This window comes from Vigna unguiculata, chromosome 10 (genome assembly GCF_037176805.1).
Source record: "Vigna unguiculata cultivar grain cowpea cultivar isolate G323 ecotype 2 chromosome 10, ASM3717680v1, whole genome shotgun sequence".
Lineage (NCBI taxonomy): Eukaryota > Viridiplantae > Streptophyta > Magnoliopsida > Fabales > Fabaceae > Vigna > Vigna unguiculata.
The window spans coordinates 53,506,342-53,646,388 of record NC_140801.1 but is presented as its reverse complement, the minus strand read 5'-3'; the positions used below and the strand labels follow the sequence as shown (position 1 = coordinate 53,646,388).

General features: G+C 32.8%; 20 protein-coding genes, 2 long non-coding RNA genes and 1 pseudogene across 25 annotated transcripts in view; 11 read left to right on the top strand and 12 right to left on the bottom strand.

The window, feature by feature from the left end:
• The window catches only part of LOC114167210 (ubiquitin receptor RAD23b-like), a 6,400-nt gene extending 4,276 nt beyond the window's left edge, over positions 1-2,124 (bottom strand). Inside the window, exons 1-5 of the mRNA XM_028052217.2 lie at positions 1,912-2,124; positions 1,154-1,315; positions 691-729; positions 533-606; positions 410-454 (exon numbers count right to left, since the gene is read on the bottom strand). Coding sequence (XP_027908018.1) covers positions 410-454; positions 533-606; positions 691-729; positions 1,154-1,315; positions 1,912-1,977 — 386 coding nt within the window. The 5' untranslated portion in view covers positions 1,978-2,124. The remainder of the gene's footprint in view (positions 1-409; positions 455-532; positions 607-690; positions 730-1,153; positions 1,316-1,911) is intronic.
• Positions 2,125-8,814: 6,690 nt separating this feature from the next.
• On the top strand, positions 8,815-10,128 carry LOC146883427 (uncharacterized). The gene is made up of 3 exons (XR_014985013.1): positions 8,815-8,999; positions 9,112-9,485; positions 9,579-10,128. It is a non-coding gene; the product is annotated as an uncharacterized LOC146883427 (long non-coding RNA).
• Positions 10,129-20,621: 10,493 nt separating this feature from the next.
• Positions 20,622-27,039, top strand: LOC114167415 (Protein kinase superfamily protein). Its single transcript, XM_028052502.2, has 20 exons — positions 20,622-21,003; positions 21,120-21,499; positions 21,592-21,636; positions 21,753-21,834; positions 21,929-21,997; positions 22,103-22,270; positions 22,356-22,421; positions 22,572-22,640; positions 22,736-22,864; positions 22,996-23,051; positions 23,277-23,501; positions 24,429-24,541; positions 24,697-24,791; positions 24,863-24,904; positions 25,286-25,426; positions 25,518-25,566; positions 25,664-25,713; positions 26,085-26,146; positions 26,223-26,274; positions 26,724-27,039. Exons 1-20 carry the CDS (start codon positions 20,818-20,820, stop codon positions 26,727-26,729), a joined length of 2,085 nt encoding a protein of 694 aa, XP_027908303.1. The 5' UTR covers positions 20,622-20,817; the 3' UTR covers positions 26,730-27,039.
• A 4,253-nt stretch (positions 27,040-31,292) lies between these two features.
• Positions 31,293-33,484, bottom strand: LOC114167417 (putative glucose-6-phosphate 1-epimerase). Its single transcript, XM_028052504.2, has 8 exons — positions 33,224-33,484; positions 33,053-33,127; positions 32,890-32,946; positions 32,650-32,810; positions 32,425-32,565; positions 32,011-32,113; positions 31,810-31,909; positions 31,293-31,614 (listed from the first exon to the last, which is right to left on the bottom strand). The coding sequence occupies exons 1-8, from the start codon at positions 33,314-33,316 to the stop codon at positions 31,400-31,402; spliced, it is 945 nt and encodes a 314-aa protein (XP_027908305.1). The 5' UTR covers positions 33,317-33,484; the 3' UTR covers positions 31,293-31,399.
• A 4,141-nt stretch (positions 33,485-37,625) lies between these two features.
• LOC114166362 (mitogen-activated protein kinase kinase 4-like) lies at positions 37,626-40,007 on the bottom strand. The gene is made up of 2 exons (XM_028051082.2): positions 38,206-40,007; positions 37,626-37,751 (listed from the first exon to the last, which is right to left on the bottom strand). The coding sequence occupies exon 1, from the start codon at positions 39,755-39,757 to the stop codon at positions 38,663-38,665; it is 1,095 nt and encodes a 364-aa protein (XP_027906883.1). The 5' UTR covers positions 39,758-40,007; the 3' UTR covers positions 37,626-37,751; positions 38,206-38,662.
• Positions 40,008-42,784: 2,777 nt separating this feature from the next.
• LOC114165905 (Glucose-methanol-choline (GMC) oxidoreductase family protein) lies at positions 42,785-45,038 on the top strand. The gene is made up of 3 exons (XM_028050533.2): positions 42,785-43,031; positions 43,100-44,582; positions 44,662-45,038. The coding sequence occupies exons 1-3, from the start codon at positions 42,905-42,907 to the stop codon at positions 44,702-44,704; spliced, it is 1,653 nt and encodes a 550-aa protein (XP_027906334.1). The 5' UTR covers positions 42,785-42,904; the 3' UTR covers positions 44,705-45,038.
• A 68-nt stretch (positions 45,039-45,106) lies between these two features.
• Positions 45,107-47,402, bottom strand: LOC114165904 (heat shock 70 kDa protein-like). Its single transcript, XM_028050532.2, has one exon. The coding sequence runs from the start codon at positions 47,113-47,115 to the stop codon at positions 45,334-45,336; it is 1,782 nt and encodes a 593-aa protein (XP_027906333.2). The 5' UTR covers positions 47,116-47,402; the 3' UTR covers positions 45,107-45,333.
• A 4,148-nt stretch (positions 47,403-51,550) lies between these two features.
• On the top strand, positions 51,551-52,450 carry LOC114167380 (uncharacterized). The gene is made up of 2 exons (XM_028052462.2): positions 51,551-51,822; positions 51,915-52,450. Exons 1-2 carry the CDS (start codon positions 51,687-51,689, stop codon positions 52,199-52,201), a joined length of 423 nt encoding a protein of 140 aa, XP_027908263.1. The 5' UTR covers positions 51,551-51,686; the 3' UTR covers positions 52,202-52,450.
• A 417-nt stretch (positions 52,451-52,867) lies between these two features.
• LOC114167094 (shikimate O-hydroxycinnamoyltransferase-like) lies at positions 52,868-55,688 on the bottom strand. The gene is made up of 3 exons (XM_028052039.2): positions 55,546-55,688; positions 54,628-55,058; positions 52,868-53,917 (listed from the first exon to the last, which is right to left on the bottom strand). The coding sequence occupies exons 2-3, from the start codon at positions 55,033-55,035 to the stop codon at positions 53,033-53,035; spliced, it is 1,293 nt and encodes a 430-aa protein (XP_027907840.1). The 5' UTR covers positions 55,036-55,058; positions 55,546-55,688; the 3' UTR covers positions 52,868-53,032.
• Positions 55,689-61,747: 6,059 nt separating this feature from the next.
• Positions 61,748-63,062, top strand: J8 (Chaperone DnaJ-domain superfamily protein). The gene is made up of 3 exons (XM_028050294.2): positions 61,748-62,230; positions 62,382-62,450; positions 62,690-63,062. Exons 1-3 carry the CDS (start codon positions 62,006-62,008, stop codon positions 62,873-62,875), a joined length of 480 nt encoding a protein of 159 aa, XP_027906095.1. The 5' UTR covers positions 61,748-62,005; the 3' UTR covers positions 62,876-63,062.
• Positions 63,063-64,629: 1,567 nt separating this feature from the next.
• On the bottom strand, positions 64,630-66,431 carry LOC114166493 (uncharacterized). The gene is made up of 2 exons (XM_028051233.2): positions 66,162-66,431; positions 64,630-64,948 (listed from the first exon to the last, which is right to left on the bottom strand). Exons 1-2 carry the CDS (start codon positions 66,319-66,321, stop codon positions 64,857-64,859), a joined length of 252 nt encoding a protein of 83 aa, XP_027907034.1. The 5' UTR covers positions 66,322-66,431; the 3' UTR covers positions 64,630-64,856.
• Positions 66,432-67,286: 855 nt separating this feature from the next.
• LOC114166411 (early nodulin-like protein 17) lies at positions 67,287-68,296 on the top strand. Its single transcript, XM_028051144.2, has 2 exons — positions 67,287-67,563; positions 67,826-68,296. The coding sequence occupies exons 1-2, from the start codon at positions 67,404-67,406 to the stop codon at positions 68,152-68,154; spliced, it is 489 nt and encodes a 162-aa protein (XP_027906945.2). The 5' UTR covers positions 67,287-67,403; the 3' UTR covers positions 68,155-68,296.
• Positions 68,297-69,843: 1,547 nt separating this feature from the next.
• LOC114166419 (putative F-box protein At3g23950) lies at positions 69,844-71,296 on the top strand. Its single transcript, XM_028051152.2, has one exon. It carries the CDS (start codon positions 70,012-70,014, stop codon positions 71,167-71,169), a length of 1,158 nt encoding a protein of 385 aa, XP_027906953.2. The 5' UTR covers positions 69,844-70,011; the 3' UTR covers positions 71,170-71,296.
• An 861-nt stretch (positions 71,297-72,157) lies between these two features.
• Positions 72,158-74,484, bottom strand: LOC114167143 (uncharacterized; annotated as a pseudogene). The gene is made up of 2 exons (XR_003600129.2): positions 74,340-74,484; positions 72,158-73,932 (listed from the first exon to the last, which is right to left on the bottom strand). The product of XR_003600129.2 is annotated as an uncharacterized LOC114167143 (transcript).
• A 2,986-nt stretch (positions 74,485-77,470) lies between these two features.
• Positions 77,471-78,642, bottom strand: LOC114166479 (uncharacterized). Its single transcript, XR_003599938.2, has 2 exons — positions 78,449-78,642; positions 77,471-77,958 (listed from the first exon to the last, which is right to left on the bottom strand). It is a non-coding gene; the product is annotated as an uncharacterized LOC114166479 (long non-coding RNA).
• A 3,329-nt stretch (positions 78,643-81,971) lies between these two features.
• On the top strand, positions 81,972-85,574 carry LOC114165743 (putative cyclic nucleotide-gated ion channel 7). Of its 2 annotated transcripts, XM_028050315.2 has the most exons (8): positions 81,972-82,089; positions 82,427-82,539; positions 82,696-83,284; positions 83,413-83,625; positions 83,716-84,026; positions 84,159-84,270; positions 84,389-84,625; positions 84,694-85,574. In XM_028050315.2, the coding sequence occupies exons 2-8, from the start codon at positions 82,481-82,483 to the stop codon at positions 85,426-85,428; spliced, it is 2,256 nt and encodes a 751-aa protein (XP_027906116.1). In that variant the 5' UTR covers positions 81,972-82,089; positions 82,427-82,480; the 3' UTR covers positions 85,429-85,574. The 2 variants fall into 2 exon arrangements, with proteins under 2 accessions (XP_027906116.1, XP_085524264.1); XM_085668138.1 differs by lacking the exon at positions 81,972-82,089 and having other exon boundaries at positions 82,684-83,284.
• Positions 85,575-85,720: 146 nt separating this feature from the next.
• On the bottom strand, positions 85,721-89,458 carry LPA3 (Low PSII Accumulation 3). The gene is made up of 12 exons (XM_028050316.2): positions 89,079-89,458; positions 88,917-88,947; positions 88,538-88,630; positions 88,380-88,442; positions 88,147-88,258; positions 87,892-87,977; positions 87,444-87,502; positions 87,227-87,329; positions 87,079-87,139; positions 86,553-86,635; positions 86,365-86,445; positions 85,721-86,001 (listed from the first exon to the last, which is right to left on the bottom strand). The coding sequence occupies exons 1-12, from the start codon at positions 89,381-89,383 to the stop codon at positions 85,942-85,944; spliced, it is 1,137 nt and encodes a 378-aa protein (XP_027906117.2). The 5' UTR covers positions 89,384-89,458; the 3' UTR covers positions 85,721-85,941.
• A 1,382-nt stretch (positions 89,459-90,840) lies between these two features.
• Positions 90,841-96,050, top strand: LOC114166017 (ACT domain-containing protein ACR11-like). The gene is made up of 10 exons (XM_028050672.2): positions 90,841-91,144; positions 91,601-91,658; positions 91,943-92,068; positions 92,303-92,397; positions 94,297-94,381; positions 94,481-94,540; positions 94,759-94,814; positions 94,985-95,090; positions 95,519-95,587; positions 95,768-96,050. The coding sequence occupies exons 1-10, from the start codon at positions 90,999-91,001 to the stop codon at positions 95,828-95,830; spliced, it is 864 nt and encodes a 287-aa protein (XP_027906473.1). The 5' UTR covers positions 90,841-90,998; the 3' UTR covers positions 95,831-96,050.
• Positions 96,051-104,928: 8,878 nt separating this feature from the next.
• LOC114166368 (putative N-acetyltransferase HLS1) lies at positions 104,929-107,831 on the bottom strand. Its single transcript, XM_028051087.2, has 3 exons — positions 107,043-107,831; positions 106,662-106,792; positions 104,929-105,909 (listed from the first exon to the last, which is right to left on the bottom strand). Exons 1-3 carry the CDS (start codon positions 107,265-107,267, stop codon positions 105,060-105,062), a joined length of 1,206 nt encoding a protein of 401 aa, XP_027906888.1. The 5' UTR covers positions 107,268-107,831; the 3' UTR covers positions 104,929-105,059.
• Positions 107,832-118,318: 10,487 nt separating this feature from the next.
• Positions 118,319-120,186, top strand: PLMT (phospholipid N-methyltransferase). Its single transcript, XM_028051463.2, has 2 exons — positions 118,319-118,685; positions 119,695-120,186. The coding sequence occupies exons 1-2, from the start codon at positions 118,441-118,443 to the stop codon at positions 119,942-119,944; spliced, it is 495 nt and encodes a 164-aa protein (XP_027907264.1). The 5' UTR covers positions 118,319-118,440; the 3' UTR covers positions 119,945-120,186.
• Positions 120,187-120,333: 147 nt separating this feature from the next.
• Positions 120,334-123,506, bottom strand: PNSB1 (NDH-dependent cyclic electron flow 1). Its single transcript, XM_028051458.2, has 6 exons — positions 122,803-123,506; positions 121,887-122,077; positions 121,481-121,738; positions 120,996-121,101; positions 120,712-120,797; positions 120,334-120,605 (listed from the first exon to the last, which is right to left on the bottom strand). The coding sequence occupies exons 1-6, from the start codon at positions 123,391-123,393 to the stop codon at positions 120,440-120,442; spliced, it is 1,398 nt and encodes a 465-aa protein (XP_027907259.1). The 5' UTR covers positions 123,394-123,506; the 3' UTR covers positions 120,334-120,439.
• Positions 123,507-123,646: 140 nt separating this feature from the next.
• LOC114166691 (uncharacterized) lies at positions 123,647-134,117 on the top strand. Its single transcript, XM_028051459.2, has 5 exons — positions 123,647-124,766; positions 132,592-132,649; positions 132,744-132,827; positions 133,048-133,189; positions 133,556-134,117. The coding sequence occupies exons 1-5, from the start codon at positions 124,280-124,282 to the stop codon at positions 133,925-133,927; spliced, it is 1,143 nt and encodes a 380-aa protein (XP_027907260.1). The 5' UTR covers positions 123,647-124,279; the 3' UTR covers positions 133,928-134,117.
• Positions 134,118-134,727: 610 nt separating this feature from the next.
• On the bottom strand, positions 134,728-136,796 carry LOC114166692 (putative WRKY transcription factor 40). 2 transcript variants are annotated; one of them, XM_028051460.2, is made up of 4 exons: positions 136,535-136,796; positions 136,323-136,412; positions 135,748-136,080; positions 134,728-135,646 (listed from the first exon to the last, which is right to left on the bottom strand). In XM_028051460.2, the coding sequence occupies exons 1-4, from the start codon at positions 136,607-136,609 to the stop codon at positions 135,191-135,193; spliced, it is 954 nt and encodes a 317-aa protein (XP_027907261.2). In that variant the 5' UTR covers positions 136,610-136,796; the 3' UTR covers positions 134,728-135,190. The 2 variants fall into 2 exon arrangements, with proteins under 2 accessions (XP_027907261.2, XP_027907262.2); XM_028051461.2 differs by having other exon boundaries at positions 136,323-136,409; positions 136,535-136,728.
• Positions 136,797-140,047: the final 3,251 nt, after the last annotated feature.

The window sequence follows — 140,047 nt, the reverse complement described above, 5'->3', positions numbered from 1 at the left end:
AGAAAGATAACACCATGGTTATGATAAAAGCAGCCACAAAACATCTTACAATACATAATAACTAGGATCAGCAAATACCAAATTTTACTTAAATGACTACTACAATAACCAATGAATCCCCCTAAAGATTCAGTAAAATTATTTGAATAAAAAAATAATCTGCTTCAGGTACTTTGATTAAAACAGTTGCAGCAATCGAAAGCCCATGAGAAAAAGAAAAACCATAACACTAAAGATTAAAATTCAAAATATGACAAATTGTTCCCATTGAGTGTAGCACTAAAGATCCAAACGATAGTTCACTGTTATTCACTCATTAACTATTTTATGGGTGTGGCATCCAGAATTAAAAAATTCAGTAAAATTTATTAGCAGTATCTTAAGAAAAATGTAGAGACAAAAACCATACTTGGTAGTTGGGGCATGCGTGCTAGACGTGCTGTTGTTTGCAGCCCTGCAAAACCGGATAAAATAAATAAGAAAAAATGTGGCTGGCTAGTATAGAAATCAACCTTCTCAAAGATAGACTCACTGAGTCTGCACTGGAGGATCAGGAGCAGGGTTGGAATTGGATGTTGATACAGTTGTAGCAGGAGTGCTGGCAGGCTGACATAATTTCATCATATTTAATACAGAGAAAGAAAACCAGAAAAGAAAGAAAACTTCAAAAATTGAGCAAGTAATAGATACCTGAACAGATGGAGCTGCAGCAGAACCTGATGCTTTACTCTGTAAATAGAGATGTAAAATGGAAAATTATGGTATAAAAGAGGTAAACTGTGCTTCTTACCATATAAATGTTAAAGCTTATTGAAAGAAAAATGTCTTTATTGAGTTTATCGAATTGAAACAGCGTAAAAGATACTATGACAAGATCTAATACCTCTCATAATGTCAAAACAAATATATCAGAGAATGAGAGAATCCAAGCAAAAGATTTCTATCAATTAAATTTGCTAAAGCAATAAATCTCTGTATCTAAAAATTAAACAAATAAATTTCACTATCAACCATCAATACGCTACATCTTGTTTCCATTTTATATCAATAAATTGAAAACACTTGGTAGTTGACGATTGTGGATTTGAGAGGCCTTTAGATTAGATAAAACCATGTATTTGTTTGACAAAGCATTTTTAAGGAAGAAATATACCTTGCTAAGCATAACAACAAGAAAGCCATCTTCAGAGACTTTGTTCTCAACTAATGTAGTTTCATCTTTCAAAACCTTGCCATTGTGAATCAACAATTGCTGTCCACACGGGTAATTATCTTTGCCCTGTACATCTTCAATATTCTTCTTGACAGCCATAACCTGAAGGAAGCAGAAAAACTTTATCTAAATAAATAACAACAATTTCAACGGATAGACAACAGAATTGGAAAATAGCACGTCTAAAATTTACTGAAAATCACGTAAAGCCCAGTGACACATTCATATTATAACTATGAATTCACATTAAAACAAAATAGAGAAACCCAGTCACTACAGTACCAGCAGTCTTTAATAGCATCGGCATTTGGGGACTAAGTATCACGCCAGGAACATACAAAATTCTTGAATGAAACAATAAAAGCAATACTAGCATCAACGAAACACTAAATGAATTTGTAAAATGTTGGTGGGAAATAAAATAAAAGCATGTGATACAAATACAAACAGAATCAATGGCGGGTGAGTTTGAACAATAACAAATTGGGAATGATTTGAAAAACAATGGAGAAAAAGCTGGCTTCGAAAATTTGAAAATGAACCACATCAATCAGCAGAGTACAGATGTTTTACTCAGTGGAGATGAAAGGATGGAGGATAACTATCGATACAGATACCGAAGAGGCGAGGAAAAGGGGAGAGAGTGCGTGGAAAGGGAAAGAGGGAGAGAGAGCTGGATTGAGAAGGAGATTACTGACAGTGTCGGAGGGCTGAACCCTAATTTCGAAATGGCTGCCTTTCAGAGTCTTCACAGTGAGCTTCATGTCGCCGAATTATCGGAATGGCGCCGGAAACGGCAGCGATCCGATGAAGGTACGGTAGTGGAGAGAGAAACCCTAGACTAGAGAGAGAAACAATCTAGTCCGTTGCAGTTGTAGAGGACGAACACGTCAACCACGCATGTATAATATAAATTAATAAATTAATGCTGTTTCACTCTTTTAATTCATCATTCTAGCCCAAATCAACCCTCACTAAACCAAATTCTAAACCAAATTAACTATTATACATTGGTTATATTATAATTTATTAAATGTGACCTTCATTTTATAGTCGCTTATGTTTTTATCATTATTATCATTAACTCATCAAACACACATGCCCACCTCCTCTACGCTCTAATCTTCTTAAGAGAAAGTGGTCCAAAAGAGACCAAAGCCCATTACATCACTTGGCCCATTATGGTTATTGCTCATCTCTAGGGCTGGGCAAAAATAACTGCACTGTACTGAACTACCACAAACTGCACTGAACTAAAGAACAGTTCGTATGAACTGCACTGAACTGAAAAACAGTTCAGACGAACTGAACTGTTTTTCTGAAAAATAAATTGGACTGAACTACACTGTACTGAACTGCATTGCACTATAATATGAACTATACTGAACTGTTATAAACTGAACTGTTTTATGAACTGCACTATATCAGAACTGAACTGCACTATTTTTTAACTGAACTGCACTATTTTTTAACTGAACTGCACAATTTTTTACTGAACTGCACTATTCTTGAATTGAACTGCACTAATTTTTAACTTAACTACACTATTTTTGAACCGTTTTTGAATCGAATTGCACTGATTTTGAATAAACTTCACTATTTTTGAACCGAATTGTACTATTTTTGAACCGAATTGCATTGATTTTAAACTGAATTGCATTATTTTTGAACTGAATTGCACTGTTTTTGAACTGAATTACATTATTTTGAACCGAATTGCACTAATTATATATGATTGTAATACGCAATAATAATATAAAGTTTATAATTTGAAAGTGCTTAGGAAATAATACTTGAAATAAGCCTCATACTTCAATACACCAAAATCAAAATATTTATACATCTTAATACATAGGTTCTCTAGTAGGTTCTCCCATAAACAACATCAAAATGTTAATACATCTTAATACATTTTCAATCATCTAAATTAATTGCACTTGAAGGTCCCACTTCGTCTTGAGAAGTTATATCTACAAAAAAAAAAATATATATTTTAGGCTTTCATATAAAGTATCAACTAAAAAGTATATAAAGTTTTGATATAAACTCACCTTGCTCAAATTCATCAAGCTCTTTAGGATCCTCATTGAAAAGTATAGAGAAAGGTGTTCCTCTTAACCAATCTTGTGTGCAAACAAGTACTTCCACTATTTTAGGCGTTAGGCAACTACGATAAGGATTAACCACCCTTCCTCCTGTACTGAATGCACACTTTGATGCTACGATAGAGATGGGAATGGCTAACACCTCTCGAGCCATGTTTGCAAGGATAGGAAATCTAGTTGAGTTGACCTTCCACCAATGTAAAACATCAAGCTCAACTGACTTTGTATAAGGTTCAGGATCCTCTCTCAAATATTTATCAAGCTCTGATATATAATCAAATCTACGTCCTGTAGCTCTTAGGTAGAAGCTCATGCCATGAGGATCATCATCTTCATCATCTAGTTGGGATTCTTGTTGGCTACTTTGAGAACCCTCCTCAACCCCTTGATATTGATCATAAAGTGTTTTTAAAGATGACAATAATTTTGATTTCAATCCACTGGCCATGCTAGGTTCAAATATATAGTCAATGAAGTAATTAACAAAATCCAACTTACTCCTTGGGTCAAGCACAACAGCAATCAATAATAAGATATTAATTCCATTGGGATTTCCCCAATATTTGTCATACTTACCCTTCATCCTCATTGCCATCAATTTTATGCTCACATCACTACTCTCAGAATATTGTCGAATCTTTTTACCAATTCCAAACACTTCCTTCATATACATATGACTAGTGACGTAAGAAGAACCAGAAATCCGCATGGTAGAGTCATAAAACATCTTTAAGAATGGTAGAACAGACCTCGCATATTCCCAATCCTCTTCTAGTGGCACACCACTACTTTTGGCCATTTCAGCACCAAATTTCTTATCTTGCATATCTAGCAAGACAAAGGCATCTTTGTACTTCAAGCTTGCCTCTAACATTAGATAAGTTGAATTCCATCTGGTTTCAACATCAAGGCAAACAAGACCTCTATAAGAAATTCCCTCTTGTTCAACACAGGCCTTGAATCTAGCAAATCGAGCTGGAGAAGATTTGACATATTTAACTGCACTCCGAATTTTTGAAATTGAATCTTTTATCTCTTTTAACCCATCCTTCACAATCAAACTTAATATATGTGCACAACAACGCATATGAACATATTCTCCCTTTAAGACAAGACAATTCCATGATAACATCCTTCTTTTGAGGTATTGGACCCCAACATCATTTGCTGTAGCATTATCCACAGTGACACTAAGGACTCGCTTCAATTCCCAGTTATTCAAACAAGCCTCAACATGTTTAGCAATGAGCTCCCCTAAATGACCTGTTGTTTGAGAAAAATTCAAAATTTTCTTATGAAGCTTCCAATCTTCATCAATAAAGTGAGCTGTTAAACTCATGTAGTTTAGGTTTTGGATTGAAGTCCATGTGTCTGTAGTTAAGCAAACCCTCCCACACTGCTTTGATAGAAACAATTTTAACTTTGCTTTTTCCTCTTCATAGAGTTCCTACATTTCACGCCTCAATGTAGTGCGGGATGGGACCTCAAACCGTGGCTGCAAGGATCGTACAAAGTCACGGAAGTCTTCATCTTCCACAAATCGAAAAGGAAGCTCGGACTTCACAAACATCTTCACCAACTTCATTCGAGATGCATTTTGGTCAAACTTAGAAATTGTTGGTGAAGGGCCAACACTAGCCCCTTTTGTAGTTGATGATGACAATTTTTTCCTTTTGAATGCTTCTCTATTAGGATTTTCCTTGCATCTTATCAAATGATTCCTCATCCCACTTGTTCCAGCCAAATATTTAATCAAATCACCACAGTAATTGCACTTAGCCTTCTTCTCAGAATAAGGATCTTGTTTGGTAAAATGCCCCCACACATCTGATCGACCTTTACTATGCTCAGTTGATGATGTAGCCATACAAGGAGGTAAAGGATCAATCCCAGAAGTAGCTGGTGTGAGAGTTTCGACAGTTTCTGGCAATGTAAAATCCATCTGATCCAAGATTGTAGCTTATAAACTTGACTGTTTTGTTTTCCAACCTGAATTCATCTTCTCCAACCTGATTACATATTTATATCAGTAAAAAAAAAGAAATGTTCCAAGAGACCATTGGCTACTTTTCATGTTAAATTAAGGACTTTACGCATTATCTTTTCAATGGTGCATATCAAACTGTTTTATTGATATGTACTACAATGGAAGAGACAGAGGTAAGTAATATGACACATGTCTTGATTATATAATTGAATAAATTATCATTTGAAAACTAAAATACATATAGTCTTAAAGTGAGAATTAAGTAATTAAAATTATACATCGACAATAATCAATGTAAATTATTGCTTACCAATGTAAGATGAATAAATCCACTGCATATGACATATGCTCCTTTGAATTGGCTATGACAAGCTGATTTGTAAATTTTCTGAAGATCTGTCAATTTAAAACAGCAAAACATTAAGGTATTCGGTTTTGGAATATTAAGTTGAAAAAACTATGGTACTGTTGTAAGTTTTAGTCACTATTGGTAGAAAAATACCACGGATATGAAAGTTTACTGTGTATAAAAATCAATATAAGAAACCCTTTTAATTATTAAACTAAAGCTATTATTTCCTTCAAGATACCCTAACTTATTTTTTGTCATAATAAGCACTTACATTACATTGTAGCATGCCATTAACAATAGTATATTTCTTGGTTTTTCACTCCACCAACAGTGAAAGTCCTTGGATTATGCGACTAGCTTAATGGGGGTGAAAAACTTAACTAAGAAGTCATTTAAAGAATGATGTGTGAATAGTGGGTTCAGTAATTGATTAAAGAATAAGAATGGGAAAAGTCTTACTTGGAAGCAGGAACATTGTTTTTGTCCATCAATCCCAGGCAATGATAAGTTTAGAGAGTGTGAATTTGAAGAGATGATAAAGATGTGGGCAACAAGAGGAGGTGGAGAAACAGTAAGTATGATGTAAGATGTAGGGTTTTGATTAGTGTGTTAATGAGGATCATTGTATTGGCCCAAGTCCTGTTCGCTCAAACAGTTTCCCTACTGGATCTCATCCTAGCATCACTAGAATAGAGGAAGAGCTTAACAAGCTCAAAACTTGGGAAGACACTTCCACATCCACATCAAACTCAAATCTTGGAGTATTCCAAATCTTGGATGAAGATCAACAACTGCTATCTTACCTTAGTTTTCTTTAGCATTGTACCATTGAGCTCTTTAATTTCATAACTGCTTGCACCTGAGAAGTGAAGGAATTTTTACTTAGAAGTTAGAAGAAAGTACAGTGGAATATTTTGTCAAAGGTTAAGTTTTCCTAAATCCATTTTCAAACATGCTGAAGCTCCATAAGTCACAGATCAATGATATGACTTTTATGGTTTTTGATTTAGCAGAAATTTGGAAGTTGTGTGAGAAACAAGGATGTTGAGACACAAATTTTTCATGCATGGAAAAATCAGAACACAGAACGATACGTTTTTGGTTTTCAGTAGAATGACGTTCTAATTCGGAGATTTTGAAGCAACTTCAAGCACCCATGTTGCATTGAATGAGGAAAAAGAAACAAATCCATATATTCTGCAATGTGTCGCTTTAAAAAGTATTTTTTTTATACATTAGAAAATTTTCAAGTTTCGTATATTGAGCATCTTCCATCTTAGACTTCAAAAGGGGAAAAGTACTCAGATTCTTATATTATAATGGATTATGCAAATTACAGAAACTACAGAGGAAACTCCCTACAGAATTTTTATCAGCCAAATTCAAAATATGTAGAAAAAGAACATATTTTTCAAAAGCAGATAAAAAAAAAACTACAGCTCCGAAATTTAATTACAGTTACTTGCATTATCAAACCTAAAGTTGTCCACTAAATTTATATATTCGTTAGAAGATGAAATATAAGAAGTTTCACCAAAATGTGATTTTCTTAGATCAGCAACCAAAAAAAAAATTTAAAGACTAGGAAACAGGATGGAAAAACAGCCATAATCTAAGTTGAAACCACTAAATAAACAAACTTTAACTACCCTTGAAAAGCAAAAATAAAAATGAAGAAATTAAATTAAAAAAAGAGCTCTGTGCGAGGACAAGTTCCTGACAGATTGAAATAGGTTTTTTGTTTCTGAAAATTAATGTAGGAGAAAGCGGATTCTAATAAAAATAATATTTTGGTAATGCATACAAAAAATTCAACATATACTCAGGACACAACTAGAAGCAATTGAACCAACAAACTTGCAGCATTTCTCTATCTCGATATACGAGATTGCAGAGAAATTTTGTACGTGTACCTAAACACTTTCCACGTTAATAAAAATACTAATTTGTTAGCTTAACCATTTGCCTTAATTTTAGTGTGCATGTAAATCAAATTTTCTCTGCCCCCAACATCTACCAAAAAGATATCAAAATCTAAAAAGTGCTAACACCCAAGTTGATAAATCTGACTGTAACATCAAGGGTTTTTCAGTTTTTAAGTTTATAACGGTAGTTGCATCAATTGTGTTTTTGCAGTTTTTCCATTATATGAAGAAACGCGGTGAAAGCCTCGTTGTGGATTTAAAACCTTGCTAACATCATTGTATCACTTTCAAAACTCTGAACAGAAACAAGTATATCACAGAATACCTGAAGTTGGCCTGTGCTGAATGTACACTTTTGTTTCAAGTCACCTTTTTCCTTGACACTCCTGTACCGTTAACAATAAAAGTGCAATGCTCCTTAACACATACTGCAAAATGCAATTGAGACATAATTAATAAGTTTACTTATTTTGTTAATAATATAGAACTCAAAAAATCACTATAAATTAACTTGTAATCAGTGAAAATATACTTCTCTTACACTGAGATTAAACATCTGACATATGAACACAAGATTTTACAATAAGAGATTAACAAGTGGTAAATTAATTTATATCTTTTAGGCTTTCACTTTTTTTTAGCATAGTTATAAAATAGGCATAAACCATTCCCAAGTAAATGTTGCAGGTGAAAATGCATTTTTTTTATCGGTACCAGTGTCAAACTTGGAACAAAACCATCGAAGCTGGGTAAAATCAGAAGAGACAAACAAGCACAAATGCCACTCGTGCACACACCAAACTAATCTAATGCTATAATTTTCGAATCATTTGGTTCTTTGAATTGTAATAAGCTTATCTGTCACTTCAATTATTGTACATTTTCTAGTATATCTCATGAGATCAAAATCTCAACCATGCAAAAACAATTTCAATTCATTGCAGTTTTAGCTCCTTCATATTGAGACAACTCAGTGGACATCTCTGAAACAACAAACAGCAACAGTATATTTTATATTTGAAACAGAAAACTAGTTGATGAGTTATGATGTTTTCTGATTACCAACACTCAAAGAACATGCCAGTTATGCAGCAAAAACCTATTTTATTACCACTGTGTCTTAGAGAATATCACAATGTTGGGAAGAGGTGTGACAATCTCACCTATTTCAAAGGGAATCCCATGAGAGCACCACATGTTGATTAAGAGAAGGTACTCATCTTTTTCTAGGCATTTATTGAAATCATGGAATGATTAATGAATCGTCAATGGCCACTATATATATATAATGAGGTAAAGGACTAAGAATGAGAACACAATTCTGAAAAAAGAAAAAACTTGCAATCAGGTCTTAGATGGAAAAATCCTGAGTATGGCTATTCATTCATGGAGGACCATGTCTGAAATTGAGAAACAGGTATGTAGAAGTTGGCACAGCAGAAAAATAGTACAGTACTGAGAATCTAAATTTGCTTAGTATCTATCTATTCTTGAATGAAAAATTCCATTTCTGATAACTTTTCATGCAGCCATATGTGGAGTGGAGGAAAGCAAGAAGAACAAAGAAGAAATTAAGGAAGCAATGGTTAGACGCAGTACAGCAGAGCAGCCAAGAGGGCAGGGAAGAGAAGTGGTCTAGTATTTGTGGTGATTACCATGTAACTTTGCAGGTGTAGCTCTTAAAATGACTGAAAAAGCACCAATGGATCCTTCATTTCAGATGGATTGGGATGGTAATTGTCCACTTGATTTTGCAACTGGTGTAAGATGGTAATATCTAGTTATTTCCTTTTCACAAGACCCTGTTAAGACACTAAAGGGAATTTATATTAAGACAAAAAACTGGAAGGAGCTCCTCCTCACTGATGAGCCATTCACAAGGGATGACCTTATAACCATTCAGGTAAGTTGGGTTTGAACAAGAACATTTTCTTTTCTCTTGCTTCATCTTTCGGTTTCTTAATATCAAGTTGTGGTGTTTGTGTACTATGTGCAGAATCCTAATGCACTTGACGACAGGGTTCTTTTGGATTTTGAACATGTTAAAAATGACTTGAAAGTTGATGATGAGGGTATGCTAGCTCATTCATCTTATGTGAGCTATAAATCTCATTCATCTTAAAGCAAGCTAGAATAACAGACGCTCTAAGTTTCTCAATTCTGCAATCTCTTCAGGAAGAGGGCCAGAAATGCTATTGTATTTCAAGTTTAGAATCTTCAAGGTAGCTAACTTGGTCATGGAAATGGGGATTGGACCACTAAAATTATTTGTATTCATTATCAACTCAGAAACGCTGGACAAGTTAGCAATTTGGTGAGGAATGGTATCACTGAAACTGTTGTTACTAACATCCATAGTTAGCAGATTGGGAAAAGATGAGAAGTTGAGAGTGTGAAGAGTACCTTTTATGCCATGATTTCTTTCTCAACTGGGTTTCATGTCGTTGACAAAGAAATCCCTAACAGCAGGTTCATCCCAAAAGATTAGAATGATCGAATTGGAGAAAAAAGAAGAAGCGAAATGAAAACCTAAGAGATCACCTTCAACGACAACAATCTTCGACGGCGGCGAAACCTTCGACGACGGCGAAACCTTCGACGGCGGCACAACCTTCGACGGCGGCGAAGCGACGGAGACAGGATCTGTTTTGGTTGTGGTTGAATCTCGGTGGAGAAAAAAGAAGAAGCGTGTGGACTGATCGGGATCGAAGAGAAAGAAAATATCACTGTTCAGTGCACTGGATGTAAACAGTTAATTGTTTGCGGTACAGTTTTTCTAACTTTAACTACAAAATAGTACAGTTTAATTTTATTGTTAATAATTTAGTTATTTTTGGTTTAAAATGGTACAGTTAACTTAAGTGCAGTACAATTCAGTTATTTTTGTCCAGCCCTACTCATCTCCATTTGTATAAGGTGTATTATAATTTATAGAACTGATTATGTGCGTGGAAGCACGTTAGGAGGAGGACACGTATGAGACCCACGTGTGGAATGAAGATTTTAAATTTATAATAACATGACATGAGGTTCGAAAAAACCTAAGTTTGATTGAGAAGGCTCATTTGACTGACCAAACTCGAGAAATTATTTTTTATTAAATATATATTTTTTATTTTAGTGAAAATTAGAATTAGTCCTTTTTGAAAATTTTGAACCAATTTAGCCATTATCTTTAGAAATATATAACTTTTAGTCTTTTAAATCAAATTTTTACAATTTTATTTGACATTTCAAACACGTTTTTCAGATAACATCTAAACAAACATGTGTCAAACGGTATAAACAAACTAAAAGATAATATAATAAAATGTGTTTGAAATGTCAAATAATCTTAATTCATATATTTACAGAATTGAGAGACTAAATTAGTTAAAGGTTTCCAAGACGATCTAATTCCAAATTTCATTAAAAGTTGAAGGACCAAAAACATATTTAATTCATTATTTTTTAACAAAGTTTCGTTGACAATGCACATGTGATGGTATCTCAATGAATGAAATAAAGGTTTTATCTAACTTAAAAAGAGAAGAAAAATATTTAATATATGTGGTGTATTAAAAAGTAAGTTTTGTCCAATTTTATTAAAAAAATTGTTAAAATATGCATTAAAATGAATTCAAATATAAAAAATATTTTATTGTATTCTTATCGTTTTTCACCTTTTTTTTACCGAATTTTACACAAACAATGAAAGTAAAATGCTATAATATATAATAGTTAGTTCACAAATTTGCATTTTATGGAAAAATACTAAAAATATAGTTAAGTATTATACTTAATCCTCTACTAATGATAGATTTTAATTCATTGCTCTTAGTTAAGTTATTTGAACAACTTTTAACTTCTACATTGCAATTCCTATGATTGATTTCTGGAAAAATCAAACAAATGTTATTGTCTAGTGTGTTCTCTTTGGAGGAGGAAAGTGGTATGGTTTATAAATAAAAAGGTGTAAACCTACTTTATCCTCTTTTGAAAACAAGCAACTTGAAAAGCTTAGGACACTCTTTTCAAACTTCAGAGTTCTAAGTCAAACATTCTTATGTGTATAACTACTCATCTCTAATGCATAATAAGTCAAACATTCAAATCATTTCTCTTTTTTACCTTTCTTATATTTTAAAACTCGAATAAAAAAAATATTTGTTGTATGAAATAATATTATTGATACTGAAAAATTAGTTAAAGTTTAATTTTTGAATAGTCGAGTTTTCAACTTTGAATATAGAAATCTTTTTCAAATTCAAATTTTAAGAAATTGAATTTCTAGATATGTAAAATGTTAAGAGTTAGAAGTTGAATCAGAAATCAGTTTTCGGACAATTAAGTGTGTGTTTGGCTATACGTCAAAGTGATGTATAATTGTTTTTCTAACGCAAAATCAATACGTATTTGGTTTCCAAAATCAATTAAAGAGTAAAATATTCACATTGAATGAGAAGCAATTATTGTTTCTGCGTTGAATAATTGATTCAACTGGAATCAATTTCCCGATATTGAACCAAACACACCCCAAATTCCAATTGGATTTTTCATTTTCTTTTCATAAACTAATAAAAGAATCTGGAAGAAAAATTCAAAAAACAAAGCCAACTAGAATTTGGTCAATTTTCTAACAAGGCTTTATTTTACATTATTAATTCGAATTTCTAAAAGTTAAATTCTCAACCTGAATAATTAACACACATATAATAATAATAATAATAATATAATAATAATAATAATAATAATAATATAATAAGGTTGATACAAATTCTTTTAAATTCTTTTAAATAGTGTGGAATGAATAACTTAAACTTTAACCCAATCCCACTTAGGAAAGTTGTTGTTTTTATTGCCTAACAGATTTAAGTGTGTGTCGAATGAATAGCCTTTTTCTTTTTTAATATCGGGGGGTGTGGTCAGTTATTGTGGGGTGCGGGAAGTTCGGAGAAGATTGCAGCAGTGGTACAACATGGAGAGTCCAACAAAATTCAGTAGAAACTTAAATCACACTAATTGACCTAACCCTAAATTATTATCTTAACTTACCTAAAGCTTATGTTAGGGATCTGGACAGGGAGGAGCTTCATTAATCCTTGTTGGATCTTCTCTCTGATGGTGTGACAATCTATTTCTATGTGCTTTGTACGCTCATAGAAGACTAGATTGTTGACTATTTTTATTGTTGAGGCATTGTCACAGAAAATCACAGCAGGTTGAAGGATGGGTATGTTGAGATCATGCATAAGGTAGGCAAACCACTGGACCTCACAAACATTTTGGGATAAGGCCCTATACTCAGCTTCAAAAGAACTTCTTGATATGGTATTCTGCTTCTTTGATCTCCAATTGATAAGAGTGTTTCCAAGGTAAATCAAATACCCTGTGACAAACCTGCGAGTGTCTATGCAACTTGCCCAATTGGAGTCACCATAAGCTTCAATCTGCACATCACTTTTTGCGTCAAAGAAAATACCTTGCCCAATAATCCCTTTTAGATATCGAAGAATCTTGAAAATAGTTTGATAATGTTCCTTAGTAGGTGAAGACAAATATTGACTAAGATGGTTTATAGCAAAAGTGATATCAGGTATTGTATTAGTTAAATAAATAAGTTTGCCAATGAGTTTTTGAGAGGTCGTAGGGTCAGAAAAAGGTTCTCCATCAGCATGAAACTTGGTTGAGAAATTCATAGGGGTACTAACGGGAGAAGAGTCTAACATGGCAGTTTTAGAAAGCATATGAATGGTGCATTTTCTCTGAGAAAGGATGATTCATTTATTACTACGCGCAATTTCAAAACCCAAAAAATATGTTAAATCCCCATATTTTTGAGTTTGAACTCTTGGTTAAGCAATAAGGTCACATTATGAATGTTATTTATATCATCTCCAATGTGAATTATATCATCAATGTATACAAGGAGAACTGTAATTTTGCCTTCCATATTGTGTATAAACAATGAATGGTCAACAAAAGATGATTTTAAATTGTTTTTCAGAAGGAACGAGGCAAGTTGAGTATACCATTGTCGTCTAGCTTGGCGCAAACCATAGAGAGATTTATGCAAAAGACAAACCTGTCTAGGCTTTGTATTGGGCAATCCAGGAGGAATATCCATATAAATGGTTTCATCTAGCTCCCCATGTAGAAAAGCGTTGTTGACATCCAATTGAGTCAACTTCCAATTTCTAATAGTAACAATGACAAGAATAAAACGTACAGTGGCAATCTTCGCAACTGGTGCAAAAGTGTCATGGAAATCTAAACCTTCAAGTTGTGTGAATCCCTTTGCTACCAATCGCGCTTTGTATCTTTCTATGGATCCGTCAGCTTTGTGCTTTAATTTGTAGACCCATTTACATCCCACTGTATTGTTGTTGGTTGGAAGATCAACAATGGTCCATATCTTGTTATGGGCAATAGCTGCTAGTTCCTCATCCATGATAGTCTTCTAGTTGATATCTTGAACAACTTCTTTATATGTTTTAGGTTCATGATTATTGTTAATGCTAATAGTGACCTGCTGAAAACATGTTGATAGTCTAGACAAAGATATATAGGATTGAATGGGGTATTTAGTTGTCTTTATGCAAGCCAAATCAGTGTGATAATCCTTAAGATATGCAGGTATGCTCTTAGTTCTAGTGGACTTCCTTTGAGGTATTTCAGGACATGTGGCTTGTTCAGTAGAAATATTGTTATCAAGTTATTCACAATTATCACAGTTTTCAATATGGTCATCATAATCAAAAACATAATTATATGGCTCATTAACAGGGAGACAAATATTAGCCTCAGTGATGGTATCATTAATGTTGTAACAACTAGGAAAGACATTCTCATAGAATAAAACATTACGAGAAACTTTAATAGCATGACTTTTTAAATCAAAAACAATATAACCTTTTGTATGAGGCGAAAAATCAAGGATGATTCCAAATCTGGAACGAGGCTCAAATTTAGATCTTTTAGCAGATATAGTTTGCATGTAACACAAGCAGCCAAAAACTTTAAGATTTCTAAAATTATATGAATTATTGTATAGCTTTTCATGTGGAGTACATTTTTTTAAAAAAGGAGTAGGAGTAACATTGATAAGAAAAGCATCATGAACAAGCGCATATGACCATAAACATGTAGAAATTTTTGATTGGATAATTAAAGCTCTAATGACATTTAATAAATGTTGGTATTTTCTCTCAGCTATTCCATTTTGCACTGGGGTTTCCACACAACTAGTTTGGTGAACTATTCCTTTAGAATTAAAGAAATCATTCATCTTAAATTCATGACCATTATCATTTCTAATGATTTTGATTTTGGTCTCAAATTGATTCTCAGCATAGTTAACAAAATTGATTAAGTGCGTTCTTGTTTCAGATTTGTTACACATAAGATAAACCAAAGTGAATCTACTTGAATCATCTATGATAGTTAAAAAATAGTGATGACCATGCAAAGAAGGTGTGGGTGATGGACCCCAAATATCCACATGAATGATATCAAAACATTTATCAGCACAAGATTCACTATTTGAGAAAGGAAGTTTCTTTTGCTTTGACATGTGGCAAACATCACAATGTTCTTTTCTATAATCTATGTAATTGTATTGACTTTGTAAGATGTAAAATCTACTATCAGACAAATGGCCAAGTCTTTTATGCCAAACGTTATTGTCTTTATCACCAGTAACATAACTAAAACAACTTTTACAATTAGAAAGAACGTACAAGCCTTCATGGAATTTAACTGAACCAATCTTGTTGTTCATTTGATCCTGAATAAAACAACCAAAATTAGTAAAAATAACATGCAACTGAGAATCATGAGTGAGCTTTGAAATATAGATCAAATTATAATGAAAACCAGGTATGAAGAGAACATTATGCAGAGTAATGTCACTAGTTAGTTTCACAATTCCTGTATGGGTAGCAACCACGCATAAACCATTAGGGAGGTTGACTTTAATGTTATTACTTGTCTCATATGAATCAAAGTGCTTAAGGTTTACACTAACATGATCAGTGGCCCCCGAATCCAAAATCCAACTATTGGTATGCATAAATTTTCTATTAGGAAAGGTATTATCTGGATCAATAATGCTGGATGAAATATTGCTAATGTGACTGGTTTTTTGAGAAACATCAGCTTCATTTCCATGTTTGATTAGAGACATTAAAGCTTGATATTGTTGTTGTGTAAGCCGAACTTCTTGATCTTCTTCATCATTCTTGAGATCATTACTCTTGGTTTTAGCGTTGAATAACCCTTGACCTGGCGGAAATCCATGCTTCTTGTAGCACACATCCACAGTATCACCAACTCTTCCACAGTGAGTACATGTGCGCTTACCTTCTTTATTATTTGGAAAACCATTCTTTTTGTAACACGTTGATTCAATATGACCAGACTTTCCATAAAAATTACAGGTTAAGGTATTGGTGTTAACGGTAGCATTAACAACATCAACATTTTTTGTATCAAGATTGTTGAGCACCACATTACTCCCCATTAATTGCCTCACGAAAAAATTTCAAAATAGACGGAAGGGGGTCCATTAACAACACATGCGACTTAATATTTCCATATTGATCGTTTAGTCCCCTAAAAAACTGCATGGCACAATCTTCAGTTTTTCTTTGAACAATTGTATCAGAAACCTTGCAAGAACCCTTACATTTACAAATGGGATCTGGTCGAAAGTTTTCCAATTCATCCCAAATGATTCTTAATTTTGTAAAATACTCACTTACAGTATTATCTCCTTGCCTTAATTGTGCCGCATCCATTTGAAGGTTTGATATATGAAGAAGATCTCCTTTAAAGAAGCGTGTTCTCAGATCCTTCCAAATGTCTTTGGCATTCTTCATCCATAAAATACTTTGTCTAATCTGTGGAAAACTTAATGCACAATCCACGACACGACCATGTTATTACATCTTTTCTAGGCACCATACATGGGATCAGTCTTCTCGGTTTCAATGGTAGATCCATCAACGAACTGCAATTTGTTTTTGGCGCTTAGTGCGGTGAGTACATATCTACTCCAAGAATGATAATTGTTGGGATCCAACACGGGAGATACAAGAGCAACAATAAGACTCTCCCCGGGGTGTAAGTAAAGAAAACTATCACTTGACAAAGAAGCTTTCTCGTTCTTTTCTTCTGCAGCCATGGTAAGGAAAGAAGGAAGAACAAAAGAAAAAGGGGAAGAAAAGAGAACGTACAAGAAAAAAGAAAAAGAAAGAATAGAAGGCAAGATAAAAGATCAAAGTGAACCAGGCGCGACAGAGCTTTTCAATTGAAAAGCTTTGATACCATGTTAGGGATCATGATCATCCATGGTGATATTCGCACAAATTCGCACAAGAGAAAAAGAAGATGATAATAGATGAAAGCAACAGAGAATAGAAAGAGAATCTCTGAAGGTGAAAGGGTATTGTATTGATTAAAGTTGAATGATACATAAGGGAGATAAAAGTCTTTTATATAAGAGCAATACAGACAAAAACTAACTCAACATTAGGCACAAGGAAAAGTGAACACGTGTAAAGTAAGAAAGCAAATTGAAAACTTCTACACTAAACTCTAAGAGCTTACGTGATCAAAATATTTTAATTATATTTTTTATATTTTAAATTAATTATATATATATATATATATATATATATATATATATATATATATATTACATACTCCTATATAAAGAGCCTTCTTGAGATTGGTTACGTGTCTCACATTCTTCAACTTCAATTACCGCGAAAAACTCAGAGCGCACCCCATTTTTTGAGTTTGAAAGCAGTAGATATGGCTTCTCGAATGAAGATATTGTGGGATAAGTTGAAGATGATTGATTTGGATATGTGGTTGAAGAGATTTCTACTAGCCGTTCAATTATACGAAGCTGTGAAACTCTGGTTAGAATCCGAGACAAACATTCACAAGATGCGAATGTAGATGAGGAAAAACTAGATCATTACCGCCCTTCCAATTTCAGAGAAGAAAGAAGAGAATGAAGGAACGAAGGATGAGGAGAGGAAGTAGGAGGAAATATCGTGTTCATTGTGTAATATCCATCTTCTAGGCTTTTGAATTCCAGCTCTATGATTCTATGCTCTCTGTTTGTTTTAGATACCTATTTCATTGCGTAATATCCATTTCATACTAACCTTTTGAATTCCAGTTATATGTTTGTAATTCTGTTTCTATGGAACAAGTTGAATAATAAGGAATTCTGTGTAACTTCTTTTCTTCTTCTTCACGTTTCTTCTTTCAGTTTTCTGATCTTAACCTATTAGGTTCGCCATTGCTGCTTATGTTCACTCACGATTTAGGGTTTATGATTTTGTTCCGTTCGTTTTCCTTTTTTATTTTGTTTTGTTTTAATTGATTTTATTTTTTAGTTTTCGGATATGAACTTCTATTAGGTTCACCATTACCGCTGATGTTCGCTCACGGTTCTTATTCTTCTTAGGGGTGGCAATTAGGGCCTAGCCCGTCGGGCCGACCCACAAAAAAACGCGGGGTGGGCTAGGGTAGTGAGCCCACATAGGTCTGCGGCCCGCGCGGGCTGGCCCACAAGCCCGCATAAAAAAAACTTGCATTTGTATATATTAATTACTTCTTTTATGGACTCTTGCATTAACGTTTCAAATTCTTGTATAATTGGAAAAGACAAGTATTGTGTAATTTTTAATGTGTGCTAAAATTTAAAGAATACATTGTGTATGTCATGGTATGAATATGATGAAAATGTTGAATTATCAATTTATCATCTAATTCCCCAAAGTTTTTACTTAATTTTGTGAACTTCTTAAAGTTTCCCAATTTTTAAATATTGAAAGTTTTAACATAAAAATAAAAATAAAATTAAAAAACAATTTAAAGTTAAAAAAAACGTTCCAACCCGCGGGCCCACGAACCAAGGAGTATGCGGGGCGAACCAGTGTTTTCAGCCCGCATAAAGTATATGCGGGACGAACAAGCTCGCGTTGTGCAAACCTTATGCGACCTGGTCCGCATTGCCACCCTCTTCTGTTTGTTTTCCTTTTTTTCTTTTTTCTTTAATTTATTTTATTTTTTCTGTCTGGTTTTTGAGAAAATTAAATCGAATCGTCAACTACTTTTCATTTTATTTTAATTTATACAAATTTATTTTTACCACTTAACATGATTTATTTATTATTTATACGTCTTTCACTATTTTACATGCAAAAGTAGATAGCAAAAAAATTAATTAATAACTAAATTTATAATATATTATATAGTTTTAGTAATTAAAATTTAATAAAAGCTTTTTCCATTTGAAATATTTAATTAAGTTTTTAACACCTTGACTTTTAACATTTTTAAATAATAAATATAACCATACATTTAAAAAATAAAAGTTTGGAGTAACAGAAATTGACTAATATTATTTAGGTGTTATTTTCTTTATGTTAGGAATTAATGTATCTGTTTACTCGAGTTTAAGCATGAAAATGATCAACAACACGTACTTTAATGATTCCTTTATCAATTCCTTAATTTTGAAGACTAAATTAATGGGTTATTTCAGGAAAAAGAAATTTATGACCGCTTCAATTGGACTTTCATCATTTTATAGGAAGAAATTAGATAAATAGTTTGGTTTATAATTAATATAAGTATTGACGTAATAATTGTTTTCACTTTAACAAATATATGTAGCAATCTTAATAATTAACAGAATTCAAATAAAATTATTAAAAATAAAACATTTACACTAAAACTATAATTTATGTTTTATTATAATATATTAATACTCGTTGCAATGAATAAAATTTATTATTTTATAATAATATCACACATTCTACACACAAATACAACAGAATTATTCTAAACTAATTAAGTGAAAAAAATAGTTTATTAATCTCTTATCATTTATATGGTAAAGTAAAATGATGATTACGGCTACCTCTATTATACCGAAATAAAAATAATTAGAAATACACTTCCGCGAGAAATCTAACAATTGTTTGACCATGTTATAAGAAAGTCAACTAAAATGCGTTACACTTTTTTCCTTAAAACATGGATTTTATCTATTATATTTCCAAAAATAAGTATAGAATCTCATCTTATTCTTTTTTTTATTAGTATTTGGTCCGTTTCAGAAAAAAATGCAAAATAATCTTTAATTGAAATAAAAAGAGAAGTATTTTAATATTATGATTTTGTTTCGTTCATTTTTCTTTTCTATTTTGTTTTATTTTATTTTATTTTATATTTTAATTTTTCGATCTGAACTTCTGTTAGGTTCGCCACCGTCGCTCACGGTTTTTATTCTTTTCCAATGTATGATTTTGTTCATTCCATCAAATTTATCATTAGTTTTTTTTTAGTCTTTTAACTTTGTTTATTTCATTAAATTTATCATCAAATATTTTAAAAACATCATACAAATTCAAATTATTGATTAAATTAAATTACAACAGTTTCTCGCAAGTTTAATTGACGCTTGTTGCTTCATTATATGCAATTCGATTTATAAATTACATTTCAAAAATATCATGTAAACTAAAATAATTCCCCAACTCATTCACCCACTGTTTGAATAAATAAATATTTGATGATCTTTATTTTGTTGATGTGAACCATATAAAAGAAAATAGAGAAATAACTATATAGCATTGATTGTATGTCAAACCATACACCTCGGGGTTAGTGAGGGTTTTGAATTAAAAGTAATGTGTATATTTTAAATAAAATATTAATTTTTGTTTTCAATGAATATGAAATCAAAAAAGATTTTTATTTTGTTCAATAATATGTTATAAATAAAAACTGGGTAAATTAAGATAAGAGATGAGATGTTTATAAGTCAGTATTAATATATTATTTCATTAAATAGATAAAACTAAAAATTTGAAGATATATTTTGAACTACAGAAAACAAAAGCGGAGTAGGAGAGAGGGAGGGAGAGTTCGTTGCAGAAGAAAGGTGGCGGGAGATACAAGTTGGTTTGGATTGGAAATGCAAATACTGGCTTTCCGATAAGGCCGCGAGAAAACTCAAAAAAAAGAAAAAAGAAAAGAAAGCCCATTAGCTCCAATTTCACGAGAAAGCTGCGGCCCTTACCCTCACCACAATTCATTCATTCATTCGTTGTTCATTCATTCGTTCTTCTCTCCATCTTCACGTGATTTCTCTCTTTCTTATTCGCTTTTCTCATCTGAATCTAACGACTTCTCTGGAATTTCATCGCCGCAACGATCGATCGATCAGCATGAAGGAGAAGGACAAAGAGAAGGAGACGGAGAAGAAGAAGTATCCGATTGGAGCTGAACATTACCTTCTCTACGAAGAGATTGGTCAGGGCGTTAGCGCTTCTGTTCACCGCGCGCTCTGCGTTCCCCTCAATGAGGTCGTCGCCATCAAAATCCTCGACTTCGAACGCGACAATTGCGATCTGGTATTCATTCTATCATTCATATCATCGCGTTCAACAATTTATCTTTCAGTTCAATTAATTCGTTATTCGTTACAAATTACAAATAAAATTAAATAAAACCAATGCAATGCACGCAGAACAACGTGTCTCGTGAGGCGCAGACAATGATCCTGGTGGACCACCCTAACGTGCTCAAATCGCACTGCTCCTTCGTGAGCGAGCACAATCTGTGGGTGGTCATGCCGTATATGTCGGGCGGCTCATGCCTCCACATACTCAAAGCCGCGCACCCCGACGGGTTTGAGGAGGTTGTGATTGCGACCATTCTCAAAGAGGTGCTGAAGGGTTTGGAGTACCTTCACCATCACGGCCACATCCACCGCGACGTCAAGGCTGGCAACATTCTCATCGATTCACGCGGCGCCGTCAAGCTTGGCGATTTTGGTGTTTCCGCTTGCCTTTTTGATTCTGGTGACCGCCAACGCACAAGGAATACATTTGTTGGAACACCTTGCTGGTATATTCATTCATTACCTTTGCCGCATTGCAATAACTCTTTTGCATTTCATTCGTTCTCTGTCTCATCAACCTTTTGTGGCTTCATTACAGGATGGCACCCGAGGTCATGGAGCAACTCCACGGCTATAACTTCAAGTTTGTTCTAACTATTTAATAATAATCTAATAATAATATTAATAATATTAATAATAATTAATAGTTCATTATACTCCCTGCACATTCCATATCAAGTTTATATTATTCTTTTCCAGAGCTGACATCTGGTCATTTGGTATTACCGCCTTGGAGCTTGCTCATGGTCATGCTCCTTTCTCAAAGTTTCCACCAATGAAGGTGGGTATACTGTTAACTAGCTATTAATATAATTAATAAAGACCAAAAACACATCATGCTTGTTATTTACTACTACCACCTGGTTTCATTACAGGTACTGCTCATGACTTTGCAAAACGCACCCCCTGGCCTTGACTACGAAAGGGATAAGAAGTTCTCGAAGGTTACTTTACCTAATTATCTCATCTCTCAATGATTTTAATTAAGTTTCAACGTTCACTCTTTTCTTCTTTATTCTTAATTCGCGGTCTTTCTTCTTTCTCTCCAGTCGTTTAAGCAGATGATTGCTAGCTGCTTGGTAAAAGATCCTTCGAAACGACCCTCTGCAAGCAAGTTGTTGAAGCATTCCTTCTTTAAGCAGGCTCGCTCCAATGATCATATTCGAAGGCTCTTGGAGGGGCTGCCTGCTTTAGGTGATCGAATGGAGGCCCTGAAGGTTCCTTATCATCACCATAACTTTCCTCCTTCCCTAGCCCATGTAATGCTGTATAGTATTTTTATAAGCTGTTTTTCTTTCATAGAGAAAAGAAGAAGATATGCTCGCTCAAAAGAAAATGCCTGATGGAAAGATGGAGGAATTATCACAGGTAACAACTACTGTGTCTAATTATCTTAGAGTAACTGCTGTCAGTTGAGTGACAGAGTTATGCCATTTTGCTTTCAAAATATCTTATTCTATTGTCTAAATATATTTTTTGATAGCAAGCCTATGACATCATTGTGTTAATCCTGTGTAGAATGAATACAAACGAGGAATTAGTGGCTGGAACTTCAATCTTGAAGATATGAAGGCTCAGGCTTCCTTGGTACACATATGGTCCAATCTTTTTGCACTTACAACCAACATGAGGCCCCAGCAGTTATAGAGTTCCTAATTGAAGTTCTTTTTTTTCCCTTCTAGATCCATGATTTCGACGATGCTATTTCCGATATGAATCATGTAGCAAGTTCAAGTTCTTTAGCTACACTCGATTCACAAGAGAAACCATTACCGAGTGCATTTCACAACCCTTCTCGATCTGTTGATATGGTATTTATAAATTAATTTTATATTGGTTAGAATTACATGCAGTAATGTATGTATTTTTGTGTGTATTTATATTTTCTGTTTCCTGTTAGCAATTTCTTAACTGGAGTAGTTCTAACGCCTTTGGTTCACAGGAAGAAAATGATGAGATGCGAAATCAATCAGCTTCTGTTTCTGCAATTGATGCCAAGTATGGTTCTAATATGTTATGCATCTGATGTCAGATCTACTAGATTACACCTTTTTGTGATTTTCAATTTGTGAGAACTTATGAGATTATGAATTTACAACATCATAGGCCAACGCTTCTGTTGGCTTGGGATCTTATATTCTGAAATAAATTATATCTGTATCTACAGTTCTGAAAAGGGTCAATCAAGTTAATCCAATTATTATCATGTGTTGTCATTTCCAGAACTAGGCTTGAAAAATCTGACGATGACTCCTGCATCACCAGTTCGAGCCACGAACCATCATCCTGTGTCGATGATCACGTGGACAATAATTTGGGTGAGAAATCTGACATCGAAAACGGTGGAAGATTTGTGGACGGGATGTCCACCCATCATTATCATAGAAGAGGATGTTCATCGAGCATCTTACCAGAAGTTACCTTTCCACCAATTCGACCACCAGAAAGGTGAATATTACAATTATGCATTAAGTCAGTTTAATTTTGTGAAATCCTTTTCTGGTATAGTGCATTGAGTTTACTTTTTAAAATTGCACTTGCATTTGCTTAGTTGCTAAATGCTACCTACCAACATAATCTTTATTATTAACCAAAATTCATTGAAATTCTGAATTTTTGTCGGTTCCATTTCTTATTTAATGAGTTTTGCTCGTGCATTTGTAGTTCTGTAAATTTTAATCAATTGTAGAGTGTACTGTGTACTCCTCTCGCTTTGTTTGTTATGTTAGTTATTTTTTTCGTGGCTGAGCTTGCCATTTGTGATTGTGAATCCTGCCCTGACTGATGTCGATGTCCTTTTTCAACACCTCATTCTGTCGGATGGGTCTTGGTAGGTTTGATCATCCTTAATCCAAATATACGGGCTTTCTTCAGTATTCCATCCTCTGGAATTGCTGAACCTGGGTCTCAGGTCATTAAACATTCTTATGTCAAGAGGATAGCCCACTGCATCTCTTTTACGCACATTTACACTGACCATTTCACGCCGTGTCATGTATAGAACTACTGTATTGATCCTATTGAGTATTTGTGACAGACATGCGTAAATCAACATTTATCAAACAATATACTCACTCGTTGCTGTATACTGTTCAAGTTTTAGGTGCCTTAATCCAATTCGACGTAGTGAATATAAACCAAACAGTAGTGCATAAGTACATTCCCCCTGTTCTTTAGTTTTTTTTCTCTCTACAGGAATGTAGAAAGTTAAGAATTTTTATTTTCCTTCCTCTATTTGGAAAGACAGTTCTTTCTATTTTTCATTTTCTTTAAGTATACGATTGTCTCTAATGATTCCTTATTTCCTTCTTTTAATCCTTTGAGTATTATAGTTTATCTGCCATCATTATTAATACTTAGCAATATAAATGGCAGTGAGAAACCGCAAAATCTGCTCCCGAACGGTTCAAGTTGCAATGCAACTTCAGTTCCACAGACAGGAGAGGACGTACTTACTGAACTTCCATCAAGAGTCTCAAAATCACCAGGTAACTGATTATATTTATTTGTCCCATCAAATGCTTTGTTGTCTAGTGTCAACATAATGGATGTATCGCTGTTTTAAAATACTCATAAGAGCTAATTCTTGAAGCCCGATGATGGATTACTAAGCATATCAGTCTAATTAGTCATTCTTTGACAGCTAATTCTGATGACACTGATGAGAAATCGAAAGTGCCAGTTGTACAGCAGAGAGGACGTTTTAAGGTTACATCTGAAAATGTTGACCCAGAAAAGGTAAGAAATGACTCTACTACTGATTATTCTCCTTTTTTGAACACTGAAATACTATGTGAAGTTTTTTTCAGGTGGGCCCTTCTCCTGTACTGCAAAAGAGTCATAGCATGCAGGTTTGTGGTTTTGAAGTTTGTATAACTGTCCTTTTTCTTCCCTTGGGTAGAAGAGAACCACATATATATGTTTTGATCCAACACTGCATTCTAGTACGCCCTTTGTAATTTCCAGTGATTCTTAGGTTTGGAAGATGTTTTGACCGTATATTGCATGGGCATTAATGGTGTTAGATTTGCTGCCTGCAACTATCCTTTCCGGACACTGATGCTACCATTTCTTTAATAGAAAACGAAAGAGTCACAGTGCGTTTAGTTTATTAGGTTTGAAGAATGCGTCTATAAAATAATAGGATGGTGGTTTTAAATCATACAGCTATAGCAGGCAGTTATAACTCTCAATTTACTGTACATCTCATTGGAATGGCACGGGTTATGCAGGTTTTTAGCCATAATGTTGCTTCTGTACAACAACCACCTTTGCCATTATTACCAGCATATGAAGCCACATCATCAAATCTTTCGGGCCACGCTGTGTTTCCTATATTGCACTCTGTACTGCAGACAAATATTCTTCAACAGGTATGTTCTGCTTTATGGCTTTATGAGTTATGACCGGTCTCCTTCAGCTAATCTTCACGAGTAACTGTTTCTTAAAATGACTTTTTAACAGGAAAGCATTTTATGTTTAATGAGGCTTATTACTGCCGGTGACTCTACAGGTTCTACCAAGAACACTCTGTTTGAATATTTTGTTTATCTTTTTTTGCTGTTTTTTTTATATGCATACTTTTCAATTCTTTCTCGTCTACTGCACAGCTGATGGCTCGTGTACCCTAGCACAAATAGCAGGAACTGAAAAATCTTTGGTATGTATATGTATGTATGGGACTTATTTTTTAATCATGGATTTGAATATATTTGAGGACGTGCCATCTGAAAAAAATTATATTTGGCCTCCGTACAAGAATTTTGGATAATAAATTAATACTAATGTCAATTGAGTTTGGAGGTGGTGAAAATTTAGAATTACAAAAGTTACAATAACAATAAACTTCAAAGTGGTAAGACTAATGAATACAGTTAAAGTTTACTAAATAATGTTTGTACAGTTATTTAACCTTCTCTTGACTTATCAATTTATTTTTTAAATATATATTTTACTGTTACCTGAATGGCTTCGTATTTGCTTTTTCCATTCTATTGTTTTACGAGTAATGTTTGTTATGCACTACTGCAGCTTGAAGCAGCTCAGGAGAGGGAGAAGGAGTTACTTCATGAGATAACTGATTTACAATGGAGGTATTGTATTGTAAATATTGTTGGATTACGTGCTGAATTATCGATATATCTTAAACCATGAATCTGTAACATGTAGGCTTATCTGTGCTCAGGAGGAGCTTCAAAAATTGAAAACAGAACACGCCCAGGTTAGTATTATTAAGCATGACTCTCATAAGTATCAGTTCAGTTGTGATGAAATTTTTTAGAAAACTCATCAAACCGGTCTAATAGTGTTAAATTGGTAAAACCAGTCAAACAAAAACATTAATAAATTATGATTGGTTGTTATTATTAATATATATGTATGTATATTACTGAAATCTTAATTTGAATATGATACATAATTTATTTAAACTTATATATATATTATTTATATTACGAGTTTACAAAGGTATGTTTTATTTTAGTTTTTAGCATCATAAAGTTGTGACATTTTATATATTTTGAAATTAGATTATGTATTTTTGCATACTAAAATAAATTAAGTGTAATTATTAAATTTTGAGAGGAGTTGAAATTTTAAAAATATTTGCATTAGTAATATGATATTATTTGAATTTTGTTTTAACTTGTGAATGTAAATCTTAAATCATAGGTGTGATTGCACTATGGAACGGATGGAGGTGGGATTGAACTTTAAGCTGAGTAAGGAAAAAAAAAATCCATGCAAAAAAGTTGGTAGAGTAGATACGAAGTGGTATACTATTTGTAGGTTTTTTCAACCATTTAGATAATACAAATTTTATCAATAGTTTTTTCTTGTTTATAATTGTTTTGCTAAATTCTTCTAGCATTATTTGCTGGATGTAAATTTTATTTCCATTCTCGTATGATTTGCTAATATTATTTGTTCTTGTTCGGTGTACTAAGTAAAATATAAAATGTATTTGAAAAAAACGACAGATCAATATACAATACACTTATTACCCTAAAACTTTTTTTTTTATTATACAGTTTCAAACATTGATTGTGTTTTTTATTTCTAATTAACGCATTTTCTTATTCTGATTTTCCGAAATAAATGGAAATTGTTAAGTTTTAAATGTTTTTCAAATCATATGTTACAACATCTAAGGTCTTTTCTCTGAACACTTTCAAAATCTACATTACATCTTTTTAATATTTTGACTTTTATCTTTTCAAATTACTAAATACATTAATATTTTGAGACTAGGTTTTAATTTCAAGTAATTAAACAAAAAATAGTATAAATTAAGTTTTACAAAGGGTAAGAAAATCTTCTAAAACAACAACAGCTACACAGAAAGGAAACATCACCCTATTTGTAAATAATAAAAAACAACAGATAACCTAATCCTTTATTTTAAAACAAAAAAAAAAGTAATTCTAAACGAAGTGAAATAATTAACAGCAAAAACCGTAATATTTCATATTTAAAACAACAAATTAATTGTAAACAAAAAATAATTAATAAATAAATTATTATTAACAAGTTGGCGAACAACTAGCTGAAATATATTTTATTTTTAATATTTTGTATCCTTCAACCTAAGGACTATCCTAAAATGATATTTTTAAAATTATGATGGGTTGGTATTTCATCATTAAAAAAAAGAAAGAGAAAGATGTACCGAAATAGGTGGATATTGCGGACAATAATATTCATTTCTATAATCAAATATATACTCACTTTTATTGGAAAAATAAATAATTTAGAATATAAGAGGGTAAATTTTTTAAATACACACTATCTTTACCTATATGCGTACTCACGATCTCAATTATAAAATTTATATACTAAGTATTTACATATTGAACGTAGTATTCATATTTTTTTTTTCATTGAAAATTGATCCGAAATTAATTTTTTTTTTAACAATCAGAATAAGAACATCTTATAAAATCAGTGTTCGCGTTCTGTCTCATTTATTTTCCAACAAATTAGAATGAGAACTTCTTATAAAATATGTACAAAAATGTGTATAAAAACGTGCAAACTGTTCATGTAATTCAATTATTTTAATTATTAAAACAATTTTTTATTGATTTCATTTCTAACAACACCTTATCCTTCTTTACTCTTTTTGGTTCTTCACTTGTTAGTTCAGATTCTTCACTGTTTTTTCATTGTTCGCGCTTGCTTTTCATATGAATTCTAATCCTTTTTATTTTTTCAGAGCATGAATAAAATCAGGGAATTTGGATAGTCGGCAAGGATATTTCTTTTCCTTTCGTGTAAAGGAAACAAATAAAAGAAATTCGAAATTTTGTGTCGTGTTTTATTAAAAGGAAAAAAGAAAAATATGTACAAAAGCGTACAAAATTGTTCATGTAATTCAATTATTTTTATTATTAAAATATTTTTTAGTGATTTAATTTCTAACAACGTTTTGATTGTGCCAGCGTAGACTTTGAACAATAGAGAAATCGAGTTCGGAAATTAACTCAACAACAGTAAATGAACAACAACTATTATCACATCCTATAAAATCACATAATCTTTTCATTTACCATGTCTTCTCATTTCTGTAGTTATGCATTCTCTCATTTCTGTTTTGTGATATATGTATAGTTGTGCTTTAAGATAATTATCGATAAGATATAAGTTAATAATATTTAAAAGGTATCACAGGTTGCTTACTGCATAGTTACAAACTTTATACTTTTAATTTTAAACATTTGTTAATAACATATCTGCATAATTTATGTAGAAGTGGAGATGTTAATATAAGGTATACATAAGTTGTACAACTTAAGAGGAGTCTTGTGATCATTTTACGCTGCATAAAATGGATAGTATTATATCTTGTTAGTTTTATCTGTTATTAACTTATCAGATTATGTGTAAGTTGTAAGTAGTAATATCTATAGATCATGGTTGGTATGTCACGGGGACCAGAAAATTTAAACACTTTTTTGGGTTGTTGGAACTATTGAGTGTGTACGTGTATCAATCAGATTGGTGCAATTGAACCAGTCAATGAAAGCATCATTTAAACAAAACAAAACATAAAACAGAGGGAAAAATGATTTCATCACCATGGGCCCCAATTAGCTCTCCCAACTATTATTACATTACCCTTGTAGGTGTTATAAACTGGAAATAATATAAAGGTATGATGAAGGAATAAATAATTGTTTATTAATTGAATGATCGTGCATAACCGTGCATAGAACATAATCGTGTATAACTATGTATAGTAAACTGTTCTACGTAAATGAGAGACAATACAAAAAAAATACATAAAAAAAGTAATAGATGAATATAATACGAAAGAAATTTAAAATAAGAGATAATGAAAAATATTTTAATAAATTTTATTATTTTTTATTATATTTAATTTTTTATTTTATTATTACTTAACATTAAATATTATATTTTATAAAAAAAATAAAAGTTAATCTAAAAAATTATTTTAAAATTATTTCTAAAAAAATTTAAAAAATTCTGGGAGGACTAACCCTACGAGCCTTTTAAGCTCCACCGGATGATTTAAACCCTTCTGGTGGGTGAGAGGAGAGAGAAGGGAGAATGTTTGTTAATTTTTTACTATTCAAAGTCAAAATTACAAACTGGTATTCTGTGAAAAAGATTAGAGGTGCAAAAGAAAGAGTCGGAGTGCAGAAAGAAGCTCCTACATCTTGAGTTAAGTGTTTTGGTTCGAATGATCTTTTTTCTCATCTTTCAAAACAAGACGTTATATATATACAAGCAAAGTTTTGACGTATTTGTATTTATCTTGTATTGATGTTGGAGTTATGACTTAAACATTTACTTATGTAAACTTTATTCAACCACTGATTTTGGATGTTTTAATAAACGTATTTTAGAATAATTCATTTTTAAAATGTTGTCGTTGAAGGATGAATAATTATTTGTTTTATAATATTAATTTTGTAATATAATTTGGATTAAGATTTGTTATTATTATAATGATAGGTAAAAATATCAGATTAAGATTTTAGAACATAAATATTTTTCATTATAATATTTTATTTTCAAAAAATAAAGAATAACAAAGTTAATTTCAAATTATATTTCAAAAAATTTATAAATTATTTTTTAATTTTTCCTCTTATTAGAATAATTAAAATTGAAACTCAATATTTTTAGTTAACTATTTTAAATTACTTTTCCATAATTTTAAATTTTATTTTTCCTCCCCATTTTAAAAATAAAAACAAAAACTCTAAATAGGTTTATTTGAAAAAAAAAGTTTCCATATGTCTATTTAAAGAATTTTTTCTTCAGAAAATATTATTTTGAAAAAAAGTCACAAAGTAAGTGCGCGATAATAATAGTTGATAGAAAAAGATGAGTGTACGAATTAGGAGTGTAACATAGGGGTTTGGATGGCCTGTGGGCCTTCTTCTTCATTTTAATCTAGATAAGGTTATTGCTTCCTGTATCCACAAAAGTATTAAGTGCATCCCAAAATTAATAGAAAAACAATCAAAAAAAATTCATTCCTTGCATTACTGTTGTCATTCTCCTCACTAATTAACAATATTGATTGATTTATACACTATTTGGTGGAGATTTCCATATTTGTTGTGGAAGAAGATGAACTAGATGTTCTAACAAGCAATGAGACTAATTTGAAACCACAAGAAAGAGATGTAGATGACATTAATTATTCATAAAGATATTTAATCTTAGAATAAGATATTTGAGTTTGGTGGTGATTATCTTTTTTTTTTCTTCTATTGGCCCTCTAATATAACAAGAATCTTTGACTATAATTCACTGCCAACACCAATAGCGCAATAAAGGTTGGTACAAGAAATATGGTTAACTATACTAAATTTGATTCGATAAGAACTGGATTATAGGAGCAAATTGCAATTATACATATACATATACATGATTCGATAAGACATATTCACTAAAATAAATTGATGATTTTTTTATCTACTAAAAGAATAAATATGGTCTCACAGCAATTGATGTGCATAAAATTTGTTTTCATAAATAGGTATTTAGTTTAAAAAAATTAGCTCGTCAAAGTATCACATTCTTGATAATTTAAATTGACTAGTGCAACATGTAACAAATCAACAAATTTGACATTGATGACTAACTGTAAAAATATAAGCAAACCTTGTATTTCATTTTTCATACAAAGGGTTTCATCTGCCTAGTGGTGACTTGTATCATTAAGTAGCTTATAGTTTATTATAAGATTTCATTGATGGAATAAAATTTACACCATACATAATCTCAAAGTTTTTATTAATATAATATAATTATTTGTAATCAATAAAGATTTAGTGAATTACCTTTACAAAGATGCATTGGAACTCATTCTCCTAATAAGTAAAAAGTACTTTTCGTGGGTCAAGTTGACCACTACAATAACTTGAGGGAACTGGAGAAATCTCTTGTCTTCCTTTCCATTCTTCACCAGGTTTAAGGGTAATTGGATTTTCTACGCAAGCAGCTTGAACACAAAGCATATTTTTGTACTCATCATCGCCTAGATCAGATATGAATTTCGCTTTCTTGTCCCATGGATTCCATACCACTAAAAAAAAACAATAATATTATGCATTAGGACAAACTTAACTATGAAACCAACCACACAATAAACAACAAATAGGTTGACAAATACTTTATCATTGTGTTTTTTTTTACCCTTTCATTTATAATTATCATTTCATGTATCACATTTCATCATGATCCTAATGCATACTCATGGTGTCAAGATTAGCAAACTCACCAGCATCTGGAAGCCCATCTTTTCTCAAAACAAAAGTTCTCTTCCTTTCATGGTCTATGATTGCGATTTTTGTTGGAGTGCTTAGGTAAACTTTGTCCACCTTTAGTATCAAATAGACCAAAAAAAAAAATAGTTATTCAGTTGAAGCAATAAAATATAAATAAGACAACAAAAACTATTCCATCAAAAACAAATATTAACTTCAGATTCAAACGTAATAGCATCCCCTTGTTCAGTAAATCGTTCTCTATTCTTCAAGTTGTCCAGATAATCTAGTGTCTCCAATCCTTCAATTCGCACTTCACTGCCCATACGAATGGTGACAATTATCTTACATACAACACAAGTCATAAATTCCAAAGCAAAATGTAATTCTACATTAGACAAGGTCATGGCCAAGACCAAATACACGTTAACTTAAGTAAACAGTAATAAAACAAACAAATTGTTAATTATTCCAAAAGAGTTAATTATTCCAAAAGAGCCACTGTACACTTTTTGAGATTTGAAGTTTCCAAAACTTTACAAAAAGTAAAATATACGCAAGTCTCGGTAGTGGTGAAATTTTGAATTATGAGAAAAAGATTCATCCAAAATACAAGACGGATATGAGACCTGATGTCAGTGACATAGAAATATGTATTATAAGCAAATGTGAAGGTGAAGGATTTTCCATCAGTATTTGTGTTTCGAATGCGAGATGTCATCAACAGATCTCCGGCAGGTCCCAAAGCTATCCTCAACCGGAACTCATATCTGTAACCAATTATTGAAAAGTATTCTCTTAATCCAACTCGTTAAATTGAAAAATATCATAATTATTTAAGGAAAATCGTATACCTATGGGGCCAATGTTTCACATCATCTTCAGAGTTCTTAAGAATCAAGTCAATGAAAGCTCTGTTAGTGGTAGCTGTGGGAAATGGCGGAGGATTAGGATCTAATGTCCAAAACTTGTTCCTCGCAAATCCATGTTGCTGAAGAGAGCCGTGATTCGAAAACTGCAGAACACAGATTAGAGAAGCACTCAAAGAAACAGAATGCACGAAAAAGGAAAAGAGGCGAAAAGGATACACATACTTGAGGAAAACATATAGGAATGCCTCCGCGTATGGATTTTGGAGGCTTAAAATTAGTCTGCAACAATTGGTGTGAGAAAAAAAAAAAAAACGATGAAATGGTTCGAAAAGAAAAGTGTAAAAATTCTGTTAAGATCCGTGCATGTGGAAAATGAATCTTGAACCTTACTACTGACAAAGAGCAATTCCTCCCCTAGATCATTCTTCCACGACGTTACTTGACCACCGTACAGATAAATCTACAGAAATGCATTTGCAATTGAATTGATCGTAACAACGAATTGAATTGAATTAAATTAAATTGAAGATAATTAAAATGATGAAAACGACGAAACCTCCGCAGAGAAACCGCGAACTTCTCTGAGAATGATTTTCTCGAGGCCATTGACACCCGTACACTGCTGCACGTACACCGTTTGTCGTGACATTTTCAGATTCAGAATTCTCAGAATTCAGAAATTTCAGAATTCACAATTCACAATTCACAATTCCCATTTCTCCATTCTCCTCCTTCCCTAATCCTATTTATATTCCTCCTCATCATCGAACAACACAAGATAGGAGAGAGAATGAGAGACTCAAGCCATGGACCATATTTTATTCATCTTTTATTTATGGTTTCATACATCTTCTATTCTATTAATATAACTTTCAATTTCATATTCAAATTATTTATTTCAAAATGCACACTGTAAATAAATTTTCTATTTTTAACCATTTAATAATAATATATTTACGTTTACACTATAGTTTTTATTAATATTTATAATGAATAATTAGTTTATGTATATATTTATGCATATAAGAATACAGTCCGTTATTATTGAAGTTGTGACCCGATGTAATTTATATTTTTAAAACTAATATCTTATCAACCTCATCATTTTCGCTTATAGTTAATATAAAACATTTTATAACTAAGTATAACCGTAAAACTATTTTCTATGATGTATAATAAAATTTGTAATTAATACATTATAATAAAGTCTATTTAATAATTCATATATTTATAAATTTTTAATTTAACAATATATAGTTACTTATGTAATAACGTATCTTTACCGCCTATGAAATTTTAAATAAATTATAAATGCATGTATATACATATGTAATCGTATCATCATGCATGTGAAGAATATATTATTACATTTAAATATTGATTTGTTAAAATCTATGGCTACTAAAATTTGTTTTCAATAACTTTATTAATCAGTAATTATTTTAAAAATAAAACTTTCACGTTTTCTTCCATTTTTACTTGCTGGATATAACTTTAATTTTGATAGTTTTCAAAAGAAGTTTTTCAATTTTATTTTTTATCTTCTTTTCATTTGCTATTGTTTTTATACAGTGTTAGTTTTCTTACTTCTTCCATTATATCTAACAAACATAAATAAATAAATTTATCGTCAGTAAAATAACTTTAATATGTATCTTTCGCAAAAAGCTTCAATATGTATTTAGTGCATACGACAAATGGATTTTTTTTCCTTTTTTTAATATAAAAACTTGATTTTCATCTCTATGAAATCAATGTATTAATTGATAATGACTTTTTTATTTTGATGTTAACGATTTAGTAAGTGTTTATCTATGCATTTTGATTTTCGTAATAACTTGTCTCTTTTCATTTGTCTTTTTTATATTAAATTCTAAGTTAAGTTTTAGTAGTTTTTCAGTTGTATTTTATTTAGTAAACAAGTGTATTTACAAATTTTAATTCACTTATGGAATAATTTAGTTGAATTCATGTATTTGTGTCCATCTATGAACAAGAAGAGAAACACAAACCATATTGATATGCACTTATTTACGTTGAAAGTCTTTTACTATATTTTAGAATATGATAATGAGCGTATTTAAGATTTTATTAATTGACTTATGCTAAATAAACACAAAGAAGAAATATTCTAACAACTTAAGCATTATAAAACCTGTTCAACTTAATAGACTAATCTGCTAACACTTTTTTTTTCTTCGTGTTATATTGTTTGAATGGTGCTAATATATAGTAAAGTTATAAATTATATAACAAACACTTGCAAATCAAATTTCAAATAATGATAGTAAGTGTGTAATTTAACATTTAAAATTAACAAAATTTTTATTTCATCTAATTAGAAATATTGTTAAGTTGAGATCTAAAAAAAATATTAACATTCGTAAGCATACTTTTAGAAGATGTCTTTTTTATATATATCAAATTCTAAAAAGAAATATATTTTAGAATTAGATATTTGATAAAAATATTTCAAATCATTAACTTATTACAAAATAAACTTTAATGCATCGATTTGTTTGCTTTCTTAATAACTGAATTACAATAGTAGTCAGTGGAATTTGACTCCAAATCCTAAAAAGAAATTTAGGAAGTAGTCTTTTAACAAAATTTAATTAAATTCCTAAACATGTTAAAGATTTATTATAATTCACAGAAGTATTTACATATTGAAAACTCATAAGATAAGTGTTTAACACCATCCGAATGATCAATATTTTAATAATATTTTTAGATCTTATAAGAAATTGTTATAATCACATCACAAAAACATAAATCAAAAATACACAAGATGAAAGCATAAATAATCAAGATTTAAGTATTATTAGTCTCATAATTATAAACTATTTTATTTGCTTCAAGTATTGGCTATAAACCCATAAAACACACATAACTGTTTAAGTTAATAAAATTTATCAATATTTTTCTAAACATACGATACTCTTTTAGTCACTCTTTTAACATATACTCCTAAACTTTATTATACTTGTCAAATGAAAAAAATAAAAAACATTTACAGTGAGTTTTCCTTATATAGTTGCAGAAAGGTTCCTCCTATCTACACGATGACCCATGTTTTGGTGTTGTAACTTCAGGATTGTTAATTTATTAGTTTTGAATGTGTGTCTCAATATTGTTTATATATATATATATATATATATATATATATATATATATATTTTTTGATGTATAGCTGTTCTTTAACAACGTGTTTGTTTATGTTTCTTGGAAATACATTTTCATGTAAAAAAATTGTTGATAGATAAATTGGATTGGATTTTAATAAAATAAAATTATGAAAGTTGAAGCTTTTTAATTTTATGGATCAAACTTTACGGACAATTTTTTTTATTATTATCCATTTCCTTCGATTTTAAAATGTGACTATATATATATATATATATATATATATCAAAATGACAAAATATAATTGAAAGAAAACATATCAAAACGTGACTTTTCTTATATCTAATATCCAAATACAAATAATGTTATTTCAAAATCAATTTTATAAAATTATGTTGATAAAGAAAATTATATAAATGCACATTAAAACAGAGACATAGTTGGTGGAATGATGAGTGGTCTTGCTATGTAATAACAGTTGTTATTAATTTTGACAGTCAACTAACTGTAACACTTTTGTCCACTTTGAGCTCAGCAAATCCACTTGTTGAATACTTTGAATGAAAATTTCATACTTTGTGCCTTTTCAAAGGGTTTTGCTCGTAATATTCAACTCTGACCCATGGGAAATAATTGAATATAGATCTCTGTTTGAAATCAGAACAAATTTGTTATGCAATCTTTTATTTTGGACGAGGATTGTGAAGACTTTTGAAGTAGACTTTGGATTTTCAAGCCAACCAACTACGCCATTAAATTTAGCTTCATTCTCAAAGAATTTGGTAGAGGAGATCTTTGTCCTATGGTGAGACAAGTTTGACCTTATAGGACAAGAAGCACGAAGGTGAAACTTGCACTTCACTTTGGATTCCATAGTTCACCATCGTGTTTCAGATTCTTACGTTTCTCTCTCCCTTTCTTCAGTTCAATCCATGTTCCCCACCATCGACTCACATACTATTGCCATTGCCATTGCCAGTGGCAGGTACTACCAAATGGTAACTCCATTTCTAGTAATTCCCGAATTTGGAAAATACTGTATTTTTTTCCTGTACAATTCACGAAACCCATATCACAGCTATGCAACCAAACCAAATGGAAGAACACGACCAAATCTGGCAGAAGGAAATTTGCAGAAGCAGATAGAAAAATATAGGGTCTCGAATCAGGGTAAAACGATTCCCTATTCTAAAACTTGTAGCACGACACACCAACCAACAGAATAAGCAATTAACCCGAGTTCATGCATTTGAAAGGGCGAAAATCAGGTGCAATCTTTAATATGTTTTGTACTGTTATGTGATAAAAGAAAAAAAGAATGTTTTCTTGTTGATCTTTAAAACATATTTTATCATATAATTAAGCAGAATAAAATGCCATATTTTTATTAAACAATAATAAGAAAATAAAGATGTAAGTATAAGAAAGTTACATTCTGTCTCTTAGACCTAAAAATTGAAATGTTAATATTTTGTAATACTATGTCAATGGTATGAACTTAAAGACCTTGTTTAAGAAACCAAAACCTTTGATAAGTGACCAGCTTCTTGTACATGTAACTTTAATTAAACTTTGCTTTGACATCTGCCGTGAATTTTGACTTAATTTTGTCAACAAGCATAAGTAAACCATGTTAAACCGCTCTACCGACAAATTTACCAAAAATGTCTATTCTGTGGGAGTATTACTTAACAACGTTAAGACACAGTTACAAGGAATCAAAACAAAATTACTAGTTTCTGGATACAAGGACCAAATAATAAAACGTTGGAAGGCATGGAGAAGAAATGAGAAAATTAAACGAAGAGAAGAGAAGAGAACAACACTACCTACCTGAAATTGGGAAGCGTAACGACAACAATGGATGTTCAAATTTCATATCCGGGTAACAAGGTGAGAAATGAGAAGTCTCAATTACTCAACCAATAGCATCAGACCGACAAGGATACAGAAGGAACCTAACCAAAAGTGTCACAACACAACAAGATTATGTCCCTTCTTTCATTTGTATGCAACCAAAGTGACAGGTAAACAACCGTAAATTCTACGTTCCACCGCACTACCAATCCAGCTACGAGCAATTTTCAGAACTTGCTACCCAGATTTCCTCATTCAATAAAAAATAATGTAATCAAATATTCGCTTTACTGCTAAAAAAAAACCCGTGTACAGCAACTGCAATTGAAAAAAATGCTCCAAGGGTGCTTACTAGGGGATAGAATCGATTATAATAGAAAATAGGTAGCAATTAAGTATGAGACGTAGAGAGACAAAAGTGATGTTTTTTTTTTTCTTAAGAAAATAGCAATGCGCAGAAGAGCAGCCAAATCCAAAATTGATAAGGGAAGGGAGATGAAGCAAAAAGGAGAAATATTGGCGACTCCACATCAAACACATACATACATATATTACCTATTAAAGAGAGGAGGCTGAAGCTGAGGCCGAGTCCCAGATAGGTTCTGAAACAATCATACATAGATGAGCAGTATCTATTAGCAGCAGTCTCAACCAGACTCATTCATTTGGTTGTACTCACCGAGGGCTTAAAAAAGATACCATAAGAAAAAAAGAAAAAAGATGCGAAACGAAACAAAAGAAAACAAAGCAAAGCATGTTATGGTAAGTAGAAAGAAGACATTGTAATGTATGGCTGAAAATGGAATATTGAAATTTGATTTGTATGAAAATGAAAACGAAAACAAAGCAGCAGAGCAGATAGGGGTAGTAGCTAAGCAAGTGGCGGTGGGGCATCCATGTGGTTCATCCATCGATCGATTCTCCGGGGAGGAGGCATGTAGCATTGATTTGTAATAAATAAAAAATTACAGGCAAAAGAAGTAAGAAAGTAAGTTTAGTACTGGAAGGGTTGCTAGGAGGGAAGAGGCCTGGGAGGAGGAGGGGGGAGGAGCTGGTGGAGATTGGGAGGAAGCTGATTATGGTTGTTGTGGGGAGGGGCAATGAAGGGGTGTTCCAGCAACCTTGACGCAGACCAACGGCGAGAGGGATCACGCTGGAGGCACCGAGAGATGAAATCCCGGAAGTGGAGGGAGGCAGAGGGAGGAGCCTCCGGTGGCTGAGACATACAGATAGCGCACATGAGGCTGGCCCAATCGCCCTGCCTCCCAACCGCGAAGGGGAATCTGCCCATGTAGAACTCCAATATGCTAACCCCAAAGCTCCATATGTCCCCGGCGTAGGCGTCGTATTGGCCGTCGTTTATGTCCGTGTTGATCCTCTCCGGACTCATGTAGGCGATCGTCCCCACCGACGAATTGCACGGATCCATGGTCTGGTTCAGAATCCGACCCACTCCGAAGTCCGCGATCTTCACCTGCTTCCGCGAGTTTATGAGCAGATTCGAGGGCTTGATGTCCCTGTGGACGATGTGCCGCCGGTGAAGGTACGCGAGCCCCCGGAGAATCTGCCTGGACAGATCTGCCAGCTGCTGCTCATGCGGGATGTGTTTCCCCTCCAGAGATCCCCCGTCCATGAACTCCAGAAGCACCTGGATTTCGCTGTTCTGATCGTACATCTCGTGACACTTCACCACGTTCGGATCGTCCACGTCCCGCAGGATCTGGATTTCCCGGTGGATCTGCCGCCGCACGGACTCCTCGTGGTGCCCGTATATCACCTTCAGCGCGTACACGCGCCCGCTCGTTCTGTGCACAACCTTGTACACCGTCCCCCCGCTCCCGCTCCCGATGCGGTTCAGCCTCTCCAGCTCCGCGAACGGGATCACCTGCTGCTGCGGCTGCTGCTGCTGGCTGGCTCCGCCGCTGGCCGCGGGCGGCGCCGTCGATGGCGGAAGAGGAAGCGGCACCGCCAAATTCGTGTCACGCTGCGGCAGCGGCAGCGTGAGGTCCCTGCGGCGCCGCTGGGGACGGTGATCCTTGTTGTTGGTTGGCGCCGGAGCGGAGGCGGAGCCGGAGGCTGAAGGCGGTGGGAGTTGCATCGGCCTCATCTCATTTCTCGAATCCAGTGTGAAAAAAAGAATATATATAAATAATTTATGTTTAGATTACAATATTAATAAGAAAAAGTAAAGAAAGAGAGGGGCGGAAGGAAGTTCATATAATGTCCATGAGGGAAGTGCAGAGAAGGTTCCAGGAAGTTTGAGAGAGAAGAAGAACAAAGAGAGGGCAAAGGAAAATCGATGCAGGCACTTGATTTGATTTGATTTCTTCGCTTTACTTCCCCTGCAGCATTACAACAGAGGAAAAAAAAAAAAAACGAGTTTTAAAAGTTATTTTGTAAAAATGATAAAAGTAAATGGAGAGGTAGCTATCAAAAGAGGGAATCCAGATTTAAAAGGCATGGGTCCACGCGCCTCCAGGGCCCGTGGGGAACGTGGACCAATTACGTTCCTTTGTCCGTAGACCATCTCCGTGGTTGGATCACACCGCACTTCCACACTACACTCTCCCAACAAACACACTTTTCCATTTTTTTATTTTTCATCATCATTATTATTATTATTATTATTATTATTATTATTATTATTATTATTATTATTATTATTATTTACACCAATCCAATCCTCTCCCATTGGCAACACGCAACAACTACAAATCCACTCTCTACGCACATCTGTCAACTTCAAATTCCTTCTATTCTTTCATTTCTTTCTTTAATTTTTCTCCTCCACTTATTCTCCCTCCAACTTTTTCATCATAATTTTTTTTTCTAAATGTATTCTTGAAACAAAATTAATTATTCAAGATACGGGTTTTTATATGTTATTTTAGCTTTTATATTATGTCTTTTCTGTAAATTTTTTTAACTAAACTTCTCATTAAATGCTTCATTTATTTATAACTTAATGAAAAAAAAAAATCGTCTTTATTCCATTATCGACAAATGTGGACTCTGATTAAGATTCTAGTTCTTGAACCACGTTATAATTATGATCAATTTAAAGTTTAGTCATGTTTTAATTTAATACCTTTTTCTAAAAGTCAGATTTCTCTTTATTTATAGTCTTTCAAGCAATATTGGGCTGTCTTTTTATTAACCTTACGTTACTATTAAAAATATATTAAATAAATTAAGCATTAATTCGAAATATAATATTTAAAAAATATTATAGTTCAATAATAATTTTTAAAATAGCAGATTATACACTCAAATGCAATTCAGCAAAATTTAAATTTATATACTTTTCTATAACATTTTTCCCCCAAGGAAATCAGATTTAAAATAATTCCATAAACATTGAATAAAGTTTTAGCAATAAATTTTTTTTATACATTATATTCATAGTTTTTTATAATATGTAGTTTTAATTAAATGAATTAAGAGTGAATTAAAAATTATAACAAAATCAAAACTTCAATACCATCTATCAATAATGTTTTTAGAATATTATAAATAATTATTTAAATATAATTCAGTCAAGTCAGTATAGTAAGTATTTTTGTAAAGATAATTATAAATTATCTAGTAATTTTGCTGTGTAATTATATTGTGATAATTCAAAATTAAAAATCCTATCTAAATATTACATTAAAAAAAAAGTCTTTGTTTTGCATTTACTCTTTTTAGTTAAATTTTTGTTTATCTCATTTATACTTGTATATTATATATATTTCTTGTACAAATAAAGAGTTAATAGTATTGTGGCTTAAATATTAATTTACCTCTTATTTAGTCTAGTTCAAATTGGCTCTCTTGTAATTTAAGTATCCAATCAAATTTAAATTCTCGATAATTTTGTTTAAGAAATGATGACACATGAAGGTGAATGTAATAAAGAAAATAAAAAAAAAGTAAAATATAGTTAAAAATGACAAATCAGGATAAATTATTAATTTATTATTTAAATTCTTAAAGTTTTTACGTAATTTTGTAATATAACAATCCTATGTTAACAAACTCAATATTTTAACATGTACCTAACACAATGTAATCACTTTTAAAACTAAAATACCTTAAATTAAGATGTAAAAATTTCAATGATATTACTTAATACTTGTGACATTGAAAAAGTTTTTTATACAATAATTAAAGTTTATGTTTTTATGTTATATTTTAACATTAAAGCTGTGTTTATGAATATCACTTATTCTTCTTATTTTTCTTATAAAGAAACATGTATGTGTGAACGAAATTTTGTTTAAAAATGAATTAAAATAACTTATATCAAAAAATTGCATTTTTAAAAGTATTTTTCTTATTTTAAATTACAAAATGATAAATTTAATTTAATTTGACAAACCATCTTTAAGATGATGTTTATTCATAAATATCCAAATGGTTAATATTAAAATATGCACATTTTCAGGATTAATTAACATCCATACGTGTATCCGTATACGTGGAGCAAGAAACATAGAATAGTTGGAATAATTGGATCATATTTTGGTGTCATCCTCTTCTTCGAAATATATATCACCAATAAATTCAATAGGTGCATGTTTAACATACAAAACTTAACGTGCAAGCTTCCAAACATACTTTTTTTATTATTATTATTATTTAAAATCTGTAGTTAATATTTGATTTAAAAACTTACTCCTAGTTAACGGAAAAACTGGTAGGTAGAAATGATTGAAATTTCTCTTAATTCTTGCACCTTTGCACCTGTATTATAAATTCTTAATTTTCATGAATTTTGTTTCTTTTTTTTGCTTTGCGGAAAAGGAATAAACAATTGTTTTGGTTTGACTTTGAAATGTATTGTTGTTTAGAAGTCAACTCAGCAATGGGGTTTGAAGCATCGTATGTTTTTGTCCGTAAGCAGAACGATAGTGATGAGATGAGGTGAGTTACGCTATTTCTTATTAGCTTCGTTCCTACCATAATCACATTTTATTATTTCAGATTATTTTAATTAATTTTAATTCTCTAAATTCACGCACACTTTAATTAACTCAACTGAAGTTGTTGAATAAGTCATTTTTTTAGATGAATAAATAAAATATTATTTGGAATGAGTGAAACAGAGTATGGAAAAGTATAGTGAGAAAAAAAGATTCAAACAAAGTAAGGAAAAATCTTAGAAATGAACAGAAAATTAAACTAGGTGAAAAGAATAACTTCAAGTGTTATATAACGATTGATTTACAGGGTTTTTCAAAAAGAAGAAAGAAGAAGACATTGTAGCAGAAACATGGAGCGACCCATAAGCACTGTACAATTGGAGTGTGTGGCATTGTTCATATTGTGCACCACAGTCTTTGCTTCCGCTACTACTTCTCCACAGCAAGAATCACAATCACAATCTCGCCAACACAAAGGTGAGTTACCGTTTCTCTCTTCTTCCCAGTTAAATTGCGTTGTTTTTGACGCTATGCGATGTGATCAGGCGCGAGTTACCTGAAAATGGTGGTGAATGCGAGCGAGTTGCCACCGGAAGACTACTACGACTACATCATCGTGGGTGGCGGCACTGCGGGGTGCCCACTGGCGGCGACGCTGTCGCAGTCGTTTCGGGTGCTTGTGCTGGAAAGAGGAGGCGCCGGGAGCGAGAACCCCAACCTCATGAACCAAGAAGGGTTCTTGAGCAACCTCTTGAACGCCGAGACGGAGGACTCGCCGGCCCAGGCTTTCATTTCCGAAGAGGGAGTGCCCAACGCCCGTGGCCGTGTTCTTGGCGGCAGCAGTGCCATCAACGCGGGCTTCTACAGCCGAGCCCACCGGGATTTCTTCCTGAAGTCGGGCTTGCCCTGGGACCTCGCGCTGGTGAACCGCTCGTACCAGTGGGTGGAGAAGGAAATCGTGTTCAGACCCAACCTCAAGACGTGGCAATCCGCGGTTCGCGATGGGTTGCTCGAAGCAGGGGTCACTCCCTACAACGGTTTCACTCTGGACCACGCCAAGGGGACCAAGATCGGGGGCTCCACTTTCGACACCTCTGGCACAAGACACACCTCTGCGGATCTTCTCAGGCACGCTCGTTCATCCAACATCAAGGTCGCCGTTCACGCCACCGTGGAGAGGCTGCTTCTGGCGGGTTCCACCGCCATCGGAGCCCTGTACCGCGACCAGATGGGGGGCCACCACCACGCATTTTTGCGGGAACACGGCGAGGTGATTCTTTCCGCCGGTGCCATTGGAAGCCCTCAGCTTCTTCTTCTGAGCGGGATCGGTCCCAGACCCTATCTCTCTTCATGGGGTATCCCTGTGGCGCATCACCTACCCTACGTTGGCCACTTCCTCTACGATAATCCCAGAAACGGAATCACCATTCTCCCCTCCCTTCCACTCGACCATTCTCTCATCCAAGTCGTCGGAATCACCGACTCCGGCGCTTACATCGAGGCTGCATCCAACGTCATTCCTTTCACCTCCCCTCGCCACACCACTTTCGTCCGCTCCCCCCTCTACCTCACCGTGGCCACCATCATTTCCAAGATTTCCGGCCCTCTCTCCGCCGGCTTTCTCAGACTCGCTTCCACCGACGTCGACGCGAATCCCCGCGTGAGGTTCAACTACTTCATCAACCCCCTCGACCTTGAGCGCTGCGTCAACGGGACCAGGAAGATAGCCCAAATCCTCAGGAGCAGGGCCTTGAAGGACTTCAAATTCTCCAACTGGTTCGGGGAGCCGGACTTCAGGTTCATAGGCCCCGCATTGCCGCTTCATCAAACGGACTACACTCGCATGGCCGATTTCTGCCGCCGCACTGTGAGCACCATCTGGCACTACCACGGCGGCTGCGTGGTTGGCAGGGTGGTTGATCCCACTCTGAAGGTCATCGGAGTTGATTCCCTTCGTATTGTTGACGGTTCCGTCTTCAGCGTATCGCCCGGAACCAATCCTCAGGCCACCCTCATGATGCTCGGACGGTATGCTTTGTGTCTCTCCCTTTTTCACTGTGTTTTTTTTTCATGTTGGACCATTAATCATCGTGCTCTTATTCTCCAGGTATTTTGGGTTGAAGATTATCAGAGAAAGGAACGCATCCTAATTTTGGGTTCAATGTTTCTTTTTCAAATTGTGAATGTTATAGTCGATTGTCAAACATGTAGGAAACACCAGAGTTTTGCATTTACCTTCCTTTTCTTACTCTACATGAAAAGGGGATGCATTTTCAAGTTTATTAGAGGCTCATTTTTGCAGTGAATAGGATCATATCCAAGAGTAGAGGTTTTTGACATTCTCCAAGGGACTTTTTGGTGAAGTCATTCTGCATATACCACAACCATGTAACAAAACACTTAGTCTTCATCTCCCATCTGTTCTGTTTCTTGTAAGATGTTCACTTGTTCTTCTAGAATTGCATTTTCTGTTTCCACTTCAAATTTTCGTGTTTACTGAGAGGTGTAGCGTTATGAAATAGCTGATTAATTATAAATTGTGGACGTAGCACTTGAAAATCCAAATAAAGCTTATTATTGTTTTGGATTCACATTAAAAAGAGTACAAAAAATTCAGAAAACACAGGATGTTACTTCAGCGTGTAGGAAATTATTTTCTCAAACAACTATTGTGAAATCCTATAAACTCAGCTAACAACCTAGTCAAAACCCATTTACTCAAGTATACAACTGTATAAAGCATTGCAATACAAGGACAACTTCAGTTGATTTTCACAATTCAGTCAACTTCTTCAATCTTAGGCCCAGCACCAGCACCACCAGTTGATGATTTTCCATAGCCACCACCATTAGGAATGTCATCTGCACCTCCCATTGGCACATCTGCAGCACTCCCCTGATACATCTTTGAGATAATAGGGTTGCAGAGTCCCTCCAAATCCTTTAATCTGTCCTCAAATTCCTCCACCTCAGCCAGTTGATTCCCGTCAAGCCATTCAATAGTTTCATCAACAGCCTTCTCTATCTTCTGTTTTTCATCAGGGTTTAGTTTTCCAGCAAACTTCTCATCCTTCACAGTATTCCTCATGTTGTAAGCATAGTTCTCCAACGAGTTCTTGGCCTCCACCTTCTTCTTCACATCCTCATCCTCTGCCTTGTATCTCTCAGCCTCCTGCACCATTCTCTCAATATCCTCCTTGCTCAGCCTTCCCTTATCATTCGTGATTGTGATCTTGTTCTTCACCCCTGCAGTCTTGTCCTCAGCCGAAACATTCAAAATCCCATTTGCGTCGATGTCAAAACACACATTGATTTGAGGAACTCCTCTAGGTGCTGGAGGGATTCCAGCCAGTTCAAACTTCCCCAACAGGTTGTTGTCTTTGGTCCTAGCTCTCTCACCTTCATACACCTGTATCAGCACTCCTGGCTGATTATCAGCGTAAGTAGAGAAAATCTGCTCCTTCTTGGTGGGAATTGTCGTGTTCCTCGGAATCAACACCGTCATCACGCCCCCTGCAGTTTCAATGCCGAGGCTAAGAGGAGTAACATCAAGAAGAAGCAAGTCCTGAACCTTCTCGTTCCCCTCGCCGCTCAGAATAGCAGCCTGCACTGCAGCACCGTATGCCACAGCCTCGTCGGGGTTAATGCTCTTGCAAAGCTCTTTCCCGTTGAAGAAATCCTGCAACAGTTGTTGCACTTTTGGAATCCTGGTGGATCCACCAACGAGGACAACGTCGTGGACGTGACTCTTGTCGATCTTGGAGTCCCTCAAACACTTCTCAACAGGTTCCATGCACTTGCGGAACAAGTCCATGTTCAGCTCCTCAAACCTGGCTCTGGTGATGGTGGAATAGAAGTCAATACCTTCGTAGAGAGAGTCAATCTCGATTGTTGTTTGGGAAGTCGATGAGAGAGTCCTCTTAGCTCTCTCACACGCAGTCCTTAATCTCCTTAGAGCTCTCGCACTGCTGCTTATATCCTTCTTGTGTTTCCTCTTGAACTCAGCCACAAAGTGGTTCACAAGCCTGTTGTCAAAATCTTCACCTCCCAAATGAGTGTCTCCGGCAGTGGCTTTGACTTCGAAAATGCCTTCCTCAATGGTGAGGAGCGACACATCGAAGGTTCCACCACCAAGGTCGAAGATAAGCACGTTCTTTTCGCCACTCCTCGAACCCTTCTTGTCTAATCCATAGGCAATGGCAGCAGCGGTTGGCTCGTTGATGATTCTCATCACGTTAAGCCCCGCAATGGCACCGGCGTCCTTCGTGGCTTGCCTCTGAGAGTCGTTGAAGTAGGCAGGGACAGTGATCACAGCGTTCTTCACGCTCTGTCCAAGGTAAGCCTCCGCGATCTCCTTCATCTTCGTCAACACCATCGATGAAATCTCCTCCGCCGCAAACTGCTTCTCCTCGCCCTTGTAGCTCACCACGATCATGGGCTTCTCGGCGGGACCGGGAACAACCTTAAAAGGCCAGTGTTTCATGTCGGCCTGCACCGAAGGGTCCGAGAACCGGCGCCCGATGAGGCGCTTGGCGTCGAACACGGTGTTCTGCGGATTCATGGCAACCTGGTTCTTGGCAGCATCTCAACGCTCGGTGTCGGTGAATGCCACGTAGGATGGTGTGGTTCTGTTGCCCTGGTCGTTGGCTATGATCTCAACGCGGTCGTTTTGCCACACGCCCACGCAACTGTAGGTGGTGCCAAGGTCAATGCCAATGCCCTTCCCTTCTACCTTGGAAGCCATAAGAGGAAAGTGAATGGAAAACGGTTTTGTGAGTGTAGTTGGTGATGGTTTCTCTGAGTGAGTTCGCAAATTGCAATGCAGAGAATCGTTGAGAATGTGAGGTATAAAAGGAACAGGGGAATGCTGAAGAATGTTCGAGACAATGGCAAACATGGAAGATACTGTTCCATCCCTTTCATGAAACTTCGTCAACTAACCAGACACTTCTGCACAAGACAAGAACCTTCTCTAACTAACTTAAATATCAGTTTTTTTTTTTATCATTTCGTGGTTTCTTTTTATAAAAATTATAATTATTTTTAAGATAATTGTAGAATATATAAATAATACACGTACATACAACATTTAAATTTCAAATAGTCTACTATGAAAATTTACCAAAATATAACCTAATTAATATTTCTTATTATCTTGTCTTATTTTTAAAACCGTTACTCAACACACATTTCTATAATTTTCTTATTATTATTATAATTACAATTATTAGTATTATTATTATTTTATTAATAACATTATTATGTTTATTATTTATTAAGATTATTATTTTTGATTTTATTATTATTATTAATAATACTCGCATAGGTTTTTTTTTTCATATGTACTTGAAACGAAAATGTGTCAAAAAGGTATAAACAATTTAAATACTATCATCAAATGCTTTTAAAACGTCAGATAAATTTAACAAAATCTGGTTAAAAGAACTAAATTCATACATCTTTTAAGATTAAGAACTAAATTGATATAAAATTTCAAAGAGAGACTAATTTCAAACTTCCCTTATACCAAAAACATATTTAACCCTTTTTAAAATAACCGTTAAAAATAAATTATTTAAAAAATAATTAATTTTTGAAATAATGATTAAGAGTAAAACTGGAATAATGAAGTGTAAATACAAAAGATATCTTTTTATATATTATTATAAATTAATAATAATAAAAATAATAATATTATTATCATTATAATTCTTATTTATTTGTATCATTTTTTATTATTATTTTAATTAATAATAATAGTGTTAATAATATTTCTATTGTATTTGATAATAATATAAGTATATTAATAATATTAATATTTATATATCTAAATTATTATTATTACTATTATTTTTATTATAATTATTGTTATTATTATTATTACTATTTTTCAATTAATAATACAATTAGTATTAATATATTAAAATTATTATTATTACTATTATTAACATTATTATTTGTATTAAAATTATTATTTTAATTAATACTACTGTTACTATTTATATTGACATTGTTTTTGTTATTATTGTTAATAATAATAATAATGTTATTATTATCGTTATTATTTGTGTTTATACTATTTTTATTATTATTAACATTTTTTATTATTATGCCTAATTGTATTATCATTATTTTTATTGTTATTGTTAATATCATGGGTATGTTTATTTTTAACATTATTACTATTATTATTATTATTATTTATAGTATTAATATCATTATTTTAATTAATAATAGTATTATAACATTTCTTCTTATTATTATCATTACTATTTGTATTATTATTATTATTATTAATATTCTTCTTATTATTATTATTATTATTATTATTACTATTAGTATTAACACTATTTGTATTAATTTTTTTGTTATTTCAATTAGTAATAAAGTAATTTTTGTTAGAATAATATAATGATTTTATTAATAATATATAATAAATGTTTATAAATAGTTATACATATTTAAACACTTTAATATAACAAAATTGTAAAACTAATATATAACATTATATATATATATATATATATATATATATATATATATATATATATATATATATATATTACAAACTCAATACATATTATTAATTATTAAGTTTAATCATCTTAACAACAAAATAAATTTTTTTTATTATAATAATTCAATTACGTAAAAGATACATATCAATTCAATCTTCGAATTCAATAATTTATTTTAAGATTTAAATTTAACATACACATATTCAAATTGTGATTATAAATAGAATTCACCAATTATTAATATATTAAGAATTACAAATACAATTCACTAAACATATAACTAAAATAATATATTACTATTAATATGATTAATATTAATAATATTTATTATTATTATTATTATAATCATTAGTATGTCTACATAATTTTATTATTATTATTATTATTAGTATCCTTAGAATTAATAAATATTTAGTAAGTATTTAGTATTATTATTGTTGGTATTAATATTACTGTTGCTATTATTCTATTATTATTATATTTTTAAATTTTTTACGAGATTCATAATATATAATATGATCTCATTTTATTTTGACAATAAAATATGTAAACGTATTTTATATTCCAAAGTTATATTATATATATATAAAACAGCGAATACATAGTCATTGTTGTATTTATGTGTGTTCGCATTTTTTAATTTTCAAGAAAATTAAGTTAAAATCAGTAAAAAATATATAATTAATTTTTAAAATAATTATTAAAAAATAAGATATGTACAAAAAAAATTTAAAATAATGATTTAAGACAAAATAGATTTTTAGAATAAAAATAAAAAGTAAATTATTTTTAAAATAATTAAAAGTAAAACTGATATTATGAAATATGTAAAAAAAAAATTACTTTTTTTATATATTGTTATAAATATATATTAAAATAATTTATGTTTAAATTCATCGTTTTATTATTTCATATTTTGAATTTTTTAAAATATTAGTTTAAGTTTTATATGTTTATGTTAATAAATTTCAACATCAACTTGGATTTGTATTTAGTTTTAACAAGATGCATAATATACCTACAATGATGGCAACATTTACATCTATCTTTGTTTAAAAATTAACCTCAAATTTTTTATTAATGTTACTACAACTTTTTAAAATAAATTACATTTCACAATATTTTATATTTTATTCACATCTAAAAGCACACACATATATATAATCATTGATATTTTATTTACAATATTTTAGGTTTAATTTCATTTTTTTTTTAATTTCATGTAATCATTGATATTTTGTTGTGTTTTAGACAATTTATATGTACGTATGTTTTTATTTAGATTTGTTAATGTGTTATATTTATTTTATAAAAGATCTTGTTACAAAATATGCATTTCATTTTGCTGTTGTAATTTACCACACTAAAAAAAACTTATTTTTAAACTGATAATTGGCATGATTCAATTATGTTATGAAATGTATCGAAATTGTGGTGTGCTTTGTGAATTTATGTATTTATTTACATATTGTATTGAAATTATATCACGTTGTCACAACTTAGTTGTTTTTGTCTTAAAAGTTTATTCAATTTTAATCAAAATGTCTTATCTCAATATATTACAATTTTAATTTTTCTCAACAAATGGTCGACTTTTGACACCACTTCCATTCATTTGTAACGAAATCATTTCAGCATCACCTGAATTCCTTCTTTCATATCAAGTTAGTATGAGTTGTCCTGCCTTGACTCTTTTTTAAACAATTACATATTTTAATAATTTCAAAAATAAATTATATCGGTAGCAAATTGAAAAATAAATATAAAAATGTATCAAAGTATTTTCTTTCTCCAATTTATTATACTTATTCTCTTCTTCAAGTCTTTTTTTTCATGGCCCACCATTTTACCTTAAACATCAACTTAAAATCAATTTACCTAAAGATACCTGTAATTGTACATATTTATTTTATTATCATTTGACATTATCTTTCATAACTATTATTTTTTTAAATATATAAAACTTAAATTTTATTAAAACTATTTTATCTTTTATATAAATTGTCACTCAAGCGGTATCGAACAACCTTTTTCTAGATTATATTAACCCAACCTTTGGAGTAAAGGGAACATAGTAATGCGCGTAATAGGTCTACTGATTTTGTTGGTAAAATTATTGACTGAACATTAAAAATGCACTATATTAATATTTTAAATATTTTTTCCTAATGTTAAAATTAATAATAATCAATATATTTACAGCCAAAAATAAAAAAAAAATAACAGAATCCAAATTCGTCTATTGAATTCCATGATTACACTTTAAGCCATACTTCACAGCTTCAAACTTTTCCATTGTCTCTAAATCGGCATGGACATGGAACGGACATGGCACTTCACTTTTTCTTATTCTGTCTCCACAAAATGCTTCTCTTCCTAATTCCCACTTCTTCACTTTTGTTGTTGTTAGGAATCATTACTATGAAGAATATTAAAAAACAAAAAGTTTTGCTTCAAACATTTAATTTTTTTTAATAATTCGTCTACAATCATTTACCCAACACCAAATAATTCAAAATCCGTCACCCTCTCTTGTGCTAGGCTTTGGACATTGTTCAACAAAAACCGAGAACACCCAACTTTTTACAAATAATCAACCTTTCCTTTCCCTAACATGGTGATGAGATTCCTTGTTTTTTCCCTACTCATCTCAGGCATTCATGCCATATCAATCTCAGAGTTCAACACGAGTTTCAGTTCAGAAGGTAAAGGCCTAATCCAGAGCAATGGACAAGCACAACAACTTCTTGGTACGTCATTTCTTCAGCCTTTAAAGCCAAAAGTTTTTTCTCTTTTTTTTCTTCTTTCAGTGTGGCTTTTAAACTGATGTTGTGATTCATAGGGAAATTGTTATATGGAAGCAATGAAGATGTAACAGAGTTGAAAGAGAAAGTTGATGAAACTGAAAATGGGTACAAAGAAGAAGTAGTGAGTACTAGAAGAACATCACACGGTGGAAGTTCAGGCGGTGGAGGAAAGAAAGGAAAAGCAGGAACCGGTGGCAGTGCAGATGTTAATCGCCGGCCACGTCAGAGTTCTGCGCCGTCAAAGCCTCATTTTTGGATCTCGAAATTTATTCTATGCGTAAGCTTGGCTTTAGTCACATTATTTTCTTTCCACTGGGTCTGATGTAATCTGCCCAGAAAAGAACACACGTTGCTCTTTTTTATTGCTGATAGAAATTATAGACTTCCAAGAATGAAAAGCTGGGAAAACATAAAGCGCAAGATGCAGAGTAAGATAGAAAGAAAGTAGATTTCTGTTATTGCTTTTTCTTTTCCTTTCTCTGCACTCTTATTTTCAAGACGAACTCTGGATGGGGATGACAATTTCTCTATGAACTCTGTAGATTTTTTTGAAGTTTTTATATTTTCCCAATTGTAATTTTGTTTGATTTGCTTTTTATATTAAGTGTAATCTGCTTCTTTTCAGTTTTACCAATCAATTAAGTTTCTCTATTTATTTTCGAAGTTGAGCAAGTTTGATCTTACTATAGACTTTTTTCACCTAAAATTTTCAAATTCGTATTTCTTTAATTCAAATCCACACTTTCTCCTACACGTTACCATTCTTGGTTCATGGTTCAAAGAAAGTTACCAACTTGAGACTCGGTCAGGTTTTACAATAACCTCATTAAGGAAGACATTCCCTTCATTGGAGAATCAGTGTAATAATTTCTGACAGAATGCTATGTAAAAAATATTTTACATTACAGAGATACAATGGAGCTGACAGAAACCTTTCATTTAACATATTTAAAAACAGAGACGTGTGAAGACAATTCTCAAACAAGTCTTAAGCAAACTGTAACGTTAAATTAATCGTTGCTAAAGTTCATGTATGCTTACAGAATACAACACTTATAAGAGAAATGTAGTGTAATGATAACTCAAGTGGAAGTGGTGATGCCATTATCAGTTGCATACCGTTAGGAAAGAAAACGCCAGCGACAATGATTCCTCAAATGTCATACAAGTATTCCTTAAACACCTTCATATGGTCGGGTTGAAGAGCAATTGCCACAGACAAGCTACCATCATTGATCGAGTTTGGAATTATGAAAGATAAACCCTCATAAGCAATTCCACCAGGACCCATGAAAATGGGTCTTCCCCAACCAAAGTCAGCATCATGGATCGGAAGCCGGGTCCAGCTGGTGATGCCAAGATTCGGACATTTGAAAGTGTGTGCGCCACGAACCAGAGCTTTGAGATCAGGTTGCAGCTCTAGATAATCAAGAGCGGATCTCAAATACTCGTTGTCCATTCGCAGCAACGCGTTGTGGATTCTGCTTGCAGCGTACCATGTTGGTTTTGACATGAGATCACCAGCCACGGCGATTGGTGTGGTGGTGAATATGACATTGCCGAAGTAACCCGGTGGAGGAGAGGGTTGAAGCCTTGATCTTCCGTCGGTTGCAATGTACAATTTGGTTTCTTGATCTTCGGGAAGTGCTCTTGCTTTGCACACGCTTCTCCACACGTGTCCTGCCAACATCTCGTAGGAGCTGTAGGTGATTGTGTTGCCATCTTCTTTGGACTTGGCTTTGAGCGTGGAGAGCTGGTCACGTGTGAGCTTGAAAATGGAGACCGCTGCAGTATCAGATTCTGTGGGTGGTTTGGTTTTCATGGCGGGTGGGGGTTTGTATTCGATGTGATCAAAAACGGGTCGAGGTGGGTCTCTGGCACGGAGTATTGTTCTGTCGATGAATGGTGGAATGGAAACATCCAAGCCACGCGCCACATCGGACCACGTGTTGATGAAGTGAAGACCCGAGGCTCCATCTGCTACATGATGCTGCATACCAACTCCAAGTGATGCCCCTCCACATTTGAAGTGCGTTACCTAAAAAATTTTAAAATCAAATTGGGTAGTTATGGTATCATTAAGTATCTAAAATTTTTTTAATATACAAAAAATTTATCCATTTCCAAAATTTTTCTATGTATTTATATTTATTATAATTAATACAAATAAATAACAAATTCTCAATTTTAATCTGGAGATCTTATAGTTTTATTTTTATTTTGCCAATATACATCCTCCTTCGTAAATTTTAAAAATTTTATCCATTTCCAATATTTTGTTTCCTAATTGCTCCGATCGTAAAAATCCCGCAAAAAAAGTTACATTTTTGACGTAGAAATTTGGAAGCTGTAAGCGGGAATATTAATTGCTTCTGTTTCTCCTTTCACACACGACGCATGGGTCTTGCTACCAAGAACGTCAACTCGTAACTCAACATTATTACTATTATGATTTTCATTATCTCTCTTTTAAATTATTATAAGCATAATAATTTTATTATTTTCTTACAAATAAACTAGTCTCTTCTAAATTCCATGACTTCTGGTGACGTCTGAGTTTATGTGAAATAAAATAAAAGAAAGCGTACTAAGGTCAATATACGTTCTCGTTTGGTAAGTTAATTTTTGACTTAAGTTTGGCGGATAATTAATCAAAGTATGCAAGCAAAGCCAAACAACCAAAAGTAGCACCTAACAGAGAAAATAAAAAGAAGTATAGTAAGAGAAGAAACGAAACGCAAAACGCACCTGTAACACCAAGAGGGGATAGGTTTCGATCCCTTGCGAATAATCCACGGCGGGGATGAGCTGCCGGAGCTCAAGGGTGGGTGCAAAGTCCCCGAAGTCGTCGATGACGGCGCCGGTGTCCGCCTCCACGAAGAGAACCCCCTGACCGTCGCAATCAATCTCCACGCGACCGTCTTCGTCTCGCCGGAGCCTCCCCGCCATTGGATAGAACGGCACCAGCACCTTGCTCAATGCCTCCTTCAGAACCTTCCCGTCGAAAAAGTTGGACGCGCCGTTCGCTCTGTAGAAGTAGACGCTGGGCGTGTGGAAATTCGGCACCACCAGGTCCACGTTCGAGTTCCACACCACCCGCCGCTCCTCCTCTTCCGCCGGCCGCACCATCGTCGATTCCTTCACGTTGATGATCATCTCTCTTATCCAAAATGCTCCCACTATATATCAATCATAAAATTATTAACGATAAATACTATAATATAACTCAATCCATTGATGAACTTCTTTTCATTGCATCATCTCAATAATTTGTTCCTTCAAAACCTACACACCACACACACGAGTCTCCAATATAATACTCAACCCTAATTGTCAATTGCTGTCATTCTTACACTGCTGCCAACTTTTCATTTTTAAATATTTACATTTATATTTCGCCACAGTACCACACTAACTACAAAACTGGTTATATAGAATCATGAAGAACTAAAACTATAACTAAAATGAAAATTAGCACAGACAAAAAATAAAAGATGGATTGAATTAGTAAATGTGTTAATTAAGAAAGGTAGTTATTATATATCGTCATTTATTTGTATTAATAATGTTTAGTAACAAGATTAAGTGGCATTTGATTTAATGAAGCAACAGAAAAAAGAGAAATAAGCATGGAGGAAGAGGAAGAAGAAGAAGAAGAGAGTATACCTGGTGTTGTGCGATGTTGGTCGCTGGGTTGGAAGTGGAAGGTGTCGTAGTTTTTAAGCAAAACGAAGAGAGGTTGAGTCACTCACCAACCACGCCCACGGCCTCCACCAATAGTAAGACGCCACGTCACTCACAGCACCATGCTGTTTCGCATCAGAAGTTGGTGAGACGGAGACCTTCCCTTTTCCATTTTTATTTTTTTTCAAATAAATTCCTTTATCGTATAAAATAAAATAAAAAATAATAAAAAAATGGTTGCACTGTGTTGTGTTGTATGATTGTGGTGAGTTGAGGGTGGTGTGGTATGGAGTGAGTCACCAACTCCTAACAATAGCATAGGAAGAGTGGTGTGGTGGGTCCGTGTTCCCTTGACACTCAAAGTGCCGTGTTTCGTTCTTTCTGACGTCACCCACTCGCAACCTCCCACGCGTGTCTCCACGCATCTTTTTAATCAATAAAACCAAATCCACAACTAAGATACAATCGTTTCTAATTATCTTAATAATAATTATAATTTAATTTAGGGTTAAATATATATTTTTTTCTTAAATTTTTAGTGAAATTTAAAATTAGTTTCTTTTAGAAAATTTTGATCAATTTAGTCTTTCATTCTTATAGATGCAATGTGTGAATTTAGTCTTTTTAACTAAATTTTATTAAATTTATCTAACATTTCAAACACATTTCAAGATAATATTTGAATTGTTTATCCTATTTAATACATTTTCTATTCAATATTAACTCAAATATTATCGTAAAATATGTTTGAAATGTCAACTAAATTTAACAAAATTTGATTACAATAGTTAATTCTACACTTTTAAAAAAATAAATGATTAAATTGGTCAAAAATTAAAAAAAAAAACCAGTATCAAATTTCAGATAGTAAAAATATATTTAACTCTCTTAATTTAATATGTTTAGTATGATACGATTATTGTAAAATTTTGCGAGTCAAATTTACTTTTCACTTTTCCCTGTACACTTACCTACCCATTTGTCTTTCTATAATACTTCTTTAATTTAAATAAAGCGTAACATCGGAACATACTCCTATTAATACACTAACTCATTTAGATATTGGGTAACAAAATTACTTTTTTGGAAAAAATAAACAGTAACCTTTCTAGAATATCACGATGTACATGTTTATGTTTCTTTAGGATTATGATTATTCTGAATGGGCATAGCATAAATTTTAATAATTTAAGCCACTGACTCCATTAAACGCGTGATTCTGTGTTACTAAGATCTTATCTTATCTTTTAATTGGTTTCATCATATCTGTATTTATTTATTTATCTAGTATTAATGTAATAATAAATTTAGATAGTTACTAGAATATTTAAATTGTTTTTAATAATATTAAAAGAGTATCTTGAATAATAAATATAATAAATCTAGATAATGAATAAAAAATATTCGCATACATTCGTGGTAAGAGAAAAAAACTTTTTTTTTATATTTGAAAATAATGTGAATTTAATTAACATGGAAAATAAAAGAAGATAAATTTATACCCATATTAAATTAAATGGTAAAAAGTTTAATCTCATTGTTAAGTTACGTTAATCAAGTATACGGCCTTGCTATAATCATACTACTTTTTTCTTTTAGTCACTAGTTATGCTAGATATTGAATGATAAAAATTCAAAATAAGTACTAAACCAATCAAAAAGCAAAGTAAATTTTAAATTAGCGAATCAAGTTAATTTTAAATTAGTAACTTTAAGAAAATAAAATAATAAAATTATTAAATTTAAAATATAAAGTCTAAAACGAATCTTATCAAAAAGATTTAAAAAAAACTATTAGTAGATTAAAAATTAGAAGGTACTATATCTTGTCATAGTTATGTTTTGATTCTGCTGGGTCTTGTGAAGCCCAAATTCAAGTACATCCACACACAGTAATCACTTTTTTTTATTCTTCTCAAAGCATGCACTTTTCTGCAATAAAAAACATTCACACGTGCTTTTAGAACCAAACCGTAATTTAGCATATAACTGAATAATAAAAAATATTTCAACTTAAGTTAATCTTCCACCTTTCTAAAAATTTTGAAAAATATAACTGAAATAGATATTCAGCTTTTATTATTTTAAAAATAGACAAACATATACAAAATTATTTCCTAACTCCAATTTTGTAAGTAAAGTGAAAGTGAAGTAAAAATAAGATAAATTTTACATTTATTATGTTTTTTTAAGTATTTAAAATTATTTTATTTTATTTATTTGAAATAGCTTGCAAAATTCTTAAATTTATTTTTTTTAAATTATTTTATCTAAACAAATCATTTTAATGTAGAAATATCCTCATAAATTACCTTATCAAACACAAATTTTTTTAATTATTATAATTAAATTTCTATATTCTCATAAACTAATATTTATATAAGAAACTAAATCTTATCCAATATCTTATATACAAAATTAAATCTTAAATTTAAAAGTCGTACACACCGTATCAATAAACTACAGTAACCCCTCTTATAACATCACTTTTAAATCTAAGAGTTCAAGACCCTACATTAAAAATAAAAAATGTTCTAAGTTAATATAACATCTTACTTTGTTAATGTACTATTAACGATAAAAGTTATTTATTTAGTAAAAGCTATTTTATTTTAAGATTAAATATATTTTTAATTCTTGAAATTTGATTTAAAATTTGTTGTAAGTGACATCAATTATATCGTGAGAGAAATTAGGAGATCAAATGAATTGGATCATAATTGAGTCGTGATGCTAAAACTTAGTATTTTTAAGTAATTTTTTTTTTGCTATGAATATAACATGTAACATATATGATCATTAAGCATTTCATAAAGTAAGAAACTGAACAGGGGTGGTACAATTGCACTGTTTCCTTAGCTTTAATCTTGTTATTCGAAGAGCAAACAAAGTACTCATAACACAATTTCATGCACACTCTTAACCAAACTAAGAAAGAAGAACAAACTTTCAATAATAATAATAATAATAATATTATTATTATTATAATTATAAGAACGTTATATTCAATTTCAACATTTGACCCGTGCAACACGCACGGATTTATTAAAAATAAAAATTTATTAAATATTCGTAAGAATGTATTTTATTTTATTATATATAAAAGTAACAAAATTTATGTAATTTATTCTGATTATTAAAATGTATTTGAATTCGTAATTTTTTTATGTAATTTGAAATATTATTTTATATAATTTGTAATTCAAGTTTGAAAATTTTGCAAATTTTCTTATAATTTCAAAATAATTTATTGATCTTTTAACTATTTCTCATTTGGACTCTACTCTTTTTGTTAACAGATATAAGTAAGAATCTGTTTGTAGTCCAACCTTAAGCCCAAAACCAACTATAAACTAAATTATTCATATTTTTTACACCCCTCGACATATACCATTCTCACCCCTCCTTTTTAAGTTAGCTATCTTCCTTTCGCAAAACTAAATCTAATAAAAAAAACTCATACATGTATTAACATGTGATACATTTTCAACGTTGTTTATATAGATTTAACAAAAATATATAATTACATTAAATATTATAAAATAAAAACCAAATTGAATCATGAAAAAGAAAAAAATATTGTTTAAAGATTTTCTTACAAAAATATGGATCAATCAAATGATTTAATCTTATATCTATTAATTTTTATATGTAAGTGGGATTTGTTATTATCATCTGCATAATAACAAGCATACAAAAACCTATAAATAATGTGCATATGGAATATTTCAACTTAATATTCATTCTATATTCAAGTATTGAGAAAAAAATCTATTACGATTTAAGCGTTAAGTCTTTCTAAATGATTTTTTTCATATTTTTAATGATTTAAACTTGGATATAAGTAAAATACAAATTCAACCACCTTGGATGAACTTAGAAAAAATTTCCGGTGTGAATAATATGTTAAATTGAATTATATTTTTTAATTACTTTCGCATACTTATTTGACCACATATAACAGATATCCTTACTTATATTAGTTTAATAAATAAAACTGATCCACTTTTATCGCAAAAATACATTTACTTTGTTACTTTAACATCATCCTTCTCAAACAAAATTGCATATCATGTAATTAAAATTAAAGTTTGTAATTAGTAGCTACTTTAATTTTTAATATAATAGATTATAAAATAAGGAAAAATATATAGTACATAGATATAATATTACATCAGCAAAAGTAGCATTTTGATGCTATCAAAATTATGACTACATGCACGCCACGTGTATGTTCGTTAGCACTCTCTCTGCACTTTTCAAGACCCAACGTTCTTATCCATCCTTTTCATCTTAATTTTGTTTATCAGGTTTTTCAATTTTTATGGAAAATAGTTTAAAAAATTAAGTCATGTTTCCTTCCAGAGCACAATCAAACCTTCAGAAACATTTCTTCATTGTAAATTGTTATCTATGGTTGTGCTTTATAATAAGTATTTTAAATAATAATCTAAATTATGGATGCTATATAACACAATTTTCAAATATTTACAAAAATTTTATACTCGTTGAAATATGTGAATTTTAATAAGTTTATTTAATATTTCGTACGCATCTCAGAATTGTATTTGAGTTGTTTATATTGTTTGATATATTTTTTTTAATTTAAAATTAATTACTATTATGAAATACGTTTGAAATATTAAATAAATCTAACAAAATTTGATTAAAATAACTAAATCTACATATTTTAAAGGATAAAAATTTAAATTAATCTAAAATTTTAAAATAAATTAATTCCAAAATTGTCAAATATTAACCCTTCAATATATAATAAATTGTATGGTCTTCCGTCCCTACTATAATTTCCCAAATGGATAGTCATTGCAACTTGCATTGCTAGTTATTAATATCTTGATGATACATCAATTCAATCAATCCGATTACATACATAAAATAAATAGCGATGTTTTGTATTATTAATTTAATAAAATTTTTATTTTTGTACTCGTTCAATTAATCCAAATTTTATATTTTATACTCATGTAAACCATTTACAATCAATGATATCCGTTTACAACTATTTAGACTAAAAATAGTATTTTCATATTTTTAAAATTTTTAAAATAAGTTATATCTTATCATTTAATCCAAAACAATCAGGTTTAATTGGATTATTTGTTGTCTAAATTCTGTATTTGTGTAATTTTAGCCTTTCTATTTTTTTGATTCTGGATATAATTAAATGATTACAAAATTAAGGTTAGAGATAAAAAAGACTAAAAAATTTATGTAATTATTGTAATGCTTTGAAATCTAATCCCACGTTTCTAGCAATAGAATAAAATCCAAGATTGAAATATCTAATCTAAACAAAACTAGTTCCTAATTATAAGCTAGTAATAACCACAAAATATCTATTTTTTTAATTAATATGTATATCCATTAATGATAAGAACTGACATATACCAAAATAAGTCAAAGAAGACAATACGCTAATCCGATAAATACATTTAACTTATTAGTTTTTTTTAAGGTAACACTTTATATATTTTGAATCTCTAAATGACATATTTAATACATGTGCGAGAAATTTTAATAATATTTTGATATTGGAAAATTTGTTTATCTTCGTCCCGAAAGATTCCCAATTTTGAAAATCTAAACAATAATCACATATTTAAGGATTTTTATTAGTATAACAACAAAATAAAAAGGTGAGTGACGTGTCACATAATCAAAATAGGAGGGTTGAAAGGATATCCACTAGCATATCCTTCGTTCAAGATAAGCTCATATATTTTTATCATCAACTAATAAACTTATTTTTTTAATAATAAAAACAATTTATATATTGACAACAAAATTAGATTGTGTGAAACAAGCTAATTGGGAAGAATTTAGAAAAGCAATCTTGAAACTAGACCGGGTAAAAACTAAAAATAATATAAAATAGTTGTGAAGATGAAAAAAAAAAGGAGGTGTAGAGAGTAAAATTGCGAGGAAAAAGTAAAAACCTAAACGAGGAGAAGAAGATAAGATAAGCACAGGAATAACAACAACAACAATGTGTGTCTCTGTCAGATTTGTTTTGGCACACTCCTTTTCTGTCTCGAAACCCTAAATATGTGCATCCACGTCACCCTTGACTCAATGGATAAGAACTGTGAATTGCTCCCACCTCAGATTCTCACATTTCACCATTAATTTCTTTTTCTATATAAATCCCTTTCACCCCTTTCATCTGCTCTACAATTATTATTATTATTTGCAATCCAAAATCAACGCAAATTTTCAGCTTCCGACAGATTCCCCGTCAATTCAACTTGCCGTGTTCATTGATCCATTCTCAACAATATCTCCCTCCATCAAAACATCAAAGTTTCGTTATTTATAGCCAGAGCCTTTCTGGGTGCTTCTGAGATTTTCTCTTCTGAGATTATTTTCTGTTCGATATTTTTCGTTCTCGGAGATTTTCGGAATTAAGCCCTTTTCTGCGAAAATGGCTGCTGCTGCGACTGCTGGGGTTGTTGGTGGTAATGCTTCGTCTGCTTCCTGGATGCAATTCAAAGGCAAGGAAAGGAAGCATGCCAAAATCAACAGATCTAGGGTTTGTTGCTCCTATTATTCTTCTTCTTCTGTGATGGATCCTTACAAAACCTTGAGAATACAACGAGGTGCCTCTGAATCTGAAGTCAGAAAGGCTTTCCGACAACTCGCTCTGCAGGTTTCAATCCCAACCTTAATTTTTCCTTTCTCGTATTTTCGACATGTCTTTTGTTTCATGGATTCGATTGATTGATATCTGGTTTACCTGTTTTGATCTTGAATTTTTCAATGATTAATTAGTTTCTGTTGTTGTACTGTGTTTGCTTCAGTACCATCCAGATGTATGCAGAGGAAACAATTGCGGGGTGCAATTTCACGAAATCAACGAGGCTTATGATGTAAGTTATTTACCCTACTTTTCCCCCTTTTCCAGATTTCAGATACTCTAATGGAAACTTGTTTATCTCAGTAGTTTCAATAATAAACTGCTAAAAGTGTAACTAATAATTGAAATTGCATAATTTTTTGTTTGTTTAATATATCTGAGAGTGGAGCGATTATATTATTTGGTTTGGTTGTGCTGGGCCACACCAAAGTTTTGAACTTTATTGAGCTAATTGGGATTATTGAATTGCAGATTGTGATAGCTAGGTTGAGAGGAGAATCAAGTGCGACAGAAACTTACGAAAGTATATATGATAACGACAATGATGAGTCACTGAGAGGAATGAACGATCCAGATTGGGACATGTGGGAGGAGTGGATGGGGTGGGAAGGAGCAGGAATCCGTGACTACTCCTCTCATATTAATCCATACATATGAATATTTTGACCTTTTTTTTCTTTTCTGTTCATAATTATTAGTCTTTTGAATAATCATCATCATCCACACCAAATCGTGTGGTTGGTGTGCTGTGTACAGAGTCCAAGTTGGAGTAATGTAAATTCCTCTATGTATAATTGAAGTTGAGGAAAATCCTTAATATGACAAGTGACAAAAATTGTCATTATTTAAGCTTTAAAATAAATACAAATATATTATTATTGCATATAAATTGAGCCAACTTTGTTGTGTATTAAAAAAGGTTTCCACAAGGAAAGAAAAGTTGTTGAATGCATGAACAATGTGCAGTGTATAATAAGAGAGGTTTGGAATCATATAAAGTCATAAATGCTAACCCTTCAACCCTACGTTGTTCTTTCTTTGTATGGTAGTTTGCCCGTCACAATCTGTCGATACTTTGTTTTTGTTTTATTCTAATAAAATGGAATTGATTTTTCAATATATAAATTAAAATAATCTTATCCCGGGTATGGATATGTCGTTAGAAAAAAAAGGTGCTACTAATAGTATATTTTACATCATTCACTTATTCAATTATTTTCTATACACAATGATTTCGATGAATGAAAATATGAAAATGATCGTTTCAATAGGTATGACTTCTCTATTGGTATGTACTTAAATCAAGACAATGTAGTAAATTGATTTGGATTTTAATTAAATTGAGTTTCGCTTCAATTTTGTCTTGAAACTCGGTTTAAAATATTAGAAGGGAGTTGTTTTGACCGAGTGAAACCCAATCAAAAGATAATATTCATATTTTAAGTTGAGTATTGATAGGTAAAATAACTTATTTAGATGCGCTGAAAAATATCAAATGAGGTCAGAGATGTTATTATCATATTTTAAGGAATTAAAATATAAAGTAAATGTATTAGGTAGAGAGTTTCAAAGATTAAGTATGAGAGAGTATCTATCATATCAAGTATTTTGTGGAACTCCGAACATTGAACAATTGCACCAAAACATTGACCTAAACAATACTTACATGGAAACTTGATAATTTTATAAGTGTTCACATACACACCCACCGGTATTTTTATTATTATAAGATACGTATACAAACAGGTATTAAATGATGTTAATATTTTAAGTACATTAAAATTAAATCGAATTAGTATTATGCCATTCTAATGAATTTTCTTCTAAAATTTCATAATAAAATAACAAAAGTTCTAATTTAGTTTTTTGTCCTCAAAATTGAGATCAAAATGAATTGAACCCACTAGACTGAACAAAGCTAAATTGGATGGACCGAACCAAATTGAATCGAATCAAATCAAATCAGACCGGATCAAATCGGATTAGGTTGGATCAGACCAGATTGAAGAGACCAGACCGGATCAAATCAAAGAGAGTCGTACCGGATCAAATCAAAGAGAACCGGACCAGATCAAAGAGAACCAAAACGGACCAGGTATTTGTTTTTTCTCTTATAATTTTTTAAAAATATTTTATAACTTTATCAACTATTTTATTAATATTTTCAAAATTAATAAATATTTTAATTGTTATGAAATTTTATTTGTGTAATTATATAATATTATATATATATATTTCAATTTATCCTATTAATAATTAATACTGTAAATATAACCCTAACATACGATCTTGAAAAAAATATAAGATTAACTTCAACTCTGAAATCTTCATCTCCAATTATGAGGGGCGAGGCTCAAACATGAAGATGATCAAAATAGTAGCAGAAGAGGGGTCATTTCAATAGGGTGCCATTTTCTGAAATAATTGCCTATGCTTATATTCTGCATACCTAACCAATTTTATTATATAAGGAAAATTTCTTATACATCATTAGTTTTTTTTCCCAAATCAAAAGACCGATTTATCAGTACAGGACAGTGGCAAAAGAAAAATGGATCTCCATCCCAAAGAATAAAACCAGAGAGAAAAGGACATCCAACAAACATGTAATGCCTTTTAATTAAAAGTCTTTAACTTATCATTTAGCAGAAGCAGAACTGGATGAAAGTCTTTGGCTCCTTGCTTTATCAGCTTTTTCCAAGTAATCTTGGTGAGACTGGTGTTTACTCCCTGCAATCAAATGGAGGTATCATATAAGAAAATTCTAAATCTAAAACCCATTTAAACTATCTAAATGTGGCAATCGAAACAACATATCAAAAAGAAAAACATCATTGAAGGCACTACAGTAATTTTTGATGAAATCTAATTTATTTTTCTGGATTTCAAACCCATGCACTAAATGACAGCATAGGTGAAATGCATTTGTGTCAGGATCATTTCAAATTATATGGTCATGAAATGACATAGCATGCACATGAACAGAACAGATCTACCAAATTGTTTTGGCATGCATTGGTATGATGCTAATCCCTCAGAAGCTCAGACAATGGAGCAATTTTAGAGGACCCTTTTAGCAATTGCCTTTCTTAGGATCTGAACAATCCCAAAAAGCATCCAATTTTTGTTCAACAGACCAATTATTAGGTAGAGAGTGTCAAAGATTAAGTATCAGAGAGTATTCTACTGACTGTGGAACTCCGAACATTGAGCAATTTCATCAAAAACTCAGGTTAAAAACCAACACGAGAAAGTTTGCTGTTACGAAATGCCAAACCACCATTGACAGAATTTTATATGTTCGTGAATCCTATACAAGGTGCTAGCAATACTCTCCTGACATAAATTTACTTTATTCCATCAAGTCTTTTCTTCTTAAACAAAGTCTAATTAATTTCACCCAGTTTCAAGTCTAATTTAAGTAGCAAAATGGCACATCTAATATTAGAACATCAACAAGAACATACACAACCACTTTGGTGAAGCAAAATATCTAAAACACCCAGCTAATATGTGAGTACCACACCTTTCAATCAACACAGAAGATCAAACTCAAGCCACCAGCTCCACGAGGTTTCATTGAACTAAACATATTTCCCTTTTCAATTTTCAACAATCAATTGAAGATTTTCTTATCCCTAATTAGACTTGCAAACTTCATTCAACAACCTCCAAACCCGACCTCTTGCAAAGGAACATGTCAAATTTTTTGTACATTGCAAATGCTATATAAGAGGGTTACAATATCATACGAGTTCAAATCGTAAGAAAATCAATAGCACTAAGATTTGAGCTTTACACATAACATGGATGACAGAAGCAAATCATTGATAATGGCAAGAAAAGTTCAGAACTTTGAAAGCGATCAAAAATTTACACCGAAGGGGAATAGATAATATTTATAAAAGAAATCAATTAGAATAAAAAAAAAGAAAAGGTGTACCTCGATTCATAAAGAACCATGGGACGCTAAAGACAGCGGTGATGAGAGTTAAACCAAGGAAAACATGTTTCTTGTCACCGCTATGGAGATAGTAATTGATCTTCGACCTAAATCCTCCTCCAACGTTGCCACCGCTGTTGGATTTTGCGTCGCTGCTCATCTTCCCTTCGCACCTTTCACTCACAGTTCAGACCACTAAAAAAACCCTAATTTCCTTTCATTCAAAAAACCCAATTTTTCCTTTTTAGGCTTCATTAAACTTTTCTTGATTGTATACTATATTGAATGAGATGAAAAAATATTCTAATAAATTATATTTGAAATGAAATATAACAAAAGGATGAAATAAATCATAAAATATGAATTTAAATAAATTCTTTTAAAATGTTTTTAAATTTTTTAGTTCAGTTTATTATTTATGGTAAAAAGTAAAATAAAAGTGAGATAAAATCGTAGAATGACATAGGTGGTGTGCGGTTATTTCTTAAAAAATTCATAAATATTGTGGAAAAAAAATGCACCAAGAAATACAATTTTTAAGTTTTGTGTAAATGGGTAATCAACCCTTTTATTATTGTTATGAATGCTTAACATTTGAGAACCCAAAAAAAAAAAAAATCATGGAAAAGATTTAACTCAAATGAAATAACAATCACATTTCAGTCATAGTTATTTTCTTTAGGAAAAAATGAATTGCAGTAATTAAAAATTTACTATTTTTTAATAATAATTAGTATATACATTGGCATTGTAAACATAAATGTACATTATCATGTAACTATAAATTATTATATACAATGCATTTTAAAGTTTACAATAATAATAAATTTCACTTATTATTACCTCCAATTCATACCATTCTTTAATATTCCGTACCTAAACAAAAAATATCATGCATTAATCTTTAATTAAAAGACCCAAGTTTTAACCATTAACATTAACATCAATAAAATCACTCTTTTTATTATACGAAAGGTTCGTACTCAACCAAAAAAATTCCAGAAATAGTTATTTTAATAAGTTAGATAATGTAACTAAAAAGTAACACAAAACTATTATAACAGAGTCACAGTAATACAGCGAAGCAGAAGTGTATTGCTCCAAAAGTCTCAACTTGTTTGGCCCAAATGCAATAATTGTTGTCCTTTACCCTTCACCTCTGTTTCTAAAAAGTAACACAAAACTACACTAAACACATAACAGAACTCCAACAGAACAGAACAGAGCAGAAAAGAAAAAGAGATGAGAGGTTCATGGAAGCTCACATGTTCCCTCATTCTTCTCATCTCCGCCGTCGCCACCGCCACCGACCACATTGTCGGCGCCAATCGTGGCTGGAACCCTGGCCTCAACTACACACTCTGGGCCAACAACCACACTTTCTACGTCGGCGACCTTATCTGTCAGTGAAACTCTCTCTTTCTCAGTTCTACCTTTCTACCAACACTCTTCTCATATACTCATTCCAGATCCTTCTCTTAACCTCACAGATCTGAAAAAAAATTCTTCATTTTTACCTTCTTCACTACACCTTACAGATCTAAACATACTTTCTATTTTCCACATGCTTCCTCTGTTTTTTCCTGGGAGTAGCAAGTAGTAAAAAAGTCAACTTTTTTTTTTCTTCTTCTCATTCTTCTTTTGTTGCCATGTTTTCTTAACAGCATTCAGGTACCAGAAAAACCAGTACAATGTGTTTGAGGTGAACCAAACTGGGTATGACAACTGCACCACAGAAGGGGCAGTGGGAAATTGGAGCAGTGGCAAGGATTTCATCCCTTTGAATAAGGCCAAGAAATATTACTTCATTTGTGGGAATGGCCAATGCTTCAGTGGAATGAAGGTTTCTGTTACTGTTCTTCCTCTTCCTCCACCTCCCACCTCTGCAATTTCTGCTGAACATTCAACGCCACACTCTGCTTCTTCTCTGCTCTTCAAACGCTCTCTGTTGCTTTCTTCTCTTTTGGCTTGTTTTGGATCTGTCTTCATGTAGCAACTGTTTCTCATTCTTTTCTCTTTCTTTTCTCTATTGTTGTATTGTTTCTTGTTTGTTTTTGTTTCTGATTCACGCCTCTTAAATCCCAATGTATGCTTGTTTTGTTAATCCTGAAATTGAACATCTCCGATTCTCGCTACTCGAGTCTTCTCAGTGCTTTCGTTACAGAAAAAGAGAATTTGGACTTCAAATAACTCTGTTAATCATAATGCTTTCTATGTTTAATGGAGGAAGAAGCAGAGAAGAGAAAAATAACACACTTATCTCTGTAAGATTCTAATAATGGAAAAAGCATGGGACATGTGGAGATTCCTCAAAATCATGCTGCAGATGTCCAACGCTGTCCGTGTTAGGTCCAACAAGTTTGGATAAAACATATCCTAAAAATGAATTATGAATTAAACAAAGTGTTAGCAGTTATTAGGATCGTTACAAAATAGATTTTCTCCTTTGTTTTGTTTGATTTGATTTGAATGTTTTCCAACATTCTCTCCAGGTCCCAAAGAGAATAGGATCAAAATACTCATTCCATCACAACCACATTAAGAGGAAAATTCAGCATGTGAAGCTATTTTCTTTTTCCAATCTTGAACAATGCATGTTTATCTTGATATAATATCTATCTATTTGACCAATAAATATGTTAAACAATATGACTTAACAAGATTTATTTAATTTTATTAACTTAAGAGGTTAAAATATATTCAAATGATTAAATATTGATAATTTGATTACGTTATATTCTTTAATACTATATATTAAAAAAAGAATATGAGTAATTAGGTGAAATATTACATTAGTGTTATTAGTTTTACTTTATTGATATTGTTTCATATTGTCTTGATATTATTTATTTTTACCAATGAGATATAAAGTCCAAAAATTTTATAAATCCACATGATATTCTTTCAGAAAATAAATTCTTTTACACTCTCTTTTAGAAAATGTATACTCTCTCATACTTTCTCTTTTACTTATAAAGATTCATAATCCACTTACCATCAAGAATATTCATTAGATGTTATCAAGTAACTAAGATATTACCACTTGATAAAAATATAATATATTTTAAAATTATCCATTACTGAAACTAATCTTATATCATAACTTATTTTGTTCAGAAAAATCCAAAGTAGAGTTTAATAATTAAATATATTTACTTCTTTACTATAAATTTTAGTTGCAGTATAATTTCTACATTTAAATATTTACTAATTATTATTATGTTAACTTCATAAAATAAATATTTATTTTCTACATTACATAAATTAAAATAGTAAATGTTATTCACAGCTTAAAATCTTCGCAGAACTTACAATGTGGCTATGGGGAACCAAACGAATATAAAAACTGAAAACAAATACATCCTAGTAATAAGATCTTACAACATTTTTAATTTAAGAGTTTTAAATTTAAATAAAAATTGCATAAAAAAAATCCTGAATGTGACATCGGAGTAAGTATTATTACTAATCCTGAATGTGTTTAGCTTCTAAGTATTTAGTAAAAAGTCATCAACTACACGGTATAGAAATCTTAAGAGAAAATTAACATATAACTATATATAACTATGAATAACTCTAAGCTCATTCTAAATCAGAAGTGATATTGTAAATGTTCAATCCTTGTAAGATATATTGTTGTATTGTATAGTAAAATTCAAACACAGCCTTTGATATATATGATTGAGTTTCTTGCAAAGCACTCCGGGTATTTGCTCTATTAAACTAATCAAGAATTGACTCACTCAGTTTGTCTTTCTCCCCGCATCAACAGTGCATTGTAACATATGGATTCTGTGAAAAGCCATTACAATTCATCACTATTAAGAACTGTGTCTGGTTGTGTATTCTCATGGATCATACCTCGCTCTCTTCTTGTTCGTTGACCAACATAAACGACTTAACTGATGATGTGTTGAGAGAAATATTGATTCTAATGCCATTTAGATCCATTGCCAAATCCAAGTGTGTGTGCAAACGTTGGTTCAGAATGATCTCAAATCCTTCTTTCCCAGCAGAATTTGTGTCACGCCAGCACTCTCTCTTCAACACCCACTTCACCTTTATTTCATCCCACCAACTCATGCTCGGTTTCTTCCCCAAAGATTTCATCTTTAACTTCAAAACCCACAGGGCTCCATTATCGCCAGAAACCCTCATGAAGGGAAGCTTGTGTGGCTACTCAAATGGCTTGTTTCTGTGCTGCAGTAACAGATACACAACTGGTCGTGGATTTTTTGTGTACGATCCACTCACCAAGCAATGCAACCATATACCTTCTTTTCTTGATGAAAACGAGGAAAAACAGTTATACGCTGTTGGGTTTCTTTCTCGTACGGGTTACCCCAAAAAAGGAGGAAAAGGTAGTTCTTCCAGTCGCAGCTTCAGGGTGGTGATTGTGAAAACCTTTTTAAGAAAAAAGCGTGTTTTTGAAATGGAGATTTTTTCCTCCGAGACAGGAAAATGGAGACACACAAATGCGTTTTGCGCGGAGGGTTTTGCTTTTGCTCCTCATTGGATGCTCAGTTTGGCGTATGGAGGGTACCTGTATTTCATGGGGAGTACAAATATTTTTGTGTTTGATCCTATTTTTCCGTTTTCTCGTACTATTGATTACCCTGAAGATGCTGATGCCATGAATATAGTGAGCTTTGGATACCTTGGATGCGGTGGAGGGAATCTTAGGATCGGTGATATTAGCAATAATGATTTGAGAGTGTGGGATCTAATGTACTACCCTCTGGTATGGCGTCTGGTGCACAGGACCAATCTGATTGAACATCTTCCCACCAGATTTTGCAGTAATTGTTATAAGCATGTAGCAGGTTTTCATCCCTATGATGGAGACATTGTGTATTTGTACTCCTATGTTGATGGGGTTTTTCTTGCCAACCTACGTACAAACAAATTTGTTCCAATCCCTGGTTATGAAAAATCAGATATTAGCCCCTTTCAATTTGAGCTCAATCCTATTCCATATGAAAAAAATCATTCAAGTACTAGTGATTAGTGATTGAAAGCTCCCACCTCAAAGTTGGTTTAGTTATTTCAACCAGTTTTGGTGTTTTGAACACATTATTCTACTTTCTTGTTGATTGTTGATAGGAAACTCATGTTACTGTTCTGTTCTGCTCCTGCAAGGAAAATACAACATTTGTTCCTACCATTGTCATTCAAATGCTTTCATCTTGTATGAATTGTGAACTATTCAAACTGAGATATCAAGTTTGGTTTTTGTCAAAATGTTTAAAGCTGCAAATAAAATGCTGTAGATTGAAAACTCAGCACAAAACGAATCACTGGAAAGTTGGTAACTATAAGTACATGGTTTCTGAAGCTGTTTCCTTCTGCCATTAAGTGCCAAATCACATGACTCTGTAAAAGGAATTTAGGAAGCTCGATAAGTTGTTTAACTAAGTTTCAATAGTAAAAAGAACAATGGTGGATGAGTTCATTCTCTTAATTGCCATAGTTGGATTGGCCCAAGTTTCTTGGTGAAGAACTAGTTATGCATGTCACCCTCTAAACTCAGGTAAATTCTATTCATTTTTTAAATAAATGAAGATTTTAAAAAGAGTTATTAATTTCAGATACATTTACGTTTAATATGTAACGGAGACTAAAAACTAAGCTATTGAGTTGTATAAAATCAAAAGCATCTAAAATTAATAATTTTAATTAATTCATTTTTTACTGCCATTACAGTTAAAAAATATTTTGACAAACAACTTAAAAGAATAATGATAAAAATGGACAAATAAATGCATTAATCTCACACGTAAATTGAAAAATTCTCCTTACCATTCCTCAAAAATCCTGGAAAACTTTCATAAAAGAAACAAGACATTTCAGACAAGTTGGTTTGAAAAAATGAAACATGATAAGATCTTAGGTTATGTCCCTTATCTGACAATTACACCGTCTATGGCCGAGCCACCGAAAAAAAAAAAGGTTGGAGAAAAGATGAACTGATTCAACACCGAAATAGTAAAAGAATGTTAAAACAAGCTATTTGTAAGTATTGTTACTACTGCCTGCAAAATTACCATCTTATGATTCTTTCAATAAACAAACCATCAGGGGTTGCAAATTAACAAAACATAAATGGGAGAAGAAAAAACAAATACACTACAAGAACAAAACCAAAGATTCCAGAAAGTAAGAACTATATCAAGATAAGAAAAAGCTTTCGTTCATTCTGCCATGTTGTCTTCTCCATCTTCATCTTCACTCAGATCAAGATCAGCCAATAATTCATCCAATGGAACAGAAGGTAGCTCATCGCCATCAGTCACGGATGCCATTTCTGATGGCTGGTACTCCTTGTTTCGATACAATGATATGTTGAACCTCATATCAGGGTTTTCTTCCAAATCTTTCAAGAATTGTTCATATTCTGAGACCATTTTATCTTGATCAAGTCTCCTATTATCATCAACCTCCATTTCAAGTGATTTAAGCTTCCATGATCGAGGCTTCCCACGTTTCTTTTGGCGCTTCTCTTCATAACTCTTCTTTACTAAAATTGCTTCAGGAATGTGCCCTTTGTACTTGTCCAACTCCATGTCATTACTATTAGCCCCATAAAGATCATAACCAAGAGCATAATCCCCAGGATTCAAAAGATGACCCAGATGAGTCTTGATGTTAAATATTGTGTCGTTCTTGCCAAAATCTGACACACGAGCAACTTGAGCATCTGCTAAACAATATTTTGTGCCACCAATAGTAACCTCCGGTGAAACAACCTCAACATCCAGCACTATATATTCCACTAACTGTCTGCTAGTAAGCAATGACTTGAAGGATGTTCTCCAATATTGATCAGCATCTAAGAAACAGTGCCTCAGGGTAAATGGATCAAGCAGAGCAATGCTGTTGGTAACCTTGGTGCAAATCACAATAGGACCAATATTTCCCAAACTAACAGCAACTTTTGGAGGCAGACAGATTAAATCCTCACGGCAAATGGAGCTGATTTCAACAGAAAATGTATACTTGTAGTTGTAGTTATTGCTCTTTGGATCATGGGAAACTAGCTGCTTATCACTGCGGCTTCTTACAGGAGCAACTTTCCCAACAAACTCCACAAATTTAACTGCATGACTTCGATTGGAGAAGAAGAAATCAATACCTTGTTCCATCTGTTTGATTCTTATGGCACTGGCAGCAGCACCATGCTTCAGAATTAGCTGCTCTAGATAAAAGAAAGTACGCCTATGAGAAACATGTTGTCTAAGTTGCACAGCAGCAACCCACTGATCAGGATTGGCCTGAACCCTAGAACAGGATTCACACATATGCTCTTGTTGAACATACTCCACGGTATAAGACTGTTCAAGAATTGCTCCATTGATAACCTCTTTCTGAACCTTGACCTTCACCTTTATCCTCCTGGAATGGGGTTCAGTCCAAATAAACTCGGCATGTACCAACCTCACTTTACTAGAATTAAAATTTTTCTGCAATTTCTTCAAGCAAAATGTCAGAAGCTCCTTTGATTCTAGCTGTAGCTTGACCCAACTTCTAGGTGGCTGCAAGTAACTCTCACACTCAGGGCAATGCACCAGCACCAGCCGCTTCAGTAACCCTTCGGTAATGTCAACTTCCGAGCTCAAACACTTAACACACATATTAGCAGCATTTGGCTGCATTGGAATTCCACACTTGCAACACAAAACACTGCCAATTGTTTGATGAACCTTGAACATACCAGATCCATCTGCCATGCCTGATGAACTAAACATACTGATGAATTGAAGATATTGTTCCCCTGTTCAAACAAGGATGTGTAAGCAAAAGGATTTTCAATTGTAAAATTACTAATAAACAAAAAAGAAAAGGAGTTATTTGTAAACAACATGTAAGAATCGAAAACTCATTATAGAAATGATTAAAAAAAATTCAGCGGAATAAAACATAAGAAAAAATTAGATTTCAACAACGCACGTACAAGGATCGAAAACAAAGAACCTGAAAGGTAAAACATATCATTTGAAGGAAAACAAATTCCACCCATAATCATAAAGTCAATGATAAATTCAAAAAGAAGAAATCTTAACAGAAAATTGGCATTGAGAAGTTAAGAACATGAAACTCGAAAAAGCGGAAGACAAGGGCTTCACGCAAATTACCATTAAATCACAAAAATATGATAAAAAAATGAATTGAAAAACTTACTTTGTAACAAAGGGTTGTGGAGAGATAGATCAGTAGTCTCTGCTGAAACTCAAGGTGAGGGTGGACACAGCGGCGTAGTAACACCCTATATGAGAGGAACCATAAACTCAAACACCAAAATAATACAAAACAAAACAAAGTTGATTACAAATTCTAAGTCGGTGTCGAAACATAGTCTTCTAGTTTTGTGCTAAAGTACATGGGCTTGAAGCCCAACTACTCTTAGGCCCAACTACTCTTAAGCCCAGCACTTTTATCTTGTCTTTCAGACCAACACTGAAATAAACCTCCTCCAAACTTAAATGAGATATCCTAAGTTTAACATATGATTTATTTAAAAAATATCAATTTAATAGGAGTTTTACCAACCATCAAATTTATTTTAAAGATATTTATTTATTATATGAATCTTAATTTTATAAAAGAAGTTTATCTCACGCAATACGCATAATAAAATACAAGTATCTTTGTTAAAACAACATTTCAATGAAGTACAATAACAATAGAGAAAAATGCGACTTTCGAAATAATATTTTTGTGATTATTGTTTTCTATATAAAACATAATAAGGGATTGAGTGAAAAAATACAAGTTACAGTACTTAATATCCTACATTAGTTTAAAAAATCTTCAACGTGACACCATTAAAGTTTCAAAATAATCTAGATGTTATGAAAAGTTCTTATTTAAAACATTTCAATATCACATTATGAGAAGATAATATTAAAAGTAAGACTCGAGTCTTTATAAGAACATAGTTTTAAGAATAAAAAAAATAATTTTTGAATATTATGTATAGTTTGGATTATGAACTTTAAATTATTATTTAATTGTAATAATTATATTATTTATTTAGAATTTGAAGTGTCAATAAAAAAGTTATAGATGTGACTCTAATAATATATTATCATTGTACATGTCATTGCAATGTTGGAACAATGTCACAAAGAATTAGGTAGGTAGGTGTGGATAAAATAATATAGCTCTATTGTTATTATTAATAGTTCAGTTTTTTTTTTCGATATATTATGATGCATTTAATTATAATTTTGATGCATTTAGTTATAATTTGATGCAGTTAAGTTTTTTTCTTCTTTTTTTTTTGGTGAAACCCCTAAAATTAGGATGTGAGGCATACAACTATGTATGAATTATGGACTTAGTTTTAAAGTACCAGTACCTTTTTTTTTTCTAACTTCACTAAAATAATTATAATAGATTATAAGTTTCATGGATTATGCATAATAATTAAAAATATATCTCAACCGAAAAATGTATTTAAATTTTAGTGAAGATATTCTTAACTCAATCTTAATCAAATCAATTTTATAAAATATTTTTAACTCAAACAAGAAAATCCATTAGAAATAGTGTTTTAACATCACTAATTAACTTCATTTTCAGAATAATCAGATTCGAAGAAAATTGATTAGCAAAATCATGATTATGATTGTGAGGAATTGCTAGCAACAACTAATCAACCAAAATGATCATTGTCCCATAAAATTTTGAAAAAAATGCCGAATCCACAGAGAATAAATTAACAAATATATTTTCTTAAATAATATAAAAAATGAAATATCATACCGAAAGACTTTTTAATTATTTTTTTTACGAAATCTATGTATCAAATATGAAAATATATTCGCAAGTGATATGTGTGAAATATATAAAAAAATTTATTTATAGTTAATGACATATTAAGGTTTATTTAAAAATAAAGACTAATTATAAAAGTTTTTACCGTATTTATTTCAGATATTTTCGATATGCTCTTATTGAGAAAAAACAGAAAAAGATTCATTAACTCATATTAAACGTATGAATTTTAGTTTAGTTTCAGTAATATTTTTCTTTTATTTTCATCACTCAAAATATTTTAAGTTACTTTTAATTTTTAATTTTTATTTTAAGATAGATTAGTAATATTTATTAAGTGATTTAAAATAATAATTTATTTATTTAATAAACTTAAATATTTTAAAATAATATAAACGACATTTTTTAACAATCTACTATTATGATTGTTATAATTATATAAGATTTGTTTATAAATCAAATTAAAATAAAGAGAACTACAAACATACAACTTTTTTTTTCATACTCCTGTTTTCAAATCATGTACCAACATAGTCTGTACCAAATGAACTCAAAATATGCTTTGACATTTTGATATTATATTGTAATCAAAGTTATCACAAGAATATTTTAAAAATATATTAACCTCATCAATTATAATAAACCTTAAATTTTAAGGAGGTAGAAAGAAAATAAAATAGAAAATAATTATACTCCAAAACCGATTTATATGGTGGATTTATAATACATTATGGCACTCTTGCTAACATTTGTTTTGTGCTTCTTAAAAAACACGATGATGTAATTTTGCATAAAAAAATACAACTTTGGTAATAAATAAATTATAATACAATAATTAATATGCGAAATTATCTAGGATTAATATATATATATATATATATATATATATATAATCTTTAATATGATTATCAATAAAAATAATTAATACTGCATAAACCATAAACCAACAAATAACAAATCTATTTCCATAAATAATATAAAAGAGAATGAGACATCGTATAGTTTTAAAGTTTAGAGAATATGATTGAGTATCGAATACGAATGTTAAAATTTACAAATACCTATACTGTATTTACAAGCTCCATAAACCATGAATATCCAAAATAATCATATATATTTAAACATTACTCAAATATTATCACAAATATCTAAGTTCTTAGTGGTCAGTTATCATTTTTTTTAATGTATGCTTTGAAGCAAAGACTAATTATCTTTTGCTGCAATATTGTTTTGTTCTCTCTTTGGACAAAACTGCAATACTTTTCTTTATATTATCATTATCTATTTATTATAATAACAAAAATAAAAATAAATCTAGATGTTATTTGTTGGTTTATGTTATGGTTTATGGAAATAGCCTTCTTTTTATTTGCTAGCTTTTGCATATTTATGCAAAACCATATTTAAACAAAGTTACTGCATAATGCATCAAAGCCAAACTTTGCAATTGGAGCTCACAAAACCATATTTGATTGAGGAATCGCAAATAAGAAGCTTAACTTTTACATACATTTTGTTAAACAAGTATAATATCTTGAAACAACAAATCCCAATTAGATATCACCGATATTATTTAACACAAATATTCCTAATTGTCCTTTTGGACAAAATACTCTCGGATACAATTCTAAATCTGAATTCAAGTTATCCAATATTCAATAATGTTAGTTTAACTGTCATTAAACCTGTGTAAACATTTCCAATGCCAATCCTAATGCAGGACCAAACTCAAAAAAGTCAAAATACACTACAAAAGCAAGATCCTGATATGATAATTATTGTCCTTCTAGTTCATTAGACTTACTTAGACTTACGATATTTTTCCTCAACTTGTTTGGCCTGTATCAAGGCAGTGTCAGCTTCCTTCTTGACGTCAGGGACTTGATAACTCTGAGCCAAATAGATCCCAAACACAGTCCCTGTGAAGAAAGTGAAGCAACCCCTGATTATACCCATCAATGTTGCTTTAGTGATTGTTCGCGATGAAATATCTTTTACAAGTATCTTCTTGCAAGAATCACTGCCAGAAAAAAAAAAAAAAAAAACAAATCAGAATCAGGTCAAAATCATTTCTCAAAGTCATTTGTTTACGTAGTTTCGTTCCATCTTCAAACAGAGTGATCACTATTAGGTTACACTCCATTTTCTTAAGATACACTCCTTTTATATAAAAACAATACAAAATTATTCAACAAATTCAAAGAAACTCAATAAAGCTAGCTCAATTTCATCCTCGCATTGAATATCCCAAATTTGTTATTAGATTTGACTTCTCTAATTGTACCAGTTCAAAACTACTCGCGCAGAATATCACAGTTCAGCATGAGGAAGAGTATTTTGACAACCCTAATTTACTCTATTCTCAAAATAATTAGATTCAACGAAAACTGGAAACACAAAAGTATGATTACTATGAATTGGCAGCTACTGCAAACCAATTAATCAATCGCACAAACAAATTAACAATTTCTCTTACACAGCTAACAGAAAGAAGAATGAATATGTCATACCGTGTGGTGAAAAAATTGTCGATCTGAATCTGATTTTGCGAGAAATCAAAAGAAATTTTGGATAATGATTCTGTATTGGAGAAGCAAATGACTCCGAAGCACAGAAGAGAAGATAGTGGTTAAGTTCCCTATTTGAGAATTGAGGTTCTCTTCATTCAGCACCACCCTTTACAACAAAGTTTTAGAACTACGTTACTTATAAGCAAACAATGGACCACTAGAAAGTAGCCACCTTTTTGTCTGTCATATAGAATATCACCAACACAACAATGTTAAAATCATTTTTATCAGCGGAATAACTACTTTTGTTTTGGATGTATAAGTTAAGAAGATATTAATTATTACATTACAATATTTTAAAAATATAATACAATATAATAAAATATTAACTATAAATATTTTAGAAATATTTCATAATATTTTAAGATATAATAAAATATGATAATGTTATTATATTATAAAATATTATTTGTAAATAATTTAGTGATAATTTATATTATTTTAAAAATATGTATAATGGAAAATTCGTCAAAATATTTTAAATGATAAATAAATTATTCAAAATTTTAGAAAACTACAGAACTATATATATGGAATAGTTGCGCTGATTCGTTACTGTTTTTAAGGAATAAAATAAAAATGTAAAACTATTAATTAAGTTATAAATTTTCTTTTATAATAATATTAATTAATTATTTTAAATGATAGAACAAATTGATTAGTCAAATTTAGTCTACTGGACTTTGTGCGCATGTCTCTTTCCCTCTTCTTGGAATTAGGATGTGGTCGTCGGCCTTTGTCTTTTCACGTACAGACGGGATATAGCCGTTACCCATTACACTTTTATAAAACTTGAATAATTGATTTCTTAAACGTATGAATTTTAGTTTAGTTTCGGTACAATGTTTTTCTTTTATTTTTCTATCACTCAGAATATTTTAAATTACTTTTAATTTTTAATATTTATTTTAAGATAGAATAATAATATTTCTTCTACATTAGACGGAAAGAAGTAATTTAAAAAAAAAACAGTTTATTTATTTAATAAACTTAAATATTTTTTCAATAATATAAACGACATTTTTTAACAATTTATTATTATGATTGTTATAATTGATTTATTAAGTCACAGACATTATTATAAATATATAAGATTTGTTTATAAATTAAACTAAAATAAAGAAAACTAAAACATACGACTTCATATACTTTCATACTCATTTAAAACCGAATACAAAATTAATACTTTATTTTTATTTTTTACTTGAGAACCTAGTTGATTCCTGTTTTCAAATCATGTACCAACACAGTCATGAATTCAAAATATGCTTTGACATTTTGATATTATATTTGTGATCAAAATTATCATAACAATATTTTAAAAATATATTAAACAACTAAAATAAATCTTAAATTTTAGGTATAGGAGAGGAGAAAGAAAATAAAATTGAAAATAATTATACTCCAGAACAGATTTATATGATGGATTTATCATACATTATGCAGTCTTGGTAACCTTAATTTTGTACATATAAAAAATCATCGATGCTTAACATATAAATTTTATCATAAAAGATACAACTTCGGTAATAAATAAAATATAATATAATAATTAATATACAAAATTGCGTAGGATTTATATATATATATATATATATATATATATATATATATATATATATATATATATATATATATATATACTAATTAATACAATATAATATTGAATATAACCATCATGCAATAAGCAAGAACTAAAGTTTATTAAAAAATAAAGTCGAAATATTTAAAACTGAAATATTAAAAAATACAAACCGAAGATCTAACTCCAATGTGGAGGGTAATGATTGTAATTACAATATATTTAGACATATTTGATTACACAAATGTAATCACAAGTATTTTGTTAGTTGTTTAGGATCATTGTTTTTATTTTATTATTTTCTATTTATATTTTGAATAATTGTAAGTAATTTTCATGAGTAATATATTTAAATTTTAAAAAATCAATTATTATATCATAATATTATTATGAAGATATTATATAATAAATTATTATATACGGTAATAAATTATTATATCATAAAATTTTAATTATATATTTAAATATATTTTATAATATAAGAACATAATAAAATATGATAATAAACTATTATATACTAAGAATATCTGTAAATATATGGAGAGTTCTATAATATTGTGGATAAAAAAAATTTAAATTATACATAAATATTTCATAATTTAAAAAAAACTATAGAAATATGTATGAAACAATTGTGCTAGTTTGATATTTTTTTAAACAATAAAAAAACGTAAAAGATAAATTATAATTTTTTATAGTAATATCAATTAATTATTTTATTTGATGGACAATGAGAAAATTAGATTACTCATGTTTAAATTAAAGATGATAATTACACATTTAGTTTATAAATATTAATATTATTTTTATTCTTATTCTTATTCTTATAAATTTTGAATAATTAATTTTAGTTTATATAAAACGTATGAATTTCAGTTCAGTTTTGGTAAAATATTTGTTTTTCTATTCTCATCACTCAAAATATTTTAAATTACCGTTTTAGTTTCTAATATTTATTAATAATATTTCTTTTACAAAAGTAATTTAAACGTTTATTTTACTTATTTATTTTGAGACACATATATGGTACGTATATCATATGTAACGTATACATTTATAAATTTATTTTAAATATAATAAGATACAACATGAAATATGTGTTTATTGAAAAATATACAATAATTCTTAAAATAATCATGAATATATGATTGTTATTATATAAATCAAAATTTTATATATATATATATTAAAGTTGTTAACATAAAAAAATTATAAATTATTATCATTATAAGAGTACAGATTTATAGACTAGAGTCTTCATTGATAAATATTACTAAAGTATTATCAAGTATCAGATACAAATACATATAAGACACATATACATGTAAGACAGATATATATGATCTAAATCGAAATATCAGTACATTATAGATATTTATTAATAATTTAAGTATAAGTGAAGAGAGAAATAAAATAAAACAAAAAATAATTATATTCCAAAACAGATTTATAGGGATTTATCGTATACTGGACGACTGTTGCTTACCTTCGTTTCGTGCATCTCAAAAACCAGTTGTAACTATGGAACCACACACAATGCATGTGTCCATGCAAATTTTGTCATCAAAATATACAACTTTCAGTGTTTTATTAAAGTTATTAGTGCAAAACAACTTGATTTGGTTAATTTTGTTTTAAAATCATGTTCAGAATCATCTTCTTCATTGATGACTTCACCAAATTACCATATGATCATACCTTAAAAAAAGAAAAAAAAATATTGATGAAATAGAAAATAAAATTATTAATCATGATATAACATTAGCTAATTATACAAAAAAGATAAGATAAAATATATATACTAAGAATAACTTGTAAAAAAATTAGAAATATATATAAAAGTCTAAAAATTGAAAGTTAGTTCATGTTTTACCAAAAAAAGCAGCACGCGTGGTGTCTGAAGACCCATGTACAGTCCCTTTTTCCCTCTAATTTCATCTCTTCTCATTCCTCCGCAATCCCCAATATACCATAACATTGTACAATCAAAGCCTTCAAAGTAAGTTCCTCATTCTTTTTTTCATGAATCGTAAAAGTAGTTATATTCCAATTTTCCTTTTCAATCATGGAAATCGAAGGGGGAGGAGTTGCTAGAAATAAATGGACAACCCTGCATATCATCATGTCTTTCTCTATCTAGATCTGGGAATGAAATTGTTGAAAAACATGATTATTATAGTTGTGGATTGACATGGTTTATGAGAAAATGTGGAATTCAAACCTTAGAAACTGTTGTTTTCAAAGCATTATCTTCCTTTGGATTGAACAAACTTTCTAACATCGCTGTGATTATCTGCATTGTATGAAATTGAACATTAAACTTACTCTTATTTCAGGAAACTGCCAGATAGATTTTTTATTTCTGGCGGTCTCTATGTAATTTCTTCAAAATGTTTGACTCTGGTTACAAGTCACAGTATATTGGAGGCCAGAAGGAGAAGTTCGTAAGGTATACAATACAGAAGCGTTTGTGTTTGAATGTTGTTCCATGCATTTCGTTGTTATATTAATTGCATTTTGATTAATGATCATTGTGTACTATGCACCCAAAGAGTAAATTGTTAACGTGAGTGTCTCTGAATCTGACGTACAGTGGATGATGTAGGTTGGATGATCTGGATTCGAATTTGTCTTATCAATCAAGCTCAAGTGGGATGAAAAAATTAAGATTCAATTTAGATTCTCTGCCACTTCCTGGTCGAGGAAGAAAAAGGGCATCGAAATCGTTTAGGCTAGGAGTGAAGAAGGGTTCGGATGGACTAAAAACATTTGGAAGATCGCTGAAGAGTGGGGTGACAACATGGGCAGTGTTCCCTGAAGACCTTAAAGTTTCAGAGAAAAAAGTGTTCGACCCTCAAGACAAGAACCTTCTGTATTGGAACAAGTTTTTTGAGATTCTATGCATTTTTTCTGTGGCTTGTGATCCCTTCTTCTTCTATCTTCCTTATTTCAACCACAAATCATTTTGCCTCGCCATAGATAATGAGCTAGCAAGTTTTGCTGTCACATTGAGAACAATATGCGACGCCATTTATCTCATCCGCATAAGCTTTCAGTTCAACACTGCTTACATTGCACCATCATCTCGGGTATTTGGACGAGGTGAACTTGTCATAGATCCTACAAAGATTGCCAAGAGATACTTACGACGTTACTTCCTCATTGACTTCTTTTCTGTGCTCCCTATACCACAGGTTGGAGACACTTGCATATATATATATATATATATATATATATATATATATATATAAGAACTATGAACAGTTATATTTCCAAATTTTTTGTGCAAGAGGTTCATTTGTTGAATGCATGTTTGGTGCAGATTGTAGTGTGGAAATATCTTTACAGATCAGGGCGTGTAGAGGTTCTGGAAACAAAAACGTTACTGCTGAGAATTGTGATTCTGCAATATTTTCCGAGATTTATACGTTTTCTACCTTTAGCTTCTGAAGTTAAAAAGACAGCTGGTGTTTTTTCTGAGAACGCACTACTCGGGGCCATGTACTATTTGATCTGGTATATGCTTGCTAGTCACGTAAGTTCATGTTTGAAGAGAAGAGAATTTATTAATTTATGAAGTCATAAATAACAAGTTCATTCTTCTGAAAATTCTCCAATGTCACAGATAACTGGCTCTTGCTGGTACTTACTATCCATTGAACGTAATGACACCTGTTGGAAGAATGCTTGTAGAGCAGTTGAAGGGTGCAATACACATTTCTTGTACTGTGCGAATTCCAACAAGCATATGCCAGGGTATGATAGTTGGAGAAACGTTAGCGAAACTGTTCTGAAAAGTCAGTGCTATGTGGAGGATGGTTCCTCAGAATTTAGCTATGGAATCTTCTCTCAAGCTATAGAGTCTGATATTGTGGCTTCCATAGAAGTTTTTCCTAAGTTCTGTTACTGTTTATGGTGGGGTCTTCAAAACTTGAGGTATATTCCTTGTCGTGTTTATTTTTTAATTTATGCCTCCACCTAGCACGTGTGCATTTAAATAACATGAAATTGCTATAGTTTCCAAAATTTTCCAAGCCTAAAGCCACCTCCTGTTTTTGCGTTCCACAGTACACTTGGTCAGGGGCTTCTAACCAGTACATACCCTGCAGAGGTTATGTTTTCCATAGTAATAGCTATTATGGGGCTTATCCTTTTTGCTCTTCTGATTGGAAACATGCAGGTAAACATTTATATATATATATATCAATGAAGAATATCGAATGTCTTAATTAATAAAAGACTTTAAGAGTCGGTTACTACCACGGTTCTAACCTTTGTGCTATCATGCAACTGGACAGACCTACCTTCAATCTATGTCAGTTCGTCTTGAGGAAATGAGGATCAAAAGACGTGACTCTGAGCAATGGATGCATCATCGTTTGCTTCCCCCAGAACTAAGGGAAAGAGTGAGACGCTATGATCAATACAAGTGGCTGAACACCCGTGGTGTAGATGAAGAGAGCATAGTTCAGAGTCTTCCAAAAGATCTCAGGAGAGATATAAAACGGCATCTTTGTTTGAATTTAGTCAGAAGGGTGAGTGAATACTTAGCAAAATAGCCTATGCTTTGAGATATAATATAACTCTTCATTTCCTCGTTCAGGTTCCTCTCTTTGCCAACATGGATGAGCGTTTGCTTGATGCTATATGTGAGAGATTGAAGCCTAGTTTATATACAGAGGGAACTTACATAGTGAGGGAAGGGGACCCAGTTAATGAGATGCACTTCATCATACGTGGGCGTCTAGAGAGTGTGACCACAGATGGTGGAAGAAGTGGGTTTTTCAACAGAGGTCTTCTGAAGGAAAATGACTTCTGTGGAGAGGAGCTACTAACGTGGGCATTGGACCCAAAATCTGGTTCTAACTTACCTTCATCAACAAGAACTGTGAAGGCTATAAATGAGGTGGAGGCATTTGCTTTGGAAGCAGAGGAGTTGAAGTTTGTCGCTTCCCAGTTTAGGCACATCCACAGCAGACAGGTTCAGCACACCTTCCGTTTCTATTCACAGCAGTGGAGAACATGGGCTGCTATCTACATTCAAGCTGCATGGAGGCGTCATTGCAGGAGGAAGATAGCAGAACAGCGCAGGAGGGAGGAAGAAGAATTATATGACTCTGATGATTATGACAACAGTGATGATTCTGCAAAAGCCTTGGTCAAGCATTCTGATGCGGCTGCTTTTCCCTCTTCTAACCTTGGACTTGCTACAACCGTCTATGCATCTCGCTTTGCTGCAAATCTTCGTGGTCATAGGCGTCGTGATTCAAGTTCCAAGGAGATACTCACACTCCAAAAGCCTCCAGAACCTGACTTCAGTGGTTTTGATGAAAAGTGATCCTCCTCCTCTTGTGGTTCAACCTGACTTGCAAGATATGCATTCATCAGTTGATATCACTAACGGTGTTAGCTTATGAGGTTCCACAAATTTTTGTTTGGGTAACCTAGAACACGAGTCTAGGTTTGTTTAATTTCTACTGATGTTTTTTTAGATATAACATCTAATTGCACGCCATTTTGCATACGTCTGCAGGCTTGCTAGTATTAGCTGTCATGGTATGTCTGCAAATTTCAAAATATTTACCTATGAGCATAATGTAAACTATGCTTTCTATTAACAGTGTACAAAATGTGTAAATGATTATACCACCATTAATTATATTTAGCACTTTCAAGCAGCTTAAGACTCAATAAAACACGTCAATAAGACTCATCGATTCTTCTTGTCTCCTATACCAAGCAAGGATTACTGATAAAAAATAAATTATCTTCCTTGAATATATGTGAGCACATCCATTGACCACTACATGCCGACATACTAAAAACACAATCTCTGCTAACACTGTACTACTCAAGTTCGCCATGCAGAAGATACTTCTGAATCAAAATTTTCTTCCCACCACGTGCTTGCCTGCAATATCACAGCATGCAGGCGATAGATTACAATTTATAACTGAGCTAGAGACAGGCCAAATAAGATTTAATATCTAATCATAACTCACTGTAGCAGGAAACAGAGTCAACTCAATGCTCAAACAAAACATTGTGAGAATATTATATATGCTTGAGTGACTGAATATGCAATGATATATAAAATCCACATATGCAAATGATCAAGCAACTCAAATAAAATCCACAACAAGTTGTCTTCAGTGTCTACCCTTATAAAGGACGCAGTGTGGATCACATGTATATGCAAATTTTACCAGGGACTAAAAGAACAGTAATAAACAAGACATAAGCATGCATATAAGGAACACAAACTGGTTAACACCTTGTAGCCCCTTCGAAGAAATTCTAGAGAGCTCCCCTCTTCTTCTTGAAGTCCCAACACCCTTAGCAACTCCTCTTTGGCCTACATCAGTCAATGGACTAATATGAAACTATTTACAACTAATAAGTAAATGAGGCAGATTATTTCCAATTAATAAGTAAATGATGTTAAGATTATTTTGAAATTACCTCACCAAGGCTGAACCGGTCAGCACTTTCTGCTATGCATGCATAAGAACCATCTGCTTGTTTAAGCATCACCTGCCAAGGACCTGAACAGTTTATGAAGGAACAAATTAGTGAGTGCATCATCCATATCAGCAAATAAAAGAATGGTAATCATACAACAAGAAAAAAAAATTGTCCCCAGCAACATAGAGAAGCATGTAATCACAATCAAAAATGAAAAATATAAAATTAATGTTGCTACTTGTTACATAAAGTGGAAAATAACTTCCTTGTCAGGTCTTATGTTAATATATCAAATTTATGGTATAATTTATAAAGTATTAGTCTATCATATTTCTTCCGTATATTTCTCAGTAATGCATTACATTTTTATTTCAGTTTTATTTAACCTTGATATTATTTTACATAATACGTCATTACATTAATAGACTGAAAAAAAAAAATATGAACTTCCATAAGTGGGGTGCGTGTGGGTGTCTATTTGTGCATATAAGACACCCGTTTGTTCACATATACATAGTTGCACCTGGGTACTGGCGGAACACGGCTCCAGAATAATTGACAATATATGGCGCTATTGCAACTGTCTTAAAAACAAAAAGAGGAAACAGTCAATGTCTATTATTTGATAAAAAGAATCAACATATAGAGACAATTCAATAAAGTAGTGGTACCTTTGAATACTCTCGGATTCGGATGTAGAAAACCGGAGTGAATTGAGAAAGAAAGCGGTAGTGCAAGTCTTTGGCAGGAAAGCCTGGAAGGCCTAAATCAGCACTGTAAATTCAATAAGTATTCTCTGTCAAGGATAAGTATACGAAATAGTTAAGCAATTAAGCATGTATGAAAACTCAATCAAGAAAAAAAACCCTCAAGGAGTACAACATATACCGTAGTGTGTCTAGTTCAAGATTAAATAAAAGTGTTGGGGTAGATTTAGCAATTTTTTCCTGCAAAACCCAAGTAGTAAAATTAGTCGGTATCCATCAAACTAAAGCAGCTAATAAAAATATGCAGAATAATTTTTTTTTAAATTGCAGAACTAGATCAAGTTTTACCATCTAAGATGTTACTACTGGAAGGGATATAATTAGAAGCTAAACTAGGAATTTTGCAAAATCTTATGCATTGACCGAAAATGGAATGAAAGAACTCAAATCAACGTACAATTATTGCATAATATTGATTGCCAGTGAACAAACTAGATATTTCTCACAAAACAAGCCAAAACTAAGCAATATAGCAAATGCAAATAAGAGTGAAATTTAATCAGCACATTGAAGATTTGAAAAGAAAAACGAGAGTTTCAGGAAATCATCTAATGGCAGAAACACCGTACCACATACTTCTCTATATATGCAAGTTCACGACTACTGCAGTTAAGGAATATGTAGATTGATGGAGGATCACTAGATTGCCAACGACCTGCATTTATTAAGAAAATGGTCAAAAACTATTATTTTATCATGACCATGATTTAAAAAGCAATACTGCGCACCAATAAATGCCCCAAGAATAATTTGATAAATTGGTATCCCCAAGACAATGTTATTACTTAGAAAGCTATGACTATGCCATTTCCCCAAGAACTAACCTTCATTCTCATCTTCAAAGTCAAAATCAAGGGTGTTCCTTACAGATCTGAAAAACGAAGTCATAGGTCCAGCTGGAACATCATCTAAGGAACCTATGGTAATGCCATCAATCTGGAAGAAAAATATGGTGTGATCTTTTGCTGGCATGATTTTAGAAAAATGTGGAGTGGAATGTGGATTGGGGCACTAGACAGATGGGAAAGAAATTCATAATGAGTTATTTTTTCATTACGGAATCTAGAGCTGTTTTGAACAATTGAGAGGCTCGGCGCTTTTCTGGTTTATCAGGGAATACCTACAAAGAGGAACAAATGTAGTAACATTTCTGGAATAGAGTAAAATACATTGATGGATTTCTTTTTAAGGGAAGAAAAGAATGTATTTTCTTACAATGCAAGCTCTGGTTTCCTTTTTCTCCTGGAGCTTTCTTACAACAGCCAAGGCAAGTTGAATGTTGGCATCAATGAACTCATCTGAGGATCCCTTGAAACATTTAGGAATTTCAGAAAATTATGTGCAATTTAATCAAATAAGCATGTAACACAAACGTCAAGTATCTATGAATTAGAACGTTTCTTTTCTTGAAGCATGAAATCATTGTCACCTGAACTATGGTCAGGGACTTATTTGGAAGAGCTTAAGCTCTAATTGGGGGTGTTTGGAAAAGCTTCCATGGAACTTATTTAGGTTTACTTATCACATAATTGGGTGTAGTTTATCAAAATGAGTTACAACATTCCTATAAATTATTTTATTTAAAGAATGGTACCTTATAGGAAGACACGTTGGTGGGCAAAGGCCTGCATACAAAAAAACTCAAATGACAAATCAGGAAACACAACCAAAACCTAGTTGTTGCCAATTTAGATCGACTTAAAACCTGGAAAAAACATGCAATTCATACACTACACAAAAGGAAAAACATGCATACGGGAAATCAATTTCGAGACGAATTTTTCCGTCTTGAAGCGCGAAAGCTAGGGAAGTGGCGGCATCGTTGACGAGAACTTGGTAGGATTTAGGTTTGTAAAGCGAAACACCGGCCTTAGGATCGGAGGAGGGTGCACCTTCTCTTCCAACTCCAAGGCTGTGGATTTTTGCAGCGAACCTGAGTGGGAGGGGTTGAGCCATAGCAGAAGAAGATGGGAGAGTGAAAGAAAGAGGTTGAAGTTGGCATGGGCGAAGGAAAGTGAAGTTCAAAGAAGGAAATGTTGATGAAAACATGGAAATGGCCATTCTTTGTTACCACCACCCCACACTCTGCTCTCTGCTCACTCTCACCGGCTAACTAACATGGATCATGGATAGGATTATTGATGACGTGTCCCTTTGACAATCTTATTCTCCATTTCCACATACATTCACTAAAATATCCCTCTTCTTTCCTAAAAAAAGAAAAAAATTGTTTTACACATCTCACGATCTGCACATTTCACATTTATATTTTCAATATAGACTTATATTTAAAAATTATAAATTATAAAACTATAAATATTACTTATTTTAAAAATAGACTTATATAAATTATGATTAAATATATTTTTAATAACTTAATTTTAGTAAATATTAGAATTAGTCTATTTGAAATTTTGGATCAATTTAATCATTCATCTTTTGAAATATGTGAATTTAGTCCTTTTAATTAAATTTTATTAGGTTTATGTAATATTTTGTATGCATCTCAGGATTGTATTTGAGTTGTATACTTTTTGACACATTTTTGCTTTAATATTAAATCAAATACTATTATGAAACGCACTTGAAATGTCAAATAAACTTAGCAAAATTTGATTAAAAAGACTAAATTCACGTATTTCGAAAGATTGAGGACTAAACTGGTCCAAAATTTCGAAATAGACTAATTCTAAAATTCACTGAGAATTAAAAGACCAAAAATATATTTAATCCTATAAATTATTATTTATACTAATTTAATTAAATAAAAATAAAATTATTAAAATTTTATACAGTTGACGAGCCAACTGGCAAATTCACATGCCAAACGTTGTACATTACGGCCCAAAATATTTAGCTCCCATGCGGAGTCAGCCAGCCCAGTTTGCTTCTTTGCATACTAAATACAAATAAGACCAAAACGAAAAAAAAAGGCCCATATTTGCAATTCATAATTAAATGAGTGTAAAGATGTTACAATATCATTTTTCTACTTAAAATTATTTTCAAGTTAAGAATCCAATTCTGTACATATAAAGTGTTGTAGTGCATGTTTGCCGTGTTGGATGAGTCATGAAAGTTGGTAGTTGGGAAGGGATAAGGTTGTAATAATTACGAAAACATAATTGAGCAAAAACAAGTTAATTCAGTTAAATAATGTAATAATAATAAGCAACAAAGTAAAAAATTGTTTTTTTTACAAGAATTAGGTAATCTAAAAACATAAGATTTTTCCAAATGAAAATTAATAAACATAAACCATTTGTTAAAAAAAAAATCAATCTTTGAAAAAAGTGATAACTTAATTTAATCTTGAAAAATGTCAGAGGACCGTTTTCAAAATGAAAGTTTGATTTGTTTCAGCAAAATCCGTAATCACGAGACGTTATTAATGAGGTTGGTTGTCGTAACTCCAAATGGACAACATGCATCCACACAAAAAAAAAAAAAAAAAAACAAACAAACAAAAGATGCCCAAACAGGATGATGAATGGACGTTTCAGATTTTGTTAAAGAGTAACGTGCGATGCCAAGATATCAATAATGAACAAACTCTTTTCTCTCTTCCCAATTTGAGTTCTTGTGTCCAATGCCTTCTTCAACACTCTAATTTCTTCAACATTTCAAGGTTGTTGCTCTAAAGAAAGTTCTTTTCTGACAAAAAAAAAAAAACAAAATGGTTGTGGCTATGAGTGTTGGTCTTCACTTCAGTGCTGCTCATAGTAGCTTGAGAGCTATGGAGAAAATCATTTGCAGCGCCCCTTTCTCGAGGGCCTCGTCTGGGTTTGCTGCTACTAAACCATTTCGAACCCTTAGCAGAAGGTATGGTTCATATTGAATGATTACAATTCAATTTTTTATTGATTGTTCGAGTTATGTTTCCGATTTTCTGTTGCTGTTATAATGCTTCGGTATACTATTCTCTTAATTCAATTTACGCTCCCAAAAGCTTCTGATTAGAAAGAAAAAAGATCGATCAAGTGGAACCTGCTCTGTGTATAGTTCATTTGCTTGGACATGTTTATTCAAGAAAGAAACTTTTTACCACTGGAGTTGTTAGTTTATGTATTTTCTGAACTGTGTAGAAGTAGAATACTGGGAAGACTATGTTGAATGTGTTCTGACTAATATTCTCCTCTACAATTTCTCAAAATTCTTTTGCGCCCTTGTCCTATTTTTTCTGAAAGACTAGTCAAAATTTAAAATTGAAGTGAGTAGGACTGTACTACGATGATGGGTGTGCATTCTATTTGTTAATTGCATGTACACTTTTGTCAGATTGTCATCTTCTGGAACTACAATTATCCCTCGAGCAGCACCTGTTACTGATGTGGAGGTATTTAGCCTAATCGGCATGTGTGATGCCACTAATTGCATGTGAACAGCAAAAACTTTATTCTAATGCTTGCTGGTCATTTCGAGTAAAAATGAGTAAGATGACTAATATATAAGTAGAAGACCCATAAATCCATTACCTTAAGGTTTTGGATTTGTAGTGGTGTCTTCTTCTCTATATAGACTTGTTCACAACTCATTGATACTGAGTATCCTGATGCCTCTCCTCATATGAAAAACCTCACATAATAGATTTGCTTTCAATTTGTTTTATGTGAAGAACAGGATGGAAATCAAGGAGAGACTGACACCATTCCAACTCCCGTAGTTATAATTGACCAAGACTCTGATCCAGATGCAACTGTGGTGGAGATAACTTTTGGTGACAGGCTTGGGGCACTTCTAGACACAGTAAGTCATTCTCTTAGCAAATCTTAGATTGTGTTCACTTATCCAATGTTTTTCCTTTTTCCTTTTGAATGTGTGCTTTTATGATTTCAATACAGAGATTATAGGGGTAAGCAATGTCTCTTTTCATTGTGTTATTCTATTACTGTTGTTTTGTTTTGTGGAAACATATTTGATGTGATGGTGTTCATAAATAAAAAGAGGATTTCCAAAACCAACTCTCTACTTGGGTTGCAGATGAATGCATTAAAAAACTTAGGTCTCAATGTTGCTAAGGCAAATGTCTTTCTGGATTCATCTGGCAAGCACAACAAGTTTTCCATCACAAAAGCGTAAGTTTTACATGCATTATGTATGTGACCGTTATAATGCTTTTGTTTCTCCCAGTATTGGTCTCCGTGTATTATTACTGGTGTATGATAAATGGTAGCTAAGAATGATTGTGTTTAGCTGATGTGAGTCATTTCTTCTTGTCTGAACTTAAGTGTATCATTAACAGTGTAAAGAGGTAGGTGTGTTGGGAATTAACATAACCCTCTTTTTCTCAGGGAGGATTACAAAAGCTCACTTTTTCTCTTCTCTCTTGTTCTTAAAGAGTATTCTTAACCAAATACAATGGAATGAAATACTCTTTCTACTTAAAGGGGATGAAAAAACCTTCTTCTTTCATGGCATGCAATCATTCTTTGTCATGCATCTTGTGATGGCTTCTTCAAATTTTTGACGTTCCACTTCGTTAGTAAGATTGATATATTCATTTGAGAGGTATGTTCTCGATAGTTGTCTAAATCTCAAGGATCATCTCACTTTAGATTCTTTTTCTATTTGACCATTTTCTGTCACATTCTTCATTTATTAGATTAAGAGGCTCATCTGTCTCTTTATGTTTCAACATCTATTGAAGTTGTTTTGTTTTATCATGTTCTTTCATATGTGGTTCCAGTTGAGGACTTTCTCACCTTGAATTATTAGGACTTTGATCACAAGCCATCTTAAAACTTAGCTTCTCAATCTTCTTGATATCTTGGATAGTTTGATCCTCAAAGAATACAACACTTCTTCAAACAATTTTCTTGTTTCCAAGATCCAATAGTCTGAAACCAAGTTCATCTCTTGGTGAACCAAGATATATGCATTCCTTCCCCGTTGCATTAAGGTTCGCATTTTCATCTCTTGGAATATGAAGAAAAGTTTTACATCAAAAGATCAATAAGTGAACATAGGAGGTTTTCTTTCAATACCATACTTCATTTGGTATCTATCCATTTAGTGGTCTTGAAGGTGGCAAGTTGATCAAATCGGTAGCAGTTCTATTGCCTCTCTCCGAAATGACTTAGGGAGTTTTGAATGAGAAAGCATGCTTCCAATCTTTTCTGCAATTGTTCTATTGAATCTTATAGTTGCACCATTCATTTGAGGTGTTTTGGGGTAGCTTATCCCATCTTATCCTATGAGACTTATAATAATACTCAAAACGACCTTTGTACTCTCCATCATTATCAGTTCTTATGCATCACTTTCTACTAGTCTCATTCCACACAAGCATGAAACTCCTAAAAGTTTGAATAATCAATCTTTCGTTTTCAAAAAAGACACCCACAACTTTCTGAAGTATTCATGAATGAAGGTAACAAAGTATTGGACTCCACTTGATGATCTTTCAAGGATAAACTTTGATACGATCTTAGAAAATGGATTTAGGCCTAACTCAATCTCAAAAAAACTAGCTGCTAAAGTGAGGTTTGTATCCAGTTATATACTATAACTTGATCATATCTCTTGTGGGTGTGAGATGTTCAATAATTTTTTACCAATGATGATTATATTTATTAGAATCATATATTATAAGATCAATATAGCAAACACTGTTATTGTTGCAAATTTGTACATTATGGATGTGAGATATTCATAACATTTTACCAATGATGGTTATATTTATTAGAATCATATATTGTAAGATCAAAATAACAAGAACTATTATTGTTGCAAATTTCTACAGTATATTACTTGGGCTTAGGGTGTCTATTGTCAGATTACAAGTTGACACAAGTATATGTAGCTAAACAAACTTCAGAACTGGCTAGGCCAATAGAAATTCATTGTAAAAAGTGAAACTTGCTAGAACTTAGGTTCAAATTCACTTTTAAACAACAATTATCTTGAATCAAGTTTTGAACTAGTATCTATCTAATAGTAATTCACTGGATATGCTGGTGGAAATTTGTTTGCAGTGATACTGGCAGGAAAGTGGAAGATCCAGAGTTGTTAGAGGCAATTCGTTTGACAATTATAAATAATCTTATTCAATATCATCCGGTAAGCTCACCAAGTACCCTATTTTTTGTTGGAGCTTAGTTTGGTTAGAACCCAAAATACAGTTCTCAGCTAATTGGAGTATTGAAACTGGTGTTCCAGGAGTCAAGTTCCTTGCTAGCATTGGGAGCAGCTTTTGGACTTTTGCCTCCAAAAGAGCAGGTGATGAATGCCTACACTTTTCAGTTTCAATTGTATAATATGAATACATTAAAAATTTGTAAAATATGATTTTCTTTTCAATCAGTGTGAGGTGCAGACAAGTTTTTGTTTTGTAGTGTTAAAAGATATCCTAGCTGCCTGGAAGTATTTTCTTTTTATATGAATGATACAATCTTGGTCCTCTGCAATCTTGTTTATACTCTGTTAATATCTGTCAGGTTGATGTAGATATAGCAACCCACATAAATATTTCTGATGATGGCCCAGATCGAAGGTGATATATTCATCTGGTTCTTCCTTTGTCATCAATATTAGAAATCCTGATTGAACAAAAAAATTGCCTACACTTTCAAAATATTTGAGGCTTTAGAAAAACATGTTCAGTGCTAGTTTTTGCATTAGCAATACATGGATGTGATCACTCACTTCTCTTCCATTTTGCAGTTTGCTGTATGTGGAGACAGCTGACCGGCCTGGACTATTGGTTGATCTTGTAAAGATTATTACTGACATAAACATTGATGTTGAATCAGGAGAATTTGACACTGAGGTGTGTACCTTGTTCCAAAATATGCAAATTTATTTTTTCTGATATGGTCATTCCTATGATCTACAACATGTATCTGATACGCCGATACATTCATTTTAAAAAATAATAGAATACGATACATGATATATGCATATTAAAAAGTATACAATATCTTTTTAAAACATGATACATATATTATTGTTATTGTGTGAATCCAAATTAAAATCATATATACTAGACGTCAAAACAAAAAATTATAAATTATTGTTATCAATAAAGTATTATTGTTTTATAAATTAGATACTTCGTTGATAAGTATCAGTAGAGTATCTTAAGCATCGGATATCGGATACGGATAAGTGACCTACATAGAAGTATATCTGCTCATTAGAGTTGTCAAAACGAATTGCCAATCTTATACTAAAAGCTTTGTATTTGACTTGAACTAGGGGCTCTTGGCGAAGGCAAAGTTTCATGTCAGCTACAATGGTAAAGCAATCATCAAGCCTCTGCAGCAGGTAAGATTAATCTGGTAACGCATGATAAAAATGAAAATGGAATCATACATTGTAGTGGCTATGCAAGTAGGTTGTAACGAAGTTTGATAATCTAGTGCTAGTGGTAGACTTCTCCTCACACATACCAGCAAGATTCTTCAGCTTTTGAACTGAATTAGATTCATGTTTATCATATTGCAGGTTCTTGCAAACAGCTTGAGATATTTCTTGAGGCGTCCGACAACTGAGGAATCTAGTTTTTGAGTGTTTCTTCTTAGAACATAGTATTCTCTTTCACATGGGATTTACAATGTTTGCACTTCTTTTGTCACATGAAAGTCAAATGAAAAATACGGTTACTTGAGAAGCCACAATCATAAAATTGAATTAACATGAATAGGATTATAAACCCACTGTTATATCATAAATTTGAATATTTATTTTTGAAAATACTTATAATATTTGTCTTATGTTTTCAATATCACATCCATATTTTTCATTCTACCTTTTTAATTAGTTATTTGACGAAATAGAGGTTTCCAAGTTCTTTAATTTTCTTCAACTAACATATATTACATACTCATCTAAAGAATCATACTCAAATTCATTATTTGAATCTGGTTTTATCTTTTTTAATAAATTATAAATAAGATTTATCTAATATTTATTAAAAGAAATATAAATACGCAATATTAACATGGATTATACTCTAATTTAATAATCCATTCACTCAAATATATATATATATATATATATATATATATATATATATATATATATATATATATATATATATATATATATATATATATAGCGGGCATGCAATAAAATTTCGTGGTCCGCTAAAAGAAATATTATTTTAAAATATATTATATTTTACTTATAAGAATGTGGCTCTTAAAATAGTTGATTGATTTTCCATTTGACTTCCATGTATTTCATAATCTTCTAATATCTTCTAATACTATTCCTTTACAACTTTCACTCCTCTTTATAAAACTCTTTTAAGAAATTAATTTAAGTGTTAATTTTTATTATTTTTATTTTTAATTAATTTTGCATAAAATAGATCGAAAATAGATAAAAGAATGCAGAAATAGAAGATAGGAGATAGAACATGTTTGGTATAATGAGAATGGAAGAAGAAAGAAATAAGAGGTATAAGTTCTTCTATTAATTTTAATTTTTTGATAAACCGTTTTCATATCTCTCTTAGACGATAATTAACGATTCTGGTTTATATAATTTACTGTGATCTTATTTAGAGAAATCCATCTCTTGATATTTGGGAGAAAGGAATATGTTTTTAATTGTTATATAGAAAAAATAGAAACAAAATCCAACAAATGATGATAGAACGTCCATATCTCATCTTTGGCTATCACTAATTTGGGTTTAAATAAATAATTTTTTTTCTTTTTCTATTTTTTTTTCTATTTTTCTTAAACTAATATTTTGACCCTAGTATGTTTTTATTCGTTCTATTTTTAAATTTTAATATTTTCCTTTCCTTATTTTGTAATATATGTTAAGATATGTTAAATATTGTATTAGCTATAGTTTAGGTATTATTATATTTGTGAGCAAATCTGTGCAAATTTGTGTAGATGAGGAATCTCTTGTATGTATATATATATATGGTACCCTATTCTTTGAAATAATACATCAGTATTATTTTTTACATCTTTTCTATATGGTATCAGAGCCAAACACCGACATCCTGTATAATATAGGAAGAGGTGCTTCTTTATTTGAATATTTCTGATGGCACCTTTCGATAAAAATCAATCGGAGAAACTTGATTTTGGGACTTCCGCTGCTACCTATGCAGTGAATGTTGTTAGCCAATTTATGCATGATCCACGAAAGCTTCATATGGATGCTGTTGAGAAGATTTTGAGATATTTAAAATCCACTCCTGGAAAAAGAATTTTGTTCTCAAATCATAGAAACTTAAAAGTAGAAGAATCTTGTAACTTGGAGGATTAAAAAGCAGCATGTAGTAGCAAGATCTAGTGCTGAAGCAAAATTCAGAAGCATGGCACTAGGTGTATGTGAACTTTTGTGGATTAAAAATGTGTTATCGGCTATAGCAATTGCTCACAATCCGGTGCAACATGATAGAACAAAGCATGTGGAGATTGATAGACATTTCATCAAAGAAAAACTTGAAGCTGAAATAATTTCCTTTCCTTTTGTAAGATTAGAATTGCAGTTGGCTGATGTTCTCATTAAATGAGTGTCAAACAAAGTGTTTAATGAGTCTCTATTCAAGTGGGGAATGTGTGATGTACATGCACCAACTTGAGTGGGGGTGTTAAAATATGTCAAATATTGTATTAGCTATAATTTAGGCATTATTATATTTGTGAGCAAATCTGTGCAAATCTGTGCACTCATTCCTTTAATAGATGAGGAATTATAGCACTCTTGTATGTATATATATGGTACCCTATTCTTTGAAATAATACATTAGAATTATTCTTTACGTCTTTTCTATAATATATTTATTCATTCTTACAAAAATAAAGTTTCTCTCTGAATAAAATACACATTGAGTCCATCCACATTCTTTATTATTTATTATTAAGTTTGTTAAATGTTTTGTGATTTACACTAATGTTTCTTTTCATGCATTTTCTTTTATATACCTTAAAAATTTGTAGTAAATCTTAATGAAAAATATTATGGACAAATTTTTTTTAGAATGAATTCTACAACATATTAAAAAAATTATCCATAATTAGATTACATGCTAAAGATAGAATTTTAAAATTTATATAAAATAATGTATATAAATTAATTGATGTATGACCTAATTTTAACCTACAGACAAAAATCTTATGTTTTCTTGTTTTTTCGAAAAGATCTTGTGGAGAGAATAGGTTAGATATATTTCATCAGTATCTTCTCTGCGCTCTTTGTATCTCTTTATAAATCAAATCTAACATTTATATTTATTTCTTTGACAATCAAAATTATTAGCACTATGACAAAAAGACTGAGGTTATAAACAATAAAAAATCATCCAATTGGATCTCTTTACTGTCATGTTTCAAAATATGTGATTAATTTAAAATATATGAAGAATTAAAATATATAACCAGATGATCTCAAGAACCCTCTGTGTCGAACCTCCTCCTGTTCCTCCCTGGACTCCTCCTGGATCTCTCTGCCGTCTGCACTTTGGGGGTGGGGGTACCTGCAGGCACTCTGACGCTCAAGTTAGAAAGTGATTGATATGAGGTGTAATTGCTTAGTGAGAAAAGCGTACCTTTACTTCATTAGGTCTTGATTTATACTAATTTCTTAATGGACCTGTTATTATTATTTGCAGACCGTTCGTATTCGAGGATCGATTCTTTCCCTTTCCGACTGAGGTTGCATGCATCAGTTCTTTCCTTATTGGTTGAGATTGTTCTTCTGTGTCTTTGTTAAAGATCAGCTCTTTCCATTCTAAGATTTGTCCGTCTGTACTTTTGTTAAAGATCAACTCCTTCCTTTTTGGGGTTTGGCCGTCTGTACTTCTCAAATATCAACTCCTTCCTTATTTGGGGTTTGTCCGTTTGTACTTCGCCAAATATCAACTCCTTTCTTTTTGGCTGAGATTACGCGTTGCTCCTCTGTACCTCTGCACCATAATCCCATATTCTATGTGTCACATCATTGGGTTGGGATGTACACAGTCAAAAGGGGCCGGGATATATCCGTCCATCACACTTATTGGGCCCCCTGTGTTGTGTTGGAGAAAAGGTGAAAAGCAGGTATCGGCGTTCGGGGGAGTCGAAACCCTTCGAGGGGCTGTTATTAGATCGATGTTCAATGCTTCCTCCAAAATTCTGGCTATGTTGGACAAGGGGGTGTACCTGCTGTATTTCGGCTGCCTAGAGTCTTTGAACCTATGGCCGGATCGGGGAGCTAACGTTCGCTCTCTATCATGGTGCCTATTCTCCTGTGTGTCTAATCGAGTTGTATTATGGAATTCTTTTAGTTGCTCCATCTGCATGAATTTGGTGGCCCTGGTTCGAAGCTCATACAGATTGTTCACGGACTTCTTGCATAGACTGTCAACGAAAGGGCCAAGCTTTAGTGCTGTTATGGGTGGTGCATGGTGACCTCAGGATTCAAATTAGAGATATTCAAGAATATCTTCCCAAATTATTCCATAAATTCCCGCAGAGACTCTCCTTTTTATTGTCGTATATTTATCAATGCTAGAGAAGTAAGATGGTGTGGCTTACTGGTGGCGAACTGTATGCCAAAACGGGTGGCCAACGTATCGAAACAATTGATAGAGTTGGGTGGTAATCGTGTGAACCAATTGAGTGCAGGCCCTTTTAGGGATGTTGGGAAAACACGACAGAGGATTGCGTCATCCGAAGTGTACAATCCTGCTTGGGTGGTGAAGGCGTTCACGTGCTCCTCCGGATCAGTAGTGTCATCGTACTGGTTCATAGTCAACCCCTTTCAGCGCGCGGGAAGTTTCACTTCCATGATCCCGTCCACGAAGGGGTGGCGTCTGGCTGCTCTGGGCCTTGCTTCTGTTTGGTTGGTGGTGGTTTGTACTCGGGACTCGTCTCGTCCGGTACCGTCCCCTCCATCTTCATTGTTACGGGATTCCTCCCTTTGTGGGGGATTCTGCTCAATTGGGCGAGAACTTCCCATCGTGTTTCCGGGCAGCACTTGTCATTCGTCACACTAGATTTCCCTGGTGAAAAGACTTGGGTTTGATTTTGGTATTGTAGCGGTGCTGGGCTCTCAACTTGGTGTATGGGTCTTTCTCTCAAGCTGTCTGCGTAGCATTTGCGCGCAGTTGGCTGGTCTACATGTACAGTGACTATGTCTCCCGAAATTGACAGAAATTTTATAGCTAAGTGATATGTGGATATCACCGCACCAAGCATGTTCAACGAAGGTCTCCCTAGAAAAATATTATAAGAGGTGTGAGCGTCAACAATAAGGTATCGAATTTTTACCGTTCGCGTCGTTCTCCCTGCTCCGAATTTGGTGAACAAATCAATGTAGCCCTTTGTATTCACTCGCTCCCCTGAGAAGCCCATGATCGGCTCCGAGTATTGTTGGATTTCTACTTTCGAAATTCTTAACTTTTTGAAAGTGTCCCAGTACAGGATATCCACTGAACTATCCTGGTCTACCAAGGTTTTACTTATTGCAAAGTCTTCAATCTCCACTAAGATCACCGTTGGGTCATCGGGCTGGGGGTCAATGGCTTGAAAATCATCATCACAGAATATGATGGGTGGCATGTGCCGCTAGGGACATGTAGATACGACATTGACATTTTGAATTGCTCGGACGTACTTTTTCCTCGCGGACATAGTGGCTCTGCCTTCTGCAAAGCCTCCTGATGTATAGTTGATCACCCCTCTCAATGGCTTCTCCCTCACATCATGTTCATCATCACACGACAAAGAATTGTGTCATTTGAAGTGTACAACCCTACTTGGGTGCTGAATACGTCCACGTGCTCCTCTGGATCAGTAGTGCCATCGTACTGGCTCATAGTCAATCACTTCCAGCGTGCAGAAAGTTCTACCTCCATGATCCCGTCCACGAAGGGGTGGCGTCTGGCTGTTCTGGGTCTCGCGCATGTTTGGTTGGTGGTGGTCTGTACCCTGAATTCATCTCGTCCTGTGTCGCCCTCTCCTTCTCCATTACTGTGAAATTCTTCCCTTTGTTGGGAATTTTGCTCAAGTTGCCTTCGCAACCGCTGGTTCTCCGGTTCATCTCTCGTTGCATCTCCGCTGCTATTGTATTTTGATCAACTGCTGCTCTTGTCGACACCATCCTTCTTGAGAATTGTTTGGCCCCACGGTGGGCGCCAATGTTCCGATTCCAACCCAAGTTCGTCTGGCAGCCATCGTTTAGGAACAACCATCGCATTCCCGAGGTATTGTTCGCTTTGGAGAATTTTAGCTCTGTCACGGTTTTGTCCTTAAAAGGCACCTCATAGGGTGGAAGGAGGTAGGAGTATTGACTTCTAAGCGATGTGGGACTTATTGGGTGTACAAGAACAAGCCCCCCAGTCGAGGGCAAGGGAAGTTGAAGGGGGAGTTGTCAGTCCCCACGAAGCTAAAATGCTCCAAAGCGAACAATACCTTGGGAATGCGGTGGTTGTTCCTAAATGATGATTGTCGGACGAACTTGGGTTGGAATCGGAACATTGGCGCCCACCGTGGGGCCAGACAATTCTCAAGCAGGATGGTGTCGACAAGAGCAGCAGTCAATCAAAATTCAGTAGCAGTGGAGATGCAACGAGAGATGAACCGCCAGTTGGAGAAATTAAGGCGCAAGAACGAGGAAGAGTTAAACGCCCTAAGAGAGGAGAACCAGCAAATGCGAGCGCAAATTGAGCAGAATCCCCACAAAGGGAGGAATCCCGTAGCAATGAAGATGGAGGGGACAGTACCGGACGAGACGAGTCCCGAGTACAAACCACCACCAACCAAATAGAAGCAAGGCCCAGAGCAGCCAGACGCCACCCCTTCGTGGACGGGATCATGGAAGTGGAACTTCCCGCGCGCTGAAAGGGGTTGACTATGAACCAGTACGATGACACTACTGATCCGGAGGAGCACGTGAACATCTTCACCACCCAAGCAGGATTGTACACTTCGGATGACGCAATCCTCTGTCGTGTTTTCCCAACATCCCTAAAAGGGCCTGCACTCAATTGGTTCACACGATTACCACCCATCTCTATCGATTGTTTCGATACGTTGGCCACCCATTTTGGCATACAGTTCACCACCAGTAAGCCACACCATCTTACTTCTCTAGCATTGGTAAATATACGACAGGAAAAAGGAGAGTCGTTGCGAGAATTTATGGAACAATTTGGGAAGATATTCTTGAATATCTCTAATTTGAATCCTGAGGTCGCCATGCACCACCTCATAACAGCACTAAAGCCTGACCCTTTCGTTGACAGTCTATGCAAGAAGTCCGTGAACAATCTGGATGAGCTTCGGACCAGGGCCACCAAATTCATGCAGATGGAGCAACTGAAAGAATTCCACAATACAACTCGATCAGACACACAGGAGAAGAGGCACCATGATAAAGAGTGAACGTTAGCACCCCGATCCGGTCACAGGTTCAAAGACTTTAGGCAGCCGAAATACAGCAGGTACACCCCTCTTGTGTCCAACAGAGCCAAAATTTTGGAGGAAGCACTGAACACCGATCTAATAACAGCCCCTCGAAGGGTTCCGACTCCCCCGAACGCCGATACCTGCTTTTCACCTTTTCTCCAACACAACACAGAGGGCCCAATAAGTGTCATGGATAGATATATCCCGACGCCTTTTGGTCGTGTACATCCCAGCCCAATGATGTGACAGATAGAATATGGCATTATGGCGCAGAGGTACAGAGGAGCAGCGCGTAATCTCAGCCAAAAAGGAAGGAGTTGATATTTGGCGAAGTATAGACGGGCAAACCCCAAATAAGGAAGGAGTTGATATTTGAGAAGTACAGACGGTCAAACCCCAAAAAGAAAGGAGTTTATCTTTGACAAAAGTACAGACGGACAAATCTCAGAATGGAAAGAGCTGATCTTTAACAAAGACACAGAAGAACAATCTCAGCCAATAAGGAAATAATTGATGCATGCAACCTCAGTCGGAAAGGGAAAGAATCGATCCTCGAATACGAACGACTCGCAAATAATAATAACAGGTCCATTAAGAAATTAGTATAAATTAAGGCTTAGTGAACAGGTAAAGATACGCTTTTCTCACTAAGCAATTACACCTCATATCAATCACTTTCTGACTTGAGCATCGGAGTGCCTGCAGGTACCCCCACCCCCGGAGTGCAGACGGCAGGGAGATCCAGGAAAACTCTAGGAAGGAACAGGAGGAGGTTCGACACAGAGGGTTCTTGAGATCGTCTGGTTCCACACCGAAATAGTATCGATCAGGTAGATATAATATTTTCATCTTATCATTTAAAAAAACAAATATTTTTTTTATTATTTATCAATATAACTATCTAAAAAGGAAGTTTAAAAATAAAAATAATTTATCAAAATTTAATAAAAAAATTGAGTCACGTAATTATTTGAAACAAAAATATATCATAATCAAGTTATAATTAAAAAGTTATTATAGAAATTTTTTTTTCTTTCTTATATTCACAAAATAATTAATATAAAAAAAATTCATGAGATAAAAAAATAATATTTATTAAACTAATATTTTAGTAGTATACCAAAGATAGTAACGAAAAATATATATGATAAATAAGAATAAATAATATGAGTTTGTGTCTAACTTCTTATTTTTTTTTATATAAACAAAAAAAAAATGTGAGGAAGAGAATTTGTGAAATACAAAATTTATGTCTAACTTCCTAATTTTCTTCATAAATGAAAGAAGACATGTGAGTAAGAGAATATGTGAAAAAAAAGAGAACATAACAAATATCTCATTAAATTTATTTATTTTTGATTGTATTTAATTTTATGTTATATTATTTATCAACACTAAATATTATATTTTATAAAAAAAAAATTGTACCTATTTTAATCTTCACCAATACAATATATATATATATATATATACTAATTTTAAATTTTTTTTAAAAAAAATTAGGAAAGTCATAACCACTTAGATGTAATTTGTTCTTATTAAAAATTTAAGTATGAGTTAAAAATTAAATAATGAAAAAACTGAATGATATGTATAAAAATATAAATTGTAGAAGTTAATGTTCCAAATCTTAAATTTTAAAAAAATTATAAATGTTTAGTTTAAAAATTTAGATAAAATATATTTTTAATTTCTAAATTCATATACAAAATTGTTTTTCTTTTATTCATATTTTAATTTTGTTCATATTTCAAGTTATTATAAACTTCAGAATGAATAAATATATTTATTTTTTCTAATCTGGTGAAGTTTTTATGTTAAATGATAATTAAGTTATTTACATTATTTGGCATGTTAAGATATTTTAAATATTATTCAATTTTTAAAAAGAAAAAATTGACATTATTGAATTAAAATAATTATATTCAATTTGAACATGAAAATAAATTTTAATTTCGTATTCAAAGGAATAAAAACACGATTAATCCTTCAAATTTTTTCTTGAAGATACTATGATGTGTCTTGTACGTTCAACTTTTGTATCATTAATAATTAATAATTAACATTCCCTGAATGTTTTCTTAGAAATTTCTCAAGAGTAGTGTGTCTGAAAAACACAACCATAATTTAGCTGTTTGCAAAAGGTTAAAGTATATTTTCCTTGTGTATGTAATAAGAGATATATTACTGCAATAACAATTATTCTTTAGGGTGAATTATAGTGAATCCTTCCAATTTTCAAGCAGATTAAGATGCAGAGATTGATCGGAGACATATACATCATCCACAGTTAAGGAAATAGTTACTTAATTTACAGCTTACAGTGGCAGAAGAAAAAGCATTAGCAACATTTTCATCTTGTTCCTCTATAAACAAAGTCAAAAGTCTCTAGGATCAACAAATATCACTGGTGAAGAGGATCTAGAAGTGAACCAATCAGAATTTTGAGAAGAAGCCTTGTGAAGATTCTTAATGCACCACATGTCCTCTGCCCATGAGAACTTTCTCCAATGTGGGACTGCGTCTCTCACCGGGTCCCTTTGGCCCAGTTCAGCCACAATGGCCCCACAACCACCACCATCTCTTCCCATGTTATGCACAAATGCACACAAACACTTCATCAGTTGAGCACCACACTTTCCCTCCATGTGCAATCCATACACAAAATAAACCCCAAATGGCCTAAAAACATCTGGGAACGAAGGTAGCCTTAGCCATGGCATCCATTCATCCAACAACCTCGTACCTACGCAGCACGCATGTGCCAATGGTGACACACCCTTCACCTGCAACTTAAACACATCTTTGGTGTTCCACACGCTCAATATGGCGTAGCTTGGAGGGAGAATGCCCCTTTTTGGATCACACTTTGACAAGTGCTTCTTGGGGATGGCCATGAAGGTCCCCAGATTCAGCTTGTTGCACAAGATCGAGTCTTTGTCTTTTGGGTAAAATTCTGAATTTGCAAACATTTTGTCATACATGGAGCCTGCAAGGCGTGGTGGAAGACGAAGCACAGCAACATTGGAGCTGATTGGTTTGTAGTGAGCATGCACAGGTTGCACCAGAATGGTTAGAGTCCTGAACTTTGAGTAGCCACATTTTTTTGTGAACAGATTCACCGAAGGCTCGTTGGTACAATCAGTTGCCATATATGCATACTTGGCCCCTTTTTGCTTGCACCACTCTTCTAAATGTTGAACTAGTTTTGTGCCAATGCCAAATCTCCTGCATATGCCAAGATAAGTCTTTTGAGTTTTACTTATTTTGTTGCCTCATCAAGCATCAGAACATTTATACCTACTGCTTTTTGGTCTCGGTGTGTTTTTATCTAGAAATAGATATGCAATTAAAAGTGATGATGAAACGGAAATTAAAATGAGGGTGGATCATGAGGAATATTTGAACTGAATGGAAAAGTAAGGTTTGTGTGGACCTTGGTGTCTGGATGAAGAACTTTGTACGAAATTCAGTGAGATGGTTGAATATAAGAATAAGACATCATATCCAATTGCAGTTTCTTATTAAAGTAGTCTTAGTGGATACATCATACATGTGTCAATGACAGGCTAGCTTAACCATACTTTTTTCACCTTTCCATGATACGAGGAACATTGCCTTCTCTTTATCTTAGAATCTAATCCTCCACCCCTTCTTTTTTTTTTCTGATTTTTTAGTTTCCCTTATTTTATAAGGCCCGAATGAGATTAGAACCAAGAAAGCACACAACTAGCTGAAGAGAAAGGGATTAGAACCAATGGCAAACAGAACAGAAGCAAAACCAGTTTCATAACTGACTTTTGCTTTTACAAGTTGGAGGAAAACTGATTATGACTCCTCCTTCTGGTATTTTATTTATCTGAAACAAACACATGCACATTAACATCAAAAGTACTCACTCTTTTGATGACTTTAATGTGCAGTGTGCAGAAAGAGATTGAAGCAAGCAAACCAATAACATGAGCAGAGTGGAATAGAACCTGTGCCGAGGGGAGACTCTGAGCCCCAAAATATAGGCCAGTTTTACATAAACCGAATTCCCTCTTGTCACTGTTTTCACACACCCCCTTATCACCCCAACAACTTCTCCTTCTTCTCCATATTCTGCAACCTGTTATTTTGACCAAATGCAACATTCATTAGCCTTTCTCAAAACCAGCAACAGATCTATCTGAAAACTATAAATCCCACTTCAGTTTTAAAGGAATGCATGCTGATTATCACACAATTTCAAAGTGTGAAACTGATATTATTCCAAACTCTCATATTTTTTGTGCTAAAATTAAAGTTGAAGACAGTGTAAAACTGAAAAAACTGAAAAGCAATGAGATTTTTAACTAGATTTGTAGCTGGTTACTTACGAGCATGACATGCAATTGAAAGTGACGGATTCGGCATATGGGGTCTCCCATGAGGTCAGTGACAAGAGATGGCTTTCCACTCTGCCCAACTTCACAAAGCCTCTCAAGTTTCTCTACTGCCACCTTATGTCTATCTTCATCATATTCGTTTACCACAAGCAATGGCTCCATCACTGTCTCTGATGGTGATTTTGGATAAATTTCTGCTGCTATCTTTAGAGACATGGTATAGATATAGATGATTAGAACAATCAGTAGCAAGCAAAAGAGAAAGAAGATCAATGATTATCCCTTGCTTCTTCTCACTTGTGCTAGCTTCTATCAGCTTTCGATGCTCATCTCTCTATCTGTATGTGCATATATACATCTTAGAAGCCCCAAGAATATGCATACGTGGCACCTCCCCAAAGTTTAGTGGACCTTGTTCTTTTGGCAAAAATGAAAAGAAAAGCATGGAAAAAAAATCTAAACTTGTATTCTGTTATTTCTATTCCATAATTCCATAATTCTATAATATTACATCATGTTCATATCTTCTTTTGTTTGTAGTGCGTGATCCAATACATCATGTACATATTGAAATTAAATATGCTCTGGTGCGCCTGTACACTTTTTGTGAGAGATAATAAACCACATATTATTTTCGATCACTATGCAGAGGGTTGAACTTTCAAATTTATTCAGCATTCACATTAAATGTGCACAAGGGAGAGAGAACTAACAATGATAGGTGCACTAACCAGTCTTCGCATTCACAATGTGATACATACACCCATATGAGGATAATGATGTCCTAATAATGATAGCAATAACAACAATAACAACAATGACAGCAATAGCAGTTTAAGGTAAAGTTTATCTGCAGTCAAATGTAGTGTCCTAACTATTGAATAATTGTCCCTGGTTCCTAATACAAGAGTAGTTATGTCATGACTTATCCCTATCCAAAGAAAAAGGCTCCACTCAAGGTTTGTTTTGGAATGATATCAAAGTATGTGTTTTTAGATGAGAAAGTGTGATTTAACTGAGTACAGGGTTACCATCTGTGTCCTCTGTGGTTAGTTCTGTCTTGTTATTGTTATTGATATTGAATGAAAGAAGAGTGGTGTGGTGGGTCATTGAGTGTGTCTTTAGAATCATGATGGCAAATGTTGTGCAAGATTCGCCCAGGTGTTTGAAAACTAGAAGCCTGAAGCATACACAAAAAAAGGCCTTATCTTATTACTTTCCTTTCACCAATTATTGGGGGAGGTGGCATAGAAAGCATGCCTTTCACCACGTTTTTGGTGAACATGTGGGATGCTACTGTGCGGCTTAAAAGTGGGGTTTTGATCACCATCATCATATGCACATATTGAGCTCTTTTTTCAATTGAAACCGTACCATTCCTTTGTTTGTTTATGTTCTAAAAGAATGGTGCCAAGTGTTGTGAGAGAGAACAAACAAACAACTCTTTCAATGGCTACGCACGTCCCTAGAAGCTTCATTCACCCCAAGCCAAGCCCATATCTTATTAGCTGATGTGTCTTGTTTCTAAATTTGGATGAAGTTTTCTCATTCATAACTGCTACACTGTGGTCCAATTGTACTGCAACTTACTTGTTAAGGAATGCAAAATTTAATCTAAAATTTTCGACACTTTGAGTCCTATCACTGGAACCACTTGCTCCAAATGATACATGCAAATGGTACAAAAGCTAAAAAGAACTCTCTCAACATCAAAAACAGAGTGCTCTGAATACAGAAGAAAGCTATGCATATACCAAGGTTCTGATTGGACTTGCATGATCAATGCACTATCACCAAAATGAGAAGCTGGTCAAGATAGAGTTGCAAATTCTGATTTGCCATATTAATAATCTATCCAAAGCATATACTTTGACATGAGGAAGTTGTGTTCTCTGTCCTTATACCAACAAAATCCTCAATCATCACTGTTTGTAACTTTGGTAATTCATAATGAAGGGTTTGGTAAATGGTCTCTTTTCTCTGTCCAACTTTTCAGACCATTATGTTTCATTCTTCTTCACACTTTTAGTTTTCTTCAATTTTCTCTCCAAAGGTTAACATCAGAGTCTTAATCTGAAAAAAACAAACACCTTATTATCAAAGCTACACGTATGTTCAAGTTTTGAGGCCATGGTTGCAGAAATTTGATGCCTAGAAAACATAGAAAAACTGATGTGACGCCATTAATGTTGCATATGACCTGCCTGCCATATCTTTGATACTAATTTTTCTTGAAAATATGTTTTCCAACAATTCTGTCAAAAGAAAAAAAAAAACAAGAGTCTCAATCGAATCAATTTTATTCTTATTCTTTTCATGAAATGATTTTAGTAAAGTGGTGAATATGATCGAATTTGTATGAACACGCAAAGTTTACTTTTTTATCAAATTGAAAGCAAACCATATATACAAAAGGGGTTTGAGCATGAAAAATTTTCTACTTTAGGTATAATTTTAGCTTCATTCTTAGAATAAATGATTATTCCAAGAAGACATATTTTCTCTTCAGACAAATTGGTTAAAGTTATACAAGATTCTAAAAAAACAAATTTCTCAAGAAATAAAATATAGTTAAATAGATATTTAAACATTTTTCAATTACAAATTGTATTTTATATATTATCTATTTATTCTTAATAAATCTTCCAAAAATAACTGGTTTTGCATTTTTTTTTAGTGAAAATAGAGACAAAATAACATCATTATTCAATATATACTTTCAATAATATAAAAGTATTCCATCCGGTCTTGACTATAAACAAAATTATAAATCATGTTAATTACGAAATTTAATTAAGTATTTAATTTTAATAATCACATTTAAAAGATGTTTTTTTTGCCTAAACTGTCTTTTATTAGAAAAATAAATATTAAAAACAAAACCTCAGTGAAATGTGAAAGCATTAATTAAGATTAGCATACAAAACTTGTCGTACTTGTATTCAAATTTTAAATAAATAATAACTTTGTAAAGTTTAAGGAAACAATATGAAAGTACGAAACTAGATTTCTAGAAAAACCTTAAAAAATCTTCTGTGTAATCGTTGCACCTCTGTTACTACCAGATACGAATATATTGTAGTCGAGAAAATAAATTATATTCTTCTATCAGTATTTTGCTTAATTAAAAATTGATTAATGATTGAGATTCACGCAGTGGAAAAAATAACTGCAGGAAAATCTTGATCCGTTGAAACCAGTTTCACACAGTCACAGGTTTGATTAATTTTGATTTGTCTGTGACTCACCGTAACAATGCGTAATTGATTACAACATCAAATACGTTCTATTCGTTTCTATTTTCTGAGATCAATGACCTGCATAATTATATTGACTATATTCTCGTGTTCGTTCTTTGAGTAAATTAAGTTTAGAAATTGCAATAATTTTGGCACTCACCAATCTTTGCTGAATATAAGATTCAACAAAAATTAACATCAGTAATGCCTAAGTGGGCGCGGCTGCAGAGGAATTTATGCAAATTCCTTACAAAAAAGAAAACCAACTTTACATTATTAAATTTCATGGTTTATGTGTTGATTAGTTTTTCTTCGATATATTAGACTCTCGAAATCTCGCATAGAATACAAATAAGAAAGTTAAACAAGAAAAATTCATAAATTTATTGGTATAAAGTTTTAGATTGAAAATAGTGTTAATTTTTCGTAAAAACCAGACCCATGTTTTATTTGTCTTGTCTCAAAAGATCTGACAACCCGATCAGTATTAGAACTTCTCGAAAGATTGAATATTTCTTGAAAAAGTCTTACATCAACTAAAAATAAAATCAATTCAAAGTAAATAAGTAGGTACAAATTTTACTTTATAAATCAGTTGTGTATTTCATCGGCTATCGAACCATCTGGAATTATGAAATAAAGCTAAATTTATAATCCACTTGTTGAAAAGTGGAAATTTTCTCACCACAAACAATTCAAATTGCTGAAGAAGAAAAAACAAGATCAAATCCACAAGAGAAGTTGTTCCGATTAGCCTAATAAGAATAGGTGTGGGTGAGTTAAAGAGGCTATGATGAGTGAATCAAATCTTCCATAACAAAACAAAGGACACATAAGAGGTGTGCATGTTCAAAGAATGAGGCACTACATAAAGTAACATTCCAAATTAGAGATAGGCATGCATCTAGTTTCTATGTTCACATTAATTAGTAAAACACATGAAATTATTTACATTGTGTTTAAACAATTAATGCTTAGCTTCCTTTAAGTTGTGGCGTTTGGCATCACATGAACAAGGTGGTCCTTCACCTAAAAAGTAGGGAAAATATAAAATAAAAATTAAATAGGGTTTATCCCTAATCATTATACTAACCATACATATAAAAATATTCCCCCATTAGTCAAAAAGCAAGTTTAATATTGAAAGTGTGAGAATTAGAAGAAGAGGTACACTTAGGTAAATTTGTGTAGGGATGCATACCGACAATACTAACCATATAAAAAAATGTTAACTAAAGCAAATACCTTAAGTTATAATATTCATATTCATATAAATATATGATGATATTTTATTATCATCCAGGTTACGTGGCCTCTTATCATTGGCCTTCTCGTCCTAATGCATATAAACAATTAAGAATGTCACACTGCTTTTATATGAGTCATGAGTTAATTATGGAATAATAAATATATTCTTTTAATTTAAAGTACTTGATTATGGTTCTTAATATTTTTATATAAAGTCTTTAAAATTGAGAAAATTATACTACACTCTCATTTTTTACTTTCTGACGTGGTTTAACGTAGACCATTGATTCTTTCAAAAAAAAATACAGTGATATATTAATCCATGACCCATACTAAGTCATGTCAACCAAAAAATAAATGATAAAAGTAAAAAAATGGAAATTATAATATCATTATCTATTAAAATTAAACGAGTTTGTTTATAAAGAGAAGTGCATTTTGTAAACTCTAGTTCGTTATTTAGTATTTTTCTGAAATATTAATCCATATTATTTATTTCTCAAAATTTATATTTTCTTTTCCGGTTCCTTGTAATATCAATATAATAATTTATATTTAATTAGTAATTTAGTCTTTCTATTAATAATTAAAATCAACAAGTGTATTTAAATAAATGGAATTTGCTGAATAGATTAATCCACACAGCTTGAAAAAATGAAAATAAATTAAAATGACTATGGTTGAATCAATTGCTTGCATCAAGAAGCTCTCCTAGTTATTATCGTGACTATAGCTTATGGAGTCTTTTATTTTGCATAGATTTATGTGCTGTTTGTTGGGGACAAATGTAAGTAAATTTAAAAGACAATTACTAAAGTATTTGTGATATATATATATATATATATATATATATATATATATATATTGAAATATCAAACCATATTAAATTTATTATATGTTTTTATTTTATTGTGTGTTTTATTTTTATTTGTGAATGTATTATTATATTTATCTATTGTGCAATTATTCTCAGCATATATTATCATTCTTATTTTACTATATACTCATTATAACATAATTAAAGAAGTCAAATAGTACAAATATAGAACAAAGTAAGCTCCTAAAAAGGGTGATGTGGTGTCGATTTTACATAGGCTAAACTTGTGATGGGAATTGTGCAGTTAAATTTTAGTTTTGATTTTTTTTTCTTATACTTTTAAATTCATCAATTTAATCCTTCAACTAATTTTTGAAATAAGTGTTTTCAATTTGTATGTATACTTTAACGTAATATTTATTACCGATTACTTATTAAAAAAACTAAATTCATATATATTTTAAAAATATTGAGGATTAATTAATTAAATATTGAAATGAAGAGACTAAAACCGAGTTTCACCACAAATACAATAACCAAAATCATATTCAATCTTAGTTTTTAATTTCGACCCTCTTGCTATCGTGATCTTTGGTCTTTTTTAATAATATCTAGAAAAAAACAAATCCTAAAGCATATCTTAGGAAAAATCTTATATTAAGTGAACAAGCTAAAATCAAGTCATAAATTCTAAAAACAACTCTAAACCCTAAACACCAATATTTTGATATTATATTTTTTTTACTATCATTTGATATTTTTTCATATTTATTTACCTTTTTTTAAATATAAAAAGTTATCTTTTTTAAGATTATTTTATTTTTATAAAATTTGTTAAATAATTGTCAAATGGTGTTGAATAATTTTTTTCTTTAATTTATATTTTGATCTAGTTCATTTACCACCTTAGAGTGAGAATATATTAATGAGATGAAATCCATGAAACTTTGAATATAATCCATTAGGTTAGGATTCTAAAAAATGCATGCAAGTTTAAAAAAAAAAAAAATGATTTGTTTAGTCTTGGTTGAATTAAAGTGCCCCATCTTTATGGCCTTCTTTTGAGGACTTAATAATTTGAGTGATGCAAATCTGCATTAATCATAAACACAAATATGGTTGCCGAAAGCCATTGATTCTCGAAAGCCACATTCCAAAATAAGATATATTTATTTCCTTTGTTTTAGTCACATTATTACTATTTGCTTACGTTCTTATCACTTTTATTGCCGCGCATGGCATCACAAACGTAGCAGTAGCAAAGGTGGTCCTAGACCTAAAAAATAATTAATGTACAAAACAAAGTGCTAAATCATTACTCATGTATGTAATAATTTCTTTGTAATAAAGTAATTAAAATAAAAAAATTATATTAAAATTCTCATTTTTTTACTTTCATCGTTTACTTTTTGACGTAATTTAGTATGAATAATTGATTATTTAAAAAAAAAATATAATGATACATTAATCAATAATTCATATTAAACCATATCAAAAAGATAAAAGTTGATAAAAAAATAAGAGTCATAGTATCATTGTTCTTAAAAAAAAATATTCATGTCATAGTATACTAATAAATACCAATATCTGTATCATTAGTTCAATATTTAACTAATGTACAATGTCTATAAAATATTTTTATTACAATAATAAGAACAACTTGAAAAAAAAATTGATAAGTTGTTACAAGAAATATCATATTATTTACTCCATTGTAAAAAAAAGAAAATTATTTATACCGTTTCTTTACATATATTTAAAAATTAAAAATGATAGTAATAAGAAAAAGAATATCATGAGATTCTATACTTATTTATGGAAATATGATAGATCAAATCCATGTTTTAAGAAAAAAAGTGTAATGCATTTTAGTCATAGACACATATATGTTGGTATTATTGTCTTCTCCATATTAATGTTATTGAAAATAGTTTTTCTTATAGAATGGTCAAACAATTGTTAGATTTTCCGCGAAGGTGTATTTCTAATTATTTTTATTTCGGTATAATAGAGGTAGCTGTAATCTTCTTTTAACTTTAACATATAAATGATAAAGAGATTATTAAACTATTTTTTTTACTTAATTAGTTTAGAGTAATTATATTGTATTTATGTGTAAAATGTATGATATTATTATAAAATAATAAATTTTATTCATTGCAACAAGTATTAATATATTATAACAAAACATAAATTATAGTTTTAGTGTAAGTGTTTTATTTTTAATCATTTTATTTGAATTCTGTTAATTATTAAGATTGCTACATATATTTGTTAAAGTAAAAACCATTATTAAGACTATAATTTTTTGTATTACGTTAATACTTATATTAATTATTAACCAAACTATTTATCTAATTTCTTTATATAAAATAATGAAAGTTCAATTTAAGAATTTAAGCTGTCATAAATTTCTTTTCCCTGAAATAACCGATTAATTTAATCTTCAAAATTAGTGAATTGATAACAATCACTAAAATACATGTTGTTGATATTTTGATGCTTAAACTCGAGTAAACATATACATTAATTCCTAACATAAACAAAATAACACCTAAATAATATTACTCAATTTCTGTTACTCAAAACTTTTATTTTTTAAAATGTATGGTTATATTTATTACACAATGAAATCAATATCCACTCTTCTCATCTTCTTTTCTTCATTGTTTTGTTTTTTCTCTGGAATTGAAATGGATGTTAAAGTAAAAATAATTATTAAGACTATAATTTTTTTGTATTATGTGATACTTATATTAATTATTAACCAAACTATTTATCTAATTTCTTTTTATAAAATGATAAAAGTCCAATTTAAGCTCTAATTTTAGATGTCATAATTTGAAATTAGAAAATTTAAAAACATGTTTATTATTCTATTATACATATATAAATATATGTCTTAAATAATTATAAAAATAAGTATATGAATAAAGATATATGAGGCCAAATATTGGGTTGGGGGTGCTACTTAATCTTGACGACCGTGTCTTTATACATTTATACATTGCAAAGGTTGTTTCTTCGTGATCAAGGTTAGGTAAGGACGATCACAATTTTTTTGTTTCATTTCATCTTTCATTTTAAAAGTTGTTTACTCTTAAAAAGCACCCATTCTCAAGTTGTTTGACTTAAACTTTTCTCCTCATAACCTCTACGTGACTTTGGAAAAAAATAAAATAAATAAAGATTATAATGTGAAAAAAGGTAGCAACATTAATGCTACCTATTTTAAATAAAATAAAAAATTACAATGTTCAGAAAAATAAGGTAGAAACGTTGATGTTACCTATTTTTTCACAATTGTTTTATTCTTTAGAATGGTTTTGAACAGAAAATGATTTTTTGGAATTTTATATTTAATTTATCTGATAAGTCAATTTGATCTAATGTATTTACAAGAAACATACAATTTCTTTGGTTGAATATCAAAAACTTATGATTGAATTTGTTTTTCTTTGGCCAAGACCTGAATCAGAAGATTTAGCTTGTATGAATCATTATTAGTTTAATATCAGTTGATGTGTTTATATATATATATATATATATATATATATATATATATATATATATAACATTGAATTAAATTCAATAATATATACATTAATGAAAACGTATAAATTCGACAAAAACATTAACAAAATTATATTTTTATCTAATGCAATGTATATAAGTTTTTTTAATCTATCAAAACTAGTCTCTTCCATACTATGTCTATATATATCTAAATCGGATCGATTATACTATGTCTATATCTATTTAAATCAGATCGATTTTAATTATAAAAAGAAATTTCGAATTTATATAAAAAAATTTAAAATTATTGTCATTATAATTACTGATTAATAAAAGTATCTATAAAAATCGAGAAGGAAAAAGTTTTATTTTTTATGGTATAAAACATACATGTTATTTAACAAGAAAAAAGGAAAAAAAATCGAGATTGATTGAATTTCAAATATTTAAATTTATTAATAGAATACTTGCACATCTTGACATTTGAGATAATGGTGCAAACAACTCGATTCACACATCAATAAAATTTAAGAAAATGATTAAATGATAATATTATTTTATTCCTTTTTTTACCACCTAACGTAGTATTAGTTTTTGCATTTTTATTTTTATTTTGAATTTAATTTTAAGTGGTACATGCGGACAAAGAAAATGTAAAAACGGTAGATGCACGTTAAGAAAATTCTCATTCTCTTACCTCATCTTGTAAAAACAAAACCTATGTTCTCTTGTGCTGTGAAAATTTCCCATGGTCGAACCCTTCAATTTTCCATTCGTGGACTGAAAATTCTCCAATCTCGACATGGAAGCTCTCATTTTCGAACCCAATCCTATGCAGCCACCAAGGTTTTCTACTAGAAGCAATCTTATTGCAACCCCTTGTTCGTCTAAGAAGCTGTGATTCTCGAACCTCAACCCCATTCCTATGTACCCATAAAGGCTTCAACCCATTATGCGCGTTTGAGGAGGTTTGATTTTGCTTTCCCCTAACCTTTTGTTGACAACCTTTCTTCCCATAGAACTGTGCAACCTATAACCTTGACGTTTCAAAGATAACCTGTCCAATTATAAATGCATTTGTGGAAAAACTTTCCTGACACATTTTTAGATTTAACTTGCAACCAAAGACTAATTAAGTGGTAACCCACGAACAACTTCTTGCATAAAAATAAAATAATATATTTGAAAAGTGCAACTAGAAACACAACTCCCTTCCATACTTGTTAGAACTTAGCCTTTGCAGACCAATAACACACCACATCCCAACTCTTCTAAACCAAATATATGTGTATTTGGGAAAAAAAATTTGTTGACTCATTTTTAAATTTAACTTACAATCCAAGACCAATTAAGTTTTAACCCACGAGTGACTTTTTGCACACCAAAAAATTACAGATTTGGAAAGTGTATCTATAAACACAATTCCTCTCATACTTTGTGGACCCTATATTCAATGGAAATAATTTTTTGACAAAATTTACTTTTTTATAAATTTGACAAAATTTCCGTTAATAGTATTAAATATATTAATTTTTTTATTTTTAATCTAAATAAAATAATAAAATAGTTTGTCAATGTCAATATTTTTTAAAACTATCATTTTCCTTTATTAAAACCCTTAGTTATACTAGTACGTTAATTTTGTTAAACAATAATGGTTTGGCATACAATAAATGCTATATAGTCATTTCTCTATTTTTTTTTTATATGGTTCACATTAACAAAATAAAGATCATCAAATATTTATTTATTCAAACAGTGGAAGAACGAGTTGGGGAATTATTTTAGTTTACATGGTGTTCTTGAAATGTAATTTATAAAACCAAATTGCATATAATGAAGCAACAAGCGTGAATCAAACTTGCAAGAAATTGTTGTAATTTAATTTAATCGAATTTGATGATAAATTTAATGAAATGAACAAAGTTAAAAGACGAAAAAAACTAATGATAAATTTGATGGAATGAAGAAAGTTATGTAATCAAACTTTTCTTTTATAGACTAAAAATATATTTCAGTATTTCTCATGAATCAAATTTTATTATACACTTTAAAATATATTTATGAGTATTTGTCATGAATAATTTCATTATGCTAATTTTAAAGATAGGTTTTTTTTCATAAGAGAAAGTTAAATTATCTTATAATTTCTTAAACTGTTTGATTAAGATTCTCTATATTATTTTTTTTTTCAATCAGATAATTAGGTTTGCATTTATTTTTAAGTGGGCCTCTATGTCTAACTAATGTTACAAAAATCACATATCACACAACAAAACCAAAACCAAAATTAAACAAAAATATAATTCTCACAATCATGATACATAGTTTATCATTCATGTACTTTTCTTTTTCATAAAAATGTTGTCTTTCTTTCTCACCCACACAAATTTTGGCACCCACCTAAGTTAATATTTTTAGAAATCAATTTCAAAATAATAATCATTTTGGACCAACAAAAAAAACATGGACAGTGTTTTTATTCAGGGTTGGTGAGGAGCAAGAAAAAGACAGTATACGAGAAGTGAAGAAGCTGTGTGAGTTTCGGAAAAAGAGGATCTTCAGCGTTATGGGAATAGTGGCGGCTATCGGAGTGTTGTCACCGTTTCCGTTCTATTACTGTCTCTGGAATTGGCCCCAATCATGGGTGGAGCTGTGTGGTAGAGGTCGAGACCCTTCTCATGTTATGGCTCACGTTGCTCATTTCTTGAAGCTCGTTCAGTTCGTTTCTCTATTTTCTGTCTCTTCATTTCACTGGCCTCCTCCATTGTACTTTTGGCCCCTCTTCGCTTTTGGCCAATTCCTAAACTTCAGGTTTCCATCTCTTTCATCTTATTCCTGGCTTTTTTTTTTTCTGGGTATGTTGCAACTTTCTGGATCTTATACTGGGGTTTATCAAGTTGCTTCCTTTATTTTCCTATACTAATGGGGCTGAAATGAAGCATTTTTTTTTAACTGGGTTGTTTATTTGATAGTATGAGGAGAGTTCGATGATGATCTCTGTTGGCTTTTAGAGAAAGGAGTTTGTTTTAGGCCACCTTTGGATTAAAGTTGGAAAAGTACTTCTGGGAATTCCAGGAAACCAAAGGAAAGAAAGAAAGTTTTGTACTTTCTTGAGTTAAAGTACTTTTGAATTGAACCCTATCAAACATATGGTGATAATTCCAGACTTCTAAAGTTTTGTCAGTCTCCCATTTTTGTAGTGTGTGCTTAAAAAAAAAAGAATAAAATCTGAAATTAGTTTATCTTTAAGTTAAAATTACTTTATGAAGAAACTCATTCTATGTTTCCAACAAGAAGTGCTTATGGAAAATCTAGTCCTAACAAATCTTGTATTATGCTGTGGTATGAAGTTGTGATGTCTCTGTTGGGGTGACTGTAGCTTTACAGAAACCAGAGTTAAACATATTCTGTGGATAAGCATTATCATGACTGCAAATGGCATGTTTTCATTGCTAAGTCTCATCATGGACACTAGATAACACAACTCCTATGTGTGAGTCTGATTAATAAAAATGTTAAAATAAATGGCTTTATTTTTCAAATTGTCAATCCAATAGAGGAAATACTGGTTTACAAATTCCCTGGATGAAATAATAAATGTAGAAATAGTTGGAGGAATGACATGTTTTCTGATGAAATGCTTCTAGCTTGTTCTGCCTTTGATTTCTATTTTGAAAAGCTTATAGTATTACCAAATATTCTCATGAGCCTTAATTTTTTTATCCTTGTGTGTGCCTTTCTTCTAATTAGGGAGTGGAGTTACTTGACTTTATTGTTTTGAAGTTTGTCTGTGCACAATGATAACATTGTCAAATAACAGGGTTTATCAGCTACTGGGTGAGGCTGGCACATACTATGGTGTACGGTTTGGAAAAAACATTCCCTGGGTTACTGAGTTCCCTTTTGGTGTCATCAAAGATCCTCAATACGTTGGCAGCATTTTGAGTCTTCTTGCATGCCTCTCGTGGGTTCCTTTTCAATACATTCTCCTTTGGGTTTTAGGTTATGTGTTTATGATGCAAGTGGAATCAAAGGAAGATCCATCTACACGTGCCAAGCCACTCCTCTGATTGAATTTCAGTAGGTTAGAAAGAACTTGAGGACTTGGCAGCACCAGAAACTCCAAATTCTTCAATGCTGCTGTTTCTTTTCACAGCTCTGGAATGAACATTTCTATTTGTGTGTTCTGATCCCATCAAACTATTTCTAAGGAACTGCAAACTTCTTTCTGGTTCTCTTGACAAATGTATTCAAACAAGCCATAGCGTTAAGTGATTAACTTTAATGAATGCAAAGATTTCTTTTTTTATCAGGGGTTTTTCTTTTGTGTGTGGATCAAAGAAGAAAATGATTTATCTTTTTGTTTTTCAATAGTTTTATTTCTGTGTCTTCAACTGTTTTTTCAATCCAATGTTTTGGCTTTCACTTTCATTTCTGTTTTCTCATTCAGAACACGAACTGAACTATAACTATGTAGATATACATTTGTCTGTATTAATTAAAAAAGACAGTTAATATAATCCCTTAACCAGAAGTACAGAACACTCCCCTTTTTCTCTCTTTCACTATACTAAAACTGGAGCCAAATTGAATGTTTGAACCGCGGTTTTTATGGCCTCAACATCAATATCTATCAACTTTCCTGTCTTGGATGATATTATAACGCATTTATTCTCTTCAGCCTGCGGAACAAACTTGTTTCCCATCTCTTCAGAGCAAAATAGTGCAATACTGCACAATAAGAGGAACAAACAAAACATGATCTGATTCTATGTTGCATGATTCCTTCAAAACTAATAAACAAAGACAACATAATTTATTTGAATGACAAAATTACCAAGGTTTCTCGCGTGCACTTGCAAGTTGAATAGCAGCTGTGTTTGTAGCTATCACTCCAGCAGAGTCATTAATAAGAGCAGCCAACTGAAGAACACAACCAAAGAGTGAAATACAATTAGTATGAGTGAAGATTCCAAAACTCATTGCTTTGTCCCTTGCTTGATTCTTGTTTCAGGATTTATCCACTTACTATTTGAGTGTTACATTTTGTCATTTTTTACTATCTAGATTATTTTTTCATATGTTTGGTGCTTGTACAATAACCAGGAGATATTTGAGTACCTGCCCAGGGGTGGTGATGAAGACAATAGAAGCATCCTCATCAAAGTTTTCCTGCACATTTTCCCTTTCCTTTTCATGAGGAATGACAAAAAGTGGCGTAACATCCCTGTCATACTCAAAATATTGTCAGTAACATTCATACCAGGCAATGATAAAAAACCAGCAAAAAATTATACCAGAGAACTTACTTATTGAACATTATTAAGAATGATACCACTTTACTTATTGTCCTCAAGTCTTATACATTAAGAAACAATAAGTAACACAAGTCCAAAAGATGATTCCATAGTGTTAGACTCTTTTATGACATTGAGAATACTTATAGTTCAGCACAAATTCCATTTGGTAGCATCATGTTAAAGTATTTAGATTTTAAACCTAATTCAATTTTATAAAATCGACGTCTAAAATGAAATTTACATTCATTTTCATAGTGTAAATTAATCTTATTTCTAATTAACGTGAACTTTCATCGCATTACATACCTTATAACATCAGCAATTTCAGCCCATACTTCAATGGGTAGCAAGCTATCAGGATCACCCCTAGACTGCATAGAGGCCTGTGAATCTGATTTTATCCCATGAATTACAACATATTTTCCTTTTTTCACACCAGCTTTTTCATATTTTGCCTCCACAACCTCCTTCAGCTTCCTTGAGATTGACACTCTAAGGGGTGGCACTGGTTGTCTTGGAAGGTCTCTAAATGGTCTTCCCAGCCACTCAACCATCTGGTGATACCTAGTTCAGCATATTCATTGAAAATGTTCTCAGTTGTATGACCCAAAAACTTCAATTCAGTTCAAGATTATTTTAGATTATAAGTTTAACCAAGGGCATCAAAATCTACCCAAGTACAAGGTATTTGTGTGGTACTGTATAAACTTACATATGATATCCTCCATCTGAGAGATTTAAACTATCCGGTACAAATGTTTCAGATAAAAGTAATCCTGCTCCTGCAGCATTCACATTTGGGTAGACGTAGCTAACTCTATCTCTGGCTGTTGTCATAAACAAAAATGCTGCATGGCCTAGGCCTGCCAATCTAGTGTTTAAGACCATGTCATAGTACCTATTCTGTGAGCAGAATGCAGCAACTTATGTTAGTTTTTAAAATAAATCACCATTGGAAGAAATGAGATTTTGCAGAAGCTTCTTTCTTATGTAAGCAAGAACGACCAAGGTTGTTTAACCATTAAAAATACATTTTTTTATGTCAAAAAGAGTTCTTGAAAAGAGACTCACTAGAGTGAAAAATAGAGAATTTTTTAAATCGCATGAGATAATCATCGAAGAGATTCACTAAAAAAATAGTTTAGAACTGAAATTAAGTTTTTGCAATGAAGAGGCTCTTAGGAATTAGCAAGCAAATGCAAAGGAATTAATTGTTAGATTTGGTTGCAGTATATGTACACCCAACCCAAGCCCCAGGAAGCTGCAAATTTCGTTAGAATTCAATCAAGATAGAGTGCTCTTTAAGCTTCTTCACGTTAGGGAAGGCAATCTTAAAATCAGAATCCTGTATTTGTCCATAAAATTATCACAATTTTGCGACAGTAACCTGTAAATCACAGCTTCTGCTGTCTGATAGAGTAACGTGTAATTTTATTCACAAATAGATTCATTTCACCCATAATCTAATCCTGAGATGATACATGTCTCTTCTTTTTTCTGTATCTGCATATGCATATAGAAAGTTTTCATGTCATCATTACTTTTGGCAATATGGATCAACCATCATTAGTGCCATGAAAAGTTGTTGATTCACACAAGATATTAAGAGAATATAAATTGTGGCCAACCTTCAGAATTCCAATCATATCAGCATACTCAGCAGGCTCTGGATCATCATCATCAGGGTCATAGACATTTGTCCACCTAACATTCTTATTCATTTCATAGGTCTGCTTCCCCCTCTCGGTCGCCACAACATCAATCTGAACACCAGGATACCTGTTCTTTATCAGCTGAATTGCTGGAAAAAACAAGAGATTCTCATAAACCCCACCAGATATCACACAGCAGCATCTCCTCACATCCCCTCTCACTTTCAATGCAAGGGACGCTACCTCCACAGCATATCCAGAAGGGAACTTCAAAAATCCATAAGGGTTGTCAGGGTCATCTGGGGGCCTAGGATCCTCCTCCTGCAACCCGTTTGCAAACAAAGAACCAGTCTCCATCTCAGGGTCATCCCCATCATCAAAAGGGTCTAACCAAGGATTCTTCTTCTTAGCATTGGCCTCAACATGGTACCCTCTTCTAGTGGAACAATGGAAGGGATAGTCCAATGAACCCAACAGTGAGACATGACTGGAAGGAATGGAAGGTAGGTTCCTAAGAAGAGTTGGGAAAGTTTTCGGACTTTGCAGGTTATAATAAGTTGCAGCCATTGAGCTTTTCAAAGTTTGGTCGTACTGAAGTGATGCTATATTACAAGTTACTTCATAGATCAGAGTTTAGCTCTGGTTCGAATGTGTGGAAAAGCGTTGGATAAGTGGGTCCCATCATCTATTGATACCCTTTTTCTTTTTCTGTGTGTGCACCTTATTGTTATATTATCCCCAACAATCTTCTTCTTCTGCTGCTGGCTGCTCTCAAACGACGACACCAATGGTTGTCGTTTTAATGTTGGGAAAAATACATAAACAGCGGCAAAGGGTGCCAATCTCCCATTTCACTCTCAGCAGGCACAGTTGAATCAACATTTAAGAATCCGACAAAAGTGTCCTACTGTCGAAAATTTCTCTTTCCTACGTGTCGCTCCATGAATGGTGACCCTTAAACTTTCCTCTCCCCTCCGTCTCTTTCTCTCGCACAACACGCTCCTTTGGATTCGTTGCTTTCACCACCAACTTACCATCAGAATTTTCCATTCACAAAAAAATAAAAAATTTCTTCCACCCATTAACTTTCTCTCACTCTCTTACTTTTCTCCGCAACTTTCTCAGCACTCTACACTCCCATTTCTGCTTCCATGACTGAACCACACAAACATTGCAATCTAAAGCTTCTACCTTTTTCAGTAAAGAGAGAGCGAATAGTTACCAGCACGAAGCAGCTGAAGGAGTTCTCACTCCCTCTAGGGTTTGCTTTTGTATTGCATTGAAATTGAAATTCAAATCCCACTACTCAAATTTCAAAATCCCAAGACTTCACTCATCGAAAAACAAATACCTTTTTTTATTCTGTCTGAGAAGGTTTGAATTTTGAATTTCGAATTCGGCATTGACCTGAGAGTGAGTTCGAGGAGAAGGGTTTTTGAGTGCAGGGTTTGCAATGTCGGGCCCACCCAGAGTCCGATCCATGAACGTCGCGGTCGCCGACCCCGACGCGCGTCCAGTGCTTGTCCCGGCAGGCAACAAGGTCCGACCCGCCGTCGACGGACGGAAGCCGGTGAAGAAATTGACGCCGGAGACAGAAAAGAAGACGGTGGCGCTTTCAAATGCGCCACCGCAATGCATCTCCGCTCCTCCATCTTTTATTTTGCGGCGGCAGGAGCGTCACCAGGCCGTGCTGAAAAACCTGTCTTCGATGAACGCTTCGTACTCCTCTGACGCGTCGTCGACGGATTCCTCCACTCACAGTAGCGGCGCGTCGTCAAGTGGGAAGGTGGCTCGTCGGGTTAGTGTGCAGTTGAGGAAGAAGCAGTGTGGTCCCAAGATGGAGAAGGTGAGTAGTGACAATGTGGGTGGTTCTGATGATCTCGATTTGAGTGATAGCTTGGAGGGCAAGAAACGGTGTGCTTGGGTTACACCAAATACAGGTATCTTTGTTTCTTGTTTTTTTGATCTATTGTTGGGTTTGACATTGCTGCATTGATTTCTAGGTGAGTGTGAATTTGGAAACTGAGATGGATTTGTGTTTATGTTTACCGTGTCATGTTTGCTGTGTATTCCCCTTTGTATGAGTGGGGAAAGTGAATAGAAATATGTTAGAAAACCTGCAGTTGCTTGTACACTTGTAATTGGCTGCATTGTACTAAGTGAGAGATTTCAGGATAGGAAAGTAAGCATGTTGGTTTTAGGAATTTTACTGTGTTTAAGCTTTAGTAAGCCACCTCGTCATTTAGCAGTTCAGCTAGTTAACTAGTCATTTGACTCGGAAATATTCTAGAATTGTCCTTTCTGTGTATGACTTGTATGACTGCTTGCATGTGTCAATGTCAAGATACATTCCTAATTTGGATAGGTTTGAAGCCTGATATGATTAGATTTTATTCCGTGTTTGAGTGAAGGGCATAATGAAACGGTATAATTACTAACTATTGTTTCATCTCTGTCATTGACTATGATTTTTTGATTGGATTTGTGCATTATCTGATGTTCATTTGTAATCAAACTACGAAACAGGTGTCCTAAAAGCTCTTTGTATAATGTTTCTTATTTTATTTATATAAAACAACTGATAATTTTAACATTAATATGCACTAATTGAAATTCTCATGATCTTAGTCTGCCAAGCATATACTAGTTGTTTTGGTTATTTTTATTAAGTGAATTTTAGTCTAACTAAGTCCCATAAAATTGATTTGTAAAGTAAGGTTTGCATCTGCTTTAGTTATAACTTAGTTATGTTTCTAGTCGATATGAGATCTCTAACCCAATCTTTCACATCAAGGACTGATCATCAAAGAAAGATTAGATATTTGTGGGTGATACAATAGTAGGTGGCACGATAGGCTCCATAAACCTTGATCTGATAGACTCTGATACCATTTTAGATAGTAGATTTTAAGCTTCACAAAAATGGTAAGGTGAGGTTTGCACCTACTTATATACTTATAGTTTGACCATATCTCTAGTTGATATAGGATTTCTAACAGTTTTCTTAACAAAGGAAACATATGTTACTCATTTGGATTTCCTCAAAATTTTCATACACATTTAAATTAAAACTTCTATGTAGAACTACATTTCTTATTTGTAAAACTATAAGTACAGCTAGCAAATGCATAAACAGTTTCATGTACGCACAGTTGACAATTCTTGTTAATTTCTTTTTGTACCAATACAAATAAGAATACCATGATCAGATCTAAATAAATGAAAACATGTTTTTATTCCTACAGTAATGTTTGCACAATATAAAACATCAATTCTCTCTATTGGTTTAAGATTTCTGTTTTATATTAACTTAATACTGTTTTTTCATATTGCATTATAACCTTGTCACGTCCTATTGCATTAGTGCTTTCTAGCTATATGGAAATCAATAACTTGGAGGTTAACATAGTTAGCTCAACTTATGATGCTACACATTATCTCCCAGAACTCCGGTCGCCCCATCTTATATTATTTCAATGTCTCGTGGATTGCATGCAAACTTTAAAGTATAAGCACTCGATTTTAGTGCTATTTATGCACGTCAGACAAGTGTTTATTACGCACACTTGTATGAAAGATTGAAAGCTCATCTAACACACATCTCTTAAGTTCCAATTTAAAAGTTGTTTTATTCAGCTCAAGTCCTTCATGGGCACATTGTCTTAAAATTTAAAGATTATTATTTTATTTGTACATTTATAGTTTTACCATGAAAAGTTTGTTTAGGAAATTTTTTGCAAAGTGTCAGTCTTGAATATGAATTATGAAGCTAATATATAGACTATAGAGAGATCAAATCTAGTGACAATGTGACAGGTAAGAAGAGTTAATAGTTGATTTTATAACCATGTATGGATGATTGAGATTGTTTTACTTAGAAATAATCTTAACCAACCATTTTGGGTTGTATGATCACGGATTACTTTCTCTCGTTAAAAGCATGCTCTCACCTTATGTGTGTCATACTTGTGTCCTACAATGTCTAGCATTTGCTGTACCCGTGTCATGTTTCATGTCATTGTTTATGTTTCATTGCTTCAAAGGGTTTTCCTTACCTTACCTTCTCTCTCTTATAGCTATGGAATTTAGCCCCCTGTCCTTACCATTAAACTCAAAGGTGGTTTAAACTGTTTGTGTTGCAGTGGAGTAGACATGAGTTACTGATAGAATATTAAAGGTGTATGTGAGAAGAAATAAGAACTGAGTTAGTTAGTTAGTTAGTCTGTTAGTAGGTTGTTTGGGAATGAAAGTTTGTTTTAGGAAAAGTATAAATAAGAAGGGGGGTAGTGTTGTAAAAGGGGGTATTCGTTTTGTTTTTGTAAGTGTAAACAGGAGTCATAACAGATCCTGTGAGGGGGGAATTGTTGTCTTTCCCTGGACGCATTCTTTGAGAGAATAATAAAAGTCTATTTCTGTTTCTTTCTGTGTTGGTGTGAGTGAGTTCTGCCCGAGTAGCTTGGGTTTCTAGCTCTAAGAAACCTAACAATTGGTCCGACCTGCCGGATCCAAGGGCCTGTTATCATGGAGGGAAGAGTTGCTGCGTTGGAAAGGTGGACCAGCGAGAATGGGAAGATTATCTTGGAAATTCAAGAAAATCTTCACGAAATCAGAAATATGATTAAGAATAGCAAGAAATCAGAAGAAGGGTCTGAGAAGAGTTCTGAAAATGGGGAGAATTCTGTTAACAACAAGAAAGGAGTTGTAAAGATGATCAGAAAGGAGGAGTCTGATTCTGACAGTGAAGAAGAGGTCCAGAAGCAGTGGATGAAAAGGGTAGAGTTACCAACTTTTGAAGGCAGTGATCCTATGGGCTGGATTGCTAGAGCAGAAAAGTTCTTTGAGATTCAAAATATTTCTCCAAAAGAGAAATTACGATTAGCATTCATAAGTATGGAAGGAAACGCTAGTCATTGGTTTAGCTTCTGGAAAAAGAAATCCAAGAACCCATCTTGGGAGAGTTTTGTCGAAGCTTTGAATAAAAGATTTGGAGGCAAGGATAGGAGTACAGTCTTTGAGAAATTAGCATCCATAAGGCAGAATGAGGGAGTAGAAGAATACGTACAAGAATTTGAAAGATTGGTGGCTCAAATTCCAGATTTATCAGAAGAACAACTACTGGGGTATTTTTTTGCAGGATTACAAAGCCGGATCAGAAGCCAAGTAAAGCCACATGATCCAAGGGATTTAATGAGGGCAATGGAGATCTCTAGGGATGTGGAGGAGTCTCTTAATGAATCATGGGCAGGAAGAACAAACACCTATCGGACAACATCAGCAGCAGACACCAGATTTCAGAGAGGAATGGGTGTGGTATCAAGAACTGAGACTTTTAAAGGGGCTGGAAACTCTCAGTCTTCTCCCAGCAATATGAGTACAGCAAGGAAAGAAGGAGGGGGAACCTCATCTATGGGCTCTAGGACAAGTGGAAATCCAACAACAGGAGGGAGTAAAAACAGGGCAGTCAGAAACTTGCCTTACCCAGAGTACCTAAAGAGAAGGGAAGAAGGAAGATGTTTTCATTGTGGAGGAGCTTTTGGGCCAGGCCACCGCTGCCCAGAAAAAAGCTTGAGAGTGGTAATTCTAGCAGAAGATGAGGAGAATAGTGAGGGCAGAGAGGAGGATGGAGGAGAGGAGAGAATTGGAGTGTTGGAAAACAAAAGAATGGAGCTATCTCTGTTCTCAGCAGGAGGCTTAACGCAAAATAATACCATGAAATTGCAGGGAGATATCAATGGGCGAAAGGTATTAATTTTAATTGATAGTGGGGCGAGTCATAATTTTGTTTCAGCACAATTGGTGACAGAATTGGGATTAATGGTGGAAGATACCCCTCCTTACTGTGTCAGATTAGGGGATGGACACAAGAAGCAAACACAAGGGTGTTGCAAAGATGTAGAAGTTAATTTGGAGAATCATGTTGTTAAAGAGACATTTTTCCTGTTTGAATTAGGAGGAGTTGATGTGATTTTAGGAGTGGAATGGCTAGCATCTTTAGGAGAAGTTAAGGTAAATTGGAACACCTTAACCATGAGTTTTAATGTGGCTGGAAAAGTGGTGAACATTCAAGGGGATCCCACTCTGACAAAAAGAATTGTGACACCACAAGCCCTGTTGAAGGAAACTGAAATTGAAGCAATCTCCTTAGTGTGGGAGTTGGGATTAACCAGTCACGAAGAGGAAGAAGGGGGGAAAGGATTGTCAGCCAAGCAGCAGGAGGAATTGGAGGAGGTTTTGCAGGAACATAAGATCATTTTCCAAGAAAAACTGGAGCTGCCACCAAGGAGGGGGATTGATCATAAAATACCTATCAAAGTAGGTGAAAACCCTGTCAATGTGAGACCATATAGGTACCCTCATCTGCTGAAATCTGAGATAGAAAAACAGGTGGAGGAAATGCTGAAATCTGGAATCATCAGGCCCAGCAATAGCCCATATTCCAGTCCAGTCATCCTAGTAAAGAAAAAAGATGGGAGTTGGAGGTTTTGCATAGACTATAGGGCCTTGAATAAGGTCACTGTGGCTGATAAATTTCCAATACCCGTGATAGAAGAGTTATTGGATGAACTACATGGTGCTACCTATTTCTCCAAAGTTGATTTGAAGGCAGGTTATCACCAAATCAGGATGTATGAAGGGGATATACAGAAAACAGCTTTCCGCACACATCAGGGCCACTATGAGTTCTTGGTCATGCCCTTTGGGCTAACCAACGCGCCAGCAACCTTCCAATGTGCCATGAACACAGTTTTGCAGCCATACTTAAGGAAGTTCGTATTGGTGTTCTTTGACGACATCTTAATCTACAGCCAATCATGGGAGGATCACATGGGTCACTTAAAACAGGTGTTGCATACACTGCAGCAGCAACAGTTCTTTGCAAATAAAAAGAAGTGTGAGTTTGGGAGACAAGAGGTGAAATATTTGGGCCACGTAATATCTAAAAAAGGGGTAGAGATGGATCAAGACAAGCTGGCAGCAATTCATCAGTGGCCTTTGCCAAAAAATCTTAAAGCCTTGAGGGGTTTTCTTGGGTTGACTGGGTATTATAGAAGATTCATCCGAGACTATGGAAAAGTAGCAAAACCATTAACACGTCTATTAAAGAAGGGATGTTTCTGCTGGAATGAAGAAAGCACTAAGGCTATGGAGGCTCTAAAGAAAGCTATAACAACAGCCCCTGTTCTAAAACTACCAGACTTCAGCCAACCTTTTTCCATTGAGTGTGATGCATCAGGCAGTGGGCTGGGTGCTGTGCTAACACAGGACAAACGTCCTATTGCTTTCTTCAGCAAAGGCCTATCGGACACTTCCTTAACTAAGTCCATTTATGAAAAGGAGTTGATGGCTTTAGTTTTAGCCATACAGCATTGGAGACCTTATTTATTGGGGCAAAAATTTACAGTATATACAGATCAGAGGAGTCTAAGGTATTTGTTAGAGCAGCGTATCACCACACAAAACCAGCAGAATTGGTTGGCCAAATTGATGGGATATGAATTTAATATTGTTTATAAAATTGGAGCATCCAACAAAGTAGCTGATGCCCTTTCTCGAAGGGGGGAGAATGAGGAGGATGACAAAGAATTGACTATAATGTCCATACCATTCTGGCAGGACTTCCAGAAGATATTGGCAGAAGTGGAAGAAGATGCAGAATTACAAAAGATCATAAAAGGGCTGAAAGAGAATCCTGGGAAGCAGGGGCAGTATACTTTAGAACATGGAAGACTTCATCATAAAGGCAGGCTCGTGCTATCAGCCAACTCTGCTTGGATTCCAAGACTGCTGGCTGAATACCATACCACATCTACAGGAGGTCACTCAGGGGTGTTCAGAACTTACAGGAGGATAAGCCAATCACTATACTGGATTGGAATGAAGAAGATGGTAACAGATTTTGTGGCTGCTTGTTTGGTGTGTCAACAACACAAGTACCTAGCATCTTCACCACAAGGGTTGCTACAACCTTTACCCATACCCAATGCAGTATGGGAGGACATTAGTTTGGACTTCATTGTCAGGCTACCAAAATCCAATGGGTATGATTCAGTCTTGGTGGTGGTGGATAGACTAAGTAAATATGGGCATTTCATACCAATTAAACATCCTTATTCAGCCAAGAGCATAGCAGAGGTGTTTGCCAAAGAAATAGTGAGACTACATGGGATTCCTGCATCTATTGTTAGTGACAGAGACCCTACATTTTTAAGTCTCTTCTGGAAGGAGTTATTCAGAATGCAGGGAACACAGTTAAACATGAGCACTGCGTACCATCCTGAGTCAGATGGCCAAACTGAAGTCTTAAATAGAACCTTAGAAACATACTTGAGATGCTTTAGCTCAGAACAACCCAAATCTTGGTCTCACTTTCTCTCATGGGCAGAATACTGGTATAACACCAGTTTTCACGGGGCAGCCCAAAAATCCCCTTTTGAAATAGTTTATGGCAGACCACCTCCTTCCATCAGCAGATTTATTCCAGGAGAAACCATTGTGGAAGCAGTAGCACAAGATCTCATGACCAGAGATGAAGCTTTGAGCCAACTCAAGTTCCACCTCGCAAGAGCCCAAGAGCATATGACGAAATATGCGAATAAACACAGGAAACAATCCTCCATCCAAGTAGGGGACTGGGTTTTTCTGAAAATTCGCCCCCATAGACAGGTCTCAATGCCCACCAGACTGCACCCAAAGCTATCTGCTAGATATTATGGTCCTTTTCTAGTGCTGAAACAGGTAGGTCCAGTAGCCTTTGGATTACAACTTCCAGAAACTGCCAGGATCCACCCAGTATTTCATGTTTCACAATTAAAAAAAGCAGTAGGCACTCATCAAGTTGAGAAAGACCTGCCAGAAGGTTTGCAAGGCAGGACCTCTAATTGGTTCCCAGAGAAGATATTGGATAACAGATGGGGACCTATACCAGGGAAGGAAGATGCAAGACCGCAAGTCTTAATTCAGTGGAAGGATAAAGGGGTAGAAACAGCTACTTGGGAAGACGTCACAACTATCCAACAGCAGTTCCCTGACTTCAACCTTGAGGACAAGGTTGCTCAGCCAGAGGGGAGTAATGATAGAATATTAAAGGTGTATGTGAGAAGAAATAAGAACTGAGTTAGTTAGTTAGTTAGTCTGTTAGTAGGTTGTTTGGGAATGAAAGTTTGTTTTAGGAAAAGTATAAATAAGAAGGGGGGTAGTGTTGTAAAAGGGGGTATTCGTTTTGTTTTTGTAAGTGTAAACAGGAGTCATAACAGATCCTGTGAGGGGGGAATTGTTGTCTTTCCCTGGACGCATTCTTTGAGAGAATAATAAAAGTCTATTTCTGTTTCTTTCTGTGTTGGTGTGAGTGAGTTCTGCCCGAGTAGCTTGGGTTTCTAGCTCTAAGAAACCTAACAGTTACTGTTGCTCATTTTTCCTGTCAATTTGGTAAAACAGAGTAGATGTACTCTAGTGCCTGTTAGCATCACTAAATTACATTCATTCTTCAAGACTTCAACCTCGGGCACTGAGGTGAAAACTTTGCACATAACATATTACAATGAAATGGCTACACATTATATACTAGTGCGTCCGAATTTCAGTGAATGCATATGCCTTAGTTTTCTTGATTGATATTCCAGTACCTGTGACAGCCTAGAGTGGGAGGATAAATAGAATGTTTAAACTTTGGAGTTTGAATTTTAAATAGGAAAAAAATGGTACAGTAGCATATAATTGTAAATTTATTTTTACTTTTTATTTCTAACTAGTTGTGTTTTGTTTCAGAGCCATGGTATGTTGCTTTTCATGACAACGAGTGGGGAGTTCCTGTTCATGATGACAGGTACGTGGGTTTGCTTCGTTGAGGGTAAAGTCTTCTGTTTGGTTCTCAACTTCTAGGTTGAAACTGTCTCAATGCTGAAATTTGGTTTTTGCAGGAAACTGTTTGAGTTGCTCAGCTTCTCTGGAGCCTTGGCTGAGCTTACGTGGCCTACTATTCTTAACAAAAGGCAGCTATTTCGGTATTGATATACTGTTCTTTTAAACATATTTTCTAGATTTAAATATGTTATTGTCGTATTAGACATACACATAAAAAAAGGTTGCTCATTGAATAATTGGCTCATTATATTTCCTTTCTGTGCTTCATTTTGTTTTTTATGATCTTTTGTGTGGAATGTGCTCTAAAAATGTTTGGGATGTAGTTTTGGATTAACCGTTCTAGCGTATTCATGAATACAGGGAAGTCTTTTTGGATTTTGATCCTAGTGCTGTTTCTAGAATGAATGAGAAAAAGATAGCTGCACCAGGAAGTCCTGCCAACTCATTGTTATCAGAACTCAGGTTGCGATCAATAATTGAAAATGCACGTCAGATGTGTAAGGTGAACACCTCTCTGATAGTTTTACTTTTCCACTCTTGTGTGTGAAACTTGCAATTTCAATTTCTTTATATATTTTTTTTCTGAACCAAAAAGGCTCTCGCTGAAGTGAAGCAACCCATACACTTACCTTGATTTTCAAACTTTTCTGCTACCTGCCTTGGAAAATATTAAGAAAAACGAAACAAACCTGCTTCCTGACCCACACACGAATATTATGAGAAGAAGACTTGGGAAAAAGAAAGACAAACTTGTTTTAAGGGGCGGTGGTATCACTGGTATCATGATTTTTCCTTAGTTTATAAGTGTCAAACAGTGACGGCTTTACTAAAGTTTTGTCTTTTAACTGTATCTTTTTTCCATGCACAGGTAATTGAAGAGTTTGGATCTTTTGACACATTTATTTGGAACTTTGTTAACCACAAGCCTATAGTGAGCCAGTTCAGGTACTCACGCCAGGTACCTGTGAAATCTCCAAAAGCTGAATTCATAAGTAAAGACCTTGTAAAGAGAGGTTTCAGAAGTGTTGGACCAACAGTTATCTACACATTCATGCAAGTGGCTGGTCTAACAAATGACCACCTTATCAGTTGCTTCAGATTCAAGGAGTGTACCTCCAATGCAGAAGCCATGGTCAACGAAAGCTCCCTCAACTCCAAGCTCAAAGAGAAGCCAAATGATGACACAACCGATGTGGGCCTGTTACTGGCTGTGAACAAAATGAATTTCTCTTCTAAGTAGTACAACAATGGCTTTCATTAAGTAGATTGTGGAGTGTACAAAATCGATACATATGTGAATGGAATAGCCAGAAGGTTTAGTTGTATTTGAAGAAAAAAAATGAGTAAATGACCTTTGGCATTTCTTCTTCAAGTTCTTGTGTATTATTAAAGATATATTATATTAAGTAGCCATAGTTGCACTTTCTCTATTTTATTTTGTGGCCATGAATAGTTCCTTTTAGGTTTTTATCCTATGATTGGGACCAGACCAATCCCCTTTGAGATTTTTTCTTCATTTTGGCACTTTACTTTCCAAGTCTTTGCCGTCTTACCGTCAACTATGCCCGGCATTACCTACTTGGTCAGTGGTCATCAAGGGACAGTGATGGACTTTTTTTAACTAATTTTTGAATACTTCAGGATTGTCTGCAGTACCTATTACTCTACCCACTACCTAATTTCAGGAAATCAGACTTAAAATATTGCATTGGTAAGCTCAAGACTTTCACTAAGAAGTCTCAAAATCACATTTGAAATCCTTGTAACCCATAATAATTCTTTACCATATTTTATTCAAATTTGAAACCCCAGACAGGTTCATCCTAAAGGGTCTTCTGTGCTTGGTACACTGTTATTTCAGTAGCATCGCGCACCAGCATAGATACTTCTGAGAATCTCAAAGTTGTGTTTTTATCCTTTGTATAAATGACCTTTTATAGGGTGTTATCAGAATTATATCATCAATTTAAAAGAGTCTAAAACTGAATCGATTTCAAATTCAATTATTAGGTAGGAATCACAGCTAAAAAATACCAATCATAGTCCAAAACTCTAATCATGCAGATTTCTTTTCTCATTCCTCCATGTTTCGAGTGACAAACTATCACTTACAATACTTGATCAACATATAAGACAATTTCTCGAAATAAAATTCTCATAGGACTAGGATCCTGAGTCTGTACAGTTAAACATCGAGAGAAATTCAAAATCCGTAGAGATGCACTGTGAAATATCTTTCAGAGAGAAAAGGCCTGCTAAATGTTTACTATCATGATGAGGCAGATGGATGGTGCAGAGCTTGATTTTTCTGTTGTTTAATCAGCTCCACATATACTATCCTTAGCAGAACTTTATTTCCACTTGAAGGATCAAAGATCAAAGATGTAGCAGCCTTCCATGTTCTATTTACACAGAGAATCCTATGCTCTAAAGAATGATCTCTATTTTATGGAATATACTTAAACATTGACACTAAATTAGCTACACCAACCAAAATTTCCATTCAGTTATTGTGCAACAATCTTCCTGAGATGGCAGCAACAAGTGCTGCTCTGAAGTTAGGATCCGTGGTCAAAGAAGTTGCCATCTGTTCCACCAAAACCTGCTGCATTTTAGGTGTATCTACTTTAGTTTTCGTGCTCTTGGAATCGTTGCTGCCCTTAGATTTTTTCAAGTCAAGAGTAACAAGTGTTTGAGTGGCAGCTGCACAAGGCACTGAAGCAATGGTCACACTACGGCCAGAACCTGATGTTGCCTCCATTTGTGAAGAAGCTTGGGGATGGTTGTGCTCCCCTTCATAAGTAGCCACCAGAACAGATTGATCATCCACACTTCTTTGCACCTTCTTTTTTACAGGGCAGCTTGGAGCAAAAGAGCATTTGAAATATGCTCTTGGACAAGGGTTATCTCTGGTCACTTTTTGCCCATATTTCCTCCATTGGTATCCATCTTTCACAATCTGAAACCACATACAATGAAAAACATGTCAAACAGTTACTCCTAATATTTTATGCTATTACCTATATGCCTAATAGGAAATGAATGTAAAAAGAGTCTTACAAGAGTGGTGTCAGATGCTTCGGTCCTCACATAAACTCTTGAAACTTTTGGTTTCATGGTTTCTTCCCTCGGTTTCTTGCAAGATTCTTCATCAGTGGAGCTGCTCTCGGAGTTTCCATTGTTAGTTCCCATCACACAAATACTATTGTTGTTGCTGCTCTCGGATTTCCTTTTCTTTGATGTCGGACTGGTTTCTTTTTCGCCATTTTTCCTCGTATATTCCATCAAATGGCTTCGCAAAGTGTTGTAGTTCTCACACACCACCGACAGCATTTCAGCCAACTTCTTGTTTTCTGCTGTCACCCTCTTCAGCTCCTCCTCCAAGTCACTAGACTGAAATGTCGCCAATAGCATCATCCATGTTAGAATCATTCACAGAATTTTAACCTCAAAACCCGGATCTTTGTCTCAGGGAACATCATCAAACACATATATGTACTTTCAAATTATACTTCTATTTTTACTTTTAATTCATAAATTTCACACCTTTTTTAATCTGTTCTTCGTTTCAAAGCTCTATAAAAAGGATCTCGAAGGAAGTTAAAAAAGAAACAATTATAACTGACTGAACTAACCTCTTCTTTGACGGGTCTTTTGGATTCCCAACATTCTTCCACGTTAAACTTGGGCATTCCCAAAGAGAAAAGCTTGCTTTCTACCTCCTTCTGAAATCAACACACGACAATGAATGAATTGCTCCCATGAATATATCAAACTATAATCTGAATAAAACATGTCCCATAAGTGCTTCTTCTTCTGGGAATGCTCACATATGTTATATACTTACGGGAACTTCTTCATGAACTCTGAGTGGATTAATGTTGAGATCCAAGGAAGTGTTAATCCATGATGAACAATCCATCTTTGAACAAAACTCAAACAAGTAACAAAAAGGGTGTTGCTGAAGGTGTTTGCTTTCTCTTTGTTTGTAGTATTGGAAGAAGATAAATGGCTAAAGTTTCAGAAAGTGGAAGGAAAATGAAGCATATATATAGAGTAGGTAGCGGAAGCAGCACTACAAGGAACTCAAGTTGAGGAAGGAAACTGAGTGGAAAGAGACACATGCGAAATAATAAGCCACTTGCTTATTTAAAGATCTGTCCCCAACATTAATCAACCATGAAGCTCTTATGTTCCTGTTATTTTTTATTGATTATTTCTTTGTTTTGTGTCTACTTTTAACACGTAGTGAGAAGTACTAGAAGCAGAAGAGATAAGAACAACGTGCGGATCCATGTGTTGTTTTTAAATTAGAATATTATTATGTATATGACGAGGTGAATTCTTCGTAGGGAAATCAAATTTCCTAGTCAAACCACACCTCTTCGGAAAATCAATTCATAATAAATTGTGGGTTCGAGTGGGCCAATGTGTCACCTGAACACGATTACGATCTTAGCATATGTACCTGTGTATTCATTGTTACGGTCTCGTTTAAAACATTTTTTTTTCTCTATGGTAAATCCATTTAAAAATCAATTTTCAAAAAATAATTTTTAAATGGATTTATCGAAAGAAATACGGTTAAACTTTTATATTGAATAAAAATAAAGTAAATTTATAATATATAAATAAGTATAAATTTTATTTTATAAATCAGTTTTGTAAGATTGAATTAGACATAAAATTTATTCTTTAAGATAATATTATTATCCTGTTAGCCTAAAAATAAGTTTATGAGAGGATATCTAACCGGCTCTGCCAGATTTATATTCTCATCACCTTATTTTAGAGGGTTTTATTAATTTTTCACCTAGTTTTCCCCTTTTTATCAAGCCGGTTAGATATCCTCTCATAAACTTATTTTTAGGCTAACAGGATGATAAAAAGGGGAAAACTAGGTGAAAAATTAATAAAACCCTTTAAAATAAGGTTATGAGAATATAAATTTGGCAGAGCCGATTAGATATCCTCTCATAAACTTATTTTTAGGCTAACAGGAAAGTAAAAGCAGAAAAATAAATTTTTGTACATAAAATGTTTTTAAGCCTTTAAATGATTACTGCATCTTTTAATAAATATTACTCAAGGCATCCGTAGATGCCTAGAAAGAAACTACTCCATAAAAACTCACTTAGATTCCAAAGGGAGGGGGGAGAGATATGAAATTCCTCGTTTATTTATGTTGGAAACAAAGTATACAAGAGAGGAAAGGTGAAGAGAGACAAGAGATAGATAAGTAGAGAGAAGGCAGAGGTAGAGCGAGAGAGGGGTAGAGAGTTCTTGCCCAGCATAAGGGACTTAAAGACTCTTTTATAGTAAAATTTTGAAACCTGTAACTTGTTGAACCGGTTTTTAAGTGACCGGTTACCTAAAGTCTAAGTCATCTGGTGACGTGGTCTGTACTTGAATTGTGTGTTTTTACCCTTCAGTCTATTACTCAGTTATGAGTAAAATTACTGTGTCACAGGTAAAAACATTTTATTGTCCTCTTTTGGAGACTACCGTAGAAATCAAGTCTTCGGGATCTTCTTCAAGTATTTGGTCTGAGTCTTCGTTGTCAGAAGGGAAAGAAGATCCAGGGGTTCCTTGTCCATGGTTTCCTGTTTCTTCATAAATTTCTCTGTATATCCTTTCTTTTTCAAATCTTTTAACCAGTATCGGACTGGCTTCTATAGGGAAAGGATGAAATTTGTTTCCCATAAACTTTTTCCAGTATATTTTGGTGTTTATGGTTTCTTTTAAAAGGATATATTCTGTATTGTCCTTTCTGGAGAAATTCCAATTTGATCCTTCAATGTAAGCTTTCCAGAGTTGGTACTGGTATAGCTTTTCTTTGTTGAGTGACAACCCTTTCAAAGAATCGTGTTCTAGATGGACATGGGCTTCTGGATTTGACTCTGTGAATAGTTTTATGACATGTGTTGCCACACTATCAGGGGTTGTGGCGCTTTTTGGAGAGGAGGTGATTTGTAAGCAGATATTGGTCATATATTCAACCCGTATTTCATTTACTACCGAGTTTATTTCCTGGGTTAGAGAATTGAATTTTTCAGTTGGTGGGATAAGAAGTGTTTGGAGGCATCCTGCCTCTAATAATAGTGAAGGACATATGACTATGTCTCTATATAATTGATTTTTAAAGGTTTTTAAATCATTTTGAGCCTTTCTAAAAATGAATTTTATTTGGCATGTGCACTTTGTGGTTACTGTTTTGCAATAGTCCGAAGACTCTTGGCATGGTGTTTTAGTGTCAAAATAGGTCTGGGGTTTTACAAATAATCCAGTGTAATTTTGTGTTTTCGCATGGACTTCAAACAAGAACTCTTGTATGACCTCAAACTTTGCAAGGAAAATGTTTGGGTTCATTTGTGGTGAGAAGCTACAGGAGGTAGCATAGGTATGTGTTTGGGTCCTTGGCTCAAATGTCAACCCTATTTTTATTTTTTCTTCATCAATGGTTCCCAGTTTTAATGCCATATGGGCTTCTTCTAAAGAATTAAAGCCTTTGTAAGTAGACCAAAATTGGTCTTGTTTTGCCTCAGAGAGATCTTTGAAGGAAGTATAAACTCCTTTATTTGGCCCTGTAATTAGGGCATAATGTGTAAATCCTTTCCCAGAGGGAGAGGCTGGTGAAGTTAACAGAACTCCTTTGTTGTCTGCGTTGCAGAAATTGTATAGTGCGCTAATGATGCTTTGTTTCACCTTAGTGACTTGGTGTTCATTTTGAACTGTATATTTTGGAATATTCCAAATGTTGTCAATTAAAACATTTAATTTGACGTTTGTATTATCTCTACCAGGAAAATGGTAGGTATTCGTGAGTATTGGCAATTCTTGTTTGCCATACTTTGTGTATTGTTCCACCACAAAGGGGGATTTTACTGGTTTAGGACCTAAAGATCCTTTCTTTGTGCTTTGTATAAATTCCATTTTGGAATATTTGTACCTGCAATATAGAAGCAAACAGGTTAAGCAACAAAATGTCTGAGCCTTTGTAGATGATACTCCAAAACTCTGATGTTAGCTTTGTAGGAGGCAAGTGTAAAATAATATTGAAAAGGATTTTGTTGGCATAATTCTGTTTTTTGTAACCTTAGGCAGAATATCCTTCTTTTAAACCTTTTTATTTGTTTAGTGATTTTAATGGCAGGGTTAGGACTAAAGACAGGACTAATCTCGAATGGTTGTATTCGTATTCTGACTCGAAATCCAGGAGGGATTTCAGGATCTTGAATATGCAAGATGTTCATGTATTATGGTTGTATAGAAGACTTTTTGAGTCTCACTTTTGTATGATGTACCTGGAAAGGATATCAGCAAACATATTGTCAGATCATTTGATATGTTCAAAATTTAT

Coding starts and splice junctions, on each gene's coding strand:
- LPA3 (XM_028050316.2), bottom strand. CDS start 89,383: ATGGCCATTTCCATGTTTTCATCAACATTTCCTTCTTTGAACTTCACT. Junction 88,948..89,078: donor CGTCTCGAAATTGATTTCCC/GTATGCATGTTT, acceptor TTTTGTATGCAG/GCCTTTGCCCACCAACGTGT. Junction 88,631..88,916: donor CCAACGTGTCTTCCTATAAG/GTACCATTCTTT, acceptor AAATGTTTCAAG/GGATCCTCAGATGAGTTCAT.
- LOC114165904 (XM_028050532.2), bottom strand. CDS start 47,115: ATGAATCCGCAGAACACCGTGTTCGACGCCAAGCGCCTCATCGGGCGC.
- LOC114167417 (XM_028052504.2), bottom strand. CDS start 33,316: ATGTCACGACAAACGGTGTACGTGCAGCAGTGTACGGGTGTCAATGGC. Junction 32,947..33,052: donor TGCTCTTTGTCAGTAGTAAG/GTTCAAGATTCA, acceptor CAATTGTTGCAG/ACTAATTTTAAGCCTCCAAA. Junction 31,910..32,010: donor CTATTACGTTTGAATCTGAA/GTTAATATTTGT, acceptor TTGATACTAAAG/GTGGACAAAGTTTACCTAAG.
- LOC114166362 (XM_028051082.2), bottom strand. CDS start 39,757: ATGAGGCCGATGCAACTCCCACCGCCTTCAGCCTCCGGCTCCGCCTCC.
- LOC114165743 (XM_028050315.2), top strand. CDS start 82,481: ATGTTTGACTCTGGTTACAAGTCACAGTATATTGGAGGCCAGAAGGAG. Junction 83,626..83,715: donor GGTATATGCTTGCTAGTCAC/GTAAGTTCATGT, acceptor CCAATGTCACAG/ATAACTGGCTCTTGCTGGTA. Junction 84,626..84,693: donor GTTTGAATTTAGTCAGAAGG/GTGAGTGAATAC, acceptor TTCCTCGTTCAG/GTTCCTCTCTTTGCCAACAT.
- PLMT (XM_028051463.2), top strand. CDS start 118,441: ATGGGAATAGTGGCGGCTATCGGAGTGTTGTCACCGTTTCCGTTCTAT. Junction 118,686..119,694: donor GGCCAATTCCTAAACTTCAG/GTTTCCATCTCT, acceptor GTCAAATAACAG/GGTTTATCAGCTACTGGGTG.
- LOC114166493 (XM_028051233.2), bottom strand. CDS start 66,321: ATGAGCAGCGACGCAAAATCCAACAGCGGTGGCAACGTTGGAGGAGGA. Junction 64,949..66,161: donor ATGGTTCTTTATGAATCGAG/GTACACCTTTTC, acceptor ATTTGATTGCAG/GGAGTAAACACCAGTCTCAC.
- LOC114167380 (XM_028052462.2), top strand. CDS start 51,687: ATGGTGATGAGATTCCTTGTTTTTTCCCTACTCATCTCAGGCATTCAT. Junction 51,823..51,914: donor ACAAGCACAACAACTTCTTG/GTACGTCATTTC, acceptor TGTGATTCATAG/GGAAATTGTTATATGGAAGC.
- LOC114167094 (XM_028052039.2), bottom strand. CDS start 55,035: ATGATCATCAACGTGAAGGAATCGACGATGGTGCGGCCGGCGGAAGAG. Junction 53,918..54,627: donor ATCCCCTCTTGGTGTTACAG/GTGCGTTTTGCG, acceptor AAAATTTTTTAG/GTAACGCACTTCAAATGTGG.
- LOC114166017 (XM_028050672.2), top strand. CDS start 90,999: ATGGTTGTGGCTATGAGTGTTGGTCTTCACTTCAGTGCTGCTCATAGT. Junction 92,398..94,296: donor AAGTTTTCCATCACAAAAGC/GTAAGTTTTACA, acceptor ATTTGTTTGCAG/TGATACTGGCAGGAAAGTGG. Junction 94,382..94,480: donor ATCTTATTCAATATCATCCG/GTAAGCTCACCA, acceptor CTGGTGTTCCAG/GAGTCAAGTTCCTTGCTAGC.
- LOC114166411 (XM_028051144.2), top strand. CDS start 67,404: ATGAGAGGTTCATGGAAGCTCACATGTTCCCTCATTCTTCTCATCTCC. Junction 67,564..67,825: donor CTACGTCGGCGACCTTATCT/GTCAGTGAAACT, acceptor TTTTCTTAACAG/CATTCAGGTACCAGAAAAAC.
- LOC114166691 (XM_028051459.2), top strand. CDS start 124,280: ATGTCGGGCCCACCCAGAGTCCGATCCATGAACGTCGCGGTCGCCGAC. Junction 124,767..132,591: donor TTGGGTTACACCAAATACAG/GTATCTTTGTTT, acceptor GTTTTGTTTCAG/AGCCATGGTATGTTGCTTTT. Junction 133,190..133,555: donor ATGCACGTCAGATGTGTAAG/GTGAACACCTCT, acceptor TTCCATGCACAG/GTAATTGAAGAGTTTGGATC.
- LOC114165905 (XM_028050533.2), top strand. CDS start 42,905: ATGGAGCGACCCATAAGCACTGTACAATTGGAGTGTGTGGCATTGTTC. Junction 43,032..43,099: donor ACAATCTCGCCAACACAAAG/GTGAGTTACCGT, acceptor CGATGTGATCAG/GCGCGAGTTACCTGAAAATG. Junction 44,583..44,661: donor ACCCTCATGATGCTCGGACG/GTATGCTTTGTG, acceptor CTTATTCTCCAG/GTATTTTGGGTTGAAGATTA.
- LOC114167415 (XM_028052502.2), top strand. CDS start 20,818: ATGAAGGAGAAGGACAAAGAGAAGGAGACGGAGAAGAAGAAGTATCCG. Junction 21,004..21,119: donor AACGCGACAATTGCGATCTG/GTATTCATTCTA, acceptor CAATGCACGCAG/AACAACGTGTCTCGTGAGGC. Junction 22,271..22,355: donor ATCGAATGGAGGCCCTGAAG/GTTCCTTATCAT, acceptor TTTCTTTCATAG/AGAAAAGAAGAAGATATGCT.
- LOC114166419 (XM_028051152.2), top strand. CDS start 70,012: ATGGATCATACCTCGCTCTCTTCTTGTTCGTTGACCAACATAAACGAC.
- LOC114166692 (XM_028051460.2), bottom strand. CDS start 136,609: ATGGATTGTTCATCATGGATTAACACTTCCTTGGATCTCAACATTAAT. Junction 136,413..136,534: donor GAGTTCATGAAGAAGTTCCC/GTAAGTATATAA, acceptor TGTTGATTTCAG/AAGGAGGTAGAAAGCAAGCT. Junction 135,647..135,747: donor AAGCATCTGACACCACTCTT/GTAAGACTCTTT, acceptor ATGTGGTTTCAG/ATTGTGAAAGATGGATACCA.
- PNSB1 (XM_028051458.2), bottom strand. CDS start 123,393: ATGGCTGCAACTTATTATAACCTGCAAAGTCCGAAAACTTTCCCAACT. Junction 122,078..122,802: donor ATATGATTGGAATTCTGAAG/GTTGGCCACAAT, acceptor TTCTGCTCACAG/AATAGGTACTATGACATGGT. Junction 121,102..121,480: donor GAAATTGCTGATGTTATAAG/GTATGTAATGCG, acceptor TGAGTATGACAG/GGATGTTACGCCACTTTTTG.
- J8 (XM_028050294.2), top strand. CDS start 62,006: ATGGCTGCTGCTGCGACTGCTGGGGTTGTTGGTGGTAATGCTTCGTCT. Junction 62,231..62,381: donor TCCGACAACTCGCTCTGCAG/GTTTCAATCCCA, acceptor TGTTTGCTTCAG/TACCATCCAGATGTATGCAG. Junction 62,451..62,689: donor AAATCAACGAGGCTTATGAT/GTAAGTTATTTA, acceptor ATTGAATTGCAG/ATTGTGATAGCTAGGTTGAG.
- LOC114166368 (XM_028051087.2), bottom strand. CDS start 107,267: ATGTCTCTAAAGATAGCAGCAGAAATTTATCCAAAATCACCATCAGAG. Junction 106,793..107,042: donor TTCAATTGCATGTCATGCTC/GTAAGTAACCAG, acceptor TCAAAATAACAG/GTTGCAGAATATGGAGAAGA. Junction 105,910..106,661: donor AGAGTCTCCCCTCGGCACAG/GTTCTATTCCAC, acceptor TGGCATATGCAG/GAGATTTGGCATTGGCACAA.